The 144,179-nt window shown below is 45.2% G+C and overlaps 2 protein-coding genes, 2 long non-coding RNA genes and 1 other non-coding gene across 6 annotated transcripts in view; 3 read left to right on the top strand and 2 right to left on the bottom strand.

Moving 5' to 3' along the window:
- Positions 1 to 8,384: 8,384 nt before the first annotated feature.
- LOC103662765 lies at positions 8,385 to 17,702 on the bottom strand. The gene is made up of 4 exons (XR_568660.2): positions 16,000 to 17,702; positions 12,430 to 12,538; positions 11,828 to 11,980; positions 8,385 to 10,920 (listed from the first exon to the last, which is right to left on the bottom strand). It is a non-coding gene; the product is annotated as an uncharacterized LOC103662765 (long non-coding RNA).
- A 7,186-nt stretch (positions 17,703 to 24,888) lies between these two features.
- On the bottom strand, positions 24,889 to 109,047 carry NOL10 (nucleolar protein 10). Of its 2 annotated transcripts, XM_008688232.2 has the most exons (21): positions 108,871 to 109,047; positions 106,832 to 106,877; positions 104,528 to 104,626; positions 101,418 to 101,495; positions 99,953 to 99,990; positions 98,535 to 98,671; positions 97,756 to 97,821; positions 95,784 to 95,844; positions 92,609 to 92,694; positions 87,849 to 87,927; positions 86,486 to 86,635; positions 83,857 to 83,923; positions 76,951 to 77,003; positions 51,193 to 51,319; positions 49,141 to 49,220; positions 48,855 to 48,953; positions 47,107 to 47,196; positions 38,617 to 38,790; positions 38,110 to 38,357; positions 28,858 to 28,960; positions 24,889 to 25,703 (listed from the first exon to the last, which is right to left on the bottom strand). In XM_008688232.2, exons 1-21 carry the CDS (start codon positions 108,934 to 108,936, stop codon positions 25,584 to 25,586), a joined length of 2,067 nt encoding a protein of 688 aa, XP_008686454.2. In that variant the 5' UTR covers positions 108,937 to 109,047; the 3' UTR covers positions 24,889 to 25,583. The 2 variants fall into 2 exon arrangements, with proteins under 2 accessions (XP_008686454.2, XP_040478733.1); XM_040622799.1 differs by lacking the exons at positions 92,609 to 92,694; positions 95,784 to 95,844 and having other exon boundaries at positions 25,045 to 25,703.
- Positions 105,938 to 106,083, top strand: LOC121101107. Its single transcript, XR_005833060.1, has one exon. It is a non-coding gene; the product is annotated as a U12 minor spliceosomal RNA (small nuclear RNA).
- Positions 109,048 to 109,127: 80 nt separating the features above from the next.
- Positions 109,128 to 110,998, top strand: LOC121100948. Its single transcript, XR_005832719.1, has 2 exons — positions 109,128 to 109,648; positions 110,457 to 110,998. It is a non-coding gene; the product is annotated as an uncharacterized LOC121100948 (long non-coding RNA).
- Positions 110,999 to 130,638: 19,640 nt separating this feature from the next.
- The window catches only part of ATP6V1C2 (ATPase H+ transporting V1 subunit C2), a 51,402-nt gene continuing 37,861 nt past the window's right edge, over positions 130,639 to 144,179 (top strand). The window contains exons 1-3 of the mRNA XM_040622798.1: positions 130,639 to 130,723; positions 131,917 to 132,071; positions 134,201 to 134,268. Coding sequence (XP_040478732.1) covers positions 131,943 to 132,071; positions 134,201 to 134,268 — 197 coding nt within the window. The 5' untranslated portion in view covers positions 130,639 to 130,723; positions 131,917 to 131,942. The remainder of the gene's footprint in view (positions 130,724 to 131,916; positions 132,072 to 134,200; positions 134,269 to 144,179) is intronic.

Below are 144,179 nucleotides of genomic sequence, written 5' to 3'. Positions count from 1 at the left end.
ATGATTGCATTCATGTTCTGGGATGGGGGCACGCCCCAGTTCCTTGGGAACAGGGTTCCCATGCTCCAGACCCTTACAGACCTGGCCCCGCGCTGCCCGTTTGTACCCATTGTGGTAATAAACCGAGACAGTCAGGAAGGCAGTGTCCTGGCTTCTGGGGGTCATTCCTGTGAGTTATTGGCAGGGTGGGAACCCCTGAACTTGGAGGCAGCTGGGCAGAAGTGTGGGTGCTCTGGAGACCTCACCGTGGCTAAAGTCTGAAGCGGAGGTAGTCTCCCAGGGCTGAGCCTCTAACTTGGGGGTGTCTGACGCTGGCTCTAGGCGGACAGCGTCCAAAGGGAATTGAATAGCTGGTCACCAGCGGGTGTCAGGGAAATGGGAAATCGGTTATTGGTGTGCAAAAGCCACGCACATTTCGTGTCCGCAGTGACGTCAGAACACACTGCACAATGGGGCACAGAGCTGACCAACACCCAGTGAAAACAATGCAGATAGAATCTGCTATGGCAGCAAATCAGCCAGTTTGGCAAACAGACCGAAGCTTTTAGGAATGCAGATGGCTATCTATGCAAATCGAGGGCCAGAAACCTTCCTCTGGGTCTCCTGGGTGCTGGCTTGTGTGACGCCTCTTCAGTTCCAGCACACTGGGAAACCCGGTGCCCGGAGCCCAAAGGGCGCCTCCACCCTCTCCGTGATGTTGCTACTCCCTCCGGTTCCGTGCAAACTCTGGCACATTGGATGAAACATGTTTAGAAGCTTCTTTTGCATTCGATTTTAATAGAAAAAGCATAAGAGGCGTTACCGGCAGGCAAACACTGAAGTGGGTTGAATAATGCAATAGCAGGTGACAGCAGACACAAACACGTTTCTTCCCCGACAAACACTGCTGCCAGTGCCCGCAGATCACCGGGGAAAGTCTGAGCAATCACTGAACCACTTACTCAGTGGGAAGTTTGCTGTACAATTGGGTAAAACTGCAGATCCTGTGACCGTATCTGGAAAAGATGATGTGTCAATACGTGAAATGCACAAAGAATTTTCTTTCTTTTTTTTTTTTATGAGCCACGAAAGGAAGGTATTTTCTCAACTGTAAATGACCTCTTTCAAACAAGCTACGAGAGCTGCATTTTTACTTGGAATTTTTTTCAAAAAAGTTATTCCGGATCAGGTTACAAGATAGTGAAGCAGGGGATTCATTCCTTCCGTTGTTGAGGAAGGCAAAGAAACTGATGCCAAAACGTGCATGGGAGTATCAGTGGTTACTTTTATAAAAACAAAACCTTGGGGCGCCTGGGGAGGCTCAGTTGGTGGGGCGTCTGCCTTTGGCTCGGGTCACATGATCCCGGGGTCCTGGGATCGAGTCCTGCATTGGAGTTGGGCTCCCTGTTCAGTGGGGAGTCTGCTTCTCCCTCTACCCCTCCACCCTGCTTGTGTGCGCTCTCTCTCTCTCTCTCTCATGCCCTCTCTCAAATGGATAAATGATCTTTAAAAAAAATACCTTTAAACATAGTAGAATCTTTTCCATTTTTTGCGATGACAGAATGAAAAGAAAATCTTTTGTGCAGCAAAGATCTAAACGTGATCTTGCGACGGAACAGTTAAAAGGCCCATCGAGTTGAAGACAAACAAAAATCAAGCGTCCCAGCTTAGTGACCCTTTCTCTGATTCACATGACGATCGCCTGGCAGGCGCCTCAGACACGGCCACACGGGCGTGGGCACGCACACCATCTGTCCCTTCGGAGCAGAAGTGGCATTCTGATAATGCCAAGAAATCGCTTTATCTTGTACAGTTGAGCATTTTGGAGAATATGTTTGGAAATGTTACTGTTGTTTGATATTTTTTGGCGGAGGGGCCCCTGGCAATGTGTCAACTCAAGAGCTTTCATATCTGCGCACTCTAGAATCCCGGGCACGTAATTCTCCAGCTGGTTTACAGACCGTCCCCCTGAGATGCGGTGAACTCTGAACACATTTATTAAAACTATAAAACTTTCTGGTTAGTTTGTACAAACAACAGATGACAACGGCCCAGGTGGGAAGCTATTAGCCAGATTTTCACAACAACAAAAATATCTGCGTAATCGGTGGATTTAAAAGAGAAACATGATCTAGCCTGAGTGAACAATGAGGCTCTGTATTCATTCATCGATTTGTTTTTTTGTTATTATTTCTTTCTCTCGCCGCTCAGTGAAGAAATAATGTGTTCAGGGCTCATCCGCGCTGGGCATGGGTCAGAAGTGAGCCTTCCAAGTTGAGATCCCTCCAGACCCTAGCATGACCTTTGCTGTCCCAGCCAGGCTAAGGTATCGTCTCCCAGTGACGCCCAGCACATGCCCGTCTCTGACCCTTTCTTTGGGCATGCCATTTCTCCCTTCTGGAAAGTTCTTCCTTTGTTCTTACCTACTCCTGCCCTGCTCATGCCTTGGAGCTCAGCGCAAACCAAACTTGCTTCGGGAAGCGCTCCCCGATGACACCTTTAGCCCAGGCAAGAGCTGTCTGTCTCCTGGGGCCCCACGGCGCTCCTGATCTGACCCAGCACACCAGGCATTGTCCTCTGTGTGCACCTTGCTTCTCAGCCACATGGCCAGCTCTTGAAGGAACACTTGACGTTATGTTTCCCTGGTACCTCGGACGACCTCCACACCAGGCCATGCACACAGCGGGTGCCTGATAAGCCCATGAAAACGTGTGAGCCATAGTATAATTTGTGCTAAGTGTCCCCTGCATATTCCCGCCAGCCCAGTCTGGGGAGTCACAGCTCAGCTCTGAAGACCAAGAGGCACCAGTTCCACCGGCCCACTCCTTGGCTGTGGGAACCTTGGTCAGATTCAGTTTCTTCATCTATGAAACAGGCAGACACTATGGGCCCACCAGGGTCAGCGTGAGCCACAGCTGGACACCACGAGTAGCATCTTACACAGGATCTATTATTCCTAAGGTGTGAAGAACACACTGGGGGAGGTACCCAGACGCCGTCCCATGGCCAAGGGTGTACTTCCCTTACTCACCCTAACTTTGGGTTCTTGCCACGAAGCCAACCCCCCAACCTATGCGGCTTTAGCCTTTTCTTATGGGAGCACAACTTGGTGGCTGCAAGAATGAACTGAGTGCGAGTCCTTTCACCAGCAGACACGCATGTAACTCTTCCCCAGCTCCCTGACCCTTGTGACTACCTGACAGCAACCCCACCAAACCACATGCCCACCACGGCTGCCAGTCTCTGATTACAAAGAAGTAAAGAATTGGAAATGAGACTGAGTGTGGGACTGGGCTCCCCGGTCACGGGGTGACAAGGGAGCGTGCCGGCACCTGGGACCCGCCTGGCGCCCCAAGGACAGGGGTGTCGGATGCCTTTAGGTCAGAACCCACGGCCGCCTGCTTCCATTCTGACGTTCCCCCAAGAGCCGCGTCCTCAGGGGCCCGTGACCCCGTGTCTGGCTGACCCCACAGTTGGAAACGAGTCCCATTCCTGGAGATGGCTGCGAATAGGCATTCCTGGGTTTTTACCTTTCCTTGCTTTTTAAAGAATCGATTTTACGTGTTTCCTTTTGAATGACAGGAGTAGCCAAACAGGCTTTGAAAACAGAAAAACTATCAGATGTGTACAAAGGAAGATAAAAAGTGTCCCGCACCACCCCTGGCCAGGAAGAAATTGCTGCTGTCAGGACAGAAGGGCCACAGCTTGTCCACCCAGGGGAGCTACCCCCCACCTCCGACACTCTGTCCCCTTCCATTCCTACCAGCGCACAGCTCCCCAGCGAGGGCGGTTTGGGGCTGCTGCGGCTCCCCAGCTCCGGGGACCTGCTGTGCTTGTGGCCCCAGGACACACCGGAAGGCCTGCCCCACCGCCAGGGGCTGCCCTGTGCCAGGCCGCTGACCCCAGCCCTTCCTTCCTGGAAGCTTCTCCTGCCCCGGCCTCGGGCCTGCACACAGGCTCCGTCAGAGGCTTCATTCAGCAGCCACTGGGGGGAACTTCCCATCTGGAAAGATAGGATCTAAGAAGTGAGGTCAGCCAGACCTGTCATCGGCCTCACTTGGGTCCAAAGTGAGCTTGGCCCCCTCACAAAGGGCCTGTCTGCAGCCTAAAAGAAGTCATTTTTAGAACGAAAGAGGGAAGTGTCATCGGACAGAGCAGGAAGTTGCTGCCTAGATTGTGTTACTCCCTGGCTAATGGGCGTTTAAAAGGTGGTTCAAATCAAATCAAATCAAAAGTTACTATGTGCCAGATGCTGAAAAGAATACAAAGAAATGTAAAACACAGTCCCTCCCTCCAAGGAAACTGGAAGTTGTGGATATTGCCATCAGTTGAATGTATCACTCATTCCATCTGGCAAAGTGAGGCAGAAGGGTCCAAAGCTGCATCGTCCAATGTTCTGGAAGGTCAGACCATACAGGAGCTCCTCCCGGCTTTCAGAGACTCATCCCTCCCGTGTATCCTTTGTCCTCACAGCCCAAAATGGCTGCTGAAATCTGGCCACTGTGCTGGAATCCCAACCATTCGGGAGGAGGCAGGAGATCGGAGAGGATGCCCCCTCCTTAAGAAACACTAACTCCCAGAAATGGTACTTATCATTTCTGTCCTATCCCCTGGTCCAGAACTTACTGACATGGTCGTACCTCCCCAGGGAGACTGGGAAGGATAGTCTTTATTCCTGGGGGTCCTGTTGGAAGAAAGGGAGAAGAGGTGTTGGGGATATCATATTGTACAATCCCAAAGCCCAAAGGAAACAGTGGTGTCTTGGAGGGCAGTGGCATCAGGAAGAAGCTGGGCTCACAGGTCCTTCCAGGGCATATGTGATGCAGCCCATGGGGCCTGGGTGCTCCAGTCAGTTATAAGGATTCTTAGAATCATCAGTTGAAAGGCCCTGGAGGACCACTTGTTCCTGTACCTTCGGCCCCCGTAATGATGAACGTAGCTTTGTATCATGCAGTTGCCCGTCTTCTGTTTGAACCGACCCCTCGACTGGCAGTCATCACCTGCTAAGGCAGTTTGCATTTCTTTGATTCACCTGGTTCTTCTTTTGGACTTAAACCTTCTGGAAATTTCTATGAAGTAATAATTAATGCAGCAACCCGATGGGGTGCAGGTTCTGTGCCGGTGTGAGGGGCACAGGGGACCACTCTGACGGGGCCCCCGATGTGTGCAGAGTGGTGCTGGACCCGGAGGCTGCAGAAGTGTGCCCAGCAGGTGAGCAGGGTGGTTGCCCTGAGAGGTGAGAGCCCCCCACCCCTGGCAGTAAAACCCTTTCCCAGCTCCAAAAGGAGCTGAGTGAAAGCCCCACATGGCAGCTCTGTTGTGAGGGCAGTGGGGGGCACCCCCAGTGTGGGTCCCCAGGCCCCCACATTACTATAGGCGGTGGGAAGCCCTCAGGCCCCCCTGAAATGACACTGCCCTGTTCTGTGAGGAACAACAGCTCTGCGGGCCATCGGGACAAAAAGGTTCAGGTGGGTCAGATGCCATTCCCCAGGCATTCAGGGGCTGTGGCAGGTGGGCCACGTTCCCCAAGGCCTGGCCACACCTCCAGGGTCAGGCGGCCTGGCCTGCGTGCACCCTCTGGCTTTTTCCATATTTCCCCCTGAGTGTTCATTCAAACAATGAAGAGGAAATACTCCCAACCCCAGCTGTCCAGGATACACGTGTCTGCAGCCTTTTTCCAGAGCGGGAGCGGCTGCTCTGAGGCTGCTGGTCGTGGGAAGGAAGCCCATCCCGCATGACCAGGAAGTAATAATGTGGCATCACTGATTTCACGGCCCCTTTATTCTTCAGGCCATGAAAGGGAGGCATTGCTCGCATCCTTCCTCAAACATGGATTTGCGGCAGTCCCCGGGAGCTGCCACTGGGCTCCATCCATTGGCAAACAAGATCCAGCAGAGGTCGGCACGCTGGGTCATGCGAGGCTCGGCGGCGCTGGCTTCCTTTTGAACGCACGCATGCCCTTGCTCACAGCCCGGCTTGGAGGTGTTCAGGCTCCCTCTTGCCTGGGGCCCCTTTATTCTGACCTGATTCATAAGGCAGGCCTCAGCCATGTGGGATCTTTCCTCCCACTACCCCTGGGCGCCACGGGACAGATCACAAGAGCCGCAGGAACCCGCTTGCGTCATCGTTGAGCCCCCTGGGCCCAGGGGGGAAGAGCGAGAAGAGGAAGAACAGTGGCTCCAGTTGGGGCTGCCCGCCATGTTGGTTTGCTAAGGCTGCCAGAACACAGCACCACACGCTGAGAGGCTTGAACAACAGACATTCATCGTCATAGGGATGGAGGCCGGGAGTCCAAGATCAAGGTGTCGGTGGTGTTGGTGCCTGCCAAGATTGATGGGGGGAACTGTTCCCAGCCTCTCCCCCCGCTGCTGGTGGTTTGCTGGCAATGCTTGGTGGTCCTCAGCTTGTAGAAGCATCACAGGGACGTCTGCCTTCATCCTCACACAGCGCTCTCCCCACGCACGCGTCTGGGTCCAAATCTCCCCATTTTATGGTCACTGGGGCCCACCCTCATGACTTCATTTTAACTCGATCATCTGAATGACCATATTTCCAAATAAGGTCACACTTACAGGTACGGGAGGTTAGGACTTCAACATGTGCATTTTAGGGGACACACTCAACCCATAACAGAAGATGACCTACAGGTTCCCAGTCACATGTGAATTTCAGTGAGTCCCATGCAGAACTAAAAAATTATTTGTTGTTGATCTGAAATTCAGATTTCACTAAGCAATCTGTACTTTTCTTCCTCTCTCTCCCTCTTTCTTTTTTCAACTGGCAACCCTCATTAAGCAAACCGCCCCTATGAAAATTCAGATATTCTCAACAGAAAAGTGGGCTGATTCTTTTCTTTATGGAAAGATTAATCCTAGGACGCCTTTAAATAGCGAATGCCTCTGGAGACATTAGGAGGTCTGAATAAGGAACAGTCTCTGTGCAGACCAGGCAGAAACCCCGTGTCCGTTCCACATCTAAGGCTGGGACAGGGAGGTCAGCGTGGGGAGAAGAATGGAGGCTGGAATCCTGCTGGATTTGCACTCCTGGGTGTTTGAGCGTGTCAGGGACAAGCTGGAAGGGGGTGTGTGTGTGACGAGAGACCCACGCTCAAGCCCCAGTCCCATCTCTGGCCAGCCGGTCACCTGCCCTCTGAGCCTTGGACTGCTCATGAGCCTTCCATGTGTCTTGCTGCCCCCCCCAACTCTGTGGTGGCTCCCTGCCCCCCCCCCCCACAGGCCCACCACATGGCACAGGGCGACGGCTTCCTCCTGAGCCTGGGACAGCTGGAACATCTGTGTTCTCCAGTTAGAGCAAGAGGGAGAACAAACCTGCCCAACCGGGCAGCAAGGGGATGGAGAGACCAAAGGGACGCAGAGGCAGGTGAGATGAGGGATGTTTGGGGGGCAGGTGCTGAAGGAGTCCCCAAGTCTAGCCCATACGTGGGTCCCCTCGGGGAAGTACACACGTCCTTCCTTCAGGTGAGAGGCCGAGAACCCCAGCCCCTCTGACGTGAGGCTGGAGGCCAGAGCCTCCGTTCAGTGGAACACGCCCGAAGAACCCCGGCCTGCACCTGGGGGCCCACCTGGGGCTTCCCCACACATCCAGCTGCTCATGGTCATCGAGAGGCACCGGTGCGGCCACGTCTGCTGCTGCTCTGAGATTTCTCTACTGAGATGATTGGAGGGAAAGTGGAGACCACCAGTATTCTGGAAATCCAGATTTTTCTCTTGTGGTCAACAGCCCACCAGGGATGATGGCAGGACAGTTGTTCAAACAGTTGGTATCAGATGTGGTTAGAACGCACCCCGAAGTTCTTTTATGCCGAGGAGCTTAGCTCCACCGCAGCTGTGATATGAAATTAAGGTGTTGATCTAAGGGGCATTACACAACGTGACTCACCAGCAATTCGATGAGGGGCAGTTAGCGGGACCCGGCAGAAGTTTGGGGGAACAGGGTCCTGGCACCTTTGCCTGGTGGCTCAGGGCTGGCCCAGTGCCGTCCTGCTAACATGGCAGGGCTGAGCACAGCAGCGGAGCCAGCATTCACTCCTGGCAGCCACAGAGGCCCCATCACACCTGCAAGCTGTGTTAAGCACTGCGTTTGAGTCCAGGAGCAGGGCCCATCACTCTTGACTTGCATCCTTCCTCCGACGTGCTACTCACTACCTCTCACTTGCCAGTTCCCATGGAGTCTAAGGGGTTTAAATCCAAGCAGTGACAAGGAAGGCATGAATCCTTAGAGCCTGGCTGTGGGTGGCAAGCACCCATTAGATGAGGAACGGGCCGTTTGCACAATTTGAGGAATCTGACAAATAAATTGGGTGTGACTCTGATGGCTAAGTCTACCCTGTCCTTCCAATGCATCACACCTTGTGTAATAATACCGGCGTGGGTTTTACTCTTTTACATAACTATTATTTAATATCCATGCTCATTGCTTCCCTGGATGACGAAACTGCACCCAGAGATGCATCAAGCAGACTAAATCCGTACCCCCAGAGCTGGTTGGCATTGAGGAGCACGCAGGGAGCAGGGGGTGCAGGGAGGGGCTGATCAGGCTGAGCCTACGGGGAAGGACTGGGGGTGTTCGTGAGCGGGGAGCCTGATGCATGAGTGCGCCGACAGAGCGATGCAGGGACAGACTGTCCTCGGGCAGGGGGTCCGGAGCTGCCCTCGATTCACTTCAAAGGAGCTGAAAGCAGGGACTCAAGCACATACTTGTACACCCGTGTTCACAGCAGCATTGCTCACAGTAGTCAAAATATGGAAGCAACCTGAGTGTCCATCAAGGGATGAATGGATAAGCAAAATGTGTCTATGCAGGCAGTGGGACATTATTCAGCCATCGAGATGAAATCTGGGTACATGTTACCACCGTACAGGTAAACCTTGAAAACATCACGGTAAGTGCAGTAAGCCAGACACAGAAGGACAAAGATTGTAGGATTCCCCTTACAGGAGGTAGCTAGAATTGTCAGCGTCAGAGGGATGGAAAGTAGAATCGAGTTTTGCGGGGCTGACGGGAGGGGAGATGGGGCGCGAGTTCTTCACAGGCACAGAGTTTCTGTTTGGGGGATGAAGAGAGTGTTGGTGAGGGCAGCACAGCTACGTGAACACACTGAATCGCACTGCACTGTGTGCTCAGAAATAGCAGAGGAAGTCTCACCCATGAAACACACAGGCTGCTTGTACTTGTATTAAGAATGGTATTCCCAGCTCAGCAAACGCTCCCATGAGCAGAGCGAGGCTTGCCCAGCGCCGGCCGGAGCCCGGGCCCGGGAAAGGGCCATGTTACAACAGAGCGGGAGGCTGGTCCTGGGCCCCAGTGGGCCGCTCGCTTCTTCAGGAGCCGGCCTCGTGAGCAGACGGTGCCAGCGTGGAGGACGGGGAGGGAAATTCAAGTTGACTCATCTGCCGGATATGTGGATCCGGACAGGACCTCCAAACTTGGCAAGCTCGAAGGAAATGATTTTAATTTTTTTTTTTAGACTTTCATGTAACCTAGACACTCAGCTGGGACTCTGTTTCCTATTTCAAGCCTTTTTCAAACACTTGTGTTTGCCGAGACCTTCATAAACACACGTCCAGGGGAAGGAACCAGAAGGAATGGGGTTCTCCCGGCCTGCCGCTCAATTCCCTGGGCTCGCAACACTGCTCAGGTGTTTGACAGGAAGGCAGTTGTGCGGACGCCCTTGGGGCAGGAAGCGGTGGGGTGCAGAAGCTGCTTTCTGGATCTGACCTCCAGGCATTGAAAAATAGTAAACTGGATGTGGATCAAGGAGGCTTGCGAGCATCTGGGCCTCCCTCAAGACTCCAAGCACGTTGAATGGAAGACAGTCGGGGGATCCTACCTGCACTCCCTCTGGCTTTGTGCTTTGATGCAGCCCTTCCAGCAAGATCTAGAAACAAATGTGTGGCTCATTCACGTACTCGTGCGCCCAGTGGGCATCTGCGGAGCCCTCCCGCAAGGCTGGTAGTGGAGGCTCAGAACCAGAGCAGGGAGGCCCGGCCTCCCCCCTCTGAATAATCATGAATTGTCCCCTCCTTTTGGCGTATTTGCAGGGCTAAGGGCCCTGCTTACCTGACCAGGGCTGACAGGCAGGGATGAGGACAGGGGTCCAGACGGAGCCCCTCACTGCTCTCTCCTGAAATATCAGCCTCGCTCCTCTGTCCACACGTGCTGGGAGGTCAGCTGCCGGGGAGGCCGCCCTGCAGGGTCCGGGAGCTCACGCTCTGCTGCTTCCAGCCTGAGGACGGAGGATGCCCACACAGGGCCTTGGCCTTCCTCTGCCTCGACGAGCCACTTACTGTTTTGCCTTATCTCTTTTTGGTTTTGTGTTCTTTTGACTAAATTCTTAAAACATAGACTTAATTTTTTCAAACAGTTTTAGATTAACAGAAAAACTGAGACTATAGTAGAGGGCATCCCCATCTCCCCAGCACCCAGTTTCCAGTCATTACCATCTTAGGTTAGTTTGGAACATGTGGTATGATTCCTGAACCAATGTGGATACGTCGATATCAAGTCCATACTTGCTCAGATTTCCTTGGTTTTACCCGCCATCCTTTTCGGGTCCCAGGATCCCACTTAGGATACACGTAACTTTCAGTCTTCTGGTCTCCCTGGCGTGGACTGTGGTCCTACCTCGTTAGACCGGGCCCCCTCACAGTGCCCGGGGTAGCGCCTCGCCCCCCGAGGGCTCGAGTGTCAGCAGCTGATGAAGGATGAAGGGAAGGAGCCGAGCATGAACTCGCCCTCTCCCAGCAAATGTCACAACACCAATAAACTCTGTGAGGTCCGGTGATGCAACACCGTTGTCTCTGGAGAGACAGGGCTGGGGAGGGGAGTGGTGGGAGGGCCGTGGATTCCGCTTTCCTGGTTACATTGCTGTGATGTTTTAAGCAAGTCTTTTTAAATGATCTGCATGTCTTTCTTTTCCAACTGGAAACAATAAAATAAGCTCCAGCTGTGGGGCGGGGCCAGCGGGTCTTGCATCCTCAGCATCTCCCCCCCCCCCGCCCCCACAGGAAGAGGCTGCTGCCCACCTAAGATGACCAGCGTAGGAGACGGGCCCAGAGCATGGGTTTCCTGGCTCCTTCCTGTCCTCACCCACACAAGGAATCAGAAAAGGCAAGGGCTTCAAAGCCTTTGGTATAAATGCAATCCAACACACGCGCGAACCACCCGTTTCCTCTTAAAGCATTTTGGGCCCCCAGCCCCCGCCTCGGAAAAGAACTGAGGCTGGATTAGCATCCCTTCTCTGGAGGTGAGGTGATCGGGGAAGCAGGCGGGTTAAACTGACCAAGTCATTCTTGGGCTCAAGAAGCTGCCCAGAGCCTCCACTCCAGGATGGAGGCCCAGCCCCTTGGGGCACCTGGGGCTCACAGGAAGCCCCCTGCCGCTTCCCTGGGCTGGGCCTGGAGTCTGGACGTTTAGGACCACCCTACCCTGTCATTGCCCTGCCCTGCCAGGCCTTTCCAGGCGGAGCTGGAGGGAGGAGCCTGGTCTTACTGTCTCTTACACATCCCACCCTCTCCCCACCCCATCCACTGTCCAGAGGGCAAAGAGCACACAGGGGCGCTCAGGGAAAGGCTTCCTTGTCGAGTCCGAAAAACAATCTGATTGAAGAATATTTTCAAGCATGATTGACATAACTTTCTGGAGGCCCAAGTCCTCTTTAGAGATCATGTCCTAATGAAGGAAGCTGGGAATGTGGTCAGGTGAACGAAGTCAAGGTCTCCAGGCCTGAGCGCCCCAGAGAGCTGAGGGCGGCCGTTTGGGGCCTTCCTCTGAGCCGTCCGCCCTCCCTCCACCCCCAGTCACTGCTGCCCCTCCGTCTGGCTCCTACCTTTAGATGTCATGGTGGTGACCACCTCCCAGCACCGGCACGTCTTCTGGGGGTGCCGCGACACACCGATCCTCCAGAAACATACCAGCCACACAACGTGCTGGGCCCCCCACAGTGAGATTTTGACACCGGAGATTCTGCAGCCTAGAAATGCTGGAAATATTTCATAAAAACTCCTGAGTTATAAGTCAGGTTCAGGTAGTGTGTGTCGTGATTTTTTAAATTTTTTTAAAAAAGATTTTGAGAGAGAGAGAGAGAGAGAGAGAGAGAGAAAGCACGAGGTAGGGGGCAGAGGGAGAAGCAAATTCCCCACTGAGCAGGGAGCCAGATGCAGGGCTCGATCCCAGGACCCTGAGATCATGACCTGAGCCGAAGGCAGACGCTTCACCGACTGAGCCACCCAGGCGCCCTGTGTTGTGATTTAAACCACAGATCTGCTTTCGAAAACAGGCAAATATTCAAAACCCAAGAGATTGGGATTCTGAAACCAAAGGGAGAAAGGATGGGGTGGAGGGAGGCATTGAAATGCTTGAATTGCATTCAAAGCTTGGGGTTTATTCTCATCCAGAAAACTGCGGGGAAATGAGAAGGGATTTTTCTACCTGGGGTCTTGGTAATATCCTAAGCGAAGGGAAGGAAGGTGCCGGCAGACCACCAGGCGGCCCGAGCCAGAAAGGAAGCATCCTCTGTTCTTGATCCAAAGAGATGACTCTGGAAAGATGGAATGTATCTGGCAGGTTGTATCAGGAGGAGGGAGGAACAATCTATTGGAGATTTTGGCTCTAACTGATGAACCAGTGGTGGTGCAAATGGGGCCAGGCAGTGGGGAAGGAACCCTGGGACTCCAAGAACCCTATTTCCACGGTTTCGGTGCCTATGGCCTGAGCGTGGAATAGGGCCTGGGACCTCATTCGGAGCAGGATCTCCCCTGGGGTGCCATCTTGTCACACAGTCAGGTGACTGTTCCGAGGGCAGAATGGCGCTCTGCAGGGCCACACCTGTGGCGAAGCTGGTCCACGCTGGGCAGGGAGGGGGTGATGCTGAACACCCACCAGGAACCGACCATATTCAAGGCACGGTTGGGTTCCTTGCACACTTACACCTCATTAAATGCCCCCACAGCCTTGTGAGGGAGAAATCATCACACCCATTTTATGGATAAAGAAATCCAAGAATTTTTAGTAATATTCCCAAGTTGGCAGCTTTGGTAAACGGCAGAACCGGTCACTGCCCCTGAGCGAGCATGTGCAGGTGGGAGGCCCGGTGCCAGGCGGGGGGGGGCACGGTCCCTGTGGAGGAGGTTGCTATGGTTACCAGCAACCGGAAGGAACTCCATCACTTGTTTGCTAAAATGCACAAAGGGGCAGACCAGTCAGACCTTTTTGGAAGGGCACGCTTGGCAGTGACAGCTGTCCCTCGCCTTGCCCGATGTCACCTCGGTCACCAGGTCCCAGCCAGGAGCCAGAAGTGGGCAGAGGCACACTGTGTACACCCCGCAGTACCTCCCCCCACCCTTCATCTGCATCGGCTGAGAACCAACAGACACGGCTGACCTCCTGGGACCTGCTGGGGCTGCAAGTGGTTCACTTGAAGGTCAAGGGTAAAGCGGATGGATGGCCTCAGGAACGCAAGAGCTAAGGTCTAGAAAGTAGTAGTGAACACCGAAGAACAGCAGAGAGCCAGGAGGTAGGGACAGAACCCCTGGGTGGTGTAGCCCTGCAGACTCCACAGGCCGAGGGCGAGCTGGCCAGTTTTGGCCCCCAAACCAGAGTCTTTTCATCTAATTGCCCGTGGCGCCTGCCTCCGACTCTCCATGAAGTACACGCTGCGTGTTGTCCATGGGGGGCTGTGCTCGACTCCACGAAAGCCAGTGACCCCGCGTGCCAGGCCAAACCCCAAGGGGAAATAATTATTTCCCGCAGACATTTCTTACACGATTCATCAAAGATCCACCCTCCATCCCCCCTCTGCCGAGAGGGGTACCCCCTCCTAGCTGCAGAGAAGCCCACAGGCCTGGAACAGTCTACCGTTCACGAGAGCGGCCAGCCAGCCGGACCCTGCTGCCCCAGGAGCCCTCCCTCTCTGCCTCCAGATGCCCTCTCCCCTCCCCTGGCCCATCTCTCCCTCTCCTCACTCCTTGTCTTCTGCATCTCACCACCGCCTCGGGGCTTCTCATCTGCAAGAAGCCTCTGCTGGGAAAACCGGCTGTGGGTCTGTGGCTCTCAGCCGGGTGTGTCCCCTGGCCCCCCCATCCCAGCCCGGGGGCCAGGCTCCCGGGGCCGCTTCCGCAAGCTCTGGCCAATGGCTCATCAGCCGGTTCCCCGGACCCACTGGGACCCGTGTCCTTACGACAGGAAGGTCCACAGGTTGGTGTTGGCTCTGGGAAGCCATAGCCCAGCAGTGCCGCCTGGAGCTCCGGCTAACCTTAGACCCCCGTCCTTCCTCCTCCACCTCCAGCACCTTCTTCCTTAGTCTCCATTTCGAAGCCTGGTTCTCCTGAATCCATTCCTTTCTGATCATTTGTGGCATGTCCCCAAGAGCTAGCATTTTCCGGTCAGTTTAGGTCAAGTGTGGGAGTCAAGTCCTCATTGTGTGCCGGTAGTTTCAAGTTCTGCCATGTGCAGAGCCCCGCCGGGGACTCTGGACCCGCCCCCCCTCCGGCAAGCACGGGGGACGAGGCTAAGTGGGCGCACATGCCGAGCTCTAAGCCTGGCAGTTCCAGAAGCAGGAACCGGCCTGCTGGACCGCCAGTGAGGCCTTCGGGCCTTGCACACGGTTTGCTTTCCCAGGAGGGAAGAAGAACCCAGCTGACATGGAGACGGAGAACGGACCCTTTGCCTCAAACCCAGACCTCCTCACTTTCCCTGTTGCGGATGAATTAGGAGCCGTGTTCTCTGCTCTCCTCCTTAATCTTCTTAGTCTCAGCTTTCCATCTGAAACTTCAGCAGTTATTTAACATTTGCTCCCAAGCCTTCGCCGGTGCCCCGAAATACTGCCCAGGCTCTATGAAGCACTAGGCTGAATCCAGCAGCTTCCCCACACCCATTTGTCCAACGATCCATCAAACAAGGTTGGATCAAGAGCTTCCTGGGTGCTGAACTCCATGCCTGGCACAGAGTGAGGGCATGGCGAACGCCACTGTGCTGGTTAATGTCCTGTGTCAACGTGACTGGGCCCCGGGACGCCCACACATCTGGTCAAACATCATTCTGGGCGTGTCTGTGAGGGTGTCTCTGGATGAGACTAACATTTTAGTTGGAAGACTGAGTAAAGCAGATGGCCCTCCCTGATGCGGGTGGGCCTCATCCAATCAGTCAAAGACCTGAAGAGAACAAAAAGGCAGAGCAAGAGGGAACTCCTTCTGCCTGATGGCACCGCCGGGACACTGGTCTTCTCTGGCTCTTCTTGAGTCTCCAGCCTGCTGACCGCAGATCTCGGGACTTGTCAGCCTCCGTCACCACGTTAGCCAGACCCTCACAGTAAATCTCGGTATGTATCTCTTCTCTCCTCTGGGTTCTGTTCTCTGGAGAACCCCTAAGATGCTCAGCGTTACCAGTGCCAAGACTGTGTCTCCAATCCATGCAGCCAACCACCACCTAGAGCCTACAGAGTGTCAGGCGCTGTGAGTTCATTAATCCAGAATCACTTGTGAAGCGCCTGCTGTGTGCCTGGGGAGGAACGCTAATGGTGTCCGTGCTGCGGTGGACCAGACGCAGACGTCCCCAGTCGCAGTAATGGCTGGCCGTCAGTGCGAGACTCGCTCAGGAGCTAGACGGTTCTTTATTACAATAGAAACCAGCAAATTAAATTTACTTATTATTGTGAGATTTATGGCCACACCTTTTTTATGTGTTTTTCAAACAAATCCGTCGTCATGGTAACTCTCTTAAAACAAGATGCGACCTGGTTTAAAGAGCCTGAGAGCTAATTACAATAGTGCTTTGTATTTAGTTATACCTTTCTTCTGAGGGGTGTAATGGACCTCACTCATTAAGCTTCACAAACATCCTCTGAAGTCTTTAGGGGACAGATACTATTAAACCCATTTTACAGACATAGACACCAAGGCACAGACGGGTTAAGTGACTTGGCCACTGACTGGCAGCTGAGCCACGAGCAAGTCTGGGCCCGACCCAGGCCTCCCCTGGTTTCCTTCTGCTGTCTCTACTCACCAGACTCCATGCTGAGGTTTGAAAGCCCTTCTTCATGAAAGACTGTTTCCCATAGCGTGGTCTGCTGCCATCCATGTGCAGAGGAGGCCCCAGCGGGGAGGCTGCAGGGCTGAGGGAGGGAGGGGAGCAGGGGAGAGGGGAGGCGGGCTGCCAGAAGGCAGGAGCGCAGGAGGTGCTGAGCCAGGGCCGGGCCCTGGTGGCCACGCACTTGGTCCCATGTTCGCAGGGGTGGAGCGGCCGCAGGGGCATGAGCGGGCACTCAGTCACAAGAGTCTGCTCTTCCGTGCGGCCGCCTGGGGCCTCTGCTGTGGCTCAGTGGTCTCAGAGCACGGCCCAGAGCAATGGCGTCTGCCATGTTCCAAATCCGCAGAATCAGAAACTGTTTCACAAGCCCTCCGGCCTCCAGGGGCTTCTCTGGGATCTCTGCCTGGATTTTCCTGCCCGAGATGTCCTCTCCAAGATTGTCCTTCCCCAATCTCACTTCTCCACGGGCCTGTCCTGACACGGCCTCGCTAACGCAGCTGCAGGCCCCCTCCCGGCCCTGGTTGTGCACCCCACCTTCAGGAAGCTCGGCAGGCACCGCCGTCTCCCCACGGCCAGCCACGTGGGTTCCAGAGTAGGGCCCTCTGCTTGGTCCCTGCCACGGAGTGGTCAACCAACAGCCACACAAACCTCGATTTGTGACCCAAGAGGAGGGCTGAGGAGGAGGAACACGTATTTGGGTGGGTGGGACATGGAGCCCAGGAGTCAGGTCTTGGGCACGTTGAGCCTGAGGTCTCAGTGGCCCACACAGACGAGGACGCCAGTTGTTTGGTGCCTCGGCAACACCCAGGACAGGTGATCCAGAGGAGCTGATCTCGAGGGGGAATGAAGGGGTCAACGAAGAAATCCTGGAGCACGTCAGCACCTGGGTGGGTGGTGAGGCTGAGGAGTGGGCAGCGAGACCAAGGAGGCCAAGGGCCTGACAGTGTCCAACGTGACAAAGGAGTCAAGCAGGGTTAGAGAAGCCTGTTCTTAGATCCGGTAAAATTGGGAGATGCACTTCCGGCCTAAGAGCTACGGTCCTCAGTCCTCAAGTGGAGGCTGGAAGGTGGGCTCCAGCAGGAAGGACAGACTGTGGGGGGGTGCAGATAAGGCAGGGGGCCACGAGGAGGGTGGAGACACTCAACCTGCAGAGTAGAACCGTGGGAGGCAGAACCAGCACGGGTGGGAGGAAGAACGAAAAGGAGCAGGTGCGGAGGAAGATTTCGACTCCCCAGTTTTGAACTCACATCTGGAGCATCTGAAACGGGAGAGACTGATCATCAACGGGGTGTGTGAGCAGAAACGAACGGGACAGTGAGTGCACAGGGACAGGACAGTGGAATTCCAAGCAGGCAGCTGCCATGACTGAACTTGAAGGTTCCTTCGAATCTGGAGTCTGGGACTCATGATTCTGTCCTGGTCTGAAAGAAACCCAAGGCTACTAGAAAAATACAGGTGGCCTCCCCCGCACCCAACAGGAAGGCTTGTGGCCCTATGACTTGGAAGTTCCACCCCGGCACCCACCACCATCAGGGGTTCCCACTCCCTGTCCAGAGAGCTGGCAGAGGCCTATCTTCCACCCAGTATATGGTCATGCATGAGGAAGGGTACATGTTTTGAGTAGGGGACAGCACCCTAATTCCCAAAATAGTTCATTCAAACATAACTGCTAGACTTTTGTATTGCACTAATTAATTTAGGAAAATTCATACAAGCACAAAAACTGACTTTCAAGACTAAAAATTACTAGGACTGGAATTTTCCATGCATGTTCAAGAAGATGCGCAGCATCCTGGGGCGCCTGGGTGGCTCAGTCGTTAAGCGTCTGCCTTCGGCTCAGGGCGTGATCCCGGTGTTCTGGGATCGAGCCCCACATCAGGCTCTTCCGCTGGGAGCCTGCTTCTTCCTCTCCCACTCCCCTGCTTGTGTTCCCTCTCTCACTGCCTGTCTCTCTGTCAAATAAATAAATAAATAAAATCTGGAAAAAAAAAAACAGATGCACAGCATCCTAAATCGGGTTATCATCCATGTCTAAACAGAAGGAAATTCCAAAGAGAAAATAATTCCGTATGTTCCCAAGGAGGAGAAAAAAAAATATGCCAACTTGGATATGGAAACTTTTTTAGGGATGTTCATAAAAATAATCAAGTATCTATTTACAGTACACACACACACACACACACACACACACACACACACACACACACACACTGTTTGCTAATGCTCTGTTCTTCTCTTTCAAAGTATCAATAGAATTCAGTCACTCCAAGACCCAACAAATTGTTTACTGTGGACTTTTCTTGGACTAAAAAATACATTACTTTTGGTATTCTCAAATGCAAAAGAGGACAAGTTTCCTACTGAATATGTAACGAGGAAACTGGTCTCTGTTACAAAGTGTCAAATGGTTCCGTGAGGCCTGCCATCTACATTCCCTCAGAAGCAATGAGAGGGTCAACTCCATGATTCTGATATAGTTTCAGCCTCATGGCTACACAGGTAAAGTGAAGTTTACAAATCATTGCAAAACCAAAATCAATCAAGTAAAACCCCTAACTTTTTAATGCATTGAAAATCTGCCTAAGAACTATAAACTCTTTCACATTTGCTTTTAAAACCACAAACAGTTTTCTTCTACAAAATCTCTTTTGCATTTATGGGGCACCTGGGTGGCTCAGTCCGTTGAGCCTCCGGATTCATGGTTTCAGCTCAGGTCATGATGTCAGGGTCCTGAGACTGAGCCCTGGGTCTGGCTCCGCGCTCGGCAGGGAGTCTGCTGGAGATTCTCTCTCCCTTTCCGTCCCCCTGTGCTAGGCCCCTCCCCCCACTCATCTTCAAGGCTCTCTCTCTCAAACAAATCTTTAAAAAAATCTGTTTTGCATTTAAATGATGCTGACGAAAGAGCTTTGAAAAAGAGTTAAATACTCATCTTGTGCATTTAGTTAAAAAAAAATTTCATGGAAGCTCCAGCAGAATGTCTCACTACACAATGTATCACAATTACACGTTGCAGCAACAAGCACACACCTGGGAGATAAAGCTCACTGGGCTCTGCACCACGCACCCCCAGAGCTCAAGATGACAATCCACCCGTCAGGGTCCACGGGCATTTTCAACTTGGGGCTAGACCCATCGTTAGTGGGTTCTGAAGTCAATTTAATGGGTGTAAACTTATTACATGGGTGAAGGTAGGGAGGACGAAGGATCTGCTACGGGACAGAATAGAAAAATCCTGGCGTGCATTACGGGTTACGGTTTGTAACTCTGGATATACATGTGTTCTGAGTCACGATGTCAACTGTATTTCTTACCTTGGGACAAAGTAAGAAACATTTGAAAACCACTGAGGTAGGGTTTTGGAAACCCAGAGAGGCAAGAGAACCAGGGGAAAAGAGAAAGCAGAGCCCATGCTTCTTAACTCGATGTCCTGTGTTTTACTTCTTTGAGGAAGCAATCAGGTGTTCTCCAGAAATGATGGCAGGGTGGAGAGGTAGGACGGAGAAAAAGGATCAGGACAGAGGGTTCACTGGGGATGAAGAGACTCAAGCAGAACAAAGGCTCTGAATCAAGAGGGAGCCTGGTATGTAAGTACTGAAGGGGGGGGTTCACTTTGGTTCATAACCTTGTTTCTCATTTCAGGGAAGAAACAAGCAATTAGAAGGGAATGTCCACCTGCTTCCTGCTCCTTATCGGCCTGCCCGTCACCTACCTACCTGAACATGCCTGAGTACTCAGCCTTTCCTCTCCTTACGATCTGCCCTGTGTCTACGGAAGGTCACTACCTTGATCCATGTGCTACACCGTTCCCTCCTTCGCTACCGTGCTGATTCTAAACTACGTCTACAAATTCCTTCTAGGGTTGCCCGATCTAGCAAATAAAAATACAGGTCATCCATTAAATTTGAATTTTGGATAAATAACAACTTTTTAATGTAAGTATGGCCCATGTGATATATGGAACACACTCTGGTAAGTCACGTGTTTATCTGAAATTCAAATCACACCAGGCATCCTGTATTTATTTCACCTGGCCACCCTACTTGATGGTCCTTCTACTCGAAGATGGCACCTAATTCCTCTCCCGCTGAGCATGGGCTATACTTGGTGACTCCCTCCTAACAAATGGAAAAAAGGACGTAGGACCTCTGCTACCAGGTGATAAGAGGCACTGTGGCTTCCATCTTGGTCTCTCCCATCCTTGGATACCTCTGGGGGAAGTTAGCTACCATGTCATGGGGATATTCCAGTGGCCCCACAGAGAGGGCCACATGGCAATGAACTGAGACCTCCAGCCTGCAGCCATGCGTCTGAGTGAGGAGGGGGGTCCTCCAGCCCAGGTCTCACACCTCCAGCCCAGGCAATCTTGGTTGACGTCTTGATTGTACCCTCATGAGAGACTCTGCATCCGAACAACCCAGCTAGCCTGATCCTGAACTCCTGACCCACTGAAACTGTTAGGTGACTCTATGATTTCAAGCTGCTAAGTTTTGGGGTAATTTGTTACACAGCAACAGATAACTACTACACTTACTTACTTACGGTATCACTCCAGTAATTGTCTTCTCTCTCTGACGTCAACGCTTTTTCCTTTTCCTGGATGATTCCCAGCACCATGCAGACATGCTGGGATTTCTCCTACTTTAAAGAGAACCCTCTCTTGATCTCACAGGTCCTATTTTCTGCTCCCTTCTATCTAAAAACTACCAAGTGCTGTGTACCATCCCTCCTTCCGATTCCTTTTCCCTACTCTGTCCTGAGCTACTCCAGTGAGGCCTTCCAGCCCAGAAACAGCTCTTGTCAAGGGAGAATTGCCGCTCTGGTACTGAATCCAAAGTTTCAACTAACTCAACTATTCACTTCATACAAATCTATTAGACAGCGACTATGTGCCAGGCATGGTGCTGGATGTACAGCGGTGAACAAAACAGACCATAAAAAAAATCCCTACTCTTACTGAGTTTGCATTCTGGTGGGTGGGGGACAAACAATAAATAAAAAAGGCACAAAAAAATGAGTATTTATGGGCAAAATAATACAGTATCTGGAATCAAAATATTTCAAAGTAATAAGGTCAATGCGTAGGACTAACAATGAGAAAAGATAAGATTTATTGTTAATTACTGAAGTGTGTGATTGGTGCACGACAGATCATGAAGCTGTTTTCTACTTTGGTGTATGTTTGAAACTTTCCATAATAAAAAGTCTTTTATGAGCACACTGTATTGGGTTCCCGCAGCAGTAAAGGCATGGGGAGTGCTGGGGGCAGAGGCATGACTGTTTTACATAGGGTGGCTGTGGCATGGGGAGTGCTGGGGGCAGAGGCATGACTGTTTTACATAGGGTGGCTGTGCCCTGAAGTGTGAAAGACATGCCAACGGCTGGCAGAGGAAGCACACTCCAAGCAGAGGAAATGCATCTGCAAAGGCCCTGGCTTAAGAGAACGCCTGGAGTGTTCTAAAAGCTGCAAGGTCAGTGCAGTGCTGATGAGGGAGTGAAGGACACAGAAGGGGCAGGTCACACTGTGCCTTGGAGGCTGGGAGGCCTTGGGCTCTTACGTGGAGAGTAAGCCACTGGAGGGTTCTGAAGGAAGGGACCTGATCTGAATTAGATTTTAAATACACTTCGTCTGGTCAGACAGATTCTCTCACTACGTCCTCACCCTACACTCACCCTGCTGGGTGGGGTCTTCCCTATCAGCCAGTGACAACTGGACCCCTGCGTTTGCTAAGACCAAACGCCTCGTGGCCACGTCCGGCTCCTTTCCCTCAACCTCCACAGCCAGTCCGGCCGCAGACCCCACACGTGAAGTGCCATGGTGCCCCCGCCGGTGACCTGGTACCGTCCATTCTGCTCACGGCAGCTGGAGACTACATGCCGTGGGGCTTTCATGAGATGAAGACCCATACATTTGTCCTAGGAACTTTTTAATAATTAGAGTTGCAGGCATAACACACCCCACAAAGGGTACTGAAAAGAATGTCATAAGATTAGCCCACTTATGTTACAAGATATTTGCTTCTGCACTTACAGCAAACAGTGGATCCTATGCACAAAGCTAAAACTATATCCTAACTAGAGAACGGGGATTCTCTCACATCCCATACACACACACACAAAGACAAAATGGAAATGACATTTACAGTGCTTTGCTACATAGAGGTGTTTCATAAAGATACTATGTCCACTTAAAAAATAAGTTGGGTTATGGGGCACCTGCGGGGTTCAGTCAGTCAAGAGTCCCGACTCTTGATTTTGGCTTGGGTCATGATCTCGGGGACCTGTGATCGAGTCCTGCGTTGGGCTCTGCACTCAGTAGGGAGTCTGAGTATTCTCTCTCTTCCTCTCCCTCTGCTCCTCCCCCCATTTGCACATACTCTCTCTAAAATAAATCTTTTTTTAAAAAAAGAAGAAAAAAAAAGTTGGGTTATACTTATTATAGATGCCACTTTTTAAAAGGCTCTTTCTGTGGATTTTCAGGCATAACCATCAATAGGGGAAGAGTCAGCTTATGGATCAAGCATGTCATAAGATACTCTGAAGTTTATACAAAAGAAGGAAGTACATCTCTCTGTATGTCCACACTTGAGAAAATTAGTTCTAAAAACCAGGCTGAGGAAAAGCATAAATAGAATGGCCCTACTGGATGACTACAACATGTATATATAGTTGTTTATAAAACAGTAAAATATTTGAACACATATACCTTATACTAATAGGAAGTATATCAGGGGGATTAGATGGGAGTAAGTTGTTATAATGGGTATAGGGGACTTTGATAAAATAATTCTTTTTCTAATAAGAGTTTTTCATTGGAGTATAAAAAGTCGTGAGAGTAGCTCACCACCCAGGTTAAGGGGAAGAACCAACCAGAGCCTGGACGTCCCATTGCACCACCCGTACGCCCCCGCCACTTTCCCTGCCCACTGCCCTGATTGCTGAAAACAGCTTTCTTTTAAATAGTTGTTTAAAAATATATTGAGGCATCAGTCCAGGGATATTAGAGAATGAGGGGGATCTGGAGCAGGATGAAAGGAGAAGCCATCACTCAGGAGCCCCCGGGATGGTCCTGTTGTGAAAACCAAGCCCCCGCCTGTAGGCTGGGCCACGAACGCCCTGCGTGTACGTGCCTGGGGGAGATCCACGACCGAGGGCTGGTACATACTCTGTAGCATGCAACCTGGGCTTCCAAGGAAGGTGAGGACTGTAGCGGGTGCTTGAAGAATCTCAGCCCGGAAGAGGTGGGGCTGTCACAAGGCGCTGACAACGCAGCCCGGGGCGGGAGCGGGTTTCGGGGCAGCTCTGTTCACTGCGTTTTCTCCGAACGCCCATCACAGATGCAGCCCAGGTCCTCCACCTGCCCTTTCAGGAACCCCCCAGAACAAAAGCCAAGGGGCACCCCTGCCTTTGCAAAACCTCGGCATTGAGAAATCCGCCGAGTTCCGAGGGGCACGCGCCGAGATGAGGGAAGGGCGGCCGGGGAGAGACAAGCTCTACCAAGCACCCGTGAGCCTGCCGCCGCGCTCAGTGCTCACCCAGGTACCTCGTGTCATTCTCCTGAAAATCAAGTCTTGGGCCCATTTCATGGGAGGAACTGACACTCAAGGAGGTTAAACAAACAGTCAAGGCTCCAGAACTGGTGGGCAGCAGGGCCGGGACTGAACCCTGGGCCGGGCTGGTTCCGCGGCCAGCGTCCCAGGCCCTCGGTCCGGCGACACCCTGACGCCCGCCTCAGAAGCAGCCCCGTTCGCAGAGCACACGCTCGCGCCCCACTAGCACGCGCCACTGAGCCTGGGATTTAGCTCCATGGCCTACTGGCTCCCCACTCCACCGGGAGGCCCCCTGAGAAGGAAGGAAAGGAAAAGAGAAGGCCAGGTAGGGGTGGGGAAGGCCCTGACCCCGGAATATCGGTCTGCGGCGCAACCGCTCAGCCCGGGGGAAAAACTCCGGCCAGGGGGTCCTTCCTTAACTTCTGAAATCCTCCTCTAAGGAAGCCCTCGCTGTGGACACAGAGACCAGCAAGTGCAGAAAAGCTGAGGCCCCTTCCTTTGGGAAGAGTGAAGGGGACAGGACGCCGAAGAGGCAGGGCAGGCGGCACCAGGGATGGAAACAGGTGAAGCCGCTGGTCCCAGACCACAAGCTGGGTGGGCGCCCAGGGAACAAGACTCTTCCTGGTGACGGTGTCTGTCCATACCCGTAAGCCGCACACATGCCAGACATACACACCATTACACACACATCACAGACACGCACACTCACACCACACACACATCACAGACACACCACAGACATGTGCACACACACCAGACACACGCAAACACACACCAGATACACACACACCAGATACACATTCACATCAGACACACACACACATCGGAGACACACCGGACACCACACAAACACATCACAGACACACACACACACACACATGCTACAAACATATCTTTTCTTCTGGAAACAGACTGCACCTCTCAGGCCTCAGAAGGGGACACATGTCTGTACAGAAGCAACAGAGATAGGGAACAGGACAGGAAAGACGGCAAGGAAAGAGAGCAGGGGAGCCCTGAAGGGCTAAGGAACAACGTTGCAACAGGAGGAAGAAAATGGGGAGAGAGACCCAGATGAGTCTGGGGCCCGGGATCCGGGTGTCCGTGAGGCGAGTTACACAGCCTGCAGCCGGGTCCTGGCAGCACATTCTCCCTTTGTGCTTAACCGCTTTTCAGTTAGATTCTACCATTTAGAGGCCAAAGAGCCCTGGTTTCAGTTGTATCTAAAGAAACACACCTCCAAAATCATAATACCTGAGGACTAGGGAAACCAAATTCAATTTTCAAATTAACTCAAAGAATGGTTCTTTATCAAAGAAGCTACTCAAATGAAAGTATTTATTCTTACAAATGTTTTCTCCAGCCAGTTTATCTCAAATTGCACTTAAGAAAAAGGAAAAAAAAAAAAAAAGAAAAAGAAAACCTGTATTTAATCTTGTGAAAAGTTAAAAGAATAACCAGTAGCTTCCATTTCTTAAATTATATTCTTTTTATAAAAATATGTTTAAAAACATCCCCCCCACATAAACAAGCCACAAACTGCCAACGTGGAAGTGCAAACACGGCCAACACGGACACTTCAGGTGAAACAGGAACGGGGTTCCTGGGGGGTCAGCAGTGAAGGGCAGCAGGCACTGCAAGGAAAAAAGTCCCCAGGACATGGTTGATCTGCATTTTTAGCACGGGATAACCTGCCATTTCATGGTACACATTTCACAAGATTGAAAAGCAACACTCTGCTTTACTTGATTAAAACAACGGGGGAAACGGACAATGTTTGTGGGGAACAACTTACAGACCGTGCTCTGGGGGCAACGCACTGCCTACCGCGGGGAAGGGGGGCGGTTTCCAAGTCTGCCGCAGAAGGCATGGGGACAGCTGCCAAACCTTTACCTTGCCCAGGTACCAAGAATTTACACGAACTGTTAACGTGTGTTCCCTGTGTTCGCCGTGCTCCAGTGACGGTCAGTGTGGGCGCTCCTCCCGAGCCACGTGCAGGCCCGATCGTTTCCAGAGTCAGTGAAACGGCCGGCCGCGTCTGTGTCGGGACTTCAGGTGACCGGCTGAACGACGGAGGGTCTTCCTTTCTTGTCGGTGCAGCTTCTCAGCCTCCTGCTGCTTCTTCTGCTGTTCGGACTGAAGGCAAAAATTACATGAGAGGGAAAGAGCAAGAAAACCCCAACACCCCCTTTCGTAAGCAGCACACCCCCAACCACAGCCGGGCCGAGGGAGCAAAGCTGCCCAGGGGGCCCCAGGGCACGCAGTCTGGACCCTGGACTCCGCTCCCACAATGCTGTGCCGTTTATTAGCCAGAGCCGTCACTTCACTTACACTGCCCCGAACACACACACACACACACACACACACACACACACACACACACAGCTAACGTGTACTGAAGGTGTATTGTAACCCACCCACGGTTAAGTATCATTCACCAGAATGGGTTCTAAAGAAATTTGGTTGTTTCCAAAAAGTCCAACTCCCCTCAGAAGCCTGAGATTTGCTGCCATTAACCCCGGACAAGGGCTCAGGAGACAGTCGCCTGTAAGCCCCCGGCTGGTGCAAACATGCAGGTTCAAGGGTGTCACTGCTCCAAGGGCATGCCTCCCACGGTGACGCTTGCCCTGGCAAAGTGGGGGCCCCTCCACCCCAAGGAGGCCCGTGGCTGTCAGCAGCAGTTCTCGGAGAGAAGAGAGCCAATGCAGAACCCACAACAGAGGTCAGAGCTGCCTGGTTTTAAAATCACATTTGACGGTTCTGAGGGCACCAACTCTTGAATGCAAAGATCAAAAAAAATATTCTCAGCTGCTGGAACTGCACAAAAGGTAAACTGAAAAAGCATTTTTGGGGCACAAGTTTTAAAAGCTGAAACGCATTGCCTTAGAGACGCCTGAGGCCTGCTTTACACTGGTCTGTACTATCCTGTGCACCTACAACACTCCGTGTATTTTGCTCTTGAAGAAGCCTCTGTATTCACCTCCAGCGGGTATGACTCAATATTTTAAAATCAAAGAGCTGAGGGGTGAGGGAGTAGTGGGGAAGGAAAGCCATCTGTAAGACCCAAAGCCAATGAGTCCCCCTCCTCTAGGAAGCTCTGTAACCGGGACTCTGAATAATTCCTTCAGTTCTTTTTCTGATTATTACTATTTCTTCAAGAGCCCCCGTAAATCCTGTCCGGTACGTTCCTGCCTAGTAGACCCCAGTGCCTCCGCTCCGGGCCCCTTCAGCCCACTCCTCAGGCAACAGCCACGGTCAGGCTGTTTTTATTTTACAAATAAAAAGGGTCAGTCTTCTGCTAAGTAGAACTTTTCAACAGCCTTCCACGGTTCTACTCAGATTAAGGGCGAGCACCAGCTGTGGCCTGCTCACGAGGCCCTGCAGGACGGAGCTGCGCAGAGGTGCCACTGTATCTGATGCCGCTCACCCTCGTTCAGACCCTCGAGCACGCCTGGCTTCCTCCCTCCTCACGCAAGAACGCTGCCTCAGTGGGACCCTGTGCCCGGCACTCTGGCTGACCCCGCAGGGCTCTTGCTCAGCTTAGAGACCCAACCTGCACATCACTTACCCTTCCCTAGCCCCTCTGCCCCGGTCAGGCCCCACCAGACGCTCTCCCAGCGCCCCGTCCTCCGCTGGAGCACCTGCCCCCGCTCTGACGACATAACCGGGTGTGTCCTTCCTGCGACAGACTGAGAGCTGTGGAGCAAGCGCCACACCGGTCTGGTTCTGTGTGTCCCCAGCACACGCCACGGAGCAGGTATCTGACACACACTTGGTAATGGGGTGCTCGAAAAACCTGGGGAACCGGCACACTGAACTGTGGTGTCAAGACCCTTGTGAGATCAACAAACACCGGTGATTTAACACTTTGTTTCTTCATGTTAAAAAGTACCCCCAAAAAGGCTTCTTGTCCAAACAATTTTGGAAAATGATGTACCAAATAAAGATAAGCAGGGTGTGTTGGAGCTCATTGGTTAGGCGCTTTTCTACATCTCCAGCGTGGACCTCAGTCCTCGGCATTTCCCCGCGGGTCTGATGGGAGAGCGATCTCCTGGGAGTACGTCTCCCTCTCCAGTAGCACATTTCTGCAGAGCTCTGCCAGGCCTTCCCCACAAAGCAGGAGCCTCCAGAGGAGCCGGTAAGCAGCAGTGACGGTCCCGCAGACAAAGCCCTACCCACAAAGGGACTCTCGCCAGCCTCTCTCCGAAAGGCTGCACTGGACGACACCAGCACCACGTGCCCAGTCGCATACGACCAAGGGGCCAGGCCACTCATCTCCCAAGTTTCCTTTCCTTCTGCTTCTCGCCCACCGTCGCCAGCAGGCTGGCCCAGAGAAAGGGGGGACGCGGACACGTGTAGCCCCCGCACCTTATTAGCAGCAGCCTGGCCAAGGGTCTGAGAAACTGCAGTACAGGAAACCTGAAAACTGCATCTGGGACCTAATCCTAGTTTTGCCACTCTACAGCTGTAAATAATACTGAAGCATAAACATTCCCCTTACATTTTAGTTACATATTAGAGAGTATATACAAGGGGCGCCTGGCTGGCTAAGTGGGTAGAGCATGTGACTCTTGATGGTGGGGTCGTGAGTTCAAACCCCACACTGGGGGTAGAGTTTACATTAAAAAAAAAGTATACATGAAAATCCTGGGAAAACTTGAGATTTTACCTAAATAAATCACACACCTAGTATCAAAGGAGATTTTTATTAGACACTACACAAATCCCTAATTACTCCTAAAAGTGAGATTTAATAGCTAAAATTTTGTTGCTCTAATGATACAAACAGGCAAAATCAAACACAAATGGACACCATTCTCCAAATAGCTTCGCAGCCTCTGCTTGAGTCAGCTGTGGGCCATGGTAAGTAGTTCTTAGTGCTTCTTTGGTTTTTCACAAAAAAACTAGTAATTTCGGAGGCATCTTATTTTCATTTTCCCACGAATTCTAAAAGCCCTGACAGTCAGGGCTTTCTCATTACGAGGCGGCACCTGAGGTGGCCCAGTGACCCTGAAACCACACTGCCGGCTCCACACGAGCCCTGGGTCACTAAGGTCCCGCCTCCGTCAGGACAGCAGGAGCCCGCCTGGCTCTGCTCGGCCTCAGCCAAGCTGTGCGCTCGCTCCCAGCCCGGAGGGGCTCTGGCTGCCGGGAAAGTGCTAGAACAGGAACACAGCTTCTTCAACAGGGGAAAGCTTGGGAAGGCCGTGCGGAGGTCAGGCACATGCACAGCACTACTGGAAGCCTATTTTCCTTTCTTGAATTAACAAAATCACGTTACAAAACTTACCCTCTTTAACGTGAATGTCAACTGTTTGCTGCCGACTGTGGTGTCTGCTACGCTCAACGTGCCATTTTTCGCTTCGAGTTTCAAACGATCTTCAAGGGTTTTACTGGAGAGATTTAAGAGAATGACACAGTAATTAGCATTATGTTTTGATTTAGCATTTGAAACAAGTTTTAATTAGAACGGATCACAGGAAGAAAATCTGCTACGCCTGTGGGGAGAGACAGAAAATGGCATTCACTGAACACAATCGCGGCAAGAATTGGGGGCCAACAGTCATCCCTCACGCTCAACAGATACACAGTAAAAAGAGCAGCTGCCAAAACACCCGCTAATTTCGTGTTTTAAGTGGCGGTTCCAAATCTATTTTCAATGGCTGCTACTTATCTTACTAAATCACATTTCTGAAGCTGACAGGCAAGGAGCGATATTTCCGAAGCCTGTAATTTACCATAATGGTCAGTGGCACGTACGTTTCTGGAGCGTGTTGTATTTAAACCGCGCTCCAGGCAGACAGCAGAGCGCGTCACGCTTCCGCAACTCAGTCACCTCTCCAAGGCAGCGGACACCGATCAGGTCTTGCAGGTGAAGCCAGGGAGAAGTGCGGGGCGAGTCCGGAGGCTCCCTTCACCCGCCCTTAGATCCCTGGGCGACACTCACCACCCACAGTACGAACCCCCTGAACATGAGTCCGTCCGACCACAGACAACAAATGAAAGCACCGCAGGTAAATTCTATCCGATTCAGTCTGTTCACTCCCTGCTACTTCTCTTGGTGCCTCTTCCTTCCTCTTTCTTTTTCTTTTCTTTCTTTCTTCCTTTCCTTTCCTTCTTCCCTTCTTTCCTTCCTTCCTTCCTCCCTTCCTTCCTTCCTTCCTTCCTTCCAAGATTTTATTTATTTATTTGACAGAAAGAGAGACAGCCAGCGAGAGAGGGAACACAAGCAGGGGGAGTGGGAGAGGAAGAAGCAGGCTCCCAGCGGAGGAGCCTGATGTGGGGCTCGATCCCAGAACGCCGGGATCACGCCCTGAGCCGAAGGCAGACGCTTAACGACTGAGCCACCCAGGCGCCCCTTCCTTCCACTTTCTTACTTGAATTACTCTTCCCCCCGAACTGTACCCCAGATGTAAATTTCATTGCGCTTCTTGATCACATCTGCCCCACCCTGTTCTAGGGTCTCTGTATATAATCTGTGCCCCCGCTGTGGTCTGCTGTGCCCTGCAATTCTCGGTCACCTGCACCAGTAACACCACCCTACCTGGCTTTACAATCAAGACGTTCAGTTTGTACCTTGTACACGTGACCCTTCATTGCCTGTCACAATAATAATGTTTTAACACGTGATCCTTCATTGCCTGTCGCAATAATAATGTTTTATCATAAAATCAGAACAGTGGCCCTTTCCGTGAACTGGGTTTGGAGGAACAAAACGGAATGAAGCTTCAAGACAGACTCGCAGTGAGTTTCCATGTGAGCGCTAATGCTTGGAGAACCGGCGGCCAAGGTGCCCGTGATGGAAACGGGAGGAGGGGGCCGAGGAAGCGAGAGGGAAAGAATATGGTTCTCTCTTCTTTCCTGTTCCCTCTTCCAAAAAAGGTCAACACGCTTCCCTTTCCAATCCTCCTCGTACCAACTAAAGTTGAATGTACCCCTTTCGAGTTAACCTGTAAAAAAGCCTGACTGAATTTAAAAACGGCTGAATTGGGAGAAGGGTTTTCTTTTGCCTGAAATACGATCTTCATAACTAATTACTGAGCGGAATGCGGCTCCGAAATGGCCCGCAAGATAAAGTGATGCTCCTTTGAAATTCTGCGGGAAATGTTTGATGTTCGCACCATGAGAGATTTATCTCCGGTTTATGACTAGTAGTAACATACTGAACATGCCTTCTTTATATAACTTGAGACGTGAAGTGGTTAGCATAAAAGTGGCACTCTTTTCTAAGCAATAATGTTATTAAGAAGCACTTTTAAAGTACTTTTCATCTTCAAAGTGCTTTACAGACGAACTAATTAATCCTTTCAACATCCCTGAGACACAAGTATTTATCCTTTATAGATGGCAAGAAGGGAGGTGAGGCACTAAATGACTCGCCCCAGGCCACGCGAGGACTCAAGTCTAAAACCAAGATTCCAATTTAAGAATTTCTGGTTTCCAGGATTGTGTCAGACCAAACTTGATTTATAAAGTTTTGTGTAGGAAACTGCGTCCACGAAGTCTTCCAAATGACAAGCTTCCACACGACAGAAGGAGTGAAACGATCTAGTTTAGTTTGGCTTTTTTAAAGCAGAACTCAAACGTGAAGTGTAACCGGACTCCAGCGCGGCTGTGAATTATGTCAGCCTAAGCAAATTCCTTAGCCTGTTCGAGCCATTCTTGTTCTTCCCTTTCATAGCTTCTGAAGAGCTATGGAGCCACTGAGACAGGGTGGCACACAGCAAACACTAATTTGGGAAGAAAGTGACTTTTCAAGTAAATTGTGGGCAATTACTACTCTTTTAAGAATGACCTTATTTCCTCCATGATAGGGTATATAAATTCTGGTTTTCTCTCAATGTACTTTCAACGTGCACTTGTAAAAACTTGTTCTGTCTGGGCTACTTGGAAAGACAAGCGGAGTTTTAGAACGAGCCGTGGCAGAAGATCAGACACAGGTACTGAGCGTGGAGATTTCTACATTAAAGCAAGTTCCACTTCCCTCCCTTTGAAAGTCGGTTTACGGTATGTGGCTGCTAACCAGCAGTTCTAAGCCAGCGACCTGAGAATGAAGTCAGTCAGAGACGACTGAAGAAGCAGACAGACACCTGAAAACTGTCTCATGTAACAGAAGAACAAAATGCAGAAATCCACGCTGTGTGACATCGATAAATACGGTTAAGAACTTGAGGGGGAAAAAATGTCAGTGTCATGCGATGAACAGCCCTACACCACGTTGGGGGGACTGGAAGAAGATAGACGTGGGCTTCTAACCTTTGCCAACCTTCCAAAGGTTGAAAGGATGGAATTATCCAGCACAGGACAGCGGACAGGGCTACGAGAAGGAAGAACAAGAGTTCTCAGCAAGGCTATCTTAAAAAAAAAAAAAAAAAAAAGGCACAAAGTACCAGGGGAAACATCGAATTAGGTGTTTATTATATGCCCCAGGAAATAATGCTCCTCAACTGAGTTTGTTAAAATCACTTTGTGTGGAGGCATGTGCGTTAGTCCAGCACTCAGAGGATTTAACTCAAAAAAAAGGACTCACTCTTCCTCCACAGTCCACAGCAAAGGGAACAGGCAGGCAGTGGAGAAAAGCGATCCACAGCCCAATGGCAAATGTTAAATACTCTGTTTAGAGCCAAATACCTTTGACAAATATTTACAGAGACTGTGCAGGTCACCGAGAACTCCATCTCAATGCTTTCTGTCAGCATGTGTTCCTCAAAGCCTGTCTCAGGAGATAGAAACTGAAGCAACCAGGGTATCTGGATACCTTATCTATCAGCTCTGTTCATATTTAAAAAGATTCCTAACACCCACGGTTGCTGCAAGTGTGGGGAAACAGGCACTGGTAAGAACTCGAAGAGCTCAAAGACTTTCCCCGGGCGATATGACCCCTTTTGATCCAGCAAGTTCCAGGACTGGGTCGTACAGTCTAAAGAAATCCCTGCACATGTGTACGGATTTCTAACCGTGGAACAGAGGAAGAGGAAAACCAGAAACAACCTAACTCTCCCGCACGAGGGAATGTTACAGACGTTACCGCCCAACCAGCTTATGAACTATCCATGCAGCTACTGGGAGACCTATACGTACTTGCAAAGAAAAATTTTCAAAACTTATCGCTACGTGAAAAGAGCAGTTCACTGGCAACAGCATCAGTAGGGCCCCTTCGTGTCCGGGAGAGAACAGCCCACACTGCACACGTGTGAGCCTGCACCCTGAGGAGTCACTGAATTCCAGAAAGGCGCACACAGCAGTGACCTCAGGGAGGGAGTGTGGAGGTAAAAGGGAGACTTTCACCTTTTATTCTACATTCTTATGTATTACAATGAAAAGATGCTTACACGTCACCTGAGTGTATATCAACTTGAGTTAAGAAGAGATTCTTTTTTCTAAGTGCAACTTTGGAATTAAATTGCTTTCAAAATTAGATGAAAAAATGCTTCTATTAAAATAAGACTGTGTTCCTTCAGCTCTCGTCCACGGCAGTGAGGAAAATTCGCTGAAGAGTAAAAGCGGGCCACAAATCGTCCAGAAAGCGGATACAGTTGTGGGCATGGTAAGCAGCTCCCTGAAACCATCTGGGGAAGAAGGGGAATTCCTCCAAGGCAGGAAATGTCTTTGAAACCTCTGAATTTCCAAGACGGACCACAGGCTAGGTGCTTCAAAGAAGGCTTTCCTCCTGAAGGGCTGTCTGGCAGGGAGAGGAGGGGAGGCAGCCCCAGCTACTGAGCTTCAGGAAGCTGTGTTGTTCTAGACCTCTCTCTCCTCCAGGCTCACCAGTACGTCCCCACCAGTGCCTCTGTTAGGCCCTGCCGACCTGCCCACTGCTGCCCCGTCGTTACTGGAGAGGCTGACGTGCCCAGACTCCTGACAGACCCCACTTTCTATCCCTCCCTTCCTGATGGCCTCCCCTTGGGGCTCCGAGGATGTACCCTGTCCTTTCTGAGGCTGTCTCCTGAACCCGTGCCCGGGCCCGTCTCCTCCCGACTGCTTGCTGAATTCAGCTCTGTCCGTTGACTCTGGTCTCTCGCATCACTGTCTGCTTGCCACAGTGAACCCCTCTCTGCCCACTAACACATTCTAGCTCTAATAGCCGAAAAGATCTTCCCCATCAAGTTACTGGCTTCAATGCCTTCCTTTTTCTGCCAGACTTCCTGGAAGAACCATCCACATTAACTTCTCACAATATTTATTATCTCTATTCATTCATCGGTCCACTGCAATCCGACATTTGGGCCGATGCCTGAGAAGCTGGTCCCGGCAAGACAAGCTTCCTAATCGCTTTGCTCTGTTCCATGGAACCCCAGGCTCCCTCCGACATTTGCGCCACACCCTCTGCGTCTCCCTGCTTGGCTCTTTGCAGCTTTCCTTCTACATCTCTGAAAACTCCTCAGTGATCTTTACTACTTCCTCCTCTGTTTGTCCTCCAAATGGGAATTCGTAGCCCTTGGCTGTCAGTTTTACGGGTGACAGCTCTAAAATGACATGCAGTACTTTGCGTGCAAGGGTATCTGTCTAAAGAGAGGTGTGCGGTTTTTATCACAGACTCAAGAAAAATACCGGTTCCCCAGGGGCTCCCCTCTTCACCCTCACCACACTCTGCACACTCAGAGTCGGTCGCAATCACACAGGGAAGGCTGCTCGCTCAGCCCCAGGTCTCTGGCCCGGGCCCTGGGTCTCGGTTTCTCTACTGAACCAAGAAGGCACTTGGGCACCGCACACTTACTGTGCTGAGAGCCGGCTCAGTACTCGCAGCCTTAAACCTGCTTTTCAGTCTCTTTCTTGACCTTGGCGGCAACATTGCCAGACAGTTCCACATCGCCCGACCACTCTTTTCTCCTTCGCTATTAAGTTAGTAACCGAACAATGTTGTGCTGTATGCCCATTTTCCTTTCTTATTCTTAGACAGTCTTGTGAATAACTTGGCCCTCGGCTGGCCTGGTCCTCTCTGTCCCACAGTTCGGGCTTTTGACTTCTGACCGGGACTACTGAATAGTCTGTTAGCTGAGCTCAGGGGCCCCTCCCTGCACTTTCTCTCTAAAACTGAGGTATTCATTACCAGTTTCTGGGAAAGAGGGACTTTTTATGCTTATGTTTTTACTTTTATTTTCTGTAACAAACATGAGCTGCTTTTATTAGGTAAGCAGCTACATGATTTGGGGAAGGGGTTGGAAACAGATTCGCTCATGGTAATCTCAGAGGCTTAGCAGCGCCTGGGGCAGGACCTGTGTGCCGCTCCCCGGTTATTCTCCGGGCTCCCCCCAACGCTTTCACACGGGGCTCCCTGCTCCCACCTGCTCCCTGCTCCCACCCGGCTCTGCGGGAATGCAAGTCTTTCCCACCCTGCTGTGGGTGCTCACCTTTTTGTCTTTTGTCTTTGACCAGTTTCAACAGGACCCCTTAAAAAGACTTTTTAAATCTCCAGAAGTTAAATCCCTTCCTTTCTTATGCACTTTCCCCATGCCTGTTCACAGCTCCAGACTATCCTGAAGGCTGCAGGCCTGCGAGCTGTGCCTTGTGTTTCCACCTGGCTCAGGACTCACACTAGGCAGGCACGCAGCGAATGTCTGACTGCTGAATGGGCGGCCAGAGAGGCCGAGAGGTGGGTGAAGAGACTCACAAAGCGCAGCACACTGTAAGGTATACAAATACGTGCCGGCAGACACACGTATGTCTGATGCCACGTTACCATGCCCAGCAAAGACAGGACTCACTCAAGCATCAGGTTAGGACTCCTAATTCACTTTTCCCTTTGCAGAAAACGTTTTAAAGTTGGGCAAGTCCAAGGGAACATCTGAAACATAAAACACTCAGTTTTGATGCTGTGCTTTACTGACTGCCTTGTGGGAACTCACAGAATAAACAGAAAGCGTCACTTTGGTTCTCTGAAGGATAATGGTTCAATGCTTCATTAAATAATACAAAGATATTGCAAGTTCAGGGTTTGCCAAAATAATCCAGTCAAGACTAGAACTCAATAAGCAGTTTGTGCCAAAATGTCAGCAAACTGCAGGCTGTTCATACCAAAGGGTTATTACCTTAAGCAATAGGACTCTCCTTTTCAGCTCATGAAGTATTATCACTTCTATAGTTCCTCTTCTCAAAAAAAAGTTTAACTTAGTAAAAATGTTTAATTGTGGTGTATTAACTTGGCTATTATTTATCCATTCAATACTAAACTTCCATCCCTTTTGTTTCTCTTATTAATGTCCTGCTACAACCCACAGGCAGAACAAAAATGTCAGAAAGTTTAGTCATGCCTCCCACCCCCAAATCACCATGTTACCAGGCTTACCTAAAGACAACTGTTCCCAGGTTTTCCTGGCCAATGGCTTGGGAATAAATGGGTTCTTTCTCAGTTACCTTGAGAGGGTAACTTCCTGAGTTGCCTGACATGTAGCCACGGCACAGGAGAGTCACAGTTCCACAAAAACTTATCAAGTGCTTACTTGGGTCTAGTACGGATTCAGGAGCCAGTAGTCAAGGAAATAAAGCAAGACAAAACCAGCAGATAATCTAACAAAGAAACTCACTCTACAGAACCAGAAAACTACAACTAGTCTTCCCTCTGCTTCTGAGTAGGACTCCAAGTTGAATACCCAAGACTAACAGGTACATAAAAGGTGAGGGCTGCATGCACTGCTGGTGGGAACGTGAAATGGAGCAGCCTCTTTGGAAGACAGTTTGGCAGCTTCTCAAAAGGCTAAACATATGCTACTGTATGGCCAGCCGTTCCAAGCCTAGGTATACAGCCAGGAGAAACGACACCTGTCTGTGTAAGATCTTATACACAAACGTTCGTAACAGCATTATTCATCATAACCAAAGTGTGGAGCAACCCACATGTCCATTGACTGGTGACGGGATGAAGGAAACATGGTCTATCCATACACCAGAATAGTTTTTGGCAATAGAAATGAGTGCAGTACCGACAGATGCGACAGCACGAACACTGAAGGCATTTCGCGACGTAAGGGAAGCCAGACCAAATGCCACATGGTGTGTGATTCCATTGATATGAAATGGCAGAACAGGCAAATCCATAGAGAGAGAAAGTAGATTAGTGGTTGCCTGGGGATGGGGTGGGCTGGGGGCAGATGGCAGCGAATGCTAATGGGGCATGGGGCTTCATTTGGGAGAGATAAAAATGTTCTAAAATTAACTGTGATAGCCGCACAACTCTGAATCTACTAGAAACCAATGGACTGTACACTTTAGGCGAACTGTATGTTATGTAAATTGTATCTCAAGGAAGTTGTTCTTAAAAAAAGTGGTAAAGATATCTTCAAAAGATATCGACCCTATTACTAGATTCTTTTCACCAGCAGATCTTTTGTTCATTAGAACCAGAATTTTGAGATGCTCCTGGATTCTAAGTTGAAGGACTCACTCAACATTTGGTGTCCCAGATACCTGCTAGAAGCCGGTGAGAGGACAAGGACCGGCTGTTATCTCCATTCCAGAAACAATTCAGCCTGTCCATCGATGTCTTCTCTACTCTTTCCCCAATTCCCGCATCTGAAAAACCCCATTTCCAAACAGGAAGCTGGGAGCTGGAGAAGTGCAGGTACAGAACTGGTACTGTCTCCGACCTACCTCATCCATCCCGCCTGACCCCTCCTCCTCTTCTGGGCTCCCCAGGCCCTCCAGCTCTTCTTGCGAGATTCTCTACTATGACCATCTATCACATTAATATTCAGCCCAGGAATTTTCAGAGCAGAGATTTACATAACCTATGGCTTGTACACGATCTGGAATTGAGGACCTAGCTTCTTCCTTATTTAGCTACCTACAACTGAAACTCTCCAAATATTCTTTTTAACACTGACTTTTTTATTGCGGTAAAATACCTTCACGTTGCTGTGCAACCATCACCACTAGCCATTTCCAGAACTTCCTCACCATCCCAAACTGAAACTCTGTACCTCATTAAGTGGCATCTCCCCTTTCCCCTTCCCCCAGCCCTGGGTAACCACCATTCCTCTTTCTGTCTCTATGTATTTGACTATTCTAGAATACCACTCTTTCTCATCTCTCAATTTTCCTGCAAAAGGCTTAAAATTTCTGGCAAATTTTCCAAGGAAACTTTTCAGCAATCAGGCAAGCTGAGATACAGATAATCATCACTGAAATTCTAATTAAGAAAAATAACTTTTTGTTAAGACACGAAGAATTTGTTGCCTCTCAATTACCATTATACAGAAAAGCGCTGATTGTAGGGCACAGAATAAAACCAGTATCTGTAGGTCAGGGCAACGGAGGGAAAGAAACAAGGACAACACAAGAAGTGACCTGCGCAGCATAAAAGTGTTCTTGCGTATATTGGCCAACAGTCCCAGGGCCTGCCCTGGGCCTGACTGTATGTAAACTTCACCCCCGGAAGTTGTTGAAAGCCATCATAATAAAGACCAGTGTATTTCCCCTCAAGTCTTGTGGTGCTTCCCTCACATTAACTCCAAAGAGCAAAATGTCCTCCTCAGGGCAACGTGGCCCGAGGAAGAGCGAGGCCGCGGCAGCCCGGCGAAGCGTCACTGACAGCAGGGTTACTCACTTCAGCAGCTTCTGCTTGGTGGCAGAATCTTTGAAGCTCCTGAATTCCTCGCCTGCTTTGATCTCATAAAACTGGGGCTTGAGGACCGTCTGCTGGTCCTCCCTGAGCTGCTCCTGCCGCTTCACCTTTTCCTCCTGCTGGAGCAGTCTGCGCTGCTTCCTGACCTCTTCGACCCAGTCTTTCTCATCATCTGAACTCTCAGAACTTTCTGCATCACTTGGTTTTCCTTCCGGTTCTTCTTCCTCTTCCTGAAAATAAAAATAGTAAGAAGCAGCTTGTTTCCCCCACCAAACATCGACCTGTTACTCTCTTCTAACTAGCCGTCCTCCACGGAGTACGTGACCTTGCACGCATCGGGGGAAAACGCCTTTCATTAAGTAAGATCTACTTCCAAGCTGAGGTTCAAACAAATTACACCTCCAGTGTCTCAAAGGTTCTTCTAACTTACACAGACAACCTTACGTTAAAGAAACAGCAGCAGATATAAAATGATAAGGAGTACGTTACTTGTTCACGAAGCTCTTGTTGCTCTAAGAGTCTTAGTTTCTTCTTCCTTTTTTCACTTATTTTTGAAACAAGTGGATTCAAAAGCCTAAATTCTTCACTCTCTTCGTCTACTTGGAAGTCAGGGTTCTCAAACATAACTTTGAATCGATCATCGGTGAGAATATTAGGAAGGCTCTGTGACAAAAAGAACACAGGAATTTAAAGTTAGTATGAATAAAATCTAACCAGAAAGTTGGCCTAAAAACATTTCAGTCAATTATAAATTAATTAGCTGTATAAAGCATAACACTAAATTATTAGGAAACTTCTTTAGAACTAGTTTCCAGACCTTTCTAATTGCCCTTGGGTTTTATCGCCCACTCGCAAACAGATTCTATTAATCTATTTCACAGACGATCTGTATTACTTGGCCATTACACATAATGAGCTAAGAATGAACCTTTTTGGCTTAACTTTATGCTAAATACATTGGAAAGAATTTTCTCCAATTAACATTTCTTTTTTTTTTTAAAGATTTTATTTATTTATTCAACAGAGATAGAGACAGCCAGCGAGAGAGGGAACACAAGCAGGGGGGGGTGGGAGAGGAAGAAGCAGGCTCCCAGCGGAGGAGCCCAATGTGGAACTCGATCCCGGAACGCCGGAATCACGCCCTGAGCCGAAGGCAGACGCTTAACGACTGCGCTACCCAGGCGCCCCTCCAATTAACATTTCTCATGAAAAAATACTTTTCAAGGAAATACACGTTTTTGAAACATGGCTTTTTAAGCATAGCTACTAAATTGAAATAAAATTAGTGAGTTTTCCAAGTTCATATTCCAAAACTGGGAAAGGAAATATAGAACAACAACAAGGCAAGAACTAATGTGGTAGGGAGCTGCGGGTAGAAGCTTCCTGACTCGGAGTGAGTTATTTGGAAACATAAGGGAAGCTTCCATCTCTTACAGGATGGCCTCATCAATTTTTTTCCGTAGGCTATTTAATTGTTCACGAAGGATACAGCGTAAACCTTCTCACACAATAAAACTGATAATGAGACCCATTTGAACAGGTCAGGGCCAACAGTAAGTTCCTTTTTAGTTGTACCATTTTCAACAGAGAGTTTTCTAGAGTGTACGACAACTCAGCTGTTCACATAAACAGATGACAATCTTCTACACTCAGGGATCTCCCACGGTTTCTTATCTGCTACAGGCTTGGACACCAGATAAATCAACCCACTTCACAGGGTTTGTAAATTTAACAGCCTGAACACGGGCATGAAAAGCTAACCTGTGTGTGGCTGTTTGTAAGCAGTGGAGTTCTGAGTGTGGTACCTGGAATATAACTTCACAAAAACGTGGTAAGTCATGAGACATTATGGAACTTGGGCTGTTTATTACTGGTATGTACCTAAAATCTAATAAACCCTTATCCTAAAATTCTATGACATACTGAATATATATATTTAAGATACACTGAACAAGCCTTCCCTGATTAAATATCATTTCCAAGATAGTTTTGGGTTCAAGGAAGAAACAAAGATAAGATCTAGTTCCTGATCCCAAGGTGCTAGCTCAGAATCTAATGAGAAAGAAAAAAATCAAAAACCAAAACAAAAACCTGGAGGCTCCAAGGCACCGTATGAAGGATGCTAGGCTGAGCTGAAAGTGCTCTAAGAGCAGAGGTAAAAAGTAGCTGCAACAAGAGACATGCCAGAAGGGCTTACTGGGGGATGCGGCATCTGGCATCAGGACAGACGAATAGGTTTCAACAGACAGAGAGGGGAAGAGCATTTCCAGCCCACTGAGGAGTGAAGAGTCTGATGACATAAGAAGGACAAAATCTGAAAAAGCATTTTTTGACCAGGCCAGACTGTAAGGGAAACCAACACCATAACACCATGCCCTTTATTCTACAGGTGAGTGGGACTCCGAGGGAAGAGGACAATGAAGAAGGGAGAAGGTAACAGCTTGAGGTGTGATCCAGGGCCCTCGATGACAAGGCGAACTCTGCTGTGAGAGGCCTCAGCAGCACGGTAGCTGATGGACTGCTGAGGGAGAGACCAGGCATGAGGAAGACTACGGGGCCCTTTAGGAAACCGGGAAAAGAGCCAGGGCCTGACTCAGGGTGGGAACGAATACGGTCTGAAGAAAGGGTGACCATGAGACACACTTCCACGTTAGAACTGACAGATGCAGCTACAGAGGAACTGGCAGGAGGGGGGAGTGAACAGCAGGGTGCGTGGTCCAGCTTAAGTGACTGGAAAGTTGGTGCTACCAGGAGTTAGGCCCCATCATTGAAGAGCATCAGAAAAAGAGGCGTAGGGCAAAGGATGAGAAGTTCCAAGAAACCAAGATGATCTCCGGCAGGTACACAGAGAAGCTGTGGCACGTTCAGACAACTCCAGAGGATTCTGCACTAGAAAGAAATGAGCCAGAAAGTCATGGACAGACATGGAGGAAACTTGCATCCATATTACAAAGTGAGAGAAGCCAATCTGAAAAGACTTCATATGTATGATCCCAACTCTACGATATTCTGGAAAAGGTAACACTACGGAGACAGTACAAAGACCGGTGGTCGCCAGGGGCCAGGATGAGGATGAACAGGCAGAGCACAGACAATTTTTAGGGCAGCGAAAATACTCTGAATGATATTCTGATGGCGGATACATGTCATTATATCTTTGTCCAAACCGACAACGTACAACAGCCAGCCTAATGTAAACTGTGGACTTTGGGAGATGATGATGTGTCGGGCGTAGATTTACCAAGGTAACCAACGTCCCCTCAGGTGGGGGATGTGGACAGGGGGACAGGCTATGCATGTGGTGTGCAGGGGGGGCGCCCAGGAAAGATCTGTGACTTCCCCTAAGCTCTGCTATGAACCTAAAACGGCTCTAAAGAAACGAAGTCTTTAAGGAGAACGTCATCTGGATTCTGAAGAAAGCCATTAGATGCCTGGGAACAGCACGCCCGGTCTCAAGCGGGAGGAGGAAGCTCGGCTATATCAATTCTTACCGTATTTATTAAATAATCACATTTAGTAATAGGGAAACACGTTACAAAAGAATATGCTGCTAGTATTAAGTTTTTTTTCTTAATTTTAAACAAATAAATTGCCTAAAGACAAGTATGTTTTGGATGAACAACTATAAAATAGTAAGTCTTCTGACCTAGCTATAAAAATATTTCCCTTGGAGATTTTTCCTAGTCTAATTGTTTGTTTTCACAGCTGACTTAAAAAAGGGAGTAGGATCAGACGTAGTCAGTGATGCTCTCCAGTAACGGAGAAGTGTCTGGCCAGCCAGCTACCCTAGAAATACACATGCGCACATGCCATACCTGCCATTCAAATCTGGAAAAACATCTCAAAGCACTGTCCCTACCACAGCCCTACTGCAAAGAAGTATTATCTGTAGATATGAGTGGGATGCTTACTATGAATATTTTGTCCCAACATAGTAACATACAAGGAATGCTTAACATTTGAAACAAGTCAATTCCTTCAATGCTATGATATCTATGAAATTAATGCTAGATGTCTGTGGTGCGGACTTCTGGGTAAGGATGGTAGTCGGAACACAAGCATCTCCTTCTAATCTCTGCTAAAACCCCAGTAAAGCAATAGAAAATGGGCTTTAAAAAGACACGACCCTTAAGGATAAGGAGGACAAGAAAGGAAACAGGAATAGTGAGATTCTGGAAAGAAGAAAAGGCAGGCCTCAATTCCGCCCTGTCCCACGAGTCTTCCCTGGAGGGGAAGAGGTGCCCGCTGGGGCAGCAGCACCCTGAAGGCACGGGAAGCATTTGACAAGAAGAGGCTGCACACTGAGGGCTGCAATGTCACCCCGCCCCCACACCCCAAGCCCTCGTGACGACAGCTCTCAGAATGCTGGGAGCCGGGCCATCACCCTCCAAGCCAGGGAATCTGACCAGCCAAGAGAAAGGCCAAAACAATATTGCTATTTGGAGCTTCTCCAAGTAAACAGTTTGGCTGGGTCTCCACATAGTGAGTGGTGAGTCCTTATCTCCCCATCTCAGAGCTTCCATTAAGCTTTTTTAGATCCTTTACTCTGAAATATAAACAAATGACCTGAGATCACAGCAGGGGAAAACTACTTAAAATTTTTTTTTCTCCAAGAAAATCTGCCAGCGCCTAAGTTTCTGGACTGAACGGACCCACATGGTGGCTGGCACTGTGGGCTGGATTAACGGAGGGAAGACCAGCCCCAGCGTAGCACTGAGCGATCCGTGGGGGGTTTCCTTGGACTCCTCCTCTTCCTTGCCTTACTCTCTTATTTTGGAGGAGAAAATCCTAAGGAACTTCCTGAGGAAAATAAGCACATAATGTATGGTTGTTGCCGAGAACCTGTATGTCTGAAAATGTCTTCACTATACCCTTACACTGACTGCCTGCTTGTCTGGATTAGAAATAATATTCCTTCAGAAAACGAAAGGTCCTTTTAATTCTGCATCCCACACAGGGCAGAGGTGGAGTGTGTCCCCAGGATGCTGACTGTGGACCAGCACCTGGAGGTGGCGAGTCCAGAATGCAAAGAGGCCGACACATGCAGCAGAGACTCCGTCAGGAAAAGAAAAATTAATGTACTAACCGATATTCACAGAAACGTCTTGAGATGACAGTTAGACAACTAGCAAAGGATTGAGGGCTAACCAGTAATCACCATATAGAAAACAAACAAAAAGCCAACCACTAAATCCATGGAAGACAGAGGCTGGATGGGACACGTAATCACAGGTGGCCACCTGACTCCGCCTGGAATGCGAAGAGCACATTCATAGCCCCAACAAGGTAAGTGCTGCACGCTGACTGTCCCAAGCTGCAGAACTTATCAGAAGGGAAGGTCATCAAAAGATGAAAGATGGGGGCGCCTGGGTGGCACAGCGGTTAAGCGTCTGCCTTCGGCTCAGGGCGTGATCCCGGCGTTATGGGATCGAGCCCCACATCAGGCTCCTCCGCTATGAGCCTGCTTCTTCCTCTCCCACTTCCCCTGCTGTGTTCCCTCTCTCACTGGCTGTCTCTATCTCTGTCAAATAAATAAATAAAATCTTAAAAAAAAAAAAAGATGAAAGATGATTGGCCTGACATTTTAAAGCCAAGAAGGAGCATTATAGGCAGTATTAAGAGACTTGGAGCTTTACACCAAAATAATCCGCTAAAAGGGCCAAAGTGTTTGTCTCAGGACAGGTGAAAATGGCGAGGGTGGGGGCAGGAGAGAAGGACAGAGGGACAGCCAACTTTCCTAACAAACCCTGGAGAAACATTTAGTTTTTAAAACCACGTGTTTAAAACTGTAATAAAAGCCAAAAACAATCTTTAATTGGTACTAAAAAACATTAAAAAGAGTATTTGGCATGTTGAAACTGATCTGATCCAACCCAGTGTCTATGCATGGCTCTATCTTTTCCCTAGAGAGATGAATTATTACTTTAAAATATACTCTTAATGGTATCCAATAAACCCGCAGGCTAAGACATCTCTCCATGCATGGCCCAGGCGAGAGTACACTCGGCCTGGAGATGCTGTGCAGGACCACACACGACTGAGCTGAATCCAAGAGAAGGACGTTCATACAAGACTCAAGACTCCAAGGCAGCAATGAAGAACTGGTAGAAGAGGCCAAGAGCCAGGAAATGACACTTGTAAGAAAAATGCCTCAAACCCTTTCAAACCCAGTGAATCACCAGTGTGCCATGCCTCTCCAAGATGCCCGTGCACACAGGAGTGCAATACGGATTCGGTGCAAGAGTGAATGCATCAACTCTTAATTAGAATTAATACCACCAAATGTCTAAGTTTGAATAAAGTCCAGATAATGCTCTTTGACATTAGAGAGTGGGTCTGTTCGCACTGCAGGCCCAGCATCAGTACTGAACAGAACAAACCTTATTACACTTCAATGATGTTACTAAAGTGGCAGCAATATTCGGGAACAGATTTCACTGTCTGCCTCCAAGAAACTCCAGTTGGGGCCAAAGCAGAACTAAACCATACTGGCTTTCACATCAGAAGTCATCAGAGCTGTTAAAGCTCTTAGGGTTTGAAGAACTGAGTTCAAAAGCAAGACTAACGAACTGCTGATAGATGGGACAATTCTTTCAAGTATTCTTTACATTATGAAGGGTTCTTTCCTTAATCCGTGAGTGATTTTTAAAGTCTTCATTTTACTTAGATAACAATGTTAAACAACAAATCATATAAACTTTGTCTAATAACAGCCTGAGATTTCTAAAAAAACTTTAAGTATTTTCGGAAAGAAACCGAGCTCTGATGACAGGCCCGGAATTGGGACAGCAAGCTACCAAAAAGCAAATCAGGGACACATTTTACAAATACCACTTTGTAGCAGAATTTTATCAGGGGACGTAGCTTTTACAAAGATAGCATTTCCAGCTTCCAGGAGCCAAAGAGACAATGCTGTTTGATGAAAGAAGATAAGAATTTTGAAAGCTGTTCCTCCCGGTACTGCAGAAGCAGGACGTAGCCTGATGGAAGATTTTTTACAGGATGACCCATCAACGTTCTGACAAAAACTTTCAAATGCTCAATCATGATTTTTCCCATTGACTACTAAGATCACTTTGTGCGTTTTCAGCTCACACAGTCATTTTTACCGGCCTGCACCCTGTGCACAGGGAGGGCCATCTGTGTTAGAAACCTTCTCTGGCTGTCCCTAACCCCAGTGAAAGTCTGCAAAAGAAAGGGGATGGGAGGCGAGGGCAGGATACCTTTCCCACATCTTCATAAACATCAGGGCCTTTTTAAAAGGCTCCTGAACTGGGTACACCATACTGCACAAGAATCGAAGTTACAATTTAAGTGTCTTACGCTCTGTACTACTAAGGTATGTATCATTATAGGTGAGGACTCATAAGCATAAAACGTAGATGGGAATGCGTACGTCTGCATCCTACACCAGCCCACACTCGTCCCCCTGAAGCTTTAGGGCATGTAATCCAAAGACTGCTTCCATTTAACTGTAAAACGACATTATGAAGTTGAAAAGTGACCTCCCTAACATCCTCAGGTTGGGCTAACAAGAAAACCAAGGTGAACACTCTGAGAGTCCACACAGCAGGAAGCACTGCCGTTCAAGCACTTTACCATCGAATCCCTGCACACACTTAATGCCCTGATGTGAATTAATTAGGAGGGGCCACAGACACAGCACCTGGATATAAATGTATGTAATATGTTTAAGTAATTGTTTCCATGTTGGTACACTATTCACATAAGGAAAATGGAAACAAAAAAGTCATCTATGGATTTACTTAAGAGAGGCTTCTAAAATCAAGATTTAAGTAATACATTAAAAACCCTACTAGACCAGGATGGGAAGATGCAGCCAGGACGAGGAGGCAGAGGGCAGTGAGTGGTGTGTACTCCACTGAGAAATCACAGCACTCCAAGAACACCCCTCTCTGGTCCTATCTTTGCATGTGATAGAAGAAAAAACTATGCCCCAGTAATGCCCAGGTCACCGAGCAAGAAGCTAGTGAGAAACATGCCCCTTCAGCTGCAGTCCTCAGGCGTTAGGGAAGGGAGAGGAACAAAAATAAACACACAAAGAGCTGGCTTATCTCACACTCACTTACCTGGTTAGAAACCAGCAAGAGAACAGAGAAAGAATAAACAAGCAAACAAAAATCTCCTGCGAGCATAACACAGCTGGCCCGAAGTTCCAGGGTCAGGCCCTTCACAGCAGTCGGGGCCTTCGGGCTCCTGAGAGAGCGGATCTTTGTAACTCATTTGAGTGAAGAGCCAGGCCTGATGACCTGCCTGCCTGCTCGTCTAAGCAGATGATAAGAAGTCCTCGCTTACGTGGGAAAAGTAGAAAAATCTCCCCATCTTGATAATATCAGCGACATGAAACACTAACCCTTACTTATTTCATGACTGATCTTCATCCATTTTCATATTAGTAAAGGAAGGTAAGAAGCAGTTACACATAAGTGTGCATACGCCTGATAACGTCAAGTCTAAACAAAAATTAATTACTTCTGGAATTATAAACAGATCTAGTCAGAACAAAGAAAAACAATAAACAATTTAAATATTTAACAACAAAAGGATTAAATAAATTATACATCCTTAAGCAATACATGCAGCTCTCAAAAGTATTTATGAAGAATTTTTAATGAAATGGGAAACCACTTGTGTTATTTATACAACCAGGATAACTATCTTATATATACAATATTATCTCACTGCTACAGCTCCCAAATTTAAGAGAAATAAAACAGGAAGGAAATTCACTAACATATTAATGATGCCTTTCTCTAGGTAGAATTAAATAAGTCACACTCTTCATGTTCTTTTCTATTTTCCAAACTTCGCATATTGAACATATACTATCCCATAAGCAAGAAGGGAAAAAAAGCTACATGTATTTTTCAAGAAGAAAGAAAAAAGATAATTGTAAGTTACTACTAAGAAAATATAGAAACAATTTATCAATGTCTTCACTGCCTTATAAAATCTTACCTTAACTTTCTTTTTCCAGGTAGATTTTTGCTTCTCCTCCTCTTCCTCAATTAATTTAAGTGCCAGTTCTTTGTTAACTTTTGGCAATTTCTAGCAGAAGAAAAAAAAAGTGCATTAAATACCTACATTTTAGCTTTAAAAGTTAATAGTTCTGTAAGGAGTATAATTTCACAAACAGGAAATTTCTTACTTATTTATTTTTTAAGTAGGCTCCATGCCCAGCATGGAGCCCAATGCAGGGCCTGAACCCATAACCCTGAGATCAAGACCCTAAGCTGAGATCAAGAGTCAGACGCTTCACTAACTGAGCTACCCAGGCGCCCCTCCAATTCTTATTTTGGAAATTTCATTATCCCCAGAGGAGGAAATAATGTGGACACACGTGATGTTATCAGGTGGGCGCGATGGGACGAAAACCTCAGCTGGGAGTACCTGCCCTCACCCAACCTCTTTCCTGGCGTACTGACAAGCGAGCTGGGAGAAGCTGTGTTTAACTGCTCTTGTACCACTGGCTGGGGTTCAGGGAACCCCTGAAATGCTTCTTATAACGGTAAATGCACTATTCGCTGCTCCTGAAACAGCAAATTTCTACGGGGAATTCTAGATGTGAGTCTGACAACTCTCGGGAAAAAGTTGTGAGCTCTTTATTGTCCTTTTCCACTTAGTGCTTTATGTTCCACTGTGAAATACAACTTCGACAAGTAATGCAAAGAATGGGACAAAAGTACTCCACATCCTAGTCTCCCCCTTGCCAACACACACACATTCAACACTCCTCGAAAACTTCACAAATAATCTGCAAAAAGGGAAAACCAGTCACTAGTCTTTGGTACTGAGTGTGTGTGCATAGATGTATATTTACGGGTATAAATATATGTATACGTACATATTTATGTACGTGTGTATCTATTTATTGCCAATGTCCAGTTAGAAATGAGTGTGTCACCTGGTAGTGAGGCATAACCCAGTGGGGCTGCCAGAGAGACCGGGAGGCAGAGGGAACTTGGCTTCCCTGTCTGCCTGTCATTGGGCCGGCAGTGCAAGTCAACAAACAGTTCTTCACCCTGGCAGCAAACTGTGGTTCCAGCAGAGAGTGGGATTCCAGAGAGCGGTTTTTTGACACTTCCAGGAGCAGACTCACTCTAACCCCAGGACGCCAGCACCAGCTGCAGTCTCCCCAGAGGCCCAGATCCTCAGGGCCACCTCTTCTGTGCTGCCCAGCCCTGAGGTGCCCCCTGCTTCCTGCAGCCACGCCTCTCCATCGCTGTCCTTATGGTTTTTGCCTCAGTTCACTAACACCTGGCTAACAATTCTTTACATTAAATTCTATTAATAGAATTAGGTGATCTGATTCCTTGCTGGACCCTGACCTAGTCTAATGACCAGGACCCAAGCACACAGCCTCAGATACTGCCAAATGTCAGAAAGAAATGGGGATTATCAAGGTCTCAACACTTCAAACATTGAAAACCCATCCGAAAATTCCATCACATTTTCTTAGAAGAGCCGGACGAAGGGTCCCTCTGGCATTATTTCCCACAAAATCATTGCCATAGAATCTATCATGTTCAAACTGTAAAGAGTATCCTCCCTCATGACCAATAAAATAGAGCAAAACTATTAGTAAAAGATGTAAACGAAAAATGGGAAAACAAAGAAATAGATGGCAGGTTTCTTAGGAATAACACAAAAAATGAAAATGTAGTATTTTCTGGTAAACTCAATAGTGAGTAGAGCACAATATCTACCTTTAACTGAACTCTCTGTGCACGGGTTTCTTCTATTTTCTGTCGGATCTTATCTTTCCTGTATTCTTCATAAGCAAATGGATTTACCATCAATTTCACCTTTTCAAAGTGGAAAAAAAAAGTTCAAAAATAAAAGTCATATTTAATAGCATGTTTCATCGATACCATGACTATTCTGCCAAACAGGCAGATCTCTTATAAATCATAAACATGTTCTGCAAAATGCAAGTAAATAGAGAAGAAATGGCTCATTAATCACCTAAAATAAGTGTACTCTTCTATTTACCTTGTGATAGAGTCTTATATCCATGAAAAATCCATGCATATATGCCCGGAGGAAAGGTGACCCGATGAGATGTGTGAGCCCTGGAGGGAATTAATCAGGAAAGAGCAGGTCCTTATGAAATCTTGATTACAATTAAACCATTTTTTTGGATTCTAGTAAGATTTCACTTCCGATTTGTATTTGATTATAAGATTTCACTTTGGAGTAAAACTATAAGGACTAGAACCACTAGTATTCACAAAGTACGGAGAAAATCTACTTTAAGCAGCATCACGCTCTTCTTTTATATGTCATATTAAGCATGAAAATGATGAAAAAGTCCTTATGAACTATGAAAGACTGGCAAAGAAGGATTCTTTATACTAGTTGTTTTCAGATTTTTGGATTTTATGAACCAGTTCAATTTAAAAAATAATCCTGGCATCAAACAGTGACTTGCCAACTTTACACCGCCAGGTAGGAACAGTGGTGGTGGGGGGGGGGCGGCATTATGTCCCATAATTTCCAAACACAAAGCGTGCTATCACAATAATGTAGGAAGGGCATATTCTTTCCCATTATTAGTCTCATTTTATAGATGAGACAACCAAGGCTTAATGAGGTTCAGTAAACTGGCCAAGTCATGCAGATACAAAGCAGCAGATGTGGGACGTGCACCTGTCAGTCTCCCCCTGACGCCCATGGTGTTAGCCATGGCGCGCTCTGTCCAGCCTTCTAGCACTAGTAATATTCCATGAAACATGTTTTGGGAAATACCATGCTTTATAACTGCCTTTCTCACCCAAAATAAACACAGTAAAAGAGACTAAACGAGCAGCCAAAATGAACTGAACACAGTATTTTTAAAAACCCTGCAAAATAGCAATGACTTTCGCCCTCTGATTTAAGAATGGAGGTGAGTGTGACACAGCATAGTGTAAAAGTTACACTGGAGACATCCAGGAAGGCGCATCAGTAGGAAGATCCCACTTCACTGTATTTCATCCTGGCATCATTTTTAGAAGGCCGACGGCAAGTCTTTTCTCTTTAAACTTTAAAATGTAAAGCGCTGTTCTGGTGTAAGCGGTAGAAAATGCATTCTGCCTGGATTGACTGCTAGGAAATAAAGGTCAAGAACCTCTCAGTTTATTTCCGACATGATTCTATTTTCTTTTAACATTCAGCTGCTGCCGTGTATCTGTCTGTCCCACAGACAGCTAGGTTGCCTGGACTCCTGGAGAAGGGTCCCCAGGGTTTGCCCACTCTCCACCATTTCCTGCGCAGCCTTTCTCCAACGACAGAACTAGATCGGCAAATCTCCCCTCCTTATCCTACAGAGTAGCACCCGTCACCTGAGACACATGCACTCTTCCCCGGGGGCGGGGCGGCCGAGGTGAAGCGCAGGCGCGCTGGGCGTAAACCCCAACCCTCAGGTTCATGACTCAAGTCCTTGGCAAGTTAGTGTCACCTTTTAGTGCCTCAGTTTCCTTATCTATAAAATGGCATCATAATCATATCCACTACACCGAGTGGGGAGAATTAAGAGTGGTATGTAAACATTCAGAATATTACCTGGCACGTGATAAGCCCCACAAGTGTTGGCTGCTGGTAAAAGGCATTTCTTGGTCTGTGACCTTTAAGCCTAAAGTAACTATAAGGTTCTACATATCTGAGGATTCAGTCGGGTTCCTAAGTTTTGGATGGGGTCTTCTATAAGCAAACTAAAAAAGGGAGCCAGAAATCATTTATGTGCAGTCTCTGGGATATTTCCAAAACGTTATACTCAAACAGTACTTGAAGAAAATCACCGCTTTCTTGACATTTTTTCTATACATAGCTAGTATGCTAAAGAAAATTATTCCTCATTTAAGATACAAAAAAGCTTCAGTAGGTTGAATTGATCAACCTTTTCTCTAAGCAGAGATTACAAACTTGAAAATATGCATACCAAGTTTAATATCTGAGTTGGCAGAAAGAAAAGATTTGGAAAATCAGATAAATGTGACTCGACTACCTCTAACGTTCAACACTCAACCCCCAAATAACTTTTTAAAATTTTACAATTTTTTTTACCTAAATTTTCAAGGTCTTTCTTGGTGACAAATTTGTAATCATCGTAAACCGTGCTTTCAGGATTCTCTTCTAATTCTTCTGTCAAGTTGTCCAGGAACGAACACCACCTGGGAGCAGGACCCAAAACCTACCGGTGTTGATCAAAAGGTCAGCACACATGAAAGGTCAGTACATTCTCACCACATCAACTAAGAGTTAGTTATTTTACACCAGATTTTCTTAAATATAGTTTAAAAATCCTTGTTCCTATCAGAAGTATCAAAAAATAACTGCAATATGCATGATCAACAAGTATATAATGGAAGAAAATAAAGTAGGAAAAATTTAGGCCTGCAAAGGAAAAATCTGTCTGGGATGCAAAGATATTAATGAATATTCTTACATTAGCACTATCAAAATACAAATAATTCAGGTACTTAAAACAACATCCATTTATCTATCACTTCTTTTCTTCAAAAGATTACTAAAATCTATAAAAGCACATTTGGTATAAAAGATTTTTTTTTTTAATTTGCTATTCGTGACAAACGGAAGTCTAAAATGAGAATCACCTTCTTTTTAGGGGTTTTCAACTAATTACTTGATAATTATATGCTTACGTGGTCCACTTCATTTAATTCATTAAAAATTAAAATTCTGTATATAGAATCCTTCAGACTTGAGCTAAAAGGTCGCCAGGACCCCCAAGTTAGTGAAAAATAAAAGCTGAACAGAATTTATGACTAATAAAATAGGAAGAGTGCAGTCTGTAATCCAACTACTTCCATAAAATACCGTGGCTGCTTTTTACTTTTTTGCTGTTGATACACATCTCTTCCAGGTCTCACCCACCGAGGTCAAAGCTTATTCCAGAGGAAGCAATGCTGCTCAGCAGGAGGGCCATGTGGCCGAAAGCCTCCCTGAACTGCAGGCTTTCACAAGGAACAGCCCGGGCTCTGACAAAATGGAACTTCCCATGACTGCTTCCCTGTCTATTGTGATAGTAATCAAACAGGAGAAAAACAAAAATCATAATGGAAATTATTAAATCTAGCTTAAACCTTTTGGGGAAGGGAGGTGGGAGGAAGAGAGTTGTAACAAAGAAAAAAGGTGCCAAACACCATCTCCCATCAAAAACAGGTAAATGTCAGACATGGCCATATTAATGCAGTATTATTGTGCCTGATTAGAAGGGGTGATCCCCCCGCCCCCTGACTCCAAAGCCTATGGCACTCAGGAACATGAAAAACCATGCTTAGGGGCACCTGGGTGGCTCAGTCGGTTAAGCGTCTGCCTTCGGCTCAGGTCATGATCCCAGGGTCCCCCGATCGAGACCCACGTCGGGCTCCCTGCTCAACAGGAGCAGGCTTTTTTCTCCCTCTCCTCCCTGCTTGCACTCACTCTTGCTTTCTCCGTCACTATCTGTCTCTCTCAAATAAAAAATACAAAAATAAAAAATAAAAAAATTTTAAAAACCATGCTTAAAGAGCATAAAAGGAGTCCTAGCAAGAAGTTTCATATAAACATCATCTATGCAATTATTTTGAAGTAAAGGTTCTGGTGCACCAAATACCTCCCCATAAAACTACTGGATATGAGAACACTTTATGGTGAAAGTCAGACCATTCTGCCTCCTGGGCGAGGGGGACAGGCGAGGGGGCGATGGGGACCAAAAGACCTCGTAATGAGGCAGTTTCACTTTGAAAAACCTTCAATCAGCGATAAACCACTGGCCTCAAAGACAAGAAGAAGATTATACTATGTTTACTGACTTTTCTTGGGGGCGAAGAGCNGGAATGTCAAAATATCAGGCCGGATCCGAACGGACTTTTCCAGAAGTCCTTTTTTACAATGTTCCACAACATTCGTCTTGATTAGTTAACTGGATTCTAATGGAATTGTTTTAAACTGCCTCTCAGGGGACAGGTCTGGTTACGGTAAATAAACTCCGCAATCAAATTCATGGCCATTAAATTTTACAGGAGGAAATATTTCCATCAAAAACAAAATGAAATCTAGTGGGTTGATTTTATTAATCACATTTCCCTAGTTCCTCTTCAGGGAAAAAAAAGAAACATCAGAACAACCATAACAAAGTCGAAATTACTGATTGAACTGGCATTAAACTGCAGGTTTTATCTACATTCCAGCTTTCCTCCAAGGTTGCAAAAGCGGTGGTCGGCTTAACCAATGAGGAGGGTGTAACCCCACGCACAGCTCTCTGAGGTACCTATAATGACCACAACATTAATTAATGTGTAAAAAGTCCTTGTTGTCCTCACTCATAAAATATGTTAAACCTTCAATTAGTCCTTAAAAATATGTTAATTTACTTCCTAAATTCCAGGCTTTACAACTTGAAGAAAGCATCCTTTCTAACCACTGGAATACGATTACTACTCTATCGAAAACTCCTAGGTTTCCTGTATCATCATTATATTGCTATATTCTGTACTTCAGCCACAACTGAGTATTGTTCCTTTATCTACATTTTTATGTACCTTAGGAGTTTTGTTTGTTTCGGAAAATTAGTGGAGACTGTTCTATTTTAAACTTCTATTATCTATTAATGAACTTCTACTTTTAATTTATAAGAATTTCCTGAAGCCACAGGTCAGCACAGCAGTGAACTGGAAACTGATTCAACCACCTGCTATGAAGGGATCCCGTGGGCCCTTCGGCAACTTTAATGACCATCATACCAACCAATCTAGATGGAAACAGGTGGTCCTCCCAAATGGGAAAGAAGCTTTATCACATTGCCCGGGGAAGGCCTCAACTCCAATGCAGCCAAGTACCTGCTTGCTCTCATCCACTTGAACAGAGGAACCAATTTTAAAATACATGAAAACACATGCTATGTGCCCGAGATCATCTGCCTCTATGGCTACAAACTACCTTTAAGACGTTACTTATACAGGCTTAATTTTAAGACCCAAAGTTCTCGTATATTCCAGTAGTGGACAGAAATGACAGAATGGGGAGAAAAGAGCATGAATATTAAAATTCTCCTGGAGTCCACAGAAGAGGATGGCCCTCCCACCACTCTACTTTTGAAACCACTGTGCCACAGCCAGAGCTGGGCTGGGGCAGAGATAAAGACTGAGATTTACTAAAGGGATGGCTTTTAACAGATCACGGACAGTTAAAATAGCAACAGTGAGGTATTATTTGTATTATTAGAGACAAAGAACCAAACCACTAAGTCGGTATAAATCTCATCATTTCTTCCATTTACTTATAATGCTACTGAACACAACCGAATAATCTCATTATCTTCCTACCATTAATATATGAAAATAACCGATAACCTAAAACAGTTAAATTTGAAATTATTATTTCTTATTTCAAATTTTTATTTAAATTCCAGTTAGTTAACATACAGCGTAATGTTAGTTTCAGGTGTATGATATAGTAATTCAACACTTCATACATCACCCGGTGCTCATCATGACAAGGGCACTCCCTCCTCAATCCATCACACATCTGGCCCATCTCCCCTGCTCCACCACCCTCCTCTCTGGTAACCATCAGTTTGTTCGCTGTAGGTAAGTGTGTTTCTTGGTTTGCCTCTCTCTTTCCCCCGCCCCATGTTCACCTGTTTTGTTTCTTATATTCCACATATGAGTGAAATCCTATGGTATTTGTCTTTTTCTGACTGACATTTTGCTTCCCATAATACACTCTAGCTCATCCGTGTTGTTGCAAATGGCAAGACTTCATTCTTTTTGATGGCTAAGTAATAATATTCCATTGTGAATATACATGCACCACACCTCTTTATCCATTCATCAGTTGATGGACATATGAGCTCTTTCCATAACTGGCTATTGTTGGTAATGCTGCTTTTAACATCGGGGTGCATGTGTCCCTTCAAATCAGTACTTTTGTATCCTCTGGGTAAATAACTAGTAGTACAATTGCTGGATCCCAGGGTGGTTCTATTTTTAACTTTTTTGAGGCAATTCCATACTGTTTTCCAGAGTGGCTGCACCAGTTTGCATTCCCACCAACGTGTAAGAGGGTTCCCCTTTCTTCACATCCTTGCCAACACCTGTTGTTCCCTCTGTTGTTAATTTTAGCCACTCTGACAGGTGTGAGGTACTATCTCATTGTGGTTATGATTTGTATTTCCCTGAAATTATTATCTTGAATTTTTAGTACCTTAAAAAAAACTTTAGCAACTAAGAAAATTCTTAATTACTCCATTTGGTAGAACTCTATCAACAGACAATAAATAACTTTGAACGAAAATGGGTTTGTAAGCTGGGAAACTTCAACTGATACTAGCACGCACAGAAGTATATAATGTATTCAAGTACAAACGGTTCACTTGTAAAAATATTCTCTTATAAAATTTTCAGAATGCATTGTGGCATAGTGTGAAGTAGGATATCTTTTTAATGATAACTGGAGAGAGAACCATGACAATATAAGAGAGCATAACATCACATGGAGAAATGACCTGAGTATATTCCCTTAAGTTTGGGGAATAAAACTAGCTCCATTAAATATCAGGAAGTAGATTTTAATTCAATTTTTATTCATCAAGTATTTACTGAGTTCCAGGCTTATCAAGTTCCACTTTACAAAAACAGGTAGCAAAACGAAACCCAACAGGAAAGGAGATTCACATATAATGATACTTCTGTGGTATCTATCTGATTCCTAATTTCCTCAGCTTCATTGATTCATTCAAAAGGTTCACTAAGCATTTATCAAAAGCTAAGTGCCAAATGTCAAATATATGTAAAAAGAGTTTAGAAAACAATGAAGTACGATATAAATGTGACTAGCGTCATAGCAGACAGATTTTAAAATGGTGCCGGGCAGCCAAAACAGCTTTTAAGGAGACATCTGCACTAGGCCTTGAAAATTCGAAACTTAATTGCCACACTAAATATTTAGAATTTAATGCTAGCAAAATTAATGTATATTTTACTCATTATTAATTATACAGAAGATGCTTGGCTAGAAGAATTATCGATTTACCCTTTAGTGATCTTCTACTCCTCGAAACTCAACTTAAACTTGACGTTATAATGACACCGCTGGATAAGAACTACACTTACAAGCAACAATGGACGGCGAGAATATAAAATTATTTTACTATCTAGCAACCAAGTAAATTATCTATTATTCTGTTACAGAACTATTTTCAGGACATTCTAAAGTAGATATAAATATCTACTTCTGGAACTAGAGCAATAATAAAAACAGTATCAAGAGCAGCAAAAGTAATCATCACAGTAGTAAACCGACTCTAAGGGGGGGGGGGGAGTTTCATCCCCCTGAAGAATTAAGTCACATCCAGCCAGAAATCTGTTATTCTTACCATGAGGCCATAACTCTTTACCAGAAACTACTGGGCCCAGAAAGAACTTGAAACTCAGATTTTTTGTGCATTTTATGAAGGCAACGTATTATATAAAATCTTTGGTGAGGTCTGGTCAGTGGTCCATACTCAAACATGTTACTATCTCCGCAGCACAAGCCTACACACATTCACACCAGCGATTTGGGATAAGTAGAGACTGAAAAGAGCTTCATCACTACATGGCAGGTCTGAGTCTCAATGAAGCAAGTCAAGTCAGGTTTTCCCACCAATGAATTATTAAAACAATTTCAGGGCTTTCTGGATTTCAGAACTGCAGACTGAAGATAATGGAGGTATATTATACTGTAAACATCACTGACCACTATGATGATGATTAATTTTTCTCACTGCATATAGCCTGTATCTCTAGTGGCAGAATGGGATTTTGCCAACTAAGACCAACTGTTCAATACATACACCCAAAGGAAAATTTCCTTTCGAACTTCTCCTCCCTTATTGGTTGAAAAGCACCACGAGCACCAGCATGTACTTTCAAATTCTGACAGCTGGGGCTTAATAATAACCGATCACAAGCCTGAAACAAGAGACGCAGCTGGGTGAGCCGAGGGAGTGGCCATGCACTTAGGCGTGTAATTGCATCTGCAACGTGATGAGCTGCCTAATTGCACACCCAAGTTCACATGCATTTGCGTGAGTAACTGTGAGTCATTTAAAGGTACTCCTAGCACTTTGTTCTCTCATTCCTAAAAATCAGATTAGCAAAGGCGCAATTTAATTTCAACATTTTAAAAGGTTTATTTCAAAAAGGAGTGAAATTACTATCGACCATGATTTCAATTTTGATTTGGTTTTTGAAAAAGCAGTTTTAGACACTGAAATGAAATGATAAGAAAATAAGACCAAGCGGAAAAAATGCTCCTGCCACTGTCTCACGATGATCCAATCAAACCATAGTTAATCTATGCAAGGCTCTGTGAGCTCAAATAAGCACAAGATGGAATGCCTATACTCCAGGTTCTGGGGGAGACGGGATGCCTCAAGCAAACATCTAAATACAAAATTAAAACAACCGTAACCACCACTGAGATTTCAGTTAATAAAGGCACACTAACTGTATGTTTTTATCTCTTCTCCCTCCCAAGCCTACTCGAAATTCATAGTCCATCAATATAAAAAGGTATTAACCTCCAAAGACGAAAAGAACAAAAGAAGAAAATGCAGCAGTTGAGGGATTTAACATGGTGAAAGGCAGGAGTCTGCAGAAAAAGGAGAGAAGATTCTTCCCTGGAGCCCTCGAGACCCAGGACTTCGGGGCTCCATTCATCTGGGAAACCGGGCCTGAATGGAGGGGAGGTGATAGAGACGATGAACACCTAAGTTCCCACCACCCTTTAGAAGACCAGAGGATAATTCTCCGGAGAAAGTGAACAGGGCAAGAGACAGGATACCTATCACAGGTGATTTGCACCGTGCGGCTGAAATTAGCACAGGGAATGGCGGCCTGCGTGTCCAGAAGCGGGACCTCCCCCAACCCCTTCCTTTTCTCATCTTCCAGAGTACCAAAAGCCACGGATGTGTTGCTGTGCTTCCACTCCTGCCAGCCTAAAACCCCAGTGTTCCCATAAGGAAGTGGGGGGGGGGTCTTCTCTGCAGGAAATGAAAGTTCCCCCGAAGGCAGATGCTGATCTCTGATAATCCCCCAACAGTCATTAGCTGAACAGTCAGCACGAAAACTGCCGTGGACAAGACTACTGCGTACAAAGAGCCTCCAGCTGGTATCTTAGTGCCTCATTCTGAAATAAGAATAGACGGCTGAAGAACACCATTCATTTATTCAACAAACAGTTACTGTCAGACGCGGATGCAGCAGTGAGTAAAACAAATGAGAATCTCTACCTTTAAAAAGCTTACATTCCAGAAAGGAAAACAATAAAGGAAAGACAGAATCCATAAAGAAGTCGTAACAACTCAACAGTAAAAAGGTAAGTACTCTAATTTAAAACTTGGCAAAGGATTTGAATAATTTCTCCAAAGATATAAAAATGGCCAACAAGCATATGAAAAGCTGCTCCACATCATCAGTCACTAGGAAATGCTAATCTAAACCAAAATAAGGTATCACTTCACACTCACTCGAATGGCTATACTCAGAAAAACGGAAAGTAACAAGCCATGCCGAGAATGTGGAGAAATTGGAGCCCTCATCAATTGCTGGTGGGAATGTAAAATGGCGAAGCCACTATGGAAACCAGCTTGGCACTTCTTCAAAGAGTTAAGCATAGAGTTGTCATACGATCCAGCAATTCTAATTCTAAGTATATATATACCCAGGAGAACTGGAAACACATGTCCACACAAAATGTTTATAGCAGCATTATTTCTAATAGCGGCAATATTTATTTCAAAGTGAAAGCAACCCCAACATACATCAACTGATGAAAGAATTAACAAGATGTGGTCTACCCATAGAAGGGAATGTCAGTCAGCAACAGAAAGGAATGAAGTACCAACTCATAACACAACAAGGATGAACCTTGAAAAGTCAAAAAGCCAAACACAAAAGGCCACATAGTATACAACTCCATTTTTGTGAAATGTTCAGAATAGGCAAATCCAGAGAAGCAGAAGTGGCTTAGGGCCTGCCAGGGGGTGGGGAGGGGGAAATGAGAGGTTCGGGAGTGACTGCTATGGGGCTTCCTTTTGGTGTGATAAAACGTGGAATTAGATAGTGGTGTTTACCACATAAAACTCTGAAGACACTAAAAACTACTGAATCGTATACTTTAAAAGGGCTATAACTTTATGGCTTGTGAATTATACCTTGAAAAAGCTGTTATTTTAGAAAATCTAATGAAGGATCACACATTGCATTAGGTTACTATGCCTCTTTAGTTTCCTTTAATCCAGAAGAGCTCCCCTGCCTTTGAGGATGTTTATGCTTTCCGAGTTCAGGCCAGCTGATCTGCAGAGGTCTCAACATCTTACAGGCTGTTTCTCAGAATTAGATTCAGTTAAACATTTCTAACAAGAATGCACAGGTGATGTGTGCCAAAACAACTTTTTTTTTTTTTTTTTTTAAGAGACGGAGAGAGGAGGGGGTGGAGAGGGGCAGAGGGAGAGAGAGAATGTCAAGCAGGCTCCACACCCACAGCATGGAGCCCAACATGGGGCTCGATCCCACGACTCTGAGATCACGACCTGAGCCGAAATCAAGAGCCAGACACTTAACCTACTGAGCCACCCAGGCACTCCCAAAACAACTCTTAATGCTGTTTCTACATCAAGCATTTGGCTTTGTATGATTAATATTTGTAATGTCATATGCTTACAGTATTTATTTTCATGTATTTTTACACTTCTTTTTTCTTTGTTTTTTGGATTTGGCGTATAAAATGAGTTTCTAGGAAAGAGGGCCCAATAAGGGTTGTCTGGGGACCATATTCCAGGAGCCAATGAGGCTACACTGGGCTACAGAAGGAGAGATCAGAAAGATGCAAGGAAAACATATCACACTCCCTCGCCCTCCTCCCCCCCACCACACATACAGAAATAAATTGGAGAGATGAGTAAAACTGAAGACAGGGACACGCTTCAGTTCTTTTCGCAAGGAGCTGGTATCATGAAATTACCCTTTGGCAAACTTAGGCAAAAAGACCGTGCCTACAGACAGACTATCCTGTCTCCTGATTTTACCAAATGAAAAGACTTACAAAAGCATTCCACTCCTTTTCTTTTCAAAACGATTAGTATTTATTTGAGGTGCTAGAATGTCAAGAAAGCTTCTGGGACACTAATGTGATTAGTTTTTAAAAACCAGACATATATATCCCCTGGAGGTGTACTGACTTTGAGCTTGGTGGCATTCAGAACATGTAAGCTTAGTGAAAACCAAATATTTTTGCTAAATTTAAGAACAGGATTACACTCAAATGAACCACTGCAACTGAAGACGGCAAAAATTTTATTCAAAACCGTGAAATTCCTTCATAAAGCAAATCTCTTAAATTTCTCTTTTAAGCATTCAAAACTGTATTATAGTTAATCTAAGCAATTCTAATTTAAGGTAGAATGAAAAGCTTTACATTTCTTTCTGCTTTTCATGAAATGATAGACGATGCTCTAAATTCTCAAGAGAAAGGAAAGACTATCTTAATATGGTCCCTGATTTCTTCAAAGTCCACTGCGAGTTAAACAGAAGCACCTGCTTCTTTTAGGGCCTCCCCCCCCCCCGGCTGCTTCTCTCCCGGACAACCTGGCCTTGCACCCAGGTCACCATTTTATATTTACGGTCATGCTACCCTTGCAATCCCAGGTCGGCTTCCTAGAACTCACGTCCAGAGTCAGTGTCAATGTCCTGCACTTCCCGCTTCTTCCTCTCCCAATTTCCTCACCACGCTAAAAATGCTCAACCTTGATGGCTCCGTCTGCACACACACGCACACACACATGCCCCACGGGGTGCTGAAGGCACGAGGCCAATTTTACCATATGAAAATGTATTTATCTTTTGGGTCCCACACCTGGTAATGAGCACTCTCCCAGACCTTGTTTTGTCACTTGAGTCCTGCCAAGGGTCGCACACACGGCTGTCGTGTGTTATCCTGGTTACCACATCAGGAGTTTCCTGGTTCCATCCCACTTCCTTGCAGGCAAGAGAATTTATTTTTAATTTTTCAGCACATTCTTATACTTTCCAATTCTTTATTCTGAAGTCTGTGTAAAAACTAACAGCATGTTAATATTTAAAAATAGCCAGGGATGGAAACTTGGCAGAAACAAAGGAAGAGTAAATGTTTTAAAATCCTATGTGCACTTTTTCTCAAGGTTATACACCCCAACAGTGCTATGCCAAGAGGATCAAAAAATATTTTGCCACCATTTAGCAGTTACTGTTTATCTACACAGTGCCACATGTGGAACTAGGAAATCCTGAAAAAGACATTTCCAATTCAACCAAAATAAGATTTCCCATATACCCCTCAAAAAAGTCGAAGGACAACATTATACTGGCAGAGCAAAGGAGAGTAAAGAACCCAATATGGACTCATAATTGAATAACATGTGACCAACCATGAAGTGTTTCGGTAACTTTCTACAACCCTACGTAGAAGGTTTATTTTAGAGTTTAAGTATGTATATTTCCCACCGAGATGATAAACAGGAGTCACGTACACATGACAATATTAAAGGTCTTATCAAGGTCTATGCTATGGTGGGAGGGAAGCAGTTGTGTATACAGCATTAATCTTTTTTTAGTGAAGTCAGGAGAGATTCTAAAAACTTCATGTAAAACCTAACTATCTGCAAAAAGAAGAGAGCTTTATAAGAAAAACCCTACACATAACAACATCTTTACGCTCAGAATGAAAGGAAAGCTATGCGGTTTGGTGGGGGGAGTGAGGAGAGGAAAAATAGCACCTTAAGTTTTTTGTTTTTATGGGCTTGACTACATAGTCTGTGTCGGCTAGTTTTTCGTTTGAGTATTTTGGGGGGACTGGGTCATTAAACGAATACTCAGTAGGCATCTTTCATGTGCCTGCCTTAAAGCCTGAGGTATCAAAGACATTTTCAGATCTGGGCATTGCCGCTTCTCAGCTTACTGTTATGGAAAGGAACAGACAGTCCGTGTGCTAAGGGACTTGTACACAGGATCTTAAAAGAGCACAGAGAGAAGTCACTTCCGCAGGTGGGAGGCTCCGAGTCAGTACTGATGTCTGAGTTGAAATGTGAAGGACTTGTAGGATTTAGCCAGTGAAGAGGTAGATAGAAGGGTGATGGAATCAGGGAGCTCTTTCTACATGCAGTGAATTGAGAAGAGCTTAGGTTTTCCAGGGGCAAGAGATAAACAAAACCAGGGAGGTACTGGGGCTCAAATCTAAACCTTGTATATCATGTTAAAGTCTTTGTTTTTGATTTTAAGTAGAGTGGCATGCCTTTAAAGGGTTTTATTCAAGGGAATGGGATCAGTCGTTTGTGTATCTGATTATTCGGCTTTAAAAGGGGAGTGGCTTTGGAAACAGGCTAGGACAGCTTACAATTAATTAGGAAAAGTCAGGAGGGCTCCATTTAAGCCAGTGGCAGTGGGTGGTGAAGGAGGAGACAGATATAAGGAATATTCAGGAGGTACGTCCTTGAGCCTGGTGATCCTTGGCAGCAGAGACTAAGGGAGATAGGGGAACGGAAGGAACAGTGGTACCATACACAAAGGTAAGAGCTATGGAAGGTGGGGTGGATGCTAACTTCAGTTTCAGAAAGCTCACACTGTCTTGTCACCTGCGTGTGTGAGTTAAAACTCTGAAGCTTCAGGCTGGAGGACAAGATGACTTTTGGGGCAGTGAAATTATTCTGTATGATACGTAACTGTGGATACACATCGTACATTTGTCAAAACCCACAGAATGTACAACACCAAGAGTGAACCCAAACAACTTTAGATAATAACGGTGTGTCAGTGTAGGCTTATCCATTGTAACAAACGTACCAGTCTGGTACAGGGTGTTGACAATGGAGGAGAGCGCATTGTGCGTGAATGTGTGTATGGAGTTTGTGGGAACTCTCTGTACTTTCCACTCAATTTGGCTGTGAATTTAAAACTGCTCTAAAAAGTAAAGTCAATTGTGAATGAATGATACAACCATGTGCAGACATACAAGAGACAGACAGGCGGCTCTAATCTTTCTTTCAATATGCCTCACCATTGTTTACACATGATTGTTTCCACCCAAGAATAATGTTCTGTTCTTCACGCAGGTCAACACACAGCCTGAAGATATGAGCCAGTGAAGATCAAATATTCATTTCCATTTAACAATTTTTAACCACCACCTTCTGGAGCAATTTCAAGTGCTAGTAACATAAACCAACCCTACCTCCCCCCCCCACAACGGAAAATAATGAAGCAAGGAGGTAAGTAGATGGTGGTACACTCTCTTTCTCTCCTCTTTTATGCATATTTGAAAATTTTCCATAATAAAATTTTCAGAATGAAGTGCCAATACTATCTATTCCTTCATGTCAGCATGTATTCTGTGAGAGCCTATTAGCCAGCAGACACCACAACATAAAACACACAAAAGTCTTGCCCTTGCAGGGCTCACTCCCGAGAACACAGCATCAGGAGACGGACACACTTTCTTGGGATTTGAGAACACTGAGCCAAAGTAAGGACTGTGCGAGTCTCAGAACTTTCTTACTATTTTCTGTATACGTGGAGCCTTTTGAATGAATGAGGCCTCAAATTCTTGCCTATTTGTATAACTTGCCTTCTATTTTTAAGGAGAAAACACGCCCAAAAAATCAGAGTACATAACGCGCACATTAACCAAAGAAACTGCCACACGATTTGAGCCATCAGGCATACTCAGAAGCTAAAACCAATCCCTGGTTGTGGCTGCTCTATTCTGTCACCACTGCCTACGTGACCACACCAACAGGACAAGGGAATACTCGAGTTACTTCCAACTCCGTCTTGTCCGGAAGAAGTATGATGTCCAGAAGACAGCAAGCTGCTAAACACCAGGATGACCTAACAGCCAGAGAGTTGGGAGACAAGTCTTTTGGTCAAGATCTGATTCAAACTGAGTGACTAGCACCTGAATAGGAAGTTGTCATTTATTTTCAAGAAAATGTGCATGCCAGACAGGTAACCATTTAAGCAAAACCAAATACCATCTGACATATTAATGTAATAAAGCATATGTCACATGGGTATCAAACATTTCCATACAAAAATGACAGGCCTCTCGCCTAGCCAGAACGGAAATTAACTTTCGAGAATGTGACGGGATGCTCCGAAAGTTGCTTCCTGAGTGTCGCACATGAATGCTTTCTATCCGTCTGCCATTCTTATGACCTAATAAGCTGTCATCAGAAATGGAAATGGAGAGGATTTCCATTGTTGGGAAAAATGCCTCACATACTCTGTTGCTGCCTGAAAGTGTTTAGCTTAAAATAGGAAGCCCACATTTCCCCCTGGTAAAGATGCAAACAACTTGTTTGTATTAGGACCGAACACTTGATTAATCACCTGACTTCTGCCTACACTTCCCATTTCATAGTGATGAATACATAACTGACAAATTACGAACAGCACACCATGCCTTATAAAACAATTTCATGCATAAAATAAAATTCAATTACAACAGGTTTGCTGTGAGCTTGGGTTGGAAAGGAAACTCACCAAAAAAGGGGGGGGGGGTGGGGAGCATCTGCTCTGCATCCCTCTCCTTCTGTTCACCAGGAAAAGGTGATGAAAATACACAGGCTTTGGATCTTACTCTTCCACTAACCTGTAAGGGCCTCACACTTTTGTTCTCCATAAAATTAAGTCTTCTACTTTTTATAAGATCACCTTCTAGATCTTAAAGGCTTATTAGCTTTGTCTCTGAAATGCTTTTCTTGGAAAACAAAATTAAGCATATGTCCCATTTGCATTATTATGAATCAAGACATCTGTAAAATATGCATCTTTGGTCTGAAAACTGAACTCAGTTTACAATGAACTGTGTTTTTTCTTCAAATTTGTCTTTTGCTTCCTCACAGAAGCTCTGAAAGTCCCGTCCTCCCCCCTCATTCCAACAGCTTTTCCCGTACTCTCAACCCCAGACATCTTCCCCTGCAGTCCGACACCCCACCACTCCCTCTGCCTCACGCAGGTACCTTTCTTCCATGATCTTACTCCACCCCATACACCCTAAAAACATGCCTTCCCTAGATGTGCCTGACGACGCAACCCCTGAACTCTCTTCCGAGCTTGCTCTGACCCTCAGCCTGTAAAATGTTTCTCATTGAACATTCCTATGTTAAGAGCCCCCAGATCACCCCTTCACTGGATCACCTTGTCCTCCACCCCATTTACAGATGGCGTTATGCCAATATTCTGCTGGACATTCACCCCTCGGATTTACAGCTGGAGAGAACTCCCACATCTCTCTCTCACAAAGGCTGCCGCTCAGCCCTCTTGCCCCTTCTGAACTTGCTGACTGTATTTTTAAAATCTTATTCCTTCTCCTACTCCACCCATTACACGTAATATTTCTGAAGTTCAATTTCATTGGTTTACTCTCTCTTATAGAGATCAGGCTCTGAAGTTAAGCAGGTAAGACTAAATGGAGTATAACCAACATTAATTGAAAAGCCCTTCGGGATATCCTTCAGAAAGTGAAAGAGCACATTTTCCTCAGTGTTGGAACAGGGCAGATACACTGGGGGACTCGCATCTAGTGGCCTTGGCATGCCAAAAAAACCCCATCTCTTAAATAATCAGGATCGCACTCAGTGTGGCAACACTAAGAGAGATACGAGGGGGAAACAGCTTTGGAAGAAAACAACAGATCCAAGCAGTCTTTTTCTAGTGGCATTCCTCATCTCATCCATGTAACACAAAAACTAATGGACTACTGTCTCTGTTCTCCCAGGAATGACACATATCTAGCACCTTCCTCCATGCACAGGAGAAAAGGTAACCAACTGATCACATACAGTGGGCCCTTCAGGGTTTAGGACTGAACTCTCCTAGTTGAGAAAGGCTCTTCCCCCGATAGTTCAGTCCAGGACATGTGCCTGCCATGTGGAAGGGCCACCACATAACTGCCACTGTGTGCTCTACCACCCTAGCCCCCAGCACCCTGAAGGACTTCTATTTATATTTATGTAAGCTAAGTGAACTTAATTATGGGATTGTGCTATAAATTTCGTCAATGGCCCCTCTAAGATATTCCCAAACGCAAAGAAAATATAACAAAATATTAGCAAGAATGTCTCTGACTAGTGAGACCATGACTGGTTTTTTCCATCTTTTTTCTGACATTTAAACATTTTTAAAAATAGCTATATATTACTTTTTTAAAGAAGATTTTATTTACTTACTTATTTATTTGAGAGAGAGAGAGAGAGAGCACGCGCACGGGCAGAGGAAGAGGGACAAGCAGACTCCCTGCTGAGCACAGAGACCAACAGGGGACTTGATCTCACAGCCTTGAGATCAGAACTGAACCAAAATCAAGAGTCGGACGCTCAACCAATTGAGCCATCCAGGTGCCCCAGCTATATAATACTTTTATGTTCACACATGAAACCCACTTTTTAACTAATCTCCAAGAGTCTATAATGACACCGGGAAATATTAATTAACTGGGGAAAAAGGAACGTATGATACCACATAAAAAATGTTTCAGATTAAAACAATGGAAAAAATACAGCAGAATGTTAATGCATTTGTCTTTGGGCGGTGGAGAGATGCTAGAGTTTTCTCCTGCTTCTCTCTATGTGCCATTTTCTATAAAGAGCATGCTCTGATTATAGAAATGGACTTCGGTTTTAAAAATCAGACTTCCTATTTTAACAACCAGATTTCATCACTGCTTTCTGTTTCAATAATTAACAGCAAAACTAATGGCATTCAACTGCTCTTTCTCAACCTGTGTTTTATATGATCTGTTAGAGACTGGACAATACCAAGTCCTATTTCCAAAATCATTTTCCTAGTTCACACGATTTTACCACAAACTTTTCAGTATCTCTGTTTTGCTCAAAGTACATTCCTTCCAAAAGCTACATAAAGGCCCATGTCCACATAATGCCAAGTATCCTCTGGCCCTGGCCTCCCTGAGTTTTGCTACTGTGAGAAAGGCTAAGAGTCTTCACCAGCTGAACGTCCACATGCACCTGGCACCATGGGACGTGATGGAATAAATACACCCACCCCACACAACTGCCTCCCAACAGCACTCCTCTCCCATAGTTCAAGAAACTAGGGCTCAGGCAGGGTAAGTAACCCACTCAAGGTCTCAAAATGCCTAAGTGACAAAGCTGGTATTCAGACCCAGGGTAGACTACTTCCCAAATCTCGCCGTTTCCGCTCTGCAACGCGGACTGAAGAAATGCCTCTCAAACCAGCTCTGCCACCAACTTGTCATCTGACCTTGAACAAATCATTTGAGTCCTCAGCTATAAATGAAGGAGTTGGACGAGATGACTGGAAAGTTTCCTTCTTTCTCTCCTGTTTTGTGCTTCAAAAGCTTCCCCCGTTCCCTTACGGCACACTGAAAATTCCTCTAGTGAGACACCAATTCAGCAACTACTTGTCCAGTTTATGTTCTGTCTTGCATATCCTTTGTATGCTAGCAAACTCCCCAGGGGGATAGTTTTCTTTGCATCTGGCACTACCTCCCTCAATCAAGAGAATATGTTGCTACTGGCATTATGAAACAGGAATTTCTAACAAAATTACTTCTGTCACTGTGTCTAACAGCACTCTGCCTAAATGGGGCATTCTAGCTGAAAATGTGTCTTGCCACTTTTAGGACTGAACATGGACACTGGTGTATTCAGGGCCATTTCACCACACACCAGTTGGCCAGAGAGATCTCACATCTGGGAATCTCCAAATATCAAATGAGTGGACACAAAAGGGATTTCAGTACCAGCTTTGAATTGAAATGGGTCAACTGGACCAGTCACGGTCTAGATTCAAACCCACATCTTAGGAACACGCACGGCACTTCCAGCAACACCTGCTTAAAAGCACAGGGACGCACAGGGAGAAAAACGAGGGCATTATTTCCAATCTTTAAAATGGGTAAGTCTGCGTTACCCAGATGAAAAGCCGACTTTTGCACAAATTTCAAAAAGGGTCCAACAAAAGCTAAATGCCTGTACTTTCATATCTTCCTCTTGTATTCTTCTAGGAAAGAGTTTATCCTCTTAACAGCATCACTATTAAATCTTCTGGACAAGGCATTACTTTTATAAATCTGTCAGCACTCCCAAACACAAAGATTGCATCACTCCAAGATGTTCTGATCTGGCTGATTAGAGCGTACTGTCAGAGCAAAGGAACTGATCCTTATCCTGCCGCATAAAAATTACGAGCCATGTTCTCCACTTCCGTGATTCAGTAGTTGTAGCAGAAAAAGGCAAATGCAAAACTCTAATTTGGTATAATAGCTAAATATTAACACTGCCAACCAGCCATCGTGAAAGCTGACAATCATTATCTAAGATTCTCCAAATCGCAGTCATCAGAGTACCCTCACACGTATTTGTTTTATTAATTTTTCCACACACATTAATTGAATGTCTACAGTGTAACAGGCACTGCTTTAGGTGCTAGAAGTGTACAGCGAAAAAGCCAAAACATGACCCCAAATCCATGTTTTATATTTATAAATTTTATTTTTATATTATTATGATGAGGAAACACATAACTTTTTAAGTAGATAAATAAGTGTAGGGAAAACACTGTGCTTTCATGGAAAACTATGCATGGTCTAGAGCAGGGGTTGGCAAACTTTTTCTTAAAGGGCCAGTACATATTATAGGGTCTGTGGGCCATCAGGTCTCTGTGACAACTATTCAGCTCTGCCATTTTAATCAGAAAGCTGCCAAGGACAATACAGACATGAAAAGGGTATGCTGTGTTCTAATGAAACTGTAAAAACAGGTGCTGGTGTTTAGTTTGCCAAATCCCTGATCTAGAGCACACCCTTTGAGATGATCGGATTCTGATTTTACGGAATTTATTTTACAACTCTGTAAATGTAGGTAACCGGTAGCAATGCAAAATACTGTCTACAGACATGCACATGAATTCTGTTCTGCACAAATAACCCTCCACACCTTTGAAAAAGCTGATTTGTGTCCATTTGCACACGCCCAATTCAACATAACTTTATTGCACGTAAATGTGTGCTTTTTTAGACTTTTCCTTTGATCTGGTATAGCTGTGTCTGGTTCCCTCATTTAATTAACAGGCTAAATAAAAATTTTAACACGTTCCGGGCGCCTGGGTGGCTCAGTTGGTTAAGCGCCCAACTCTTGATTTCAGCTCAGGTTATGATTTCAGGGTCGTGAGATCCAGCCCCATGTCAGGCTCCATGCTGCACACGGAGCCTGCTTGAGATTCTCTCTCTCCCTCTGCACCCCACCCTCACCGCCCCCCACTTGCACTCTCAATCTAAGTAATTTTAGCACATTTATTTGATATATCTATGTGAGAGTCACGATTTAACTGTTTTCTGAAATTATCTTTTAAGTTTTGGAGGTCTTACCAAGATGCACGAGGGATTCACCCGACGGAGCCCGGTAAACTCCACCACCTGAGAAGTACACCTCACACAAGCTACTTAGGCCCCAGCCCAGCTTTGCCCTTGGCTCCCAGAGGTGAATGGGGGTGGGGAGGGGGGAGAGGAGAACTCTGCTGACTGATTTTCTAATTTTACTTTTAATTTTCCTGTCTACTAATTTCATGTGCTGGTTTTGGTTCATTTATGTTATTCTCCCTTGGTGGCAGCAATGGCTGGGGATTTGGTTTCATGCTCTATTTGGTGATCCCTGTAAACGGATTAATGGGTTATAGAGACCTGTTCTCTGATAGGTGAGAGCAAATGGGGACTCTGGATTTTTGGCCTTTTTCTGCTTATAGGGCATTTTAAATTATGAAAAGAGTGATACTAAGCAAACTGATAAGCCTCTGATAGGTTTTAAGCAGTAGAGTGATATAATCTTGTTTTGTTTTTATTTTTATATTTTAGATCATTCTGGATGTTATATGGAAAACAGGCTGCAAGAGAGCTAACAGAAAAAGAAGAAAGAACAGTTAAGAGGCCATTCTGGCAATCCAGACGTGGGGCAGGAGCCGCAGCACGGGAACACAGCAGGATTTGAATCAAACTGGAAACAGAGTCAATGTGACTTGCTGACAGATGAAGGAGGAGGTATGATGTGGAAGGGGGAGGGGAATGAGGCTGGCTTCTGTGCTCTGGGCCCAGGTAACTGGGTGGATGGTGAGTCCCCTGCTGAAACGGGAACACATGGTAGGTGTGGGGGTAAGGGTGGGGAGCTGGGATCAAGAATTCCACTGCGGACCTATCAAATACAATGTGCCTATTAGATCTCCAAGTGGAGAACTCAAGTGGATTATGTAGATCAGAGAAGGAAAGCCCAGACATGGAAATGTGGAAGTTATCAGCATTCAGGTGTCATAAAGAAAGCCTAGGGGCAGACAAGCTCCTGAGCGAAAGAATATAAACAGAGGTGACAAGGACTAACATTTGAAGGTCAAGAGGAGAGAGGTGAGGCCCAGGCCTTGCACCACATACAGAAGGAGCAACCGAAGAAGACTGAGAAGGACCAACTGGACGACAGGAGGAAAAACAAGAGACTATGGTGTTCTAGAAGCCAAGGCAGTGCTTCAAAAGGTCTGGTTGGCTGTGTCATGTGATCTGTATGTGAGACCCACGTTAAGGAAGCAAGGGCACTTGATTATTCGTACAACTGACGCTCCAGGAAAAGCAGCACTTTCTTGGTTGGCCAAAATTCTCTCTGCTCTTTACTGTTTCTAGAGATTATAAATTATGGAATAAATCCATCATTCACCATTTTGCCCCAGGTATACACTGCGATTGTAAAGACAGAAAGAAGACCAAGTCTTTAACCCTGAACTTTAAGATTAAAACAGGGAAGATAACCTCTATATAGAAAGGAGACCTGCAATATCTATATAAAATGCAGAGTGATCATTGGGGCCCCGATGATATCCCTCTATCATTGCACCTGGTCCTTTCCTCCACAGCACTTAGCTACACACTTGTTTACCATCACCCTCCCCTAGATTGTGAACTCACAAAGGCAGGGTAGGAAGCCGGTTGCATTCAGGGACACATTCTAGCGTCCAAGCACATGCTCAGTATAGTTTGGCTGAATAACCAGAAGCACCGGTCAATCTCCTCCATTTACCTTTATAATATAGAAAAAGACAAAAGGCCAACAGACAAAAGACCAGAAGAGTCACCCACCTAAGAATTTTAAGCATTTACTTTGCAGATACTGTCAAGTGTAATGTAAAATGACTTATTTACAATTTGGATGGCTGATAAAAATACGCTGTCTTCTTAAGAGGTGAAGGTTAAAAGTAATTGTTAGAAAGCACTCTATGGCTATGCTCCTAAGTCCTCTGGAAAATTATGCCAAAGCACCCCAGAGCAGTAATATTTGAAATCCTGGACATAAAATAAATAAATAAATAAATAGATAGATAGATAAATAAATAAATAAATAAAAAGATGCCCTATCTGAGAGTGGCCACATAGCAAAGAACAACAAATTCCTGGAAATACCTCTGTGCCAAACTGACAGAGTGGTTGAGTTCAGAACTAGGCTAACAAATTCAATCTGCCACAGACGGAGGCGGCAAAAACACTGATACCGAAACTTCTTTGTTTTGGTCACAAAAGCCTATCAAACAGAAAATACTGAGGAGAAAATTCCAGTACCCATTTTTAATCCTTTGTAGGAGGAACCACCCAAGGCGCCCAAACACAAGCATCCATATAGTGACTACAACGTTTTCGCGCCACCTCCTGAAAGTGACTTCCAAATGCTATAACTGAGTGACTTCAAAAGCACGGACTCTCCCCCAGACCCCCAAACCAGGCAATACTGACAGTGTGTCTCCCTGAGGACCACCGCACAGACTTTGACCCAAACCAGTGACTAAGCCCCTATGAAGACAGGAGCACAGGCACCCAGGGACGGTATCAGAAGCCCTTGGCTCTACCACAGGCCTTTCCAGATTTGTGCTAACTCACTGAAGTGCAGAGACTTACACTCACTCTTTAGTCTGAGCCTTTTACTACATTTCACGACTAAAATATGTTTGCATTTCCTTTGGCTTTACATGCCTTTGTGAGGATGTGTGTGTGTGTGTGTGTTTTATAATTAATGAAGCAAGTATTCTTGAGCGGTTAGGCTTAACACCTAGTTATCTCTGTTTGCAAAGACAGAGTTTTGTGCGTTTATGCATTATGCTGGCTGAGTTCCAGTGCTATTTCCCAAAAGAAACAGAAGTGCTAGTGCAGGTTAAATATAATCCTTTATGTTTTTATTTGAATATCGTTTTTATTTGTAATATTTGAAGTCGTGGACTCATAATACTTGAAATCCGGCCCCATTTTTCAGGTACTTTGACTCCAAAATACTTTCCAAATTTAAAATGTACTTTTAAATAGTGAATGTTAAAATGTTTAATGCTTGGCTGATTTTTGTTACAAACAATAAAAACATTTCAATAAAAACAATATAGTTATCTTTTTCCCTAAAAAAATGTTTTAAAATAAAATACTTAACTACCAATATTGACTATTGGGTTCAGTGACACTGCATATAATCTTTATAGCGGCTTATTTTTTGGTTTTTTTGTTTGTTTGTTTTGAGGGGGTCTGGTGGAGAGAGGGAGAGAGAGAATCTCAAGCAGGCTCCAAGCCTAGAGTGGAGCCTGACGTGGGGCCCAGATCTCATGACCTTGAGATCATGACCTCAGCCAAAATCAAGATTCGGACACTTAACTGAGGGAGCCACCCAGGCGCCCATATGTGTTTTAAAAGTAGATCTTTAATTGACTCTTATTCTTCTAAATCAAATAACTTTCTAAACAAATAATGACTGCATTTTCCTTTTATATTTTTCCTCAAGGTCATACAGTCATACATATTATCAAGCGTGCAGGCCGTCAACTCTCCAGTCGTGAGGGGTTTTGGGAGCTCCTGACACACTGGGGGCTTGGAACTCAGGGTCATGTCCAACAGAAACAATACTGACCACACTGGCTAGGTTCCGAGTTGGGTGCCACAGGACACTTGGACTCCCTCTAGAATCCACACAGTTGCCAAAGGTTTAATTATAAAAGAATTACCCTAAGATTAAATTACACTGCAGAGGAAAACCAAACCTAAAAAACTATTTCTGGCATTGGTCTCAGGAGCTGCAGCTGAATTAGAGCCTGGAGTTGAAAATGCAAACAAACAGGAAAAATCACACTTCCTAGTCTCCGAGAGGGGAAAAATCAGAGAAAGGGCTGGAGAAAACCCACGTGGCCACGAAGGACGAGTCAGTTCTGGGGCTCTGCACACGGCAGAGCGCACATGCATATCAGGAACTGCACGTAATCTGTGAAGACTTCAAGGGTTCAAGAAAGATGGGATCAGACAGAGAGGCAAAACTTAAACTAGAAGAACATTAAGCAGTCTTCCTTTTTAGTACAGGCCCAAAGTGGGGGGAGAAAGAGTTTTCATACCTGATTTATAAGATGTTAAAACATCACAATGTAAACCTCCTAAATTTGGCATAAAAACACACTTCCCCGGTTTTATAGGCCTCAAACAAACCATTGTGCCAAATATCAGCTTGGTAGGTTTGATAAAATCTTACAAAAATGGCAGGCTTTCAGACCCCTGGGCTCTCTCCTTGCTCTGAAGGAGTCTTACAAAAGAACAGGTTCCAAGGAAAGGCAAGGGCACTATAAAACCTCACGGGGCGCAGGGTAATAAGGCAGGTGAGGAAGGAGCACTGCGTACAAGTCCCAGCACAGCGCTGAGCTGGGCGAGGACGCCGTGCTCCCGCTGCCGCCACACGCAGCCACCTGGGAGCGGCCCCTGTGGGCTTTCTGCACAGCCTCGGTTAACTCCGAGCTACAAAGCTAAAATGGTCTTGTAAGATGGGCTCACATCCATCAAGAAAGCAGTTTCTCACCACCTGGCTAGCACTGGCCCCTCTCATTCATGTTGATTAAAGTCCCTGTTACTTGGAACGAAAAGAAAGTCCACCCCAAGAGACAGACAGAGTGAGAAGTGAATAATGGTCTCCTGCAGTTCTGATGATATAAATGTCACGAGCCGGGCAATGGAAACGAATGCACATAAGCGGGGGGTCGGGTGACAGAGGGGAAGGGGACCGACGGTGCGTCTGTGGGGAGCACGGAGCAATGGACGGGAGTGCAGCTCGGCGTACTGCAGGCGCGCAACTGACGTCACACGGTGTGCTAACAACATTGCCATTAAAATGAAGCAAAACAACTAAAAATGCGTGAGGTGATGTTAATCCCTTGGAATTAATATTTCTGAAGTTAACCTGAAGAACCCAAGATACAAATTTATATATAAAATATGACTTCACACCAGTTTTGATGTTTCAAAACTGAAAAATATTACATCCCAGTATTAATAGTATTTATAAGACTATCAAGGGGGAATGGGTGATTTTTATTTCCTTATACCTTGTAGAACACTTGGAATAGAAACATGCATACATTGTTCGTCTAATCAAAAAAGCTGTGTGCTTGTTCCTTTTAAAGATCATTATAAAATGTAGAGGAGGATACCAAAGGGAGAATAATTTTTACTATTCCTTGCCACCTTCCTCCTCATCCACCCATTTTCCAAGCAGAAACAGGGCTGCAGTCTCTGGTCTCTCCTCTCCCTTACTCCCTGCGTCCTACCAGTGGCCAAGCCTATCATCTAATCCTGTCCCCACTGCCACTAGCGGAGCACAGACAGTGAGGTGGCCTTAGTGCTCAAGCACTCAGGACAGCCCGCCCTGCCTCCGCGGCAAGCGGCTCTGGGCTCTGCGGCCTGTGGTTCCTTATGCACTTAGCGGGCCTCCTGATGAGGCCCTCTGTGCCCTTAGACCTCCACACCCTGCCACTGGTTGATTCTCCATACAGTTGACCTGGGAAAGCCTCCACGGTCCAGGACGTCAACACCATATAGGCAAGCGCTACAGGCCACAACACAGTAAGCATTCTGAAGAGGAAGATGAAGAGAGACCTCTCTCAGAACGAGAAGTAATGTTTAGGAGGCGAGCTGACTGATTCTGTCTCCCTACGTCACACTGGACTGAGGCAAGGCATTTCTCACGATCTGTACAAGCCTTCATCAGTACGCTCCTCTGAGACAGGCCATGTGACAATGCAAGGATAACAAACCTCTGAAGTTACTGCCTGCCCGTTCAACCTCGTCTCAAATTATCCCAGAACTCAAAAGGCTACAACCACTGAAAAGGGAAGGCATGGGGGCACGGGCACCATCATCTCTCCTGTATGTGGCTATGGCATATTCTTTGGAGAACCTAAGCCATTCTCCTTGTGGCAGCCAAAATAATCCTTCCCAAATGTAAATCTGATCATATCACTCCCCTGCTTAGAGCCTATCCAGACCTCCCTGCCTACATGTCCGCCTGGCTTACAAGACCTCCGCCATCTGGCTCTTGACCCCCATCCCCCTCTCTCTGTGCCTCAGCCATGCGGGTTACTTTCCCCCTGATGTTTGCACACTGTTCCCTCTACTTCTAAGATCTCTCTCCCACCCTGCACCCCACCCTCTCCATCTGGTGTATGTAACCATCCTTCAGGTCTCTCCCAGGCAGTCCAGCCCCATGGGCAAGTTTCTGAGTACCCTCCGCACCTCCCCCCGGGTCCCAGTCCCACGCCGGGTGGTGCATCTCCCCTCCTGAGCACTCCAGAGCACCCTCCTTCCTTCCGTGACAGCCCTCCTCGCACTGGACTCGAACTGCCTCCTTTCTTCACTGCCTGCCAGTGAACTCCTTGAGGAAAGGGGCAGTGTTCTACACACCGTCACCCTGCCGGCATCCAGTATCGGGCCTGACCCACAGTTGGTGCAATCAAGAGACATAGTCACTGAATCAACGAAGACAAGGAAAAACAGACAAACTGACAGGAATCCAGCAGTATTGGAGAGGCTGGGGAAAATGGAACAAGTGACAACTTAGAAAAACATAAAAGTTTGCTGCTTGAATGGCCTTCGTTTCACTGACAACCAAAAGAAGTATCTCAAAGTGCTTTCAACAACCTACGAGTTTCCTGAAACCACAGAGAGTCGACAAGCACCAGAATACTTTTTTGGGGAAATACACCGTTAAGCTATTTCAAAAGAACCATACCAAATATGAAGAACTTTCCCAACTGGAGGCTGACAACAGTACAGAGTTCACCTCCCCAAAGTCCTGCTCTGCAACACTCCTCACCCCCACCCTCTTCTCCCCAAATCTCAGAACAGGAGCTGTCTGCCGGCTGTAAAGTAATCGAGTGCCAACTCTGTCCTACATGGTTTTCTGTTCAGGAGATCCTATTTCCCTCTGTCTCTTTCCTACTGTAGTCTGAAAGGTAAAGTAGGGAAGCTTCCGTCATATGCAAGAGAATTCTTGCAGGACGAATAAAAGGCCAGGCCTGTGGCTGCAGGCCACCACTGACCAGGTCCATCTGAGCTCGTTTCCTCAGGCGGGACTTACTTGTAAGAGCAACAGGATGACCGAAGAGAACCAGGCTGTTGGTTTAGAACCAGACCTCCTGTTCACTAACGGTTTAAAGCTCTAGATTCTGAAATACTTGGAAACAAAACCCAAATGTAAATTTGAAGAACAAAGACTAATTCCTAACATTTGTTTTAATGTGACAGGAAGCACTTTCTCATAAAAGAACAGTGAAGCATTATTTTACTGGCTCCAGGAAGCAAAGTGAAACTGCAGGTGAATCCACTAAGTTTAATTTATACAACCAAACACAGACCCAAAGGCCTTCAATACGACCAGTTTAAAAATATATTGTCTTTGCTTATCCTATTTTTACAGTAACTAGTATTCGTATTACTTACCGGAATGTAATAGATGCCCATCTTGGGGGTTTCATTGGCAGTAAGAAGCATCCCTAAAAATAAACACAATGAAAAAGATAAACACATGGGGAAGAAAAGGGCGCCCTTTTCCATTTGTTTTACACTTTGAAATGTTCCGGGTACTCAGAAGACGGTGCACGGCAGAAGAGCTGGGCCTGGAGGCCGGGTGCCCTGGGAATCAGGTCATGGGCTTCAGTCTCTGATCCTCCTAGATGGGGCGCCTTACGGATCATGAAGACCAGTTTCCCCCCTGCAAAATGCTCAGGCTGTACTAGCCAAGTAAACAGGCAGTTTCTACCACTGCTCAGGTCTCCATCAAGTTTGCCATCATTTTTAAGGGGGAGAGTTTGACACTTCAGACACATAGACAAAAAGTAGTATGGGTACGCTGTTTATAATAATAATAATAATAATGATAATAATGAAGAAGTTAAGAAAAAGGGCTTCTTTCTGTTAATCAGGAATCAAAAAACCAAGGCAAAGCATCTCCCACAAAATGTCACAGCAAAGTAGTTCATAAGGTTTGCATTAAGCTTCACACGTGAATTGTAAACAAAACGACGGACTTAAGGGGAGCACTAGGGCTGTAGCTACACCAGGAAACCCCTATACAGCATCTAACAGCCCTTCCTCCACCCAATTAATTCACTTGCCAGGGAATCTGAACAGACTCAACTAACAGATCCGCATTTTAAGAAAGCAGAACTGAAGTGTGGGAAAGTTGCCGGCATTCGGTGAAGGCACCCCCCACCCACAGGAGCAGCAGCACCCAGTGACCCCACGATTCTGTTCCAGTGTTGTTCTCTGCTCTCTGCCACACCTGCAACCTACTCCTCCCCACGAGCCTCCCACAGGAGTGCCAGTCCTCCCAGACCCTGTTCCAGAATGACGCACTTTCCATACAACTGAAATCAGCAACCGTCTAGGGAGTTCTTTACAACCTACGAAGTGTCTTCACAGATAGTACCTTGGTGAACATGTAACAAATCTCTGAAATAAGAAATAACAGCATCCTTATTTTACAGATGAAAAAAAAAAGTTCAAAGGGACTGAGTGCCCTGTCACAAGCTAGAGAATTTTAGAGCCAAACCTTCTCCTGGACCCTTTAGACAAGATCGAAGAGGTCATTCTGGGGACTGAGGAGACAGATTACAACCACAAAGAAGGTTCTTGCCGAAGACATTCCCCGAGCCTGGCTTCACTGGCTCGACTCTGAACACGGATCATTCAACAGTGAGCATTCCGCAAGGAAATGCAATCACACCTACCCAACAAACCAGACAGAAAGCTCTGATCTAATTACCCAAAGAACCCAGACTAGACAAAGCAGATTGTTTTCACAGTGGAATAAGATCTCACTTGACCACATACGGACAATGATACAAGCTGACCTTCTACCAAACTAAAGTGGGGAAAGTCAGGACTGAAACCAATTATGAATGAGAAAAACAGGCAACCTCACAAAGCCCAAGAACAAAAAGCCGAAAAAAAAATCAAATTAGTAAAAGAAAGTTAGTTCAGCAGAAATTAAAGATGATCACAGGCAAGAGAGGAGAAGAATGTGAGGCACTGTGCCAGGTATTATACTTCCAGATGGACAACGTGGCCTCACAAAGTTAGATGGTTTGCTCAAGGTCACCACATAGCTAGGACGAGAGAAGTTGGTATTCTACTGACTCCAAAGCCCATGGAACGCAGGACTCTCCAACCACAATCACAACTAAGAAAAAAATGGAAAGACTTCTTGCATGGTCAAATAATAAAAAATTTCAAAAGTGGAAATATAAACACCATAGAGCAACAGGAAAAATGTTAATATAATGTCAACTGGAAAGCAAAAGACAACTGTACATATAGCGGGAGGACCATGACTAAAAACACATGAACACAAGATGAATATAAGAATTTCTCTCATGGGGGCGCCTGGGTGGCGCAGTTGTTAAGCGTCTGCCTTCGGCTCAGGGCGTGATCCCGGCGTTCTGGGATCGAGCCCCACATCAGGCTCCTCTGCTATGAGCCTGCTTCTTCCTCTCCCACTCCCCCTGCTTGTGTTCCCTCTCTCGCTGGCTGTCTCTATCTCCGTCGAATAAATAAATAAAATCTTTAAAAAAAAAAAAAAGAATTTCTCTCATGGAAACAGTAACAGTACTTGGGAAGAGATAGTGGAATTATGAATGGTTTTTCCTCCCCCATTTCCTTTGTAGTGATGCTTATTATAGTTTCAACAATGACAATATCAATTTTGAAAGAGAGGGAGTTGATCATTAGTGCCTAGAGTCCAAAGAACCTGCCTCGAGTCTGACACCTGCTGTAGCGAGCACTACCCAGTGTGCTGTGCAGCCTCATGGGGCAGCCACAGAGAATCGGATGGAACAGCAGGGCCCTTCCAGGAAGCGTACACACATCGTTTTTCACCTGCGTGTGCTTCAGGGGCTAAAGGATCCACTGAGGCTCAGAGTTCAAAATCCGAAACCGTGCTCTCTGCCAGTGCTACTCTGTCAGCTCCCAGGGATAATCTGCAAACTGGGCCCCTCGGAAAGTGTAGGAACAGAAGGGAGGAATTTAGACATCCATGAAGCCTTGTGACTGTCTTTTCCTTGTAATTCATTTTTATTACATTTTACAAAAGTATCAGGCTGCCATGGCTTGAAAATTTAAAAACAAGGGAAAAACAAAATCTCAGTCCTTCAGATACATTTGCACTAGACACCAGCAACGGCCACCGCCGTGAACAGCGCAGACAGTCTGTGAGTGCAGAACGTGCCGGAGAAGAAAGGCCAGGGCATTTCTTCCCATGTGCTCCACTCGAGATGCAAGCGTGGGGCAGGGGTTTTCCCAGAGAGGCACCGAGGGTAGGTACAGATGTCCCGACCCACTCTTCTTGATGCTGGGAGAGGGCACGACACAGAAGGGAAGCCTGCCTCCACAGCACAGTACAGGCAGTCTCCAGCAGCCTGGAAGGCAGGTGGGGAGACCCAGAACTGGGTACTTGACATGACTACTCAGCCGCAGTTCGGGCTTTGAATGGAAAGTGCATCTTCTCTTCTCTCTCCCTGTGATTCGAACCCAGCGATCCCGACTCCGGTTGCAGCGGGGTTCAGCTACCCGTGAGCCCCACCAGCGCCGCAAGGAGCCGCCTCGCGGCCTCCCCGGCGCCACCGGGCTGCACGCAGCTGCCCAACGACGCGGAGACGCTGGAGTTGGGCTGAATGAGCAACGCGAGCAGGATGGAGGAAGGAGCCAGGAAGGCGGGACCATTTCTCAATATTCTGAGCCACCTCCGTATTAGAAAAACATGACAAAACAGTAATCGTGATTCGGCTCTAATTACTTCAAAATGAGTAAGTGAGAAAATAAAGAAAGAAGAACGTTTTAGCTTTTCTAAAATATGATTAAGCTCATGATGATTAAGCACAAAGCAGCAAGAGCGGCGTTAAAGGGAAAGGAGCAGAGCGAGGGAAAGCAGCGAAGCGCGTGAATCAAGCCTGCTCACATCCAAACCCCAAGGTGGCAGCCGAGCGTCTCGTCTGACCGTGCTTGCCAGCAGGAAATAAAGTATTTGGCTATTTTTTGTGTTTGATTCATTTCTTATAAGTTATTTGACAATCAACTTGTTCTTCTGTCCAAAACATCACTCTTAACGTGTTTACCTCTCAGAAAAGTGTACTTTACAATGAAGAGACCTCATGGTCTCCTTAACCCAGGGACCACGTTGCCCCTCACTGGCCCAGGAGGACTATGGGATGGGGTCGGACATGGAGAAGCCAGCATCTCTTGTCTAAAGTCCATCACTTGAGAAAAAATACACAGGCTGGAGGCACAAGGTAAACGACACTATGAAAACCAGCCACACAAATCCAGGGTGAGGGACAGGTCAATGTCATGGAGAAGGCAAAAAAAAAAAAAAAAAAAGGATGGGCGGTGGGGACAGGGCTATTACAATTGAAAGAAACTAGACATGGCCACACCTTGAAGTAACACACAGCCCTGGTTACAGCCTGGTTCCAAACAACAGCCTACAATAGGCGTCTGGGGGACAAAGGGGAATGCGAGAAGGGACTGGATGTCTACTAGCGAACGAGAGTTATGAGATGGGCTGGCGGGATGCAGAGTCCTAGAGGACGTCCCTACTCCAGTGTCCTACTTCACGAGATGGACGCCGAACGCCCGCAGCCGACTTCAACGCCTCGCACCTCAGCAGCGTCCTACCCTGGGAAAGATCCCCAAGTCTGGGCCGGCACCGTGCGACAGAAATATCACGCAAGCCACACGTGGGATTTCACATTTTCTAGTAGATACATTTAAAACAAATTTTTTTAAACAAATAAAATAAATTTTAATGTATCTCATTAACCCAATATGTCTGAAATATTTATACATAAAAAATTAAAGATCTATTTCCCTTTTCTTTTTAAAGAAAGAGAGAGTACCTGCATGTCTACAGGAACATGCATGCAAGCAGGGGAAGGGTCGGGGAGGGGGGAGGGAGAGAGAAAATCCTAAACAGGCTCCATGCCCAGCATGCAGCCCGATGCGGGGCTCAATGTCACGACACTGAGATCATGACCTGAGCTGAAATCAAGAGTTGGAGGCTTAGCCGATGGAGCCACCCAGGCGCCCCTATTTAACCTTATTTTTTTATCTGTATAACGTCTTTGAAATCTGGTCGTATTTTACACGTACAGCACATCTCAGGTGAGCCAAGGCACACGGCCAGCTCTCAAGGGCCGCAAGCGGCCGCACAGCTTCCTGCTCTCAGCACCAGCTGCCCCTTCAAACACTCTCCCCAGTCCAGCGAAACCTGCTCGCCACCCTCGTTCCGACGTTAAGTCCGCCTGGTTTTGCTCATCTTGCTGTGCAACTTGGACCCCATCTCAGACCGTCTAAGACTCTCTAACTAGGACCCCACCGGCGTCATCTGCAATTTATTCCTGAACCCGTCCAAATTTGACTTCACCCCTGCTCCTGCCATGAAACCCTCTTAATGATCACAGCTACACAGCTGATCACAACAATGCAGCTCACCATCTTTCTTGGGAAAGCAGCGTGGAACTGGAAAGGGCAAGTGCTCCAGAACCAGGAAAGGCTGGCTGTAGCTGAGGCGCTGCCCACACCGCCTGGGCGACCAACTCCAGCCCAGTGACCCACCTGTTCTCCCCTCCTAAGACGGAAGACCAGCAGACAGACAAGAAGAAAGAAAAACCCGTGGGCACCACTAACGACACCGGGTTCTGAAAAGCTGAATGATCCGTGGTTACCACGGAGCCCAGCAGCACAGAAGCATGAGAACGTGTTCCTTCCTTCCGGCCTCAACCTCGGTGGTCCTCACACGTGCCAAGCAGCGCCCACCCGCCCACCCTCGCAGGAGCTCCTGCTCTACTTCCAAGACGGTCACTTCTCTTACTGGTGCTCTGTCCGCTCCTGTGAAGTGTCTCAGCTGGCTCTTCCTTCTCCTCATTCCCCCTCTACATGGACTCAGCTCCTGCTCTCTACACTTCCCCATGGTGATCTCACCACTCCCACCTCTCCTGATATCACCTCAGCTTACACGTCTGCAAACGTCGTAAGTGCAGACCTGCTTCTCTCGAGACCACACTTCCTCCCGTGCGCTAGACCTGGCTCCCGCTGCAAGGCTGTGGGTCGGGCTGGGGCCTCCCGAGTGCTTGGCAAGCATGTTACACACGCACACACTTCTGGGTCCTGCCATTGGACACTCTAGTCGGTACCTCAGGGATGGGGCCAAGGGATCTGTACTTTTTAGAAAGGCTCCCTGGAAAGAGCAGCCGGGTGCGAGATGCTCTGCCAGACACTGACCTATCGCCTCCTGATGTTCGCGAACAATCTCTCTCTCTAAACTTGCTCATTCTCTTGTGCTCCCAATCAGCTTAGAGTCTCCCTTCCTACTCATTTTATTTCAACACCAATTCTACCCTTTACACGATGGACAGAACCGTCTTCTGAAAGCACGGTCTGAACAGGTCCTAACCAGAGACTGAGCCCAAACCATTCCGCACGTGATTCCCGGACCTCTGCCACCTTCGCTCCTTCGAGAGCCACCAGGGCTCTGGCACATCAGCCCCACCCCTTCCCCAAACAAGCCCCACGAACGGTACTCTATGGTACCTATTGTACCTTTCCTTCTTGTCCTTCCTGCAGCGCTCTCTCACATGGAATGCCTCATCTCCCCACCCCACCTACCCAATCTCACTCCAAACACATGCAAGCAACCAGCTCCCTTCTGTGATCTCCCCAGTGGTGCTGGCTGAAACCCCTCACTCTAACATGCTGTCAAAGTGCTGTTTGTACATAACAGAATTTTTCCTGCTTTGCCCTGTATCCCTCTATCAAAATTATCTGTGTACACCTGCCCTCAAAATGTAACACTGCTTGAGAGTGGGGACTGTTCTTACTTTCGTACCCCAAAATTCTTCACAGATTTGTCCTGAAAGTATTCTAAGTCTTGAAATCCATGACGCAAGCGGAACAGCATACAACACAGAAGACGCCAAAACCCACGGCTTCATGAGCCTTGTGGATTATCAGGCAATCCCAGCCTTCCCCAAATCCTTGACCTCAATTACCACACACTATTACGAATCACATAAAAGAGTGGAGAGCACACTAAAATAGCATCTCACCTGCCACCTGCCTATGTATTGTTGGTTTCTACTAATAGCTAGGCTGGCTAAGGACTGAGTCACTGAGAGTGCCATTTTCTGAATCATCCGCACCACTTCCTGCTCTTGATTCTTCCGGTAAATATAATATCCAAGAACCGTCCTGACCAAGCCAAACCCTGTCTGAGGAAATGAAATGAGTTTAAAATCCCATAAAGCACAGCCTAGATTTATCCCACCAAATGGCCTACTGCTACCTACTGCATACCTGAGTTGGGATAGAGGCAGACATCATTAATGTCATGTTCTGGCTCCAAGGAAGTAAATATTTTTCCCTAAAAGAATAAGCAAAAAGGAATTATTAAAATAGTTAAAGGCAGACAACTTTTACCAACGTTGAGTAAAGAAATTAAACCAGAGATCTGACATAACCACCTATTGCTATGTAAAGAAATAACATCACCTAGTTGAAAGAACAGAATTTAAGTTTCAGAAATGGTAGAGAATTCATTTTATCAATTTATCAAATGCTTTCACTTCAGAGATGGGGAAACTTGAGGCCTATGGGGGAAAGGTGACTTATCCAAGGAAATACATACAGTTTCATAATGTTCACACAGCGGCAATGGGTAAAGTTTAAGATACAGTTGTACATCAACTTAGAAAAATTCTCCTAATCTGGAAGACACACCCCAGTTAAACTTGTACTCAAAGAAACCAAAGAATGGGAGATGGTCAGCGGGATCAGATGAGGATGATATCCGCCACATCTACATCACAAAGCTCTGAGCAGGATCCAGTAAGAGCATCGGTGGAAAATAACTTACAAAACAAAATCCTATAAACACATTAACTTGTTAGTTACACAGGAGAGGCTAACACACTTTTTATATTCAATGTGGAGGTAGGGGGAGAATGGGGCTGTATTTTAAAAAATTAAGAGAAGGACAGTAAAAAAAACAAGGGGCAGAAGATAAGAAGACGGGAGGGGAAAAAGGTGATGAGAAAGGTAAATACAGAAAGCAAGTCAAGCAAAACCAAGCAATCTGGGTGTTGGTCGAGGGCGTATTTAGTCATAACAACACCGCCAAAATAAAACGCATTGCAACAACTACAGCAAGGTAATTTCAAGAACTGATGTTGAAAATGTCTGCCAGCTCTTGCATTTATTAACTCATTATCAGAGGCTCCCATGGCCAAGGAGTGGGGTAGAGCTAAGGCCCGGGGAAGGTGCTTACTGCACGCTCAGTGAAAAGCTGCAGTCAAATTCTAATTCAAGACACAACAACGAAAGGCCAATACTTTGGGAGTTAACCAAAAGAATATTAAAAACAAAAGTTATGATCCAAGCAGCTGGGGGACTCTGGGACAAAGCTGAAGTGTGATGGGGCTGGGACAGCACCTCTGTCCTGAGTGCAAGCGGCCCCGGTAAAGACTGACGCTTGCTCAACTACCGCTGAGGCCACTGGACCTTCCACCCCCCTTCACCTCCAAAATGAATTTAAAAAAAAAAAGGAACACTTTTTGACTAAAGACACTGACGTTTGTAATTAATTAAATATAATTAATTAAATACAAAGAACTCTTATAAGCAATTAATATATTGAGGCACCTGGGTGGCTCAGTCAGTTAAGCTTCCAACTCTTGATTTCAGCTTAGGTCATAATCTCAGGGTCGTGAGATCGAGCCCTGCATCAGGCTCCACACTCGGCAGGGTGTCAGCTTGAGCTCTCTCTCCCTCCCCCACTGGCCCTCACCCCACTTGTACTCTCCACTCTCTCTACATAAATAAAAATCTTTAATAAAAGCACTTGCTATACTGAATTTTTTCCCATTTTGTTGACAGACTGATCTTTACTCTCAAAATACCTTAGAGTTTTAAAACAAAAAATGAAAAGCATAGGGCAGATGAAAACGAGAAATGTAGGCTTTTGTTACTTTTACTTTTTAAATGACACTTGGAATTGAGGAGAAAGAACAGAAAAATATTCTTTTTTTTTGAGAGAGAGAAAGAGCACACGAATGGGGTGGAGGGGGGGCAGAGGGAGAGAGAGAGAGAGAGATCAGCAGATACCCTGCTGAGCACAGAGCCTGATGTGGGGCTCAATCTCATGACCCTGAGATCATGACCTGAGCCAAAATCAAGAGTCGGACATTAAACCGACTGAGCCACCCAAGAGCCCTCACATCAAATACTCTGAAGAAAATACAGTTTTTAAGAAAAACACTAAGAGGGATGCCTGGGTGGCTCAATCAGTTAAGTGTCCGCCTTTGGCTCAGATCATGATTCCGGGGATCCTGGGATTGAGTCCCACATTGGGCTCCTTGCTCAAGGGGGAACCTGCTTGTCCCTCTGCCTGCTGCTCCCCCTGCTTGTGCTCTCTCCCTCTCTCTTACGAATAAACAAAAATCTTTTTTAAAAATTAAAAAAAAAGAAAAACACTAAGAAATTATTGAAAGGGGGTCATATGCAGAAGCCAATTATTTGAGATGGGTTTTAAAAGGTATGAAATTGAGATACATAATAACGTTGACATGGAAAGATAATTAGTAGCTCATAAAAACTTTCCCAAGACTGTGAGAGAGCCTCAGGATCTAGGAGGTTCTCATGGAGCAGTGTTTGGAAAACGTGATTTACTCTCTACCTAACTGAACATGTAGAAAGGCATGCCGGTTCTAGCAAACCAGGACATCTTCTCCACAGGAAGAAAACAGTCTTGACTATTTATCTACATATGAGTATTATCTTGGCTGAAGTAACTGACTTCCAACTAAGCTCTCAGGTGGGTACTTAGCCACTCTTTCTCAAAAGCCCACATAACTCAAAAAAGGCAACAGAAAGAAAAGGAACATTAGGAAAATACACTAACAAGTAACTGCAACAAAACAGTACGTACTGAGTTCTTATTCCACATTTTGATGATGCGTGAGTCTGCAGACAAAATCAAATCTAGTGAATCCTGGAAGTGAACTGACTTAATGGGCAGCCCGTACTGGTGATCCTTAACCAGCAATGGCTTATCTGATCGAAGGTCATATAACAAAACCTAAAAGAAAGAAAGCAAATTATTTCTGTTGAAACAAAATTAAATATTTTATCTTAAAAAGCAACTTTGAAAACTCAGAATAATGGCTGTCATTTGTTTTACTGCCTTTTTATGAGCTTAATAAACACCTTACTCAGGGCGCAAAGATTTTAAAGTCTGACAGCAAAACACTCCAGAAAAATCTCTTAAATTACCCTTAGAGTACATGGTTTTATGAATTTAACCGGAGAGTAACTTTTAGGCTCACTAAGACTGAGAACGACTGAGCTATCCTACGAAAGGAGCAAAAAGAAAAATCTGTAAGAGCTGGTGTCATCTGTGAACTAAAACAAATACATACACTGAGGATCTACGATGTGCCAGGCACTGTCACAGCGGCTGACAGAAATAAGCACAAAATGCGTAATGAAGATAACCTGGCAGATCTGAGCAGACAGTGGCGGCAAGGCTGTGACTGTTGGCGGGCGGGGGGCCCTGGGGGTTTCTTCTGAGCCCTGTCACTAGAGGCAAGTGGCCGGAGAAGCTAGATCTCAGTCCCTGGGGACAGATCCTCGGCAGCCCATAACGAGAGGTAGTAACCCCACTGGAAGTAGGCTCTCAGACCGGATCTAGAGGAGAACAAACTTACAAGTGTGTGGACCCTGCCTTGAAGGAAAGAAGGGAAGAAAGAAAAGGTGAAAGTAACCCTCTGCAGCTACTCAATCCATCCCTGTCAGACCAGCATTGCTAAGGTACGTCACTGCGGGGCATGTGGTCGATGGTGCTCGGTAAAAAAAAGGTTCGTAGGACAAATATATTTTGGAAATACTTGCTAACGCATTTCTTGTCTAGAGGAATTCTCAGAGCCTTCAATATATATTTAAATCCACTATGATCCTCCAAGAGTAGAAATCTGGCAGAATTCCAAACTTTGCTGACCACAGAATTCTGTTTTACACACTCTGGAAAATGTTATGCTAAACCACAGTCAAGACAATGTCGGAGGCATAATACCCCCAAGCTCAAGAACCTCTCAGACCAACCCGCACGGCCAGAAGTGGAATTTCTCAAGGTACTAAAAGAATACAGCATTCCGGAGTACCCCTCCACTCTAGCCAAAACAATAATGCCTCATCTTCTGTTCCCACAGTGAACAGATATGTGGATATTTCCCACAATATATACATGCTTCTGAGATACGAACTTAAGTGTGAAGTTCCCAACTTAAACATACCTGCCCTGTGGATGTTCCCACTGCCATGGTCAAGGCACCATTAAATTTCAAAGCAGAGATTGTTGGTAAACTGTTTATCCTGAAAGGCAAAATATTCATGTTCCATGTACATATGGCCAAACCTTCCAAGTAACAAGTTCATTATTAATCTTCAATTGTAGTAGGGAAAATCCTATCTAGCTTTATGTTTAAAAGGTCACTGTAGGGGCACCTGGGTGGCTGATTTGGTTGAGCGTCTGCCTTCGGCTCAGGTCATGATCCTGGGGTCCTGGGACTGAATGCTGCATCGGGCTCCCCGATCAGTGGGGAGCCTGCTTCTCCCTGCCTGCCGCTCCCCCCTCCTTGTGTGCATGCGTGCACTCTCTCTCTAATAAATAAATAAAATCTTTAAAAAAATAAAAAATAAAAGGTAATTGTATCCAAACTTTCTTAACCAAGATAAAAAGTAAGCTTTTATGTAAATGTAATCTGCATTTAAAAGTCTGTAGATTATCTTCTTCAAAACTGTAAGAAACACTCTCAAAGTATCTACCAAAAAAAAAGTTTCTAAAGCTCTAACACCAATTGAAAAGGATCAGTATGACATTGTCTTTCCCTTTGATCAAGCCAGGATAAGGTATTTACAAAAATATCCCCTCTTTTGCTTAAGAGGAAATGAGTTTATATTTGGGCAGGTTATACCCATTTTCATTTTTAAAGCTGCCATTGTCAAGCTAAAATAAAATACTAATCCTCAGATGGGGACGAGAACCTGGGAGAGTACAGAGACGGTATGACGAATGGTCACGGCCACAAATCTGGAACATGCTTCTCACTCAGCAACCAGGAAGAGGCTCGGCACACAACAACCATCTATGGTGGAAAGGGAGCCAGACAAAGCAGACGAGGACAACGGTCCTGACCTCAGTCCCTACTGTCTCCGTGTCCTCGGGACCAGGCCCCCCAGTCCAAGCCATGAACTGTCGGCACCCTCAAGGCTCTCAGGCCCCCTAAAGTCTCAAGCTGTAACCGCGCTGACACATCGGTTTGCAACCTGGAGGCCTCTCACGCCCATCCTTCCAGTCATTTACTCTTCAAAACCAACTCCAGGAGCACGTGTCAGTGCCGTGGGACGTTGGTTTTCTTTACTAACTCAAACTTCTTTAATTCTTAACAAAACTCTGTCATCTTTTCCAGGGAGATACTAAGTTTATCCCTCAGTATTTCACAATTTTTGTTGTTGTGAGAATTGTTTTTCATTGTATCTTTCTAACTAGGTTTTGCTGATAAACCTCAAAGCCACTGATTTTGCACATTTCTTTCATCACCAACTTATTTAGCTCTCGTATTAGTTCTTACGATCTTCCAGTGGATTCTAACTGGGTTTCTCAGGAAGGGATTCTCACTGGGTTTCTCGGGGAGACAATCATTATCGTCTGCAAATAAAGATAGCCTGTCCCCCCATCCGAAAATTACACATACTTCTTTCTCTTTATGGTATGGACTCCACCTTCCAGAACTCCACCTCTGTAAATAACAGAGGTGACAGCTTACAGTGCTTGCACAGAAAATAATGAAGCTAAGGATACAAAAATTAACAAATGAAGTCACCTGAAATGGAAACAGCAAGCAAACCGACCTGTACCATTTTGGTACACACCCAGATTTTCTCCTCACAACTCCACAGCGTGTTCACACTGCTTTTCTTAGGAACATGTGCTAGAGACCTACAGACAACCGCATGATATGCTTTTCCACTTCGCAGCATGTTTGGAACATCTCCCCTAGAATTAAATGTACTTTTGCGACAGAATTCTTAACAGCTTACATATGCCATTGGTCAATATTTCCCTCATCTGTAAAATAAATACATTAAGAGTACCTGCCGTGAGTATGAAGTTAGTAAATGTAAAGAACTAAGGACACTAGCCGGCAAACAGAAAGCACTACCTGTTAGCTAGCTGTATTTTTACCAAGCTGTACTTAATCAATATTCTCAGGCTATTTCTGACATTTCAGTATTATCAGAACGGGATGGACACCTTGGGCGACAGAGGTGGGAGAACTCTGTACAGGCAGGGAGACCCTCAGACTGATGCTACCTTTTCTGCCAGGCACTTTAGCAATGGGTACAAAAGCTATTTCACCCAGAAATCCAGGTTCTCAATATGTCCCCTCAGGAAATAGTCACAGAACTAACTACGAGGATGAACAACAGTGAAAATCTATAAACACCGTTCACGAACCAAGAGTGGTCTGGTTACTTGAATTACTCCTGCCTGTGTGTGTGCTGAGGCCATTTTTACTTTCTTTTGTTTATTTTTGAAACTGCTTAATATCTTTTTATACTAAGTATAAAACAGCTTTACAAAATAAAATTATTTTTTAAAATAAACAAAATAGAGGCGCCTGGGTGGCTCAGTCAGTTAAGCGGCTGCCTTTGGCTCAGGTCATGATGCTGGGGTCCTGGGATCAAGCCTGCGTCAAGCTCCTTGCTCTGCAGGAAGCCTGCTTCTCCTTCTCTGCCCCTTCTGCCACTCATGTTTTCTCTCTCAAATAAATAAATAAATAAATAAATAAATAAATAAAATCTTTAAAAATTAAATAAATAAACAAACAAAATAGCCATCATGATAGCTAAAAACACCCCACCCCCAAGGACAAAAGAGGCCACCAAGTAGTGTTCATGAACTGGGGCACCTGGGTGGCTCAGTCGGTTAAGGATCTGTCTTCGGCTAGGGTCCTGATCCCAGGGTCCTGGGATCCAGCCCCGAATGGGGCTCCCTGCTCAGCGAGGAGCCTACTTCTCTCCCTCCCTCTGTCTGCTACTCCCCCTACGTGTGCTGTCAAATAAATCAATAAAATTAAAAAAAAAAAAAAGTCTGTGAATCAATATTCTACATAAAGAAGAACCAGAATAAATACTCCCATATTTCTAAAGACCACAGTAAAGATTATCTTTTCACATCCCTTCCTTAAATTTTCTATAGTACTACTTCTATTACAGTCATTAAATTTACAGTAAAAATAACCGTAAGACATAATACAATGAACTCCTGCTGGCCTGTTTTCTCAAAAGACTTTTCTAAGAAGAAACTGTTAAGGACAGAGCTTATAGCAGAAGGCAAGTCTCTCTATTTTAATTCAAAAACAAGTTAATGTTAACGAGTAAGAGAAAATTAAATTTTCTGCTTCCTAGGGAGTGGGAAAATAGTTTCCACTTACAACTGATTTCCTACTTTCTAAAAATAAGCAGACTTCTCTGATTCAGTTCCTTTCATACCAATGTAATAAAATGTTGAGAAGCATTTCTACTGGTTTCTTCTATTGACCAATGTAGAGCTTCGGTAGAGTAATTCAGTAATCCGTACATATATGCTTTGAGATTTTCTGTATGTGTATTACATTTCACAATAAAAATGGCTAATTCTAAGAACAAAACAAAATGAATGTAGAATGAGTAACTTCCACTTTAAAATTCTTTACTATGCTCCATAGCATGAGTTATGAGGTTGTTCGTTGGTATTACTTTAGTAAAACTCAAGAGGGAAAAGATTTCCTACACTCCCTTTATTTTTTAAATTCTTTTCTTTTTTAAATTTATTTTAATTTAATTTACATTCAATTAACATATAGTATATTGTTAGTTTCAGAAGTAGAGTTCAGTGCTTCATTAGTTGTATATAACACCCAGTGCTTGTCACATCACGTGCCCTCCTTAACATCCATCACCCAGTTACCCCATCCCCCCACCCACTACACTCCAATTAAATGTCGTAATTAAAAGATGAAAGAAAATTAACTTATTCTTTACTTATCACATAGGGAAGAATGTATACTTTAGGAAAAAAACGCCCTTCCAATTCAGCGATTCTTAACTTTTCTCTGAGTCAAGGATGCTTCACATGAGCTGATTTTTCAAAAGAAAGAACTACATAAATTCTTTTCACCCCCAGAAAAATGCAAATCACACAAAACTCAGCAATAATTTAGAGGGTTCACATTCTCTCTGTAGCCGACCCATCAAACACTCCACCTCCCACAGGATACAACTGCAGGTAAGCGTCTGGCCAACTGAAATGAGTAAATGCTGGTAAAGTCACATTACTACAAATATGAAAAGCCCAGGGAAAGGATGTTTCTAAACTGATTACAGCAAATACTCCCATGTCAAGAATCTGACCAAGAGAGTCTAAGGCTGCATATGTATTAACATGAGCACAGAAAAATGTCTGAAAACATATATACCAAACAGTCAACAGTAACCACTGTGGCGAGTGGAGAAAGGACGGGGGGGTCTGTACTTCTTACTGAATTCAGGCATGTAGAGGTTTCCATCCCCCGAGTGTGGATTACTTTTCTGATTATTTTAAATGCAGGATTGGCAAACAGGAACCAGAAGATATCAGAAAACACTTGCCTCCCTCCACCTCAGAATTCAAAGTACATCTTTTTGTTTATCAATGGAGTGAACTCCTGGTTCTAGCACTCGATCCTACAGAACGGGAACTACATACTCCGGCAGTTCTAATAAAATTCCACAGCAACTAACCAAACAAAAAAGACATTCTATGTAGCACCTCAGAAAGGAATTCTGTCTGGCTTTCCCACTTCGTGAACTTTCCCAGAAAAGGATTTTTACGTGAATGACAAAACTACCACACCTCACATAGAAGTCTGAGGGGTTTCATCCTTCAGCAACTGATTTGAGCCCAGTACTGATACCTGTGTTTAAACCACAAGCACATGGATATTTAAGCAGCACGGTAACTCCCACTTACTCTGAATCTGCTGTGACGCTACTTAACGCACAGTCCAGCAGGCCGACTCTGCCGCGAGTTCTCGGGTCCCAGCACTCCACGCGCCCCTAAGCCAACAGAATACGGTGATTTCATGTAATAGCTGCTGCTAGAAAAGTTTAGACCAACACTGATTATCTCATGGGGGATAAGAATTTAATTTTTCACCTTACCCCCTTTTTAGTACTGTCGAATGTTTTACTGTGAGCTGAATCTGTTCTTAAAGGCAAAAAAACTGGTTAAGGAAAGTCCAAAATACAATGCCTGAATCTTGATTGGACCTTGGTCTGGGTGGTGGGGTGGAGTGCGAGGAGCTATGAAAGACTTTGGTAGAACTGAGGATATTTAAATATTACTGTATCAATGTTAAGTATTTAATACATAATATTATTGTACCAATGTTACATTTCTTACGGATGATAACAGTATTATGATTTTATACAAGAAATTCTTGTTTCTTAAGAAAATGTTTTTAGGGGTGCCTGGGTGGCACAGCGGTTAAGCGTCTGCCTTCGGCTCAGGGCGTGATCCCAGCGTTCTGGGATCGAGCCCCACATCAGGCTCCTCCCCTGGGAGCCTGCTTCTTCCTCTCCTACTCCCCCCGCTTGTGTTCCCTCTCTCGCTGGCTGTCTCTCTCTCTGTCAAATAAATAAATAAAATCTTTAAAAAAAAAAAAAAAGAAAATGTTTTTAAGAAAAACATTCAAAACTATTTAGGGCTAAAATGTCATAATGTCTGCAAATGATTTTCAAATGGTGCAAAAAACATTTTCTAAATACGCATACACATTTTAATAGAAAAAGAAAGCAAAAGTGTGAAAAATGTATATAAATTCACTCATTGAGTGAATTGTGTTTTCAACTTTTCAGAAAGTGACATTTACAGCTTTTCAGAATTTTTTAAAAACAAAAACCTGGAGGAAAATAAAGCAAAAAAAGAAAAAAGCAAAGAAAGAACTATAAGCAATAGAGCAAGAGAGACACTGGCATAATCCATTTAAGAATACTCTGCAACCATTAAAAAGAGTGATTTAGATATACATATGCTAGAAATATGCCCACAATCTGGTAGGTAAAAAGCAATTTGTTTTTTTTTTAAAATAGTATGATCCCATTGTCTAGTTAAAAAAATGTTCGTGCCAACATAGAAAACCCCGAGAGGACACAGAACAAATTATTACCAGTGTTCAGGAAACAGGACTTAGAATAGGGCAAGAGGGGACTATACTTCTCACTTTTACTCTTCTGTATTACTCAACTTTATAATGATAAAAAACATATACGCAAAGATTTTTTTTAAATTGTTTACTATATTAACCAACTTAAAAGACAGACCTCAAATGTACTTAGAAGGCTTGATCTCATCAATCATTTAGTATTATTATAAATGTGTCTGTCACAAAGATAAAGGAAATCTTAGATATCAAGCAGCAAGTAATTACAAATGGTATGGTCTTCATGTCTTCTCTAAATGAGTTAACAGACTTTATGGACACAAAAAAGAAAAGTCACATTTCAAAAACAAAAAATAGGTATGCAGATAAATTCCAGAGTAAATAAAAAAAAATTTTTAATGATACTGATTTTCTGTGACTGAAATTTGACTATTTCTATTGCTACAGCCTGCACTCTATTGTACTTCAAAAAGCACAAAATGCACAAAATGTAAGCCCTTACTATATGACTTTGACAATAGTAAGTAATGTAAGAATTGTCACAGACAAAAGCAAAATCCAACATATACCATCAAAATTATTGTAAAAGTGAATTTTTAAGGTCTGGTCTGACTATGCCTATCAAATTTCAAGCCTCCAGAAATGCAGGAATTTTAGGAACCCCGGCCTTTAGGCAAGAAGGGGTCTAGTCTCCCCTCAGGGATGGTCTGAAAACAGCTGGTGGAGAACAGCCTGCTCTGGTACGCAACTGCTCGGACAGAGCACATGTCTGTAAGGGTTAGACTGCTCCGGAAGGACTCCACTTAAAAACTATTTTTCCAAGGAAACTGTTTTGAAACTTTCCCTTGGTAATCTCAAGAAAAGTACTTACCAAGAGAATGCTTCATTAGCCCAATTTAGGCACAACAGTATTATAATATATTCAACACAGTTTTACATATATTTTCATTAAACCAACTCTGTGTCTCATTTCAAATCTTAACCTCTTAACATAAAAATAATCTGAGTAGAGACCTAAACTTCATCCCTCTGGGATTGGTTTAATAAACTACAGTACGTTCAAACAACGGAATCCTACCCATCAGTTTTAAAAAATTAGTTTAGCATTATAAGTCATTATAAGTACCAACGTATAAAGATGCATATTATATACCATCGTGTTAAAAAAAAAGCAAATAAAGTATAATTTTACTTTTATAAAAAACTTTCTAAAAATATATGACGAACACATAGGCATATTTGCATATACCTAGAAAAAAACATTAAAGAGTTAACTCCGGGCTGTAGGATTTGGTGACTGGAAGGCACAAGAGAACCCTTTTTCAATAACACACATCTGACTTCTTTTTTTACTATGAGTATTTATTGTAATTTTAAAAAATGCAAATCTAGGATAATTCTTGACAAGTATGAAGAACACGGATTCAAAAGTACTGCAGTTTAAAAGGGAAATGTTAGGTATTCATTGAACCCGACCACACAGGATGTACGGATCCTGCTTCTCTACGCCCTTCTCCGTGGGGCTCTCACCAGCACCTCTGTAAAGCTGGCAAGCTGTCATCATCTCCATGTCACCAATGAGGAAACTAAGCCTCAGGGAAAGTAATTCAGTCGTAAGGCCGGTAAGTATCAGAGAGCTGGGACTGCGTGACACAGCGCCTCCTGTCAGGAACAGGACTGGCTGTCGTGCTGCCACTGCTCCCCGGAGGCTGGCGACGCTCACCCAGCTCCCGACGATCCATGTCAAAGATGAACCATGTCAAAGCGTGCCGGACCAGACGCACCAAGGGGCACTCTGCAGCAACAACAGGGCTCTGTCTGTGTGTGGAGCGTTACCAGGGTTCCTATGAAAAGCAAGCCAGTGGCTTGTTGCTCCTTTAGCACTCTGCTCTTAGGAACGAGCAGCTCTGTCTTTAAGTAAAACTCTACTCGTTATCAAATGCAAAACAAATAAGTTAAAAAATAAAGGCAACGTATGCTTACCTCTACCGTTCCTGTGGCAAACAGGCCATGTACAGAGTTTATGTCACACACATTATTCTCCCTGGGACAGTAAGGCAGTAAGGGAGAAAGTATTATTATCTATTTAGGCTGGGGGGGAAGGGGGGGGAGAAGATACTACGTGGATTTTCTAAATAAGTAGTCAACCCAATCCTGTGCAGAAAGACGGGCAGGTGCTTCCTTACTCATCCACGTGTGAAAAACACCAGAAATGAAAGAATCCCCAGAATGACACTCAGTCTGCCAGGGGATGAGACAAGAAAGGAATTCCTTCTGAAATTCTATCCTACCACCTTGAGAATAAAGGTTTATTCTACTCTCTCAATAACATCTTCTCCCACGGCAGAAAGAACACAAGCTATTACTAAGCCAATCCTGAGGCCGGACGAGCTTGAGCTGGGCGTACTAATCGAAGCGTCACCTTCTTTTTCTGTAAAATGGATACTTCACCTCTTTCAGTTGTTGTGAGGATTAAATGAAAAAATGACAAAATGTTCAGCATGGCATCCAGAGCTTACAAGACACTCAACAAATAATGCTATTACAAACAGGAATGTAGGCGGCTAAAGAGCAGATAACTCTTTATTATTCAACAATACGTCGTGAAGTTACTCTAGGTTTTTTTTTTAAAGGTAGTAAGAACATTTCAACCTAATGTGGAAAAAAATACTGACGGTTTATCTGGTCTTTATCACTACATATTCTTCCAACCTTTAAAAACTCTTTCAAAGCAAGAAGGAAAATCCAACAAGCTCTTTATATATACACTTAGATGAGAAGTAACCTAGCTTCCACCCCTTACTAGCTGGGTGACTGTGGACTCACCCTCTCTGCACCTCAGCTGTCCTATCTGTAAAATGGAGATGATAATAGTAAAATCGTTGTAAGTTTAAAATGAATTAATATGTATGAAATACTGAAAAATATCTGGCACAGAATAAGCGCTTTCACTATTATTATTGTCATTATTACTCAGTATTATTATGCCAAATTTATTCCTAAAGGATTTCTCTCTGAATAAAACAAAAATGTAGACTAGAATGTGAGGAAAAAAAGGGGAAACTTGAAAAAAACCTTAAATGTCTGCCAGCAAAAAAACATAAAAAGTAAAATTTAAAAAGTGATACCTCCAAGTTAATACAAAATTTCTCCATGAGAGATAATATCATAGAACAAAATCAGAAATGAAAATTTAAAGAACGCTGCAAAAGATAATAAACAACTTTTTAGTAGTCATAAAATTTTCGAGTATATTAAAAAAAACTAAAATTTTAAAGAGATCACCAGGTCTTTTAGTGAATTTAACGTTTAAGAAAAAACTTAACGGGGGCGCCTGGGTGGCACAGCGGTTAAGCGCCTGCCTTCGGCTCAGGGCGTGATCCTGGCATTATGGGATTGAGCCCCACATCAGGCTCCTCTGCTGGGAGCCTGCTCTTCCTCTCCCACTCCCCCTGCTTGTGTTCCCTCTCTCGCTGGCTGTCTCTATCTCTGTCAAATAAATAAATAAAATCTTTAAAAAAAAAAAAAAGAAAGAAAGAAAGAAAAAACTTAACGATACTACTTTGAACTAAGTTGCCCCAAGCTCCATTTAAAAGAAAGGGGGGGGTAATCAGAAGGGGGAATGAAGCATGAGAGACTATGGACTGAGAAACAAACTGAGGGCTTCAGAGGGGAGGGGAGGTGGGGGAATGGGATAGACTGGTCGTGGGTAGTAAGGAGGGCACGTATTGCATGGTGCACTGAGTGTTATACGCAACTAATGAATCATCGAACTTTACATCGGAAACTGGGGATGTACTGTATGGTGACTAACATAATATAATAAAAAACATTAAAAAAAAAGAGCTTAAAAAAATAAATAAATAAATGCAACCCGCCATCTGATAATTTGAGCTTCTGGCTCCACCTCCTGGCCAACAGAAATACAGCAGCGTTCCCACCACAGAACACTCACGCGGCATCCGTCTGCAGAGGATTCAAGTACCGGCCTTGTTCCAAGTTTAATCTATAAACTTCAGAGCTGCAAAGTAATGAGTAAAGTTAGCAATCTGGTAAACTGCCATGAACTTCGCTTCAAGTAAATATAAATTTTACAAATATACACATATATCTCTTGCTTCCAGGGCATGACTTCCCTTTGTAAAACTTACACCAAAATGTATTTTAAAAAATAATCACCTTACTTTGTGAGTTTGTTCATACATAAAAGCGATTTAAACCAAGGAAGTATTATGAAGTTATTAGATGGAATACTATTTACAAATAACATAGAGAATACAAGATCCAAAATGGATCTATATGTATATAGAAGAAAAGACGAGAAGGAAATACAACAAAATATCATTTTCCTCTGGGTGGCCTGACAATGGGTGGTTTTCTTAATACCTTTTAATATTTTTCCAACTCTCTAAAATGGATATGTATTGTTTTTATCATCATATAGAAGGCAGCTTTTAAAAATGAAAAGTTTAAAAATGTCATGGAATGGGGCTAAGAAACTGCCTTCACCACCGGTATGACCCTGGGAGGCACCCATGTCGCACTAGGTTCAGCGCACCACGCTAATAAAAGTCAAAAGTGTAATTCCTCAATGAGCAGCTACTCTGGAACTGTACCCTTTGAGCAACTGAAAGGCAGGGATCATGTCTTACTCCTCTTTTAATCCCTCTCCTCGATTTCAACAGAAGCTGTTTGAGGGGTGGAAAGGAGAAAACAAAGGCTCAGACCCAATACCTTGCGCCAACAAAGTACAAGTCACAGGAAGGATAGTGGTAGGAGAAATCTCTCCCGAACTTTGGTATTCTGGTTTTGTAGTAAAAACCCGATTGTGAGTGAAATTCGATGTATCTGTCATTATGTAAGAAAACAATCTGAAAATGAAACAAGAACATGAGTTGGCTGAGGTTTCTAGGAAAAGCGCTTACTTCATCACCACTAGAACTGACAGAGCAAGAACACCCTGATCTCTCCCAGCCTCTTTCTGTAAGTGCGACGTGTACACACACAACTCTCTATCACGATGAAGAATCAAACCTCTCCCCGCTTTTTTTTTTAAATGTTTTTTTTATTATATTATGTTAGTCACCATACAGTACATCCCTGGTTTTTGATGTAAAGTTCGATGACTGCTTTCTTAATGCCTTCCTGAACCCGAGGTAGTTTTTCTTGCCTTCTAACAGAGACTTGAAACAAATACCCTTCATTTATCCGGCACCAGCACTTGACAAGGTGGAGCTCTGCTCAGCAACCACAAGTGATTTCCTATTTTACTTCAGAACACGTTCTAATAATCTCACGATTACCAATCAGGGTTTGATAAACCCTCTAATGTATTTCAAAAGTAGCTTAAGAATCTGCAGATGCTATTTAACAGCAAATTTATCAATATCTAGAGAAAATACATTATAAAATTACATGTCCCCAAACACACGATTAATGACCACTATAGGCAAAAGAATAAACTGTATTCCATAGTTTCCAGAACTGAGACAATATATAAAGTCATGTTAGCTCAGAAAATTCCATTTTCCTTCAAGATGACATCACTAAAAATTTTTTATTTTCATTTTTTAAAATTTAAAATTTTATTTTAAATTGAATAAGGTACTTCACTAACAATTTTATAACTACTGAAAATGACACGAGTTGAAGGATGGGCTAATGGCACCAAAAAAAGAAAAGAAAAAATATATATATATTTAGCTGTGTTTTGAACAGTTTCAGAACCATTCCACCAACCACCTATTTGCAGGGTTAAGAAAATTAAACACACAATAATGCTATTTTACTTTCCACGTATGAAAGCAACACGGCAAGTAACACTTGTTTAAATGAAATAATTAAAAGTCACAAATCTACACTCTAACGTGGTCTAAAAAAGATGGCTGCTCCCAACTCCCGACAATACAGATAAGGTTTCATGCATGATATAGAAAACCGATTTTGATATTAGACTTGCCAAAGTCTATCACCGTTGTTTTAAAAGATACTCTATGTATCATATACATGTGTCAAACTAAAAATATATTAATAGAAAATGATGGTTTTTATTTTACTATGCAGCCATTTTTAATGTAACAATGGAACATCCTAAAAATACTTCTCATGACTTCTTGAGGACAGCCAGTACCAGCCAACACTATCAAGCATACCTTTGAATAGTCATCAGACAAAGTTGCAAAGGTGACAACTGAAAAACAGAAAATAGTAAGAAAAATTACAATTATCAATCCACGTTCATAAAAATGCAAACTTGATGCAAAGATTCTAACTCAACACAAAAATTATATGCAAATACCGGGTTTTTTCCCCTTTCTTGTCTTTTCGTTTAGACAAAAATAAAGTTGCCGTATTATATTGGCCCCAAAACACCAAGTGGAAAATTAAAAGCTTTTTAATTTCTCAACACAGATCAATCAGATTTTCTGCAGAACTAAAGCGAATTAAATAGATACTCTCACAAAACGTAATGACTTCTAAACTCTCCCAGTTTCTCTGAGAAGCTCAAAATAAAAGACATTAAAAAACATTCAAAAATTCTTTTTAAATTATTTATTTAAAAAAGAGAATAGTAGCTTTTTACTCATTCACCATACATCTGCTAAACATAAATAAAAAGTGAAAACAGTTGTTATTAGCAGAGTTATTAGTGGAGTTTGTCTTGTTTTTAAAAAGGAAAGGGTAAAACCAGTTGGAGAAGACTTAGCCCATTAACTGCTTTTCTCTCAACCCCAAACACCAGGCACCTGACAGAAAGACCTCCACTCTCCCTGCCCTTCCCCCGGGACAGTGACTTCTCTGACGAGAGGGCAGAGTCTATGAATGCCGGTGGGAGGCACATGTGACTATATGGACTCTATCGCATTAGAAGGGGAAGGGGAGATCTATAATCACGTGAGCCCTTTATTATTTTTTTTTAAGATTTTATTTATTTATTTGACAGAGAGAGACAGCCAGCGAGAGAGGGAACAAAAGCAGGGCGAGTGGGAGAGGAAGAAGCAGGCTCCCAGCGGAGGAGCCCGATGTGGGGCTCGATCCCAGAACGCCGGGATCACGCCCTGAGCCAAAGGCAGATGCTTAACGACTGCATCACCCAGGCACCCCTCACATGAGCCCTTTAAAATCAGAGTTTTCTCCCACTGGTGGCAGAAGGGGAAGTGAGAGAATGGAAGCAGGAGAAGGACCCAATGAGTAGGTGTGGCTTACAGATGGAGAAGACCAGGTGACAAGGAGTGCCGCCAGCCTCTGGAAGCGGAGAGTGGCCCCAGCCTGACAGCTGGTAGGAAACAGGAACCCCGGTCCCACAAACACAACAAACTGCATTCTGCCAACACCCAGAAAGCTTCGAAGCTGATTCTTGCCCAGAGCCCCCGAATAAGAGCCAGGTGGGCCTGGCTGACAGCTTGAGGTCAGCCCTGAGCACAGAACACAGCAGAGCCTGGATGAACTTCTCCTACAGAGCCGTCAGTTAATAAATGCCACGTTTTAAGCTGCCACATTCATGGTAATTTGTTACACAGCAAAGAAAACTTATACACAACCCATTCCCATTTTTAAAAAGCAGAAAAGTAGCCACATACAAAAAAGCTATTTTCATGAATTGCATCTCTTACTTACCCTCTGAATCTAAACACCTTTCGAACTTCAAGGATAACTGATAGGTGTCATAACATCGAACCCGAGGTTTATATGTTCCTATAAAAAAATTAATGTGAGGTAAAACCTAAAAGACATCCTTTTCATTGTCAATATCCTGCAGATATATTAAGTATACTATTTGTTCAGAGGTAAACAGGATTCATTATAACCACATGAAAGAAAAAGAATTGAAAAGCAGCCCTCCCCAACATCCCAAGAAGAAAACCAGCAAAGGATACAAACAAGCGAGTCATAGAAAATGAAAAACTACTAAACTCCACAAATACTCTAGCAAAGTAGATGAAAACAATGAAATAGTTATTGTTCATCAGAATGGCAAAGATTAAACTACAGTTAATAACTGTGTAGATGAGGGTGTTAAAAAAAGAAGTATTCTCACACACTTGGTGATTAGTATAAATTGTTACAACTTCTTTGAAGGATAATATGGCAATATGTGTAAGATATATGACGTTTATACACCTTCAATCTGTACTGCAACTTATACAAATTTATCCCAGAGAAACCCACTCAGAAGCGTACCAAAGACATGAAGAGCGTTCACTGCAGCACTGTTCACAGATGGCCAAAAACTGAATGCAAGTAAAATGTCTACTGATACAAAAATGGTTAAATAAATGATGGCGAATCATCATATAGCTCATGAAGCGGACGAGGCAGACCTGTACTGACAGGGAAAGCCGCCGAAACACACCACCAACTAAAAGGGAGAGTACAGAGAAGCGGGTGAGTGCTGCAGAGTGGTGCCTATGGCCCCATGTTTGTAAAACACTGATCACACAAGCACTCTGTACAGAGAAAGTGCGAAAAACAAGCACAGTGATTGTCTATCTCTGTGAAGGGCAATTTTAGGGCCTTTCCCATTTTATCTTATGCATTTCTATAATGTCTGCATGTTTTATAAATGTATCATGTTTGCAATCAAGAAAAAAAAAAAGGCACGGGGCGCCTGGGTGGCACAGCGGTTAAGCGTCTGCCTTCGGCTCAGGGCGTGATCCCGGTGTTACGAGATCGAGCCCCACATCAGGCTCCTCTCCTATGAGCCTGCTTCTTCCTCTCCCACTCCTCCTGCTTGTGTTCCCTCTCTCGCTGGCTGCCTCTATCTCTGTCGAATAAATAAATAAAATCTTAAAAAAAAAAAAAAAAAAAGGCTGATTTTTAAAACTAATGGATAATTTTTTTAAAAAAAGGAATGAGGTAGTCCCTGAGTCCCCAAGACCTCATTTAAAAATAGTATGATATACATATATACATGTTTACTACATTATCAGATATATATTATATAACTCTTTATGTATATAAAACTATATAAGGGGCGTCTGGGTGGCTCAGTCAGCTGAGTGTTTGCCTTCGGCTCAGGTCATGATCCCAGGGTCCTGGGACTGAGCCCCATATTGGGCTCCCTGCTCAGCTGAGAGTCTGCTTCTCCTTCTCCCTCTGCCCCTCCCCCTGCTCATTTTCTCTCTCTCTCTCTCTGTCTCCCAAATGAATAAATTTTAAAAATCTTAAAAAAAAAACACCTATATACAGGGGCACCTTGGTGGCTCAGTCAGTTAAGTGTCTGCCTTCAGCTCAGGTGATGATCCCAAGGTCCTGGGATCGAGCCTTGTGTCAGGCTCCCTGCTCAGTGGGGAAACTGCTTCTCCCTCTCTCCCCTGCTGTGCTCTTTTCTCTCACTATCTCTCTCTCTCAAATAAATAAACAAAATCTTTAAAAAAAAAAAGCTATATATAGCATATACAGTTCTTACATATGAACCGGAGGCTAAAAAATGTGGATAGTGTTAGTACTGAGACAACCATTAACATAAAACAAAAGAGACTGGCATGTTGATGCATAAAAGTTCTGTCAAATAAGAAAGTGTTTGGAAAAGGGATACAGATGGATAACGTTAAGCCAGCAAAATAAAAAAAAGTATATGGACAATATACAGGATATATGTACCAAAATCTCAGCCAAACCACACACTGGGTAAGGCTCTTCTAAATTATAACATGTTGAAAGTTCCCTATATGTTATGGCTTTTTGGAACCTATGAATACTTCTAATATAATATCTTAGTAACATAAAATATATTAGTCCATAATGCAGAAAATTATGTTAAAAGTGACCCTTCCTGGAACTCTCATTCATTGTGGGTAGGAGTGTAAAATGATCTGAACAGTTTGGAAAAAGTCTGGCAGCTTCCTATAAAACTAAATAGATACCTACCCTATGACCCAGAATGTCCTCAAAACAAGCCTGTATAAGATTGTTCATCATGCTTTATCAGTAACAGCCCCAAAAATGAAAACACTGCAGGTGTCCATCAAATGGAGAATGGATAAATAAAGTCTAGTATATTCTTATAAGGAAATACTACTTGGTAAAAACAAACAAATAAACAAACAAACAACAAAACTACTGGCGCACATAAAAACATGTATGAATCTTAAAGCCCTAAGAAAATAAGTCTCACATAAAAAGAAACCATAGTGTATGACTGCACTTACATAAAGTTCCAGAACAGGCTAAACCTGTCACCGGTACCAAAAACAAAAAAACAAAAAAACCCACAACAGAGCAATGGTTGCCTGTGCATGGGTGGGAGCAGGATTGACTGTGAGGGGCATGAAAGACGTTTCTGGGTAAAAGGAATGTTCTGGATCTTGACTGGGGTTTGGCTTACACCAGGTGTATGCATACAGGTGTATGCATCTGTCAAAACTCCTCAAAAGATCTGTGCATTTCACTGTATGTAAATTTACCTAAAAGAAAAACCACAAATAAAACTCAACTCTAGATAATGGTATACGTGCTGAGTTATTTATGGGAAAAGTACCTGAAATGCATCAAAAAACAGGATGGACTGAGGGATGGACAGAGATGGACAGATATGATCGAGCAAATACTACTGAGAATCTAGGTGGTGGGCAAAGGGATGTTCACTGTACAATTTTTTCAGTATTTCTGTATGTTTGAAACTTTTTATAGTAAAATGTTAAGGTAATAAAAAAAAAGTGACCTTTCCCATCCTAGCACTTCCTGCTATGAAATGTATGGAAATCATGAACCAAAAAGATGCTTACCAGTTGCTAAGATATACTGTCCATCTTTTGACACCTTAATAGTGGTGCAAACAGTAGGCATTTCAAAATCCTGAATAAGTTCAATTCTCCTGCGGACATCTACGAAGAGAGGAAACACATAATGGATTTAACTACCAAGTGCTTATTTTATTTCCTAAAAAGACAAAGCACACAGAGCAGTCACTGCGAACAGGTCAACAACGTCCCCGTGCTTCCAAGCCTTGGGAAAGTACACCCATACAGCCCAACCCATCACACGGGGAGGTTTTTTCTTAGCTCATACATTAGTTTTTTATTTTTATACGTTAGTACTTTATTTTTACTTTTTAAAAAGAAAAAAGTATCATCACTAATTGAAAAGAAAAATGTTCACAATGGTGTATCAAACATCCAGTTTCAAGACCTGGATAAAGAGGGAACAGAACAAACATCACACCACTATCGCTACTCAGTCACAACTAAGACAAAAATCTTAGCATTTTTTTTCTCCTAAATAACAAGCTTAAAATCGTCAAAATCTTAAGTTTATATAAGAAACTGCTACCAACCTGACTTTTGTCTCTGAGCCAAGAGGACCCAAGCTAGAGTAAGATTTAGAGCAATCTCTCTGGTTCAAAACTGGCTCTCACGGGGGCGCCTGGGTGGCACAGCGGTTAAGCATCTGCCTCCGGCTCAGGGCGTGATCCCGGTGTTATGGGATCGAGCCCCAAGTCAGGCTCCTCCCCTATGAGCCTGCTTCTTCCTCTCCCACTCCCCCTGCTTGTGTTCCCTCTCTCGCTGGCTGTCTCTATCTCTGTCGAATAAATAAATAAAATCTTTTAAAAAAAACAACTGGCTCTCACAAAACCTAGTTGGCTTCTATAAGACTGTGGATTCTTGCTGGCTGCTATCATAACAATGGGCCTACCTCAAGGACGGTTCATGACTCTATGGCACATTACTGCCTTTATTAAATTAAACCCAAACATAAGATTCAAACAGAGTAGGAATGGCCTACTTGATATGGAAGACACTCGATAAAAGTTTTGAGATGGGCTGAGAGAAAGAGTTGATGAACAGTTTTTTCCTCTAATTAATCCAGATCTGTCTTCCTACACACTAGGACGCTGACGTGGATGGGAGGCATCAGAAGAAATCCTCATCCGGGAACATTACTAAGGCAGCAGTTCTTGTTTTCCTTTGATTCAAAGTTTTCTCATCTAACTTCAGTATTATCTAGACAAAGCCTTCTCTTCCAAGATGCTTCTCTTGGGGTATTTCTCTCACACCCAGAAGAAACCTCTTCAACATCTTAGTCTTTGATTTTTAGAGATGAATTTAAACAACATATATGGAAAGAAAAATCATCTTTCACATATGACGAGTTGTGATGGAGAAACTGAGTGAAAATTTGTTTAAAAAAACCGATCGATGCCTTAAAGTTGTAAGGAAAGTAACAATTCGGTGTGACACCCGAAACCTCACTGTTAGCGTGAGATGAATTTTTAAGTGGGTAAAGGTTGCCCCTAAGGTGACTGGCCTACGTTGCAGGATGCCTGGGAGTCACCATCTGCCTGTACCCTTAAAAAAAAAAAAAAAAAAAAAAAAAAAAGAACTGTTCTTACATTTTTCCCAGCCACCATAAATTAAAAAATTAACATCTTCTGCAATGACCTTTTAGTAAAAAGATTTTGATACAACGGAGAACAAAGCAATTACGGCACTGTTAAGACAGACTTCCTCCTCGGGTCTCCTGCACTCTATACAGCAACCCCCTAGCCATACCTAAGCCATTTCTCAAGGTTACTGGTGCAGCTGAGAACCTGGACAGGTAAGGTAACATGTCTCCTCTGGACAAAGAGCAGGCTTGCTTGCAGCCTGCTATAAAAGCAGCGGACTTCCCAAGCTCAGTGTTCGTCAGCTGCAACACAAGCCCCCCTGTGCGCCAGCCGCCTTGGGGGCTCTGCTGAGCGCCCCTGGGGGACTCAGGGCAAGGGGAACTGACAGCAATATGCTGACACTCATACCACTGAGTAAGGGAGTCCTCATCTCCGACCCAGGAGTTGCGTCTTTCACTATTACCCATGAAATAGTACCAGGCTAACTTATTAGTTTCTAAGTAGGTAGAATTAAACCCCATATTCACCAGGAACATACCAACCACAACAAAAAGTTTCTTAGGAAGGAAAAAGGCAAAAAGTATATTTTCCACTGTATTAATTGCACTGTATTTTTGTAAACCTCCACTTAAATATAATAACAAACGAGTGAAAGCACTGTAATATGGATCACAAATTAGGCCAAGTGGGAAAAAATAATACTCACCAACATCTTTCTTCTGTAGTGCTCTCTTCTTCCTGTCAGAAAGCCACTTAAAGAAAATAAAGAGACTTTATTTCAAATCATATTTACTTTGTTTTTCTGCTTACAAAAATGCTCATATTAAAAAATCAAAACCTTACAGGAATATATTAACATAGGAAGTGAAAATAGTCTATAATCCCAACCCTGTTAACATGTCCTCTGGATTTTTTTCTGGTATATATTTATACATTAGACAGTAAGTTTTAGAACTGCTATGTTTTACACAAAAGAAAACGAATTCATCCGGAAGGCAATAAGCCTCAAATATTATGGGTTACAATTAATATATGGAATAACTTTATTTATTCAAGTGAAATATTAATAAGTAAAACATTAAAAGGAGAAAGTTTCTAAAACATTTTTTTTTACAAAGAACAAAACTAGATCATTAACTAACCAAATAGCTGATACTTGATAATGAAGAAATGTCACTCTTAAGTCCTATTCATTGACAGCAGACTTTATTCTGAAATTAATAAAGCTCAGTGTGGTAGGCAGGGTAATTCAAAGCCCAAGTCTCTCACGTGGCCTATCTACCTCATCCCCACTCATCCTCTCCCCAGCTACAGTCATCTGCACGCAGCAGCGCAGATTAAAGCCCAAAAATGGCTCCCAGAAGCACTAAGGATAATACCCTAACCTCCCACCTGAGCCTTCAGGGCCCATCTTTCCAGCCTTACCTGCCCCCAGTCTGTCCTGTCAGCATACCACAGTCACACCCGTGCCTCTTCTGTTTCTCCAGCATGCCAAGTGCACTCCTACCTGGAAACACTTACACTTTCTCTTCTCTCAGCACTGAAAACTCTTCCCCCATCTTCACATGACCGGCTCCTTTCCATTATCCAAGCTTCTGCTCCTAACACCTCTTTTAGAGAGGCCTTCCCTGAAGGCTTTATCCAAACCACTTTCTCTGACCACTTTAGTCCCAACACTCTCTTCTAGTTACACATCATTCAAAGCACTTATCATTATCTGAAGTTGTCTTCTCGTTTGTTCACTCAGCCTTTTTCCCAACAGGGAAACTTATCTGACACGTTCACCATACATCCCAATCTCAGAGCAGGGCTCCCAGAATGCAGTTACTTCTTAACAAATGTGTAGAATGAACAAAATGAGAAAGATCATGCTGTGTGAAGAATAACTGCAAGATAAGGAATTATCTAGCCTGAATTCTGAAAAGGATGAATCTAATCACTGATTCCAAATCTTTCAGGGGCAGACACAGTGAAGAGCTACATTTATTCTGATTTCTAAGGGCAAGAGTCAAACCAACACCAGGATGCTATAAAACGAAAGTTTTAAAACCAATATCTACCCAGTAATCTAAAAATGGAAATGAGCTCCTGCTTGAAGTTTCCTCTCACTGGAAGTGCTTGGACAGAGGCTTGACAAAGACTTATAAGAAATAAAAAACCCAATCAAGGGTGAGCTTGGATAAGTCACCCTTCCCATCACTGGATCTGTTGCCTATTTTAAATATGAGAAGGCTGTAAAGGAATCACTATTTTCCCAGCCCCTTCCAACGCTGAGGTCCTAAGTTAAGGTCAGCAAGGTTCAGAAATACTGCCCTCTACACCATAAATTCTGCAGATGCATTTTCTTGCTCACTCATGTGTCTCTAGAACTTGGCATACAATAGGCATCCAACAAACAGCTGATGAATGGGGGAGAAATGTCTGTAACCAATCTGTCCACGCTTTCCTCCTCTGTGTGGCAGAAGCTGTGACCACCCCGAGAAGCCCAAAGGGACGCGTCCTCTGTTCTAAAGAACTTGACAAAAGTTCCAGAGAAGCTCATCGATCCTGATCACCCTCGGCCCCGCTTCCGGCGCGAGGACAGCAGTGTCCTCGTCTACCAGCACCGACCAGCTCCCCCTGGGCACCGTCACTCGCCTCTCGGCCTCCCGAGCCAGGGGCCGGCCAGGGCGAGGCTGACACAGAGGCCAGGGCCGAGGAGAGGGGCGGCTGCCTTGTCAGGAGGGGGACCCCGAAGTGCCTCACCTCGGGCAGCGACTTGCCGCAGCTGAGACTGTAAATCTTCACCTCGTTTAGGCTGGACACCTGCATGGCCGGGCAGAGCAGCTGCGACCCGCGTTCCTCCCCGGGCCCCTCTCCCCGCGCCGCACGCGAGCATCAGAATCTTAAGCGTGTCCCGGGTGCGACTGGGCGGCGTGCGGCGTTAGCGCCGGCTGATGACGCATTCCCCGCGCCGGAAGAGCGCCAGTTGCCGGAAGAGGGAAGTGGAGAGGAAGGGGCTTTGGCGAGGCGACGCCGCGACGGGGGTGTTCCGGAGCCGCTCTCTTTCCCCTCCACATCCGAATGTTAGGAAGCCACTAGGGTTGCTGTCCTGGCCGAGGTGTCACGGTCCCCAGTGAGGCAGGCGGTGCTGGCCTGGGGGCTGGATCAAGGGAATCAGAGTGGATTTGTATTCTTTTCTCTCCGGTGTTTCAGCAACGATACATCACAAATATATGCTCTTTAAAGCTAGTGTATTAAAAATGTTACTTTCGTCGGATTTGTTTGCCGTTCATCCACTAAGGAGGGAAAGGAAAAAAGCATACTAAGGAAAGTGGTAACGGAAGTGGAGATCAAGGACGAAGTGCTTTTGAAACTGACGTATTTTGAGACGGGTGTGTGACAGTAACGACAGACGCCGCCCCTCACTACATCGTTTCAGAAAGTTCGCAGACTCTCTTGATTGTCCAGTTACATAGAAAACAGCCTTTACTGTTGCCTAAAGGTGCGGATTGTAGGATTTTCGGCATAAATGGAAAGTTAAGTACGTTAACAGCAGTCAAACGCGTCCCTTTGAAATGGTAACGTCCCTTACATGTAACTGAGGTGGGTCATTTTGAGCATAGGCGGCATTAGTCTTTGGCAAAGTGAGGACTTCTGGGCTTAACAATTTTCCTTTTGTTGTAACTGTCCTCAAAGTTCTGGTCCAGAGTCTTACCTTGTGCTTGACCGTTTCTTTGAGGAAGTATGCAGGACTGTCATCCTCCTTGGGGAGGCAGTGTGCCACAGTGGGAAGATCATGGGCTGCATAGCAATAGTAAAATAGGCCTTTTAAGCAAGTCATAAAAATAGAAAACATTTATTTTCCAAAAATATGCAGGATGATTTCCAAGAAATCTTAAATACTTTTATACAAATAATACTACTTTTATTATTTCCACAAATGTATTGTAAAAGCCCACTGACTGTAAAACACAATAGTATCTGTCACTTATTAAATGCTATGTGCCAGAAGATATGTAGATCTAATTTTTTAAAAGATTTTATTTATTTATTTATTTATTTGAGAGAGCGAGAGAGAGAGAGCACCAGCAGGGGGAGTGGCAGAGGGACAAGCTGACTCTGGGCTGAGTGGGGAGCCTGAGGCAGGGCTCCATCCCAGAACCCTGACATCATGAACTGAGCGGAACCCCATCAGCCCTATCCTACTAATTTTGATAATTAAGGGCCCTAGGCCATTTCACTTTATTCAATCCTATTTCCCACCCGCCCCTAAATTTGCCTTCTCATTCGTTAGCATTGGTTTCATTATTCTGGGTTTTTTTTTAAGATTTTATTTATTTATGTGACAGAGAGACAGCCAGCGAGAAAGGAAACACAGCAGGGGAGTGGGAGAGGAAGAAGCAGGCTGCCAGCGGAGGAGCCCGATGTGGGACTCGATCCTGGATCGCCGGGATCACGCGCTGAGCCGAAGGCAGACGCTCAACGACTGCGCTACCCAGGCGCCACTCGTTATTCTGGTTTTGAATCTTTACTCGTGCTAATCTGGATTCTGGAATGCCCTCCCTTTCTCCTTATGTCCAAATTCCACCAGCTCCACAAAATTCACCTTTTGAATATCTTGCTTTCACTGTACTGTATAAGGACCTTTATGGCAATTATATATTTCTGGTAGATTTTTGTTAGCAACAGACATCGTAATTTAACATACTGTACAATGACAATAATAATGAACTTAGATGTAATGCTGTCCTGGAAGCCTAGGCTTGGAGGTTTCCTTCAGGCGTTCTGGTTTCCTTAAGTCCCCACGACCTCTCAAGGCTAACTCAAATGTCATTTTTCAAGAGCCCACAAAGCATCTTCCTTTATTAAACTCGGAACGGTCTCCTTGTGAACATGTCCTTCACTCTTTTATCTTCTTCCTCCCTCATTTTTATTACTATAGGAAAGTGTTAATATAGTTGAAAGTATAATAGTGTATTAAACTCATTATGTATCATCCAGCTTCAACAGGTCACATGTGATGCCTCATGCTTCCATTATACCCTCACCACTCTCTCATCCTTAGGTTATTTTGAATGATTTTGAAGTAAATCTGTGGCAATTATCTTTGTGGGTTGTAATGTACTTGTCAGACCACCCCTCCATCTAGACTCAGTGGCAACATTGGGCCTTTTTAAAAAATATTTATTTGATTATTCTTTTGTTTACAAACCCTCGTGTTGAGGGCTGAGCCCTGGGCCTTAATTCATCTCTGGGTTCCCTGGGCCAACCGAGTGCCTAGTATGTAGCACACTTTCAGTAAGTACTTCTTCATAAAAATGAATCAATTAATTTATCACTGCTCATCCTGACCCAAAGTCCTAATTCTTTGATCCATACATCATAGCCTTTGGTAATACTAAGAACAGCATATCCCTATGCCAGGTGATTATTGTTTCAAACACGCCCATTTCTACATCTTATGTCTCCAACAAGAAATGTCAGAGCTTCAAGTCAGGAACCACACACGAGGGAACACCGTGTTTTCTGTGAAATAAAACAAGGTGTTCTTGGTTCCTCAGTGCCAAGACAGGTCCCTCCTATGGCCTGAGGGTTTGACCTACTGCTCTCTAGGGTTGCTTTCCACTGAGGACAAAACCACAAAGCAGGGCGCCTGGGTGGCTCAGTGGGTTAAGCATCTGCCTTCAGCTCAGGTCATGATCCCAGGATCCTGGGATCGAGCCCCACATGAGGCTCCCTGCTCAGCGGGGAGTCTGCTTCTCCTTCTCCTGCCCCCCCCCCGCTTGTGCTCGCTCTCGCTCCCTCTCTCTCCCTCTGTCAAATAAATAAAAATCTTTAAAAAAAAAAAAAAAAAGAACTGCAAAGCACAGTGTGGTTTCTCCAGTGTTTCTAGCATCGTGTATAATACAAACAGTTCTGAGGTTACAATGAACTTTGAATGTAGTGCTTATTAGTTGCCTATGCTTGGAGAACAGACTCTAGAGCCAGATTGCCCAGGACCAAATCCTGATTCCACCACTGGCTACCCAGAGAAAGCCTGGATATAGTGAGTTAACCTAATCTCTCCCTGCCTCTGTTTCCTCATTTGAAAAATGAGGATAATATGAGTACCTACATCAGAGGGCTGTTGTAAAGATAAAATGAGCATATGCCATAAATCATTCAGTCCAGGACACCTATTTCTAACATCCCCGAAATGAGGGTGTGTCTTGTGTGTCATGCGTGTTTTGTTGACAGTTTTTTCCTTGAGTGGTACTTGAGGTAATGGTGCATCTTATAGTTAATGGGCATTTATTTATTAATTAATTTATTTATAAATAGGTTCCATTCCCAACGTGGAGCTCGAACTCACAACCCTGAGATCAAGAGTCACATGCTCTACCGACTGAGCCAGCCAGGCGCCCCCTTGGGCTTTTAGATTCAATAAAATAGAGATGGAGCACTGGAACAGCGCCTGACCTGGTGAGCACTGTGCATTAGTTGCTATTATTTAGTCCTGGGAACCAAAATATTTAAAACTGTTTAAGAAAAAAAGAGCCAAATTTAGGCTCCAGATACTTTAAATGGTCTGTTATGAGTTGCCATTTCAGAAGCTTGCAAGTACTATCCAAGATTCCCCTTCCAATTCTCTCCCACCACGATTGATCTCCAAACCCTTCTGATTCTACTTCTCAGACGTCAGATTCATTCTTCTCTGTTCCCACCGCTGCAGGAGTTCAAACCTTCATCCTCTCACCTGACCCATTGTAATCCTTTTCTCCGGTCTCTGTTTCCTGCAGGGGACAAAATCATCTCTAAGGGGAAAATCTGATCACATCACACTCCAACTGAAAACTCTTGAGTTCTCCCCAAACCTGAAAGAACACATCTGTCCACTTTTGCTGGCCTCTCTGGCCTTGCAGTTACAGTATCTGATGCTGTCCCTCCTTGCTCCTCTCCCACCCCGACCTTCGCCCCTAGACTCTCCAAGCTGAATTACTTACAGCTTGAAAAATACAAGACCCTCTCTTATGTCTTCATGCCTCCACACCTGCTTTTCTGACTCCTTTCATCTCCCTCTCTCCGCAAACCTTGGTCACTCCCATCCATCCTTCTTCATCTCCCGGAGGCCTTAAAATATCTAAGTGCTCATCAAACACTGTATATAATCTCACTACAGTTTTCTTAAACTGGGGTTTACAACTGTATTCTCAAAAAAAAAACTCTTTAGCGTTTTTTTTTTAATTTCAATAATAGTCTTTTTAACAATTGGTATAGGCAACTCTGATTATCTGGTTGTCCATCTTCTGAAAGCAGTTCAGTGTCAAGGCCGAGTTTGCATTTCATTTACAGTTCACTGATGCCACGTGTCACTACTTTCATTGTCTTGGCTCAGTGATTAGAAGGAGAGGAGGATGGTATGAAGTAATGCGATAGGGACAAGTTTAAGTCAAGTGAAAGTCCAGCGATGTCATGGCCCGCTGTGTGAAAGAAGGTTTTACAGCTCATCAAATAGAGAACAGCGATGGGAAGAATCAAATCCGCTTGATCAGGTAGGGGCAGGGACTGCAAAAGAATTCATGCGGTGCTACAGATTCCTTTAGCGAAGTGGCAAATGGTTTTCATTAAACAGTATTAATCATATTAAATTAATTTGAATTACATTAATTTGAACTTATACCGTTTTGCTTGAAAATAACATATAGATTTACTTCAGGGTATAGTAACACAAGAGCTAAAACCACAATAAACTTAGAGTTGGGTTTATATTTATACATCTTCAAGTCAAACATTAAAAAAAAAAAAGTAAGTCCCAGCTGCAGTGCGGTGTCCTGTGTTGGATCCTGGAACAGAAGGAGGACATTAATGGAAGAATTAGGAAAATCTGAATAAAATCTGTAGTTTAGTTAAGAGTATTGCAGTGTTAACTTCTTAGTTTTGATGAATATACCATGGTTGTGGAAGATGGTCAGAGTGGAGGGAGCTGGAGGAAGGGCATATGGGAACTGTCTGTGATGTATTTACAACTTTTCTGTACGTCTAAAATTATTTCAGAATAAAGTGGGTTTTAAAAATAAGTTAAGCCAGTACTGAGAGTGAGATTTCTTTTTCCCTTACTTGAATGATCATTACTTAAGGTTGAAGAATTTGTAATTTTTTACTTATCCGCATCTCCATAGATTCCTAAACTGCAAGATACAGCTTCAGATCTGGTGGATTGTAAGTATCTCGCCCCGTGTAGATGTCGCTAGGTGTTTGCTGCAAGAATTAATAAGAATAAAATCATCAGTCTCACTGTGTGGACGGTAAGCATTCTAATTTAATGCTTTACACAAGCCTCCTCTCTTCATCTTCACCCAAACTTACAGAGGAGGCAGTCTTAATTTTCCAATATTACAAAAGATGCTAATAATTGTTCCATTTATGTAAAGGAGTATGTGAGATGTTGAGAATACTGTTTTTCATAACTTTTCCGTAGGTTTGAAAGTTTTCAAAGAAAAACAGATTTGCCCCAGGTTGCATGAGAGAGACAGGATACAGACCCTGCCTGATGACTGGGACCTCCCCCTCCTCCTCCGAGCCCAGCCCCCCCCCCCAGGAGCCCGGGGGTCCCTCACCTGCCCATCCCCCTGCTTCTCTGCATTGTCGCTTAGGTTTGCCCATAACCCGTGGAGCAATTTTTCCCTTAAAAATGCCATTAGTTTTCTCTTGCTCTATGACGAACTACCACAAACCGAGTGACTTCAAACCACATAAATATTGGCTCAACGGTTCTGTAGGTCAGAAATCTGGCATGGAATGACTGGACTTAGATTAAGGCAGAAATGAAGGTGGTGGCCAGGCTGAGTTCTGGTCTGGAGGCTCTAGGGGGAAAAAATCAGCTTCCAAGTTCACTCTTGTCAGCGGAATTCATTCTTCTGCAGTCGAAGGACTGTGATCCTTTGTTTTCCTTGCCGGCTGTCAGCTGGGGGCCACTCTGAGCTCCCAGAGGCCAGTCTCAGGTCCTTCTTCCCAGTCCCCCATAGGCAGCTCACAATATGGATCCTTGCATTCTTTCAGGCCACTCAGAGTGGGTCTCTCTGATCTCCTCCTCTGTGTCCAACAGAGAAAACTCTTCTTCTAAAGGGCGTGTGTGAGTCCGTTAGATCCTATTCCAAGATCAACTGATTAATTACCTTAATCACACCTGCTAAAATCTCTTTTGCCATGTAACATAACGTAATAGCCTATCATATGCACAGGGGAAGGAATCACGGAGAGGTGAGGGTCATTGGGTCATTTTAGATCACTGCCGACCACACCTGGATAGCCATCGCCACGGCCATCAATGCCACCATCCAGCACAAGCTGTCTTTCCTGCGGAGGGAGAACACAGTCACTCCTCCCTCCATGCAATAGAGTCCTGGCACAGATCCAGGATTTGACAAATTCAGTTTGGTTAAGCACACCAAGTATTCAGCTGCCACTATGTGTCAACACCACGTTTGAATGGAATTGAAATGCCTTTAGAACTTACTGTAAATTTTTTGTATTTTCTGAGTACTTCTTTACCCTTGACCACACGTACTATAACCATACTCACTCATACATTTGTTCAACAAATATTTATAGAGCTTGTAGTGCACGCCAGGCACAGTTCAGACATTTGTCAATAGGTCTGTTTAGGTTGTAAGCTTCTAGAAGGCAGGTTTCAAGTGAAATTAAACATAAGAAAATGCTCTGTAGGTGACATTATTATACAAAAATTAGTCATTACTATTATTTTCTCTGTGAGCCGGACGGGCATACAGATTTCAGAGCGGATACTGGATAATGGTGACATTTTCAGGAAGCATATGCACACTGGTCCTGCTCTTTATTTTTATATGACCTAATGTTACATCTTTTGGCCATTTCATGTGGCTTGGATAGGAAAGAAAAAGGAATATACAGTTAACTTTTTCACTATTAGAAAGATTCCCTTTTTTTTATTATGCTTTTTTAAAGATATATTTATTTATTTTGAGAGAGACAGAGATCAGGGAGAGGGCCAGAGGGAGAGGAAGAGAGAGAATCCCCAGCAGACTCCCTGCTGAACTTGGAGCCCGACATGGTGCTCAGTCCCACAACCCATGAGATCATGTCCTGAGCTGAAAACAAGAGTCAGAGGCTTCACCAACTGAGCCACCCAGGCGTCCAGTTTTTTTATTATGTTTAAATCCACAAATGTCCAATGGTAAAATAAACTATAGGATGTTTGATCATGGAAATTTATTCCCTAGTTATGACACATAATAGGCACTCAATGTCTGCTAAATTAATACATAAATGAAAAGCCAAATTAAAAAATGATTAAAGCTCTATGCATGTTATTAAGAAATAACATTTCATAAATGTTATTCATATAAATTTATTACTGTTTTCATTAGTATTATTAATATGGGCATTTAATGGTCTTCAGTGAACCAGAATAATTTATTACCTACATTAAGAGCAAAGTTAAGCTGGACTTTAGATGAAGTCAGGTTGTTTTGTTTGCTTGTCGGATTTAGGTGGTGGGGGTGGGGAGGAAGTTATCTTATTTCCACAAGATAATAGAATCCTGCTCTGAAATCTCCCCCTGTTTCCTTCCCCTTTCTCCCTCCCCCTTCTCACACGTTCATCAGCCAAACATTTATTGGACCTGCTGCCAGGCCTTGTGCCTGCATAGGACAGAGCCCACACTGCTAAGGCGTCCTGGAGAGGGAGAAATCAAACCAGGGCAGCTGAGCAGTAAAACAGACTCAAAGACTTCTTACACTTGACCGCAAACAGCCTCACTAGCACCTGTGCCCCAAACCAGACCACGGTGATCACCCCACACCCAGCCCCGGACAGTGAGATCCTACCTCAGTACACATTTCCTCCTCAATCACTTACGTTTTGTATAAAGAATAGCAAATACGAATGTGCATGCATTTCCAGCCTATTTGGAAAGGGATCTTTGGAGTGTTGAGCGTATGGACTTCTTCAAATAAGAACAGATGCTTACTGAGAATGGACACAGGCTAATTATACTGCACAGAATACAAACGGGTGACTCTTGTGCCTGAAAGCTTACCACGAGCTCTCATGACGGAGTTGCCCGCTGACATGTGGCCACAAGCAAATTCATTCCGTCAGAGCTCACAACGTTCTGATCTCAGTGGGTCTTATGCATAGGTATTTGTTGACTTAGTTTTGAGGACTGAGTAGCTAGACTACAATTCTACAATACAATGTTCTGCCTTCGAAGAGCATTTAAAATGATCATGTTATATCAAAGGCAAAAGCCATTGATCTTAGAAAAAGCCACTCATTTTCCGGATGACTTGCCTGGACCTTCCGGAGCTCTAGGGCCTCCTGCTCTATAGAAACAGAGACAGTTACAAGTGTGAGATGCGCAAAGGACTGGTGCAGTCACCCAGGGCCCTATGCTCAGAAAAGCCTTATACTTGGCTTAACACTCTGCTGTCACCATCGTGAAACTCTTAATAATTTTTTAACAAGGGCCCCCACATTAGATACCCTTTCTTATGCACAGGGCATAATGGGCACATCCAGGAGGGTCCCCTAACTCATTTGGGGGATGGAGATATCAGGAAGTGCAGCTGAAAAGGGGGGAAAGAGCCAGATCAGGAACATGGTGCATTTCAAGTTAAGGCAGTTGGGACTTCATCATGGAGCTAATGAGTTTTGAGCCAGAGTGGCATGGTCAGACCTGCAAAAGATTCTGTCTGCGGCTGCTGGGCAAGCTAGCTTTGCAGGGTGCAGTTAGGTAAACAGTGACTGCCATTCTCTAAGTGAGCGAGGAGGAAGGCCTGCGTTCTGCACAGTAGCAGTAGGGAGAGGTAAGAATGGACCCAGCAAATATTTAGGGAGAAACATCAGCAGGCCTCCGTGATTGTTGTTATGGCTAAGGGAGAGGGCCAAATTCAGGGTGCCTCCCAGTTTCAGAGGCAGGCATGATAGTACATAGTGTAAGAGCAGGTTGGGGAGGGGTGCGAGAGATAAACCAATAATTCAAGATGAGATTTATTGTTAAGTTGTCCACTCTCATCACATTAATCTATGGATTCAAGGAAATCCTAATCCAAATCCCAGTGGGCTTTTTTTTTTTTTATAGAAATTGACAAGCTGAAAATGTGTAGAAATACGAAGTTTTTTCCCAAAACACTTTTGGAAAGAAAAAGTTAGAGGACTTACACTACCTGATTTCTAGACATACGGTAAAACTATGGTAATCAAGATAGCTTCTAGGGTAAGAATCAGCAAACAGATCATAAAGAGAATAAAAAGCCCACTAATAAACCTTAATTTATGTAATCATATGATTTTCAATAATGGCACCAAAGCAATCCAGTGAGGCGAGGAAATTCTTTTTTTAAAAAAATATATATAATGTATTATTTATTTCAGGGGCACAGGTCTGTGATTCATCAGTCTTACACAATACACAGTGCTCACCACAACACATACCGAGGAGAGGAAATTCTTTTCAACAAACAGTGTTGGGGCAACTGGATCTCCAGATGGGGAAAAATGGACTTTGAGTCCTACTTCACACCATATAAAAAATATGAATTCAAAATAGATTCTAGATCTAAACATCAAAGTTAAACCGTTAAGATTTTAAAAAGGAAACACAGGAGAATATCTTGTGACTTGGGGGATAGGTAGAGCCTTTTAGGTCACACGCACAAAAAAATCTGTAATCATAAAAGAAAAACTTACAAGTTAGACATCATCAGAGTTAGAAACTTCTGATCTAGAAACACAGTGAAAATGAATAAGCAAAATACAAGTTGGAAGAAAATATTCACAACACATATACCAAAAAGGACCGTTATCTATATATATAGACCGTTATCTATATATATAGACCATTATATATATATAAAGAGTGCGAGGGAACAAGTGTGCAAATGAGATGGAAGTTCAGACAGTCAGTCCTGGCAGGGAAAGAAGCGAGACCAGGAGGAGGTGACAGAACAGGAGGGGGCAGAGGCGTGCTTGTGCGAGCGTGTGTGCAATGTGCACGTGTGTGTGTGTGTGTGTGCACACACGTGCGTGCACAAGAGAGCGTGAGAGGTTCTGTGTGCTTGTGCATGTGTGCGTGCATGTACACATGTGTGTATTGCATGCTTGTGAGTGTGTCTGTGCACGTGCATGCACACGTGACCTGCATCAACCCCAGAGCCGACCGCTGTGGGGTTCAGGGCAAGGCTTGCCACTCCACCCACCTGCACAGTGGCTTGCTCCCCGAAAATGTTGGCAGTGCAGTGCTGAGATCAAGATAGAGGTAAAGTATTCAGGGACTCACATTCCCGACATCTGAAGTTATTGGACGCAGCATGGGTCCTAGATTCATAGTTTCGGCAATGTTTATCAGCAGTTTATGAATGAAGGATATGTTATTCACAGCAATGAGTAACATATGTTAATCGAATAATTAAATTTCTGATTGGTATACTTATTAACTGTAATATTTTTCAAGATAACTATGAGAATCCACTTATTAAACAAACGTTTCCCAGCAACCTACTTTGTGCCAGGCACTGTGCTGGGTGTTGGTGACACAGGGAAGAGTGAGGTGTGATTCATGGCCTCCACTGGCTCACGGCCCAGCTACAGGGACAGATGGGTGACTGGGGACCACAGCCTCATGCACTGCAAGCCGTGAAGAGAGGGATGGGAGATGCCAGGCAGTGTAGAAATCCAAACAAGGATGTGGAAGGGTTTCACAGGCAGGTCATGCTTGAGCGGACTTGTTTGTTTTTAGGTGACCTTTTTTAGTATGTGGTATTTGCAGGTGCTTTCCATCTTTAAGTAGCTTTATTGAAATATAATTCACATACCATATAATTTTCAGTATATTCATAGAGTTGTGTTATCATCACTGCAATTGGTTTACTTTTCATGATCCCAGAAGAAAACTCCATATCCATTAAGAGTCACATTCCATTTCTCCCCAACCCTTCCCACTCCACTCCTCCCCTCCCGTCCCCCAACTCCCCAACTCCACGCAACTACTCATCTACTTTCTGCCTCAGTGGGCTGCCTTATTCTAGATATTTTATAAAAAGGGACTCATATAATACACGGTCTTTTGTGATGGGCTTCCTTCACCTACCATCATGTTTTCAAGGTTCACCCACAGCAAAGCCTGTGTCAACACCCCATTCCTTGTCACTGCTGAATAATGTTCCACCATATGGACATACCACAGGTTACTTATCTCTTCACCGGCTGATGGACATTTGGGTTATTTCCACTTTTGGGCTATTATGAATAATACTGTTATTAACATGTGTCCAAGTTTTTCTGTGGACATTGTTTTTATTTCTTTGATATGTACCTAGGAGTGGAATCGCTGAGCCATCTGGTCGCTAGGTAACATTTAAGGAATTGCTAAACTCTTTTCCAAAGTGGCTGCACCATTTTATATTCCTGCCAGCAGTGTATGAGGGTCCCAACCTGTCTATATTCTTGTCAACACTTGTTTTCTTTTTCCCTTTCTTTCCTTCTTTCTCTCTTCCTTCCTTCCTTCCTTTCTTTCTTTCAAATTTTATTTATTTATTTTGAGAGAGGGAGGGGAGGGATAAAGGGAGAGGGAGAGAGAAAATCTCAAGCAGGGTCCATGCTCAGTGCAGAACCTGACATGGGGCTCAATCTCTAGACCCTGAGATCATGACCTGAGCTGAAATCAAGAGTCAGATGCTTAACTGACTGAGCCACCCAGGTGCTCCATTGTTTTCTTTCTTTCTTTTTTTTTTTTTTAATAATACCCATCTTAGTGTGTATGAAGGTATCTCATAGTAATTTTTTAAATTTCTCTAATGACTGAAGATATTGAGTATCTTTTCATATGCTTACTGGCCTTCTGTATATCGTCTTTGGAGACTGCCTATTCAGATCCATTGCCCATTTTTAATTGGGTTGTCTTTTCATTTTTGAGTTCATAAGGGTTCTTTATAAATTCTAGATACAAGTTCCTTATCAGGCATATGATTTGCAAATATTTTCTGTCATTCTGTGGGTTGTCTTTACCATTTTCTAATGATGTCCATTTGAAGTGCAGAAGTTATTTATTTTTATTTTTGTTCTTATTTATTCAATTTCTTTTGTTGTTGTTGTTGTTACTTGTGATCTTGGTGTCATATCTAAGAAAGTTTTTCTTAACCCAAGATCACGAAGATTTACTGCTCTGTTTTTTTCTAAGGATTTTATAGCTGCAGCTCATTCATTTAGTTCTGTGCTCCATTTTGACTTAGTTTTTGTAGATGGCGATGGGGGCTTGTGGAGGCTCTCTTTTGACTGATTTCCTTTTCTCAGGGAATTATCAAAGTTCTCTGCTGAGGGCGGAGATGGAAGAAGAGAAATTGAACATACAAGGAGAGAGGAGAGTTTGAAATAGTTGTCCAGAAGAGTGGGAGACAAAATGGATCAGGGAAATATAGTACATTACTGGACTGTATCAAGGGTACAACGTATGGTCCTGGTCATAAATGCCAAGGGAAACTGTAGGGGAACGTGGAGCCAGGAATGTGTACAAACAAGCCTATTTAAACTAACCTTAATCTTCCTAGTTACTTCTTCACCACCTACGCCACCTTGCCCAAACCCCTTTGTCTGATCAGTTCACAAACTGATTATTCTTCTGCCTAAGAGAATAAGAGCTTCCTGCTCTGGTCTGGTCTTCCAGTCTTCATTGTCTTATGAAGGCTCCCATGTACATGTAAAAATCTAATACAATTTCTGTGCTTTTCTCCCATTAATTAGTGTTATGCCAGTTTAATTCCTAAGTCCAGCCAGAGATGCAAATAGGGTAGAGGAGAATTTTTCCTCCCCTACAGTTTCACTTGACATTTATGACCAGCAGCATATCTTGGCATGACATATTCTCTGTTTCCTTCAAGACCAATCAGTGTGGTCCTGTGTTTTCCTCCAGCCACATACAACTGCGTGATGCAGACACAGTGTAGGCCGAGAGGTGGATTTTCCCAGGGTCGGATTTTTTTGGCCATCAAGTAAAACAAAACAAGTAAGGGGCAAGAGAGCTCAAAGGGTGGGCAAGGGAGTAGATACACTATGGATTGTGAAGCTTAAGGAAGGAAGTGAGGGCATGACGGGGTGACAGACAATGACGGGACCACTGGATTTGGGTCCCAGGGAGATGGACAGGTAGGGTACAAGGAAAATAAGGCTGTGGTGTTGGGGGGCAAATAATCCACGTGGTAACTGAGGTAGCCATCTGTGTTGGCTAACTGCCTTTATCCAAAGGAAAAAAAGAAAACTTCTCATATTTCTATAACCAGCGGTAACAGGAAGGTTTGGTCCTTGATGTTTACATTTCAAAGAGGTGGCTCCTGGGGCCTTAAGGAAGACCTCTCTGTGTTGTCATGTTGGCCGGAGGCTTCTGTAGCTTTAAAAAAGATTTATAGACATGTCAAAAGGACAGAGGTAGGGTTTACAGACATACTTTTCTCCAGCAAATGCTCTAATAAAAGGAAAGGGAGGCAGGGAAGATCTTGTTCTCTTTGGGCAATCGGGGAAGATCAGTCCCTTTATTTTTGGATTTCACAAGTGGTCAGAGAGCAGAGGCAGGATACTGAGACCAGTGAGGGTTCCCAGTCAGTGGTAACGATAAAGGCTAAGACCACAGGAGTAAAAGACAGATGGGCACCTTCCCTGAAGGAGAAGGGTTCGAAGAAATAAGAGACCAGGGTGTGGCCAGAATCATTTCAGTATGTGGTGCCATCACCAAGCATTAAGTGAGGATGTGTGAGGAGCTAAACTCTTTGAGGATAAGAGGGAGCGCCTTGGGGGTCTACAGACCATCCTAAGCAGAAGCGGGTGGATGTCGTACTGTCCAGTATGGTAGCCACCCTCTATGTGTGACTATTCAAATTTAATACAAATTAAATTACATGTAAAATTCCACTCCTTAGCGTCACTAGCCACAGGTGCCCAATAGACACAAGGCTAGTGGCTGCCACAGAGAGAAGCAGCACAGTTAGAAAATGTTTCGTTTCCACTGGACACAGAAGTTCCGTTGGACGAGACGGCAGAGATTCAAGGCTGCGGTGAGGTGTTGGGGGGGATGGAGGAATAAGAACCTGGAAGTGGCAAAAGGAGCAAGGAAGGTACTTCCCCCTGGAGAGCCAGTGCTAGTAGGTATGGGGGCGAAAAGCAGCCTCCACCTGAGAGAGAGCTCTGAGGAAAATCGTGGCCTCAGGGGAAGCCAGGTTGAGGTCAGCACAAGAAGGTGAGGGAGATTGAAAGAAGTTGGAACACCGGGGGTTTGCTGATGAGGGTTGTGAACTGCATAGGGCACGGGGACAGGGGCTGAGGGTTTGAGGAGGGATAGGAAGGTGGGCAGAAGAAGGGGTGAGATGGGAACGGTGGCCAGGGTGGGGGACTGTGGTTTCCTGTGGTGACTGAGTGAACAGGGATAGGGCATAGTGGCCTCAAGACCCAGACTGGGGCCAGGCTGTGAGCAGAGGTGGGGAACAGGACCGACCTCTTTACTTCAACTTCCTGCAGTCTGTGAAGGGAGATTTTCTTTTTCTTTTAATTTAATTTCAAAATGACAGAAAAGGAATGAGACTAGCATAAGGAATTTCCATAGATACAGACATATGGTGAGATTATATGTAAAAAGAGAGAGATATGTATATCTATATATGTAATATATACATTATTATTATTTTGAACAGTTCAGAGTAAGTTGAAGACATTATGTCCCTTTACCGCCCCCTCTTCCAGCTCTGAAACTACCCATTTCTCCCTGGTTCCCTGGTTCCTTTTAGTGGACAACAGTAGTTAGAAATCAAGATCTGGACTATTGATGTCCTCAGTGCTACTGCTAAATCATTGCTTCTAGGCTCTCTCAATGAACAGAGGCAGGAAAGTATCTATCTGTCTGTCTGTCTATCTATCCATCCATCCAACCAACCACCCATCCACACGTCCACCTCAAAATCTAGGAGCTCATCACTGACACCTCCAGTCCCAATCCAGCAACCCAGGGTTTGTTCTAGTTTTCTCCTTTTCCGTATTTGTAACTTCTTTCCTTCATGTGAGAAATGGGGCTTTGGAGTTTAAGAGCAAAGGGAAATGCAGGATTTCGAGCAGAGGCGTGATGTGATCTGATACATATTATAAACGACATCTCTGGGTTGTAGAGAGATGTAGTAGTTTCCCGGGAATACCTTAGCAAAACGCCACCAACTGGCTGGGTTAACAGCAGAGATCTGTTCCCTCAAGCTCTGAAGCCTAGAAGTTCCAATCAAGGTGTCGGCAGGGCTGTGCTCCCTCTGAAGTCTCTAGGGAGTATCTTTCCTTGCTTCTCCCTGCTTTCTGATGGCCCCAGAACTCCTCGGTCCTCTTGGCTTATATCACTCTAAACTCTGCCTCTGTCTCTACCTGGTCTTCTTCCCTGTGAGTCTCTGTCTCCTCTCCTCTTCTTATAGGACCCCGGTCATTGGATTTAGAGCCAACCCCAAATCCAACATGATTTCATTTTGAGATCTTTCACTAGTTACAGCTGCAAAGACCCTTTTTCCAAATAAGATCCATTCTGAGGTTGAATGGATCCATTCTTTTTTTTTTTTAAAGATTTTATTTATTTATTCGACGGAGATAGAGACAGCCAGCGAGAGAGGGAACACAAGCAGGGGGAGTGGGAGAGGAAGAAGCAGGCTCATAGCGGAGGAGCCTGACGCGGGGCTCGATCCCACAACGCCGGGATCACGCCCTGAGCCGAAGGCAGACGCTTAACCGCTGTGCCACCCAGGCGCCCCGAATGGATCCCTTCTGATATGAATTTGGGAGGGGAGCATGATTCAACCACTACGGGAGATGGGAGCAAAGGGGATGATAGCCCAGAACAGGGAAATGGCAAGAAGAAAAGTGGGTGAGTTCAAGATGCACTCTGGAGGGAGAACCTGTAGGACACGCTTGGGACTGGCTATTGGGAAGCTACTTGGAGGAATGGTTGAGGAACAGAACACAGGGAAACATTCCACCTCATGTTTTAAATGATTATAATAAAGCTAGGAGCCTTTTTTGTTTGTTTTTTTGGTGGCAACAAATATTTGCTTAACTTAACAACCTTTAAAGCTTTGTTGTATGCCAGGCCTGTTCTAGGTTCCTCGGAGAGGTGGAAGACAAAAAAAAATAATAAAATAAAATAAAATAAAGTAAGTCAAGTCAGGAAAGGGTAATTCAGGGCACTTAATATTTAGCTATAAAGAGACAAGTAACTAATCATAATACAAAGTTGAATAATACAAAGCAAGACTATGTAGCTATTGAAAAGTTCTCTAATTGCCTTAAATACTTGGCCTCCTGGAATGAAGTGTCCATCGTGCTCTGCATTTCCAGGAATGGAGGATGGGGATATTCAGATGTACAAACGATTATTAGGATAAGGAAAGAGAAACAGAAAAAGAAGGCAGTTTCTCCTTGATTTTTTTTTAAAGATTTTATTTATTTGTTTCTTTGTTTGTTTGTTTGAGAGAGACAGACAGAGCATGAGGAGGGGGAGGGGCAGAGGAAGAAGCAGACTCTCTGCTAAGTGGGGAGCCCAACATGGGGCTTGATCCCAGGATGCAGGGCTCGATCCCAGGACACTGGGATCATGACCTGAGTCGAAGGCAGATGTTTAACCACCTGAGCCACCCAGGCGCCCCTCCTCTAAAACATTTTCAATGGCAGCATGATTATACCATTAGTAATTTGCCCAACCCCCCTTTGTTGGGCATCTGCGTAGCCTCCAATTTTCAGTCTCATAAATATAATTAAATGACTGTGGGTGGCACTCATGTTTAACACACAGAGCCGCTATTCACACACAAAGGTCTATCTTCATGACTTTGTCAAACCATTTAAAATCTCTAAAACAGAATCGACTTAAGAAGAGCAAAAAAATTCTCACTCGGCTTCCCCTGATTCTCAGTCTCGGGCATTTAAGTTCCTTGCTTTAGGTGATCCAAGAAAAATATTCCCTAAGCATCTACTCAGCACCAAGAATGTGACCGTGAGTAAGGCAGAAGCCTCCGACCTGGAGTAAAAAGACAAGCACACCGGGGCCGGGCTCATTTGGACATTTGCACCCATTCTCTCTTTCCATTTTTATCATAACTCTCTAACTACACCTTGAAGTCCCCATTTTATAGGCGAGGAAAGTGGAATACAAGGAGATGGGGTACGTGGCAAGTTAATAAATGCCAGAAATGGGACCTGAGGTCAGATCCTCTTCGTTCCAAAGCCAGAACCCAAAGCCCTGCGCGGTTCTTCCCTATGGCTTCTTCCTGACGCACCTGCCGTGCTCTCCTTCCTCCAAGGCTAGCTACATCAAAGACGTGTTTGAAGTGACTGAATGCATGAGTGACAAATGAGCCACGTGTTTACAGCAGGGCAGAATCAGTGTCTTCCAAAAAACACCCTGTGAGGGGAAAAAGGCACTGGAAAGGAAAGACAAAGGAAGGAAACGAAGCAACGTGTATTTAAGGGAGCTAATACTCATAGCACATCCTGACCAATTACTTCATATGGGCCAGTCACTGTGCCATATCATGGAATCCCCAGAAAAGCCTTAGAAGACAGGTACGTTTTACACCCTGTTTTATAGCCCACCAAAGTCAGGTTCACTCAGCTAATGAATGGAAGAGCCAGGAAGGGAGTCACAGAGGGAGTTCTTATAACTCATTCTTTGGACGGGACAGTGGAGGGGAGCTTAGATCTGGTTGAGCAATATGCACTCAGAGGTAGAAGAATGAAGTTCAAGTTCCAGATCTACCATTAACTGTGCTCCCGATCAGATCACTTAATCTCCTTGGGCCTGTTTCTTCATCTGTGAAACGAGGATCATGGCATTCTTGAACGCTTACACCTCATTTGTATGCACGTATCACGTCCTGCTCCGGGTTCGTATTCATAGCTTAGTGAGTTAGGACTACTTAAAACTCTGTTTACCACACTTGCTTTTCTCTATCACTGAATTGAAAACTGATTTATTTTTGCGTTCTCCCTACTGCCTTGCAGATACTGGGGGAAAAAAAAATCACCCCTTAAACGAGCATTCTCCTTAACGCTATACACTTGAGCAAATAAATCATGAGGATTCACGGCCATGGTTTGTCCAACCAAAGAGTGAGAGCCATCATGATGGCTGTCCTTACATCACAAGGGTATTGACTGAATGGGAAAACATAGATCAAGGTATTTTGCGCCCACGGAGAAAGATGCTGGGTGTCACTGAGGCATTATTATAATGGCCCACAGTTAAGGTGTGAAACCCTACAGAACATCTAAGAAAAGAGCAGGAAATGAAGAAACATTCAGGAGCACACCACAGCTTCCAAGCACCGTCTTGGTGCCACCAATGCTATTCTCTCTCACCTGCAGGACAAGCCTGAAAGATGGGCATAATTGTCCCCCTGTTTTCAGGGGGGAAACCCGCAGCTCAGCAAGGCTAAGTAACTCATCCAATTGCCCGATACCAAAGCCTACTCTGTTTCTCCAACACCCTACTGACTCAGCAGACAAGTCTACTTCTATTTATTTCCACCAGAGAGCTGTCCTTATAGAGAAACTTCCCTGGGTTCTTCTCGGAAAAGCCTAGAAAAGTCCACCTGAGCCACCTGCGGGTGGAATTTTGCGTCTGTGCTAATTGTAAGGAGCACCCTCTCAGGGCTCTCTCCACGAAGTAACAAAGAGATCCAAAGGGCACCATCTGGGAGAGGCTGGAGAACAGCAGACCAAGTAGGCCAGCCTGGTCCTTCTGGTTCCCGAACTTGACGGGACTGTTCCATCTTGCACAGCCTTCAGCTGGCTCAATACATAACCAGTGCCAACTGCAGAAACATTTCTGGACTATGCAGCCAAAGCCAAATTCATAATAAGCTGGAGAGGATTCCAGGCTGATGGCATTTCCTCCCTCACCTTTATTCCCAGGAAGAGATCGTATTCTTTATAACTTGGGTTCTTTCAGGGTTTGTGTCTACGAAGCACTTTCCATAATCTGCGGGTATTTTCAAAGTAGTGGTCAAGGTGCATAAACTCGTAGTCATTTAGGGGTAGATTTCAGGGACTTTGGGAGTGTGGGGACAGTTGGAGGAACTGAACATGGGTTGTTAAATGCTGCTTCAGGCTGATATATGTAAAGGAACCACTTTCCTTGCAGGGTGGGAATGCTGTTTTATATTCTCCAGATATGCCAAGGGACAAGGCTCTACGACTTTTGGTGGATTTCTTATTTCTCTGTGTTAAAGACTGATTGATTATAGGGAAACTTGACAGAGTCACACAAGCCCGTTCAAAACTGATGAGTACAGACGTAGCCTTTGAAAACTGCAAATCAAAAGACCCCCTGGGGCAAGACAGTGCTGTTTTTATCTCCCTCCCTCTCATTCTGTTGTTGTTGTTTTTTTTTTTTCCTTTTCTTTAGATGTAAGTTGTCCAACAAGATCTCTTTATTTGCCTTTGAAATCAAGTATATCTGACTCCAGTTCTGAGTTGCGGTAAATTGCTGATGACATTGGATTATCCTTCACTGATAAAATAGGCTTGATAATTTCCTGATCTTTAAAAAACAGTCAACAGAAGGATGCCAAAGCTTATGGATAATATCTAATCTCAATCCTGCCTCAAAGGCCAAGTCTGTGGACTTGAATATGCGTTTAAAAGTAACAAAGAGAAATGTTAACAGTGGTTCTTTTCAAACTGTGGAAATACAGGTGATTTTTTTGACTTTCTTCTTTACACTTTTCTGTGTTTTCCTAATTCTCTATAAGCAGCATAGAATTACCTTTATAAGCAGAAAGTCCCCTCTATAGCAGTAGCCACCAACGATCACCAATTCCAACATGTAACAAGAAGCCCAAGATGTACGAAAATCAGAAAGATTTTAGATTTTGAATAGGAAGATTTTAAGTAAGACCAGGAACATTGTAGGTCCTCAATAACTTCTTAATCGGATGTCCAGGAGTAACTTGATGACGCAAGCTGGTTAGAGGAAGCCATATTTATAGAAAGAATGGTGCCATCAGCAAAGTCGGGGTCACTTCTAAATGTGTTGCCCAACGTCTGAGAAGCCAGGGCGATGGTTTGGAATATTGAAGAAAAACACTGTCTGACATGGAAAGCGTGCATTCTGCCACAGGCTGGCTGGGAGCAGGGCAAAGGACCCTTGGATCCCAGCCTAAGTTCCCCTCATCGCTCTGCCATTAACCAGTGACGTGACACCCAGCCATTCGTGTACCTTTAGAACATCCCTACCCTTGTTTGTAATTGAGTTTGTGCCCTGCTCCAGGATTCTATTTTGCCTAGCTGGAAAGAAATGACATTACTGGGTCAAGTACAAGATTGGAGACCCCAGGTTCAAGGTCCAACCAGGCCACGCCTTCACTGGAATTACCATTTTTACCTCCCTGTACACACCGAGTTTCTTCATCCCTTGGTTTCAGGTGTCCTCCCTCAGGAAGATGTTGCAAGGACTGACTAATGCGCGAGTGTCCCAACAACGATGATGCACCATGCAGGTGCTGGGAGTTCCAAACTGCCAATTCCGAACCCACAATAGGATTGCAGTGTGACATGTTGTGACCTTTACAAGCCACCTTTCTCTGCCGCATCTGAGCCTTCTCATCGCAGCATCTGGGGTTCCCCCTTACCTTTCTTTCCAAAGATCCGGAAGCATTCTCAGCAGTAGGTTGATAGTATGACTAGTTTTCTCTAGTAAGGGGGAGCTCATTCCTCAAGGAATTCTTCAACATCTCCCACCAAACATAATTCTGAGATTTTTATCTTTCCCAGAAACCACTGAAAACATTGTCCACAGGAAAGGATAAGCTCACGCTTCCTCCTCTACACCAGAGAAAACGAATTCTCAAGAGTTTTTGTTTTTTTAACATTCCCAGGTTAATTTCTGGGGTTTCCCTCTCTTTTTTCAAACAGCACGGATCACGAACCCACACCGTGGTAGTGAGACAGTACATTTTAAAATCCTCCTGAATCCAGGGTAGTTTCGAAGGGGGGTGAGGTGAGGTTGGCGCGTGGGACCGTGGAGAGTTTCCTTGGCAACCCCAGCAAGCTGACGCCCACACGGACAGGAAGGCTTGGTCCTCTGCCCAGGTGCGTTCCAAAAACATATGTGGACCTGTTGCGCTTCTTTCCACAGATCAGTCCTCTCTGCCCATGATTCCCGAACCCCCCTGCCGGCTCACCGCAGGCAGGGGTAGGGGGTGGAGAGCGAGGCGGCGGGCGCGGGGGCCGGGCGTCCCCGACCCGAGTACTTCGCCTAGCCCGCTCCTCCCGGTCGTTCCGGTCCCGTGCCTCTGCAACGTCGTGGGCTGGAGACCCGCCCTCCCCGCCGGATGCTCCCCAGAATCCCGCCGGCACGCACCCCCCGGACGCTCGGCGGCCACAGCCCGGCGAGCGGCCCCGGGCCGGCCACGGCGGGAGGCGGGCGGCCGAGTATGCAAATGCGCGAGGGGCGGACGGGGGCCGCCTCCCCGCTCGGGATAAAAGCTCGGGGCGGGGCGCCGCGGAGAAGCCGCTGCCTCCCGGGAGCCGGCCGTGCGCTCCGGCCCCGCGCCTTTCCGCTGCACGCCCGCGCGGCCACCGGCTCCCGGTAAGGACGCGCGCCGCGGGGTCAGGGACGCGGGGCGGCGGCGGGAGAGGCGCGAGCCGGGGGCCAGCGCGAGCCGCTCCGCGCCCCCGGGTCCCGGGTCCCCGCTTCGCCTCGGCCGACGCGCGCCGTCCCGGGCCGCGTTTTCTCCGTGGGAACCAGGGAACCGGCGCCTCCGCGGCGCCCTCCCGGGGCCGGGCAGGTGGCATCTCCCCAGCTTCCGCGCGTGGGGCCCGTTTGTCCCCGGGCCATCAGCAGTCGAGAGCGGGAGGAACTGCGTTCGTAGTGCGCGGCATGAGGAGAGACTATGGAGTGAGATGGGAGTCAAAAAGACCAGCTTCCAGGACGGGTCTCTGGCTGTCACCCTGTTTTCCCCCCCAGCCGTCAGAGGCGCTTTGCGAGGCGCTGGGAAGGGAGGACCGGGCCGAGGGGAGGGGAGAGAGGTGTGGGTGTGTGCACGTTTGAATGAGCAGAACTAATCGCCTTTGGAAGCTGCAGACGGTGGGCAGAAACTGCCAGGCCCAGCGCGTTAGCCACCTCTGCAGAGTGGACACCTGCTCTTAGGAAAAACGACTTTAGTAGTCCTCCCACCACCTTTTTTTCTTCTTATTTGGGAAAAAGAGTTCTTCGAAGTCTGTTTTTAAGGCTAGCACCATTTTCAAGGTTGGTTGGTTCAGGTCTGGGGTTTGTCAGAGCGCCTGTTGTGAAATTGTGTCCTTGTCTCATTCCTGCCTTCACCCCATCCTGCATCCCGGGAAGTACATCCCTCCTTTCCCAGGAAAAAAGGAAACTATTTCAGAGGGCCTCACGCCTGGCTTGCTGTGTCCCCGCTCCCCCATGTGCATGCTGGTGTCAGGAGAGTGGGAAATCAAAGGAACAGAATCTGGCTCTTCCCAACCCTCTCCCCTAACCCTTAAAACCAGTCAGAACCACTCTAGAGGTGGCTTGAGAGTCTGGAGCCCAGAGGGCTTTCGGAGTTGAGATAAGAAACAGCACGTTGCTTTGTGCCTATGGTGTCCTTGGAACTAGAGAATCTGCATTGGAAGGTCGAAGGGGCAGAGAGTGGGAAAGGGTAAAAGCAACACATCCTGGAGAGGATTAATTCTGAGGGAAGGGAGTGGTAAAGGAGTAGTGGAGATACTTGACACTTGTCTCCTCCTGTTTCTGTTTGTGTATGTTGCTGTGGTCCTGGTCAGTAACTGGATAAGAGAAGGCGGGAAGCATGTCGGAGTTTTGGTTAATTTCTGCCCCTGGTGATCAGGAAAATTTACAGGCGCTGGAGAGGATGAACACCGTAACCTCCAAGTCCAACCTGTCTTACAACACCAAATTCTCGATTCCTGACTTCAAGGTAAAGTTCCTGGGGAGGAGGAAGGAGGTGATGGATTGGGGTGGGTGGGTGTCTTCTGGGAAGCCAAGGAGAAAAGAACAGGGCAAAGACAGCAGTGCTGAGGGTCAGCCCGGGGGTGAGGACGGACAGGGCAAGTCGGCGGTCTGGATGGGACTTCATGCCGTAGCCCAAAGTTAGTGTGGTTCCTATGGACTTACAGACACAGGACAGAATGAGCAGGGAGAGATGGGCGTGGTGGGTGGCAGTGTCTTCAGAAAGTGGGAAGAGCGTTTTATACACCTGGGCCTTTGTGAGTTGTTGTAGGATTCCTCGTGTTTTGTCTTCAATGTCTAAGAAGACCAACAGTACAGTTTAAATGTGCAGGCTTGGAGAGCTTCAGCCTTGGTAGGACTCTTGACCTGGAGCAGGGTGGGAAATTCAGGATCCCTCTGGTTCTGGTGGGGAGGCAGGAAGGGAATTTAATGGTAAGTGGGCAGATGGCAGAAAGAGATATGACAGGAAGGAGATATGAGTTTCAGGGCTCTCGCAATGGAGAACAAAGTTAAAATGAAATACGAAAGAGGAGCAAGATATGCACCGTCTTTTTGCTTTAAAAGCATGGAATTTTTGCCACGCTTCCCAAGATTGCAAGCTTCTCAAAGGAAGAGGTGTGAGGCATTTTTCGATGACAGCTGTGCAAATGCATTGTAGGTACTGGAGGGACGGCCCCAACTGCCCAGAGGCAGCTCTTCTCGAAAACTGCCATATAATCTTCTTTCAAACCTCGGTCTGCCCCCCCTGCCCTAAGAGCTGCCCCATCAGCACCCTATTATTAGTTATTGGTGATGCCACTATATTTGCTAGTGTTTACTGAGCAGCATGTTGGGGGCCAGGCACTTTAAATGCACCATCTGGAATCTTCACAAAGTCCCAGGTTATAGATCAGGAAGGGTGGAGAAGGGAGACCAGGGGGCAGATCTGGTACGCGGCAGCACTGGTTTCTGAGCCCGTAGGCTGCTGCCTGTTTCAAACCTGCCCGGTTGTCTGGTGACCCCCCACTGTGAAGGTTGGGGGAACTCAGCGTGCAGTCACCGCTGACGCTGTGTAGGGCAGTGTTAGACGGGAGGGAGCAAAGAGACCAGACAGGTCCCTCGCCAAAAGATGCTTCCCATCAGTTTCCTTAAAGAGAAGCAACGTCACTTACTAGAGATAACTGGGCCTCATCATTTCCTAATTACCTTTTTTAAAATATTTTTTAAAGTATTCTTTTATGAAAGTATACTTGACACACAGTGTTAATCTTGATTAGTTTTTAATGTCCGGTTGGTGGTTGGGGCCATGAAAACAAAGTCTTTCCTTCTGGTTCAGTGGCCTAGACCTTTAAATACAGTTTTGGACTCTGTAATAATTTCCCCATTAAGAAATGGATTGTTACAAGTAATCTGTAAAGAAAAGGACTTGCATGAATGATGAGGTGGGAGGGAGAGCTGGCCCTCTGTGCCAGCAAGACCATTGTTAGAAATAGCAAAGAAGAGCAGAGGCAGGGATTGGTTGGACATCTTGGAGAAGAAAGGCTTTAGAAATGGCAATTTTTAAAAAAGATTTTATTTATTTGAGAGAGAGAGAACACCAGCTGGGGGGGAGGGGCAGAGGGAAAGGGAGAGGCAGGCTCCTTGGCTGAGCTGGGAGCCCTGTGCGGGGCTCATCTCGGGACCCTAGAATCATGACCTGAGCCAAAGGCAGATGCTTAACCGACTGAGCCACCCAGGCGCCCCAGAAATGGCAACTTCTTTAACTTGCTTTCTGGTACATCTCCTCAGCTATCAAGATTAATCACATGACTGGCAGACCACCATTCTAAGAAGAAAATGAGCTGGGGTCTCACAATGACATAGTGGTCGCTCCTTCCTATGGCAGAAATATGACAGTTTACCCTGTTGGCAATAATAATAACAACAATAATAGCTAAAAATTTAAAAATATCCCCAATCCACTAATTCTCTGAACAGCCCTTCCCGGTTTCCAGTGTGGCCATTGACCAAGAATAACTAAAGCGAGATGGAAGTTACAGAACTCCCTGAATTGTTGAAAGTGACCTACACTTCTCTGCCGGAAAGCGTGAGCCTCTAACTTTTTTACCATCTTTCTAGGTGGGGACCTTGGATTCCCTTGTGGGCCTCTCCGATGAGCTGGGGAAACTCGATACCTTTGCTGAAAGGTAAACTATTTCTTATTTACTGTATACAGGTGAGAATTTGACATTGTTGTCAAAGGACACAGTGCTCTTGCTTTGGCTGAACCCGTACTTGTCCAAACCTGGTCCTAGAAGGGACATGAGGGCACCAGGTCGACAGCAGCACATGGGGTCCCTGGAGTCGTTTTTTTTCTTTGTTTTTTGGGTTTTTTTTTTTGTTGTTGTTGGAGGCAGTGTTTTTTAGGGGCTGCCTTCAAAATGAAGAAGACTACGGCATAAGGTACTGACACTCTTAGGAAAATAATTGATGCCGTTTCCCCCCAGGCTTTTACATCTTAAAGTTCTCTGTTTGGACGCCTGGGTTGCGCAGTCAGTTAGGCGTCTACCTTCGGCTCAGGTCATGATCCCAGAGTGTTGGGATCGAGCCCCACATCCGGCTCCTTGCTCAGTGGGGAGCCTGCTTCTCCCTCTGCCTGCCTCTCCCCCTGCTTGTGTGCACCCTCTCTCTCTCACTCTTTGTCAAATAAAGTTCTCTGGTTTTTTGTGTTTGTAGTCATATAAACACATCGTAAAAGATTTGAAGGACAGACAGAAGGCTATCCAATGACAGGAAGTTTCCCTCTCCTCTGGTTCCCTCTTTCCTGTTTCCTTACTTCCCCTCTTTCGCGGCAACGTTATTGTAATTTCTAGGGGCACCTTCTGGAGACAGTCTGTATGTGTACCATCGAATATGAATATATTCTGAAAAGCAAATTTACACAAATGATAGCATATATCCTGTACCTTGCTTTTCTCACCTAATCACTTATCTTAGAGATAGTTTGGTGTCAGTCCATAACTGAGGTTTTGTGCTGGGCTGTATTAGCTTGAATAGAGGTGCCCTGATGTACAGTATATCCCTCTAGATGGACATCTTTCTTTCTTTCTTTCTTTTTTTCTTTCTTTCTTTCTTCCTTCCTTCCTTCCTTCCTTCCTTTCTTCCTTTCTTTTCTTTTTCTTTCTTTTCTTTTCTTTCTTTCTTTCTTTCTTTCTTTCTTTCTTTCTTTCTTTCTTTCTTTCTTTCTTTCTTTCTTCTCTTACAAACAGTGCCGCAGTGATGGTCCTTTTTTCTACTTCTCTGTGCACACGTGACAGTGGGGTACCATTACAGTCGACCTGCTGGGCCAAAGAGTATTTGGATGTAAACTTGTACAGATATGCCCACATCACCTCTCCAAGGAATTATTCCCAGTCACATTCCCCCTAAAACTGTGTGCGTGAGGATAGTTTAAAGTCTTAAAGTCATTTATTATTTTTTATTTGTTAACAAATCTGGTACATAATCACTAGAAAATACAGATGGATCTTAGAAAAGCATGAAAAAGAAAATACGAATGACCAATAATTACATCATTCAGAGAACGTCAGTGGGATGTTACGTTGTATTTCTGGTAAATAGATCCAGGTTTTTCTACACATGCTGTGTATGCGTGCATACACTGATGATGGTAACATTGTGTTGTACGTACTTTGTAACTTGTTTTTTCTCTTCATATCTTTTTTTTCTTTAAGAACACTTCTTTATTTGAGAGAGAGGGAGAGTGGTCACATGAGCGGGGTAGGGGCAGAGGGAGAGGGAGAAAGAGAATCCCAAGCAGCCTCCATGCCCAGCACTCAGGAAAAGCAGCAATAGATGAGGTCCCAAGAAATCTTCAAACACCCAAAGTTAGACACAGCACTTACTTCACAGTGAAAATGCAGATTTTCAGGCCCCACCTCAGACACACTGGATCAGAAATTCTGGAGGTGGAGTCCAGTAATCTGGTTTTTTTCATGGGTGGGGGAGAGGTAGAGAGAGAATCTTAAGCAGGCTCTATGCCCATCGTGGAGCCCAACTCGGGGCTCGATCTCACGACCCTGAGATCATGACCTGAGCTGAAATCAAGAGTCAGATGCTCGCTCAATCGACTGAGCCACTCAGGCGCCCCCCCTTCATATCTTATACTTTGGATCTCACCGTTGACTATTCTAGTATCGTGTTATACCGCAGGGATTTGCCATATAATTTGTTTATTTGGGTGTTTTAAAATAATAACCCCTACTTTTGGTGCAACTGAAAATGTCTTGTTTAACAAAACGTTCTCACTGGATTGAAACGGAACGCAGATGGGATAGATGAGGAAAACGGTCCCGGCGGGCCAGGTCATGACCAGGACACAGACCCAGGGCTGACTGCTTGATCTCGCTGCCTCCATAGAGGGTTTCCGATTCTTAGGGTGTGTGGATGTGGCTGTTTTTTCTTTTGAGTGCAGCGGTGATATGACGTGTCACTGCCCTTTTCACACATTTTCATAGGAGTCCCTGTGATCACACATGAGGATTCTTTTTTTTTTTTTTTTTAAAGATTTTATTTATTTATGTGACAGAGAGACAGCCAGCGAGAGAGAGGGAACACAGCAGGGGGAGTGGGAGAGGAAGAAGCAGGCTCATAGCCGAGGAGCCCGATGTGGGACTCGATCCCGGTATGCCGGGATCACGCCCTGAGCCGAAGGCAGACGCTTTAACGACTGCGCTACCCAGGCGCCCCACACATGAGGATTCTTAATCTGCAGATTGGTGTTATGAGCTAGAAATGAGGTTTTCTCGGTTCTGTTGCTGTTCACCTATCCCTTCCCTGAGAATGAAAGGAATGCTCTGTTAGTAACGTTTTGCTACACGTGGGGTGTCGCTCGAACCACAGAAAGGCAGTCCTGGTCACCCACCACGTGGTCGGCGGCGCACCCACCGTCTTTGAAAAAGAAAACTAACCTTTGGCTTTCTTATCTGTAAAATGGGATAATAGTGAACATCTCTGTGCTTTTGCAGAAGAAGGTAGGGGAGTAAAATCATGTTAGGTCAAGTATTATCACATCCTAGGACACACGCTATGAAAAATTAACATCTGAGAAAAAGTGGCTTGAGCCCTAAATATCACCTCCTTTCTTAGGCTGTTCTGCTCCACGGGGAGTTGGGTCTGACGGCCGCTATGGAGGCCAGCCCACTGCCCTAGGCTGGAGATTGCTTTCGGTTTTCTCAGCAGCCCGCACACACCACAGCATGAGGCCATGCAGTGAGGAGCAGCAATATTGCCTTAAGAAGTGTTTCCAGGCCTACTGGCAGAAATGACTGGTCAGCATTTTATCTCCTCAGACTTTTCTAGTCCCTTCTGGATCTTTCTTTGGTACCAATTGTCCGTCCTGGTGCAGGTCCTGGAGCCTGTTTCTTATTCCCCAAAGCCGCCTCCGGCTCTGAAATTCTGTGATCCTGGGTTATTTCCACCTTCATCTTTCCTTTTTGTTTTGCCTTGTTTTTATTCGTGTTCTGTTCCGTCCCTAATGGTTGCACAGTTCGCTTGCCCTCGTGACACAGCGTGTGTTTAAGAAATAAAATGAGAATGTGTGAGCAGGCAGGGTTAAGACTACCATTGTGGGACAGAACCAATACAGATTGAGGTGTTTTCGAAAACCAGGGCTAGGTGTGGTGAGAATGGCAGTCGCTGTGGGTATATATTCTCAGGAGCCTTCCCACGGTGGGAAGGGGGGGAAGGAAAATGGTGTGATCTGGGCACCCCTTATTTCTAGCGTGTATCTAGTTCAGGAGCCGGGGTGCTTCGTCTTAGGAGCTCCTGCCGGAGCTTAGAGTAAACTAATGGGATGACTAACCCGTGGGCTTCAGGTCGTTGAAATGCCCTACCTGATTCTTTAAAAGGGGACTCGAGTTGTTAGATAAATAAATGCTAGCCGGCTGTGTCGCCCAGGCAGCGCAAACCTGTCGGCGCTGCTTCTGGCCAGGAGAACAGAGGAGGGACAAGAGTTTTCAAGGTGTATTGTTTCCCTATCCTTTTATTATTTATTTACTCGGGGCACTAGAGTGTTTTTCCATGTAGCTGGAAGGCAGGTTTTGCTTTCTGCCTTTTTTTTTTTTTTATTTCCCCGTGCTGCCTCTGTTAATTCACCGGATTATTTACCCTGTAATTCATGAACATTTGAGAAACCACATGATTTTATCTTGGGAAAAAAACACCCTCCCTCCCTCCCCCCGCCCCCCACCATTATCAGTGTTTGAGCTCTTCCCAGTGTCTTCTCTTCCTTTGCGATGCGGGTTGAAATATTACATTTCACAGGTGCTTCGGCACTCAGATACACCCCGTGGGTTCCTGGGGTACACGCGTGACTTCGCTCGGCCCTGAGTATGGTGCCTGGCTTGTGGAGGAGCTGGTGGCTCTTCTTGACGGGCGTGGTTCCATGAAGTTGATGGAGGGTTAGCTCAGAGACGTGGATCACAGATTATATGTCGGCGTGTGGATGTCTGCTTAATGATGCGGATTGTAGGGAGTGGGTTTTTCCAAGGGCCTTCCAAAGAGAAGCAAAATAGAACTTAAAAAATTACCCTAGCTGAGTGACATTTCTTCAGTTCATTAGACAAATTATCAGTTGAATGCCTCTTAATGCTGCCTGCCTTTCTAAACTCCTTAAAACTGCTTGACAGTCCCACTGTAGGTGTTCACTGTTCTGCTCTTAATGACCGTTTCCAACCTCCCCCGCCCTGTGAACCACCATTGACACCTGCTTACCAGGCTCAGCTCCCCCAGACTCTCCTCCCACCCCCTGCCTTCAGACCCGCTGATCTCCCCTGTGGGGGTTCACTCCTCCTTCGCAGCACTCACCACACTGCACTCGTGCATTTTCTGGTGGGATCATCTGCTTAAATATCAGCCTTCCAGCTGGACTGTAAGATCCCTGAGGTAGTCCCGGCACACTTAAATCCCTTGCACCTGTAACGTTGTACGCCCTCTTAAACCAGCTGAATGCATGAATGGAAGAAAGAATCCTGAACTGTTAGAGCTGCGTAGACCCTTAGAGCTCGAATCTAACCCCTTCATGTTCCAGATGAGGAAACAAACATGCCCAGAGAGACGCTCTTAGAAAGAGCTGGATGGGCTCAGGGAGGCAGAGGAGAAATAGAGCCTTGACCCAGATTCACCAAATCAATCATTGTGAGGACTTTATTCAATACAGACATTTTAAACTGCCTTACTCATGTCTTATTCATCGCTCAGATAATCAACGTGGACATTTTACAAAGTATTTGTAAATATTTTAAAATTTAAATGCTATAACAATCAAATGGTATACAAAGGTAAAAAAAGAAATAGAAAGTTCCAGTGTACCCCAGGTGCTCTCCCCATAGGCAATCCTTACGAGGGTTTTGTGTGGTTCCTTCTTTGGTAAAACAAAACAAAAACTACACATACATTCACGCTCCAGCCCTAATATTTACAAACCTTGAAAGATAACCTTATTGTGAGGTTATCTACTAAGCACAGATTTTTTTTTTTTAATTTAGATATATCCCAAGCCTTTAGGACAGAACCTGTCACGGGGTTGGTGCAAAGACCCTATTGATAATTCATTTGAGATTATACTGAAATTAGGGGGGATTAACATCCTTACCATTTTGTGAGTATTTCCATGAGCACAGTGTATCTTTCAGTTGGCTTAATTCTTGTTTCTCTGGAAGAGAGCTTTCATGTTTCATTCAGCAAAGGTCCTGCACAGTTCTCATTGACTCTTTTCCCCCCAATTTTATTTTTTATGTAGTTGCTGTTAGAAATGAGATCTTTTCTTTAAATGTTTACTGTTTATAAATAGGGATTTTCATGTCTTAATTTTATGACCCACAAACTTAACTGAATTTCCTTATTGAAGCCAAGGTGAGAGGCCAGAGAGTGACTCCAGAGTCCAGAGTTATGGGGTTAGGGTTAGACAGAGTCTGGCTCCAGAGTCCTCATTTTTAACCACAATATTAAGAATGGTCTGTCGTGTGACAGCACAAAATTAGAAAGACATATTAGTATAAGAATGATGATGCCTTTGTAAAAAGAATTTGGAAGTTTTACTCTGTTCTCCCTCATCTCCGCATTGTTCACAGGCCGTCCACTAGCCACAGGGGGCCTTTGAGCACTTGAGAGGTTGCTAGTTGGAAATGAGATGTGCAAAGTGTGAACAGATTTCAAAGACTTAGTACCAAAAAAAAAATAAAAATAAAAAAAATAAAAGGAAATCCTAATACCTGTTGAAACAATGTTTTGGATATTGGGTTACATAAAACATATAATTTAAATTAATTTCACTGTTATTTTTTTTAATGTGGTTACTAGAAATTTTTAAATGACACGTGGCTCAGTTATATTTCTATTAGACAGCATTGGGCTAGAACTCTAGACAGAGCTTCTCAAACACACAGATGAATGTCTGGGGATCTTGATAAAATGCGGATTCTGACTCAGTGGGTGTGGGCTGAGCCTGGGACTCTGCATTTCTTACAAGCTCCGCAGTTAGACTATGCTGCTGGTCTGTAGACCACACTTGGCATGCCACCTCCAGACGACTTAAATCAGTGGCTGTTTAGCTGCAGTGTGCCTCAGAATCATCTGGAAGATTTGTTAAGATGTAGATTATTGGAGGGGCGCGTGGGAGGCTCAGTCAGTTAAGCGTCTGACTCTTGTTTTCAGCTCAGGTCACGATCTCAGGGTCGTGAGATCGAGACCCGCGTTCGGCTCCACGCTGGGCATAGAGCCTGCTTAAGATTCTCTCTCTGCCTCTCTCCCCCATAAAACAGATTACTGGACTGCACCTCCAGATTTTCTGATTCAGTAGGTCTGAGGTGGGGACTGAAAATCTGCATTTTCACTGTGAAGCAAGTGCTGTTTCTTTCTTTGGGTGTTTGAAGATTTCTTGGGACCTCATCTGTTGCTTTTCCGCGGGTGTCCCGTGGGTGCCTGGGATGGGGGCATTCTCTTGTTCTCCTTATCTAGAGCTCACACATGTTTATAGGAACAACAGTTATAATGATTTTCATATCTGCTGTATCCATGCTTTCATACGTGATGCAATGTCCGCTCGTGCTGGAGGCGTGAAGGCTATGCCAGTTGTAACTCCATTGGGGGTGGTCACTTGATGGTGTGTGTGCCTCTGTTTGTCTCATTTTCTGTCTTGAGTTCCACACACCCTGTTCTGGCGACTGCCTTTCACCGATCCCTCGCTGTGCCAGGCACTGTATTAGGCGCGTCTCATTGCTCTCTTTCCTCACAAAATCTTTTGCCAGTTCCTGTGAACGGGGTGAATATCTGCTCGTTATAGAGGAGAACACTGATGTTCACCCAGCGAAGCTGCTTGTGCAAAGTCCCGTAGCTGATGAGTGTGTCAGGCCTTCACCTGGTCCACCTGCTCCTCTCCCCGCCTCAGCCAGAGGCCTGGGCAGATGGCAGTTCACTTCCCCGCGCCTGCCCTGCCTTCACCCCTTCCTTCAGGCCCTGTTGGGACACTCTCTGCTTTGCCTGAGGTGACTCAGGCCCTGACAGTCCCCTTCCCCCCACCACCCAGCTCTCTCACTCTCACCAAACCAGAAGTCCGGCCAGCAGGGAAGGAATGTCGGCTGGCTGCTTTAAATGCGGCAGGCCTGGGGTCAGGGGCAGCCTGAGGCAACATTGTGAAATCCACAGAATAATCCTTCGGAGGCTAAATTTAGTATAAGGCTCTTACTTCCATCTTAGATCTTGACCAGCTCCTGGGACCCATGGCTCCACTCTTGTCCAGACCTCAGCCCAGCCACGTTCCTTCGCTCAGCCCTCTGTCGGCTCTTCACACCTCAACTACATGGCAGCCACTTAGACTTTTCTTGTTCTCAAGAGCTTAAGGGGCAGCTTTAAATGGTCCTTTTCTGGAGTTGGCTTCATGTCCCAAGTGAATATCCTTCTCAGCAGACAGAGGATGTATATAGCGTCTCCTCTGTGGGGCCCTTCCCATCTCAGTCGAAGGCTCGTGGGCCCACACACCTGCCGCTCAGCCATTCTGCTCCTTCCAGGCCGACGGTCCACTTGTGACTCCAGGAGGGACGGAGCCTTCCAGATTTGGCTCATATCCATCCACTTCTCAGCATGTCCAGTGCCACACCTTCACGCAAGCCACCTTCCCCCCTTTCCTGTCTTCCTCCAACAAACTCCTCCCCGCCAGCCCTGCTCCCCACTCAGCCACTCTCCCCCTGGCAGCCGGAGTCGTGGTCTTCAAAACACCCCGTCACATGACTTTGGTGCTTGAAACCCTTCTGTGGCTTTCCAGTGCCTTCAGTATAGAATCCATGCTCTTGAGCCTGCCTTCCAGATCCCTAACGAGTCGGGCCCTCGGGCCCTCCTTCACAAACCCCCCAACCCTGCCTCCATCCTGCTGTGGGTCACGCTCGACCTTCTCTTGACCCAGAAGGCCCCCCACCCTTTCAGGGCAGGTTCCTTCTTGTCATTCACATCTCAGGTTAAATGTCACCTCCTTGAGAGGCCTTCTCCAGACTAGCTGTCAGCTTAGTCCTGCCACGTCACCCTGTTTTGATACTTGCATTCCATATGCCACTATTTAATACTTCCCCTGTTTGTCTTTACCTATTTCCTGTAGAATATAAGCCCCAAGAAAGCAGGTTCTGGAACAGCGCCTGACTCAGAGTGGGAGCTGAATAAATATGTACTGAGTACGCGTCCCTCATCTGCCCCATCAGGAGGTCATGGGCCTCCTCTTTCAGCCCATGTGATCCCCTGGGAACTTAAAAAAAAAAAACTCCAGGTCCTTGGGCACCACCCCTTAGGGATTCTGCTTGCATGCATCTGGGGTGGGGTCCCAGAACCTGAATTTTATTTTATTTATTTTTTTATTATTATTAACATATAATGTCTTTGTTTCAGGGGTACAGGTCTGTGATTCAACACAATACACAGCGCTCCCCACAACACGTACCCTCCCCAGTGTCCATCACCCAGGCACCCCATCTCCCTACCCTTATTTTATTTTCTAAGGATTTTATTTATTGATTTATTTGAAAGAGAGAGAGAGCACAGGGCGGGGGGTGCAGAGGGAGAGAGAAACTGAAGCAGTCTGTGCTGAGCACGGAGCCTGAGGCAGGGCTCCATCTCATGACCCTGAGATCATGACCTTGAGCTGAAATGAGGAGTCACATGCTTAACCGCCTGAGCCACCCAGGCGCCCCTCAGAACCTGCATTTTTGCGGGCTCAGGGTGATTCTGAGGCAGGCAGGCTGGAGATTTGAGGAATACTGCTACTGTTCAGTAAGGTCTTCACGAGCCATGACCCCGTTTAATTTCAGCGCGCTTCAAGGAAGTCCATCTCCAGGCCGGGGACTCTAAATGTATATTAAAAAGTTTAGAATAAAATCTTTTTTTTCCAAACGGGTAATACATTCACATGCATCCAAGATAAAAACAATGAGAAATCTCCCTTACACCGCCTGCCCCCCCTTCTGACCCTTTCCTGGCCCCTGCTTAAGAAAACCAGTGTTACAAGTTGCTTGGATACCTTTTCTGTGCTTCCTAATGCAAACCAAAGAAAATTTCAGTGTATATTTTTCTCTCTCCCCTTTTTAAACACAAAGCAGTAATCCACACGTGCTGTTTTGTATCTTGCTTATTTCTCGCTTTGCAGTATACCTGGGAGATTGTTCCTGTTGGTTCGTAAAGAGGGGCCCCTCTCTGAGCTCGCTAGCATTCCACACGGGGAGGCACCACAGTGGATGAAGCAGCCCCAGACGTGGACAGTGGCTTGTTTACGTTCACGGGGAAGGGAGCTGTTACCCACAGTGCTGCAGCGTATCCTCTGGCCCCCTGTACCAGTACTTTGCATGGAAGGGTGTGCGGGGTATCCGCAGGATGAATGCTCAGAAGCAAACTGCTGAGCCCGAGGGTCATATGCTTTTGTAATTTTGATGGGTGTTGCCAGATGCCTCTGCATTGACCATTTTGCATTTCCACCCGCAATGAAGAAGAGTCCTCATTTCCCTAAACCTTTCTCATAAAATGTGTTGTCAAATGTTGGGTTTATGAGCTCGATAGTTCAGAAATGCTACCTGGGTATAGT

The sequence above is a fragment of the Ursus maritimus genome, unplaced genomic scaffold, assembly GCF_017311325.1.
Source record: "Ursus maritimus isolate PB19 unplaced genomic scaffold, ASM1731132v1 scaffold_6, whole genome shotgun sequence".
NCBI classification, from domain to species: Eukaryota; Metazoa; Chordata; class Mammalia; order Carnivora; family Ursidae; genus Ursus; species Ursus maritimus.
The sequence above is the reverse complement of the archived record's forward strand: the minus strand, read 5'-3'. Positions and strand labels throughout refer to the sequence as shown.

Coding starts and splice junctions, on each gene's coding strand:
- NOL10 (XM_008688232.2), bottom strand. CDS start 108,936: ATGCAGGTGTCCAGCCTAAACGAGGTGAAGATTTACAGTCTCAGCTGC. Junction 95,845..97,755: donor CCTCTGCAGACGGATGCCGC/GTGAGTGTTCTG, acceptor TTACTGTCCCAG/GGAGAATAATGTGTGTGACA. Junction 49,221..51,192: donor GAAAGACCTTGAAAATTTAG/GTAAAAAAAATT, acceptor AATTCCCTCCAG/GGCTCACACATCTCATCGGG.